We start from the raw sequence: 144179 nt of genomic DNA on the forward strand, positions 1-144179 counted from the left end.
AGTTACAGTGTTTTTGAATGTGTTTGTTTGGATAGTTTTTGTAGTGGTTACTCTGGATATTGTAGAATACATATATGATTTATCACATTCAACTGGTATCAACATTTAATCATCTTGAGCAAATTGTGATTCACCATTCACCTTTTTTTAATTCACCTTCACCATTAAAAAAAGATATTACCTTGAGTATCAGATGGTATTGTAATTTTTGTTTCTCACAAAAGGTATTGACAAAACTCATGAAGAAAAGAAGCGTCTATTGTATATATACATATTTCTGGTCTTTCATTTGTTTCTTCTTTACTGATGCTCTAACATCTGTTCTTTTATCATTTGCTTTCTGTTTGAAGGATGTTCTTTAATCAATTTTTAAGACTAGGTCTGGAACAATTCGTTCAGTTTTCCTTTTTGGGGGGAGTGTTGTTATCTCCCTTCATTTCTGAAGAATATAGAATTTGCAGTTGACAGTTCTTTTTCTCTCAGCACTTGAAAATTGCTGTGCTGCTTCTTCCTGATCTCCATAGGTTTGGTAGGAAATCCTGTAAGATTTGAACTGGTATTCCTCTGTAGATAACATTTTGTTTCTCTTGAAATGCTTTCAAGACTTTTTCCTCATCTTAACTTTTTAGAAATTTGACTATTATTTGTTGTGGATTTTTTTTTTAATTTATCCTTTAGAGTGTAGCTTTGTATCTTTCACCAAATTTGGAAAATATTTAGTCATTATTTCTTTAAGTTGACTTTTAAAAGCCAATTTCTTCTCATTTTCTTCTAGAATTCCAATAGTACAAATGTTGACTTTTTGTTTTCATCACATACGTTCACAGCCCAGTTCTCTTATTTCCTTCTCTCTCTCTTTCTCACTCTCGTCTCTTCCCCTCCCTCCTCGCTCTCTCTTTCTTTCTTTCTTTCTTTCCCTAGTGCCTCTTTCCTGCCTTTCTTTTGTTCAGATTAGATGAAAGTGAAATGAAAGTGAAAGTGTTAGTCGCTCAGTTCTGTCTGACTGTTTGCAACCCCATGGACTGTAACCCTCCAGACTCCTCTGTCCATGGAATTCTCCAGGCAAGAATACTGGAGTGGGTAGCCCTTCCTTTCTTCAGGGGATCTTCCAAACCCAGAGATTAAATCTGGGTCTCCTGCATTTGCAAGCAGATTCTTTATTGTGTGAGCCACCAGGGAAGCCCTCAGATTAGGTGAATTCCATTGCTATTTGCTCAAGTTCACTGATTATATCCTTCATCATCTCCATTCTATTACCAAGAACATCAATGAATTTTTCTTTAAATTTCTGTTATTGTATTTTTCAGTTTATAATTTGCAGTTGATCCTTTTTTGAACTTCAGTTTCTTTGTTAAAATGTTCCATTGTTTTCCTCTGGTTTCAAGAGAGTTTATAATTGACCACTGAAGCATTTTTATGATGGATGCTTTAAAATCCTTGTCAAATAGTTCCAACATCTGATTCGTCTCAGTGTTGGCATCAGTTAATTATCTTTTTCAATCAAATTGTACTTTCCTTGGTTCTCGATATGACTAATGATCTTCAGTTGTGTGTCAGACATTCTGTCCATTTAAATCTTTTACTGTAGCAGGCTGTCACTCTCTTTCGATTGGACACATCGGTCCTGGTCTACTTTGTGACTGTAGTATGAGGCACAGTTTAATTTTAAGAATCTTTGTTGTTTTATTTGCTCTGCTTGATTTGTATGATTCTGCTGGAGCTTCTACTGATTCCTGCTGTTGCTGTGGTAAGATAAGAAAAGATATTTTTAAAGTCACTAAGTGTGTGGCAATTTGTTATAGCAGTAAAAGGAATCTAATACATGGTTTGTGGAAGGCATGTGCATACATGTTTATGTGGGGAATGGGGAGGTCAATGAGATGAATCATTTTCTTGTGCATAATACTTGCTATTCCACTCCATCTTTTTACCTGATAACTCCCTTATTCTTTAGGATTCAATTTATGGGGTATCTGTTGCCAGAAACCCATGACTACTCCTCTTCCCCAAGGCTGACTTGGGCACTCCCTTTAGTGGTTCCAGGGAATCCTGGGTATATACTAAAGCATTTTCCATTTTTTATTGTAACTATCTGTATACATGTTTTCCCTCCTCAAGAGCCCTTAAAACTCCTTGAAGATGAGTACTGTTCTGTATTCTTGTACCTAATGTGGAATCTGGCATGTTCTTCACTGAGTAAATGTTTATCCAGTAAATTACTCAACCTGAGCAGCAAGGCAGAGTTTTCCTCCAAGCACTTGCTGTATCTGCTCACTTCCAGGACAAACTGCTGAAATTGTTGTTGCAATGTATGCTTTGTAACTTTCCCATTGGAGAGAGTTCTTCCAGCACTCATTTGTGACTACTGCCAAGTCTTTGCATTAAAGATATGATTATGTTATAAGACAGAATCTTCTGAAATTTCCAGTGATTACAAGCTAAATGATCTTGGGAATTACATTATACAGAAATTATTCCAACAAATATGAGGAAACTAAAGCTCAATAAAATTAAATGACTTACCCAGAACATGGATATAGGACTCAAAACTTGGTCTCCTGGCTCTGCTACACTGTTTTCTTCAAGTCATCCTTTTCTCATCCCAGTCCCACCTCTGGTCAAGGTCTGTCCCATCCTTTGAGGGTCTGCTCCAGTCATTAACGACTATTCCCTAATTATGAATTGCACATTCATTTAATTATGCCTTTAGACTCAGCTTAAAATATAAAAATGTATAGAAATTGGCAGCATGGTTTATTTTCCAGAATAGAATTTGGCAGAAAGCCTTTTCTATTTCTGAAGAGTTTTTTCCTAATGATAAAAGGAATATATAATCTTCAAAGAAAATTTAGAAAATAATAGAAACATATGAAAATGAAAACTAACATTGCTAATCATTTTTCTACTTACAAATATCTACTTTTAACATTAGGTCACTTTCATTTCTTTTTTCTATTTCATGCTTTTATAATATATAAAATTGGGATAAGAAAGCTTTTATTCTTTTTCACTTAATATTATACCATAGTTTTTCATTTTATTAATGAAAATATTTTTATTAAAATACTTTTGATGACTGCATCATAGTCCAGCCTATGAAGGTACTAGAATTTATTAAATGATTCCACAATTTTGTACATTTGTAATATTTCAGAGCTATAAGATACTATATGTTGAAAGAAGACAGAGTATGTAATAGTCAATTCATTTTTCTGATTATTTCCTGCGAACAGAAATTAGTTAATCAACAGACATGAATATTGTATTCTATAGTTTCATATTGCTGTCATAGCCAAGTATCACAAGTTTAGCAGCTTAAAAAGGCACTCATTTATTATCTCACAGATCTTTAGATCACAAGTCTGGCTGGCTCAACAGAATATTCTGCTTAGGCTCTCCAGGCTCAAATCAAGGTATTGGTGCCCTAGGCTCCTACTTGGAAACTTAGGAGAAGAATCATCTTATTGTCTTATTTAAGTTGTTGGAAGAATTCATTTCCTTCACACGGTTTACACGTGGTCTCCTCCATTTTCAACTCAGCAATGGCAAGTTGAGCCCTTCTGATTTAAACATTTTTGACTTTAGCTGAAGAAAGTTCTCTGATTTTAAGGGCTTATGTGACTAGGCTATTCAGCATAATCTTCCTATTTTAAGATCTGTACTTCAATTCTATTTGCCAAATTCAATTTCCCGACATATTTTCATGTGCCAGGGATTAGAGTGTGAACATCTCTGAGGAAACTACTACAAGCATTTATGAGGATCTGTATAAGCATGGCCAGAATGAGCTCCACATAAGGCTAGCAAAAGAAAGATTTCTGTCACCAGAATGAGAGTGATTAACTCCTCACAGTCATTAAAACAGAACGTTGTCTTTTCTTTATTTTATTACTCTGACAAAGCAATTTTTTTAGTTATGTTTTTACTTGCCTGCAGTTGATTCATAGTGAGATCTAATTATTTGTGAATACGCATTCACCATTCATTTCTGTATAGATTTCATGTCTGTTGTCCATTCTTCTATTAGATTCTTGATAGATCTGTATTATCTCTTCAAACATTGAGGATATATTGGTCTGCATTTTGTAGTAGCTATTATCTTTGTTTATTCCTTAATGGACAGAATTATATTTTCCTGCTACATACTTATGTCTAATCATCATTGACTGCCTTTGTACTTTTTGCCATTGTGTTTTACTTTCCCTGATGGCTCAGATGGTAAAGAATCCACCTGCAATGCAGGAGACCAGGGTTCAATCCCTGGGTCTGAAATATCTCCTAGAGAAGGGCATGGCTATTCACTCTATTATTTTTACCTGCCTTGCCTAAAGAATTCCAAGGACAGAGGAGCCCAGTGGGCTACAGTCCACAGTTGCATCACAAAGAGTTGGACACAACTGAGTGACTGATACCTACTTTCATATCCAGCTATCAAACAGTTTTTCCATAAATGTCTCCTCATTACGTTTTGGCTTTCATAATGATTTTGTTTCATTTTGGTGTTTGGTGTGAAGAAAAGCTCTAAACTGATTTTATTAAACTAATAATTTGTGCAACATTTTTTATTGAAAAAAAAGACAGTCATGAGGATGCATGATACAGAAGCAAAAACTATACAAACTGCTTCTGTACATGAAGGAAAATACAGAGTCAAGAGAAAATGGCAGGATTCCAAGCTGCTAAATGAGAATCTAATAAACTAATTTCTCTTGTTTCCTCTATATGTGCCTATAGCAAGGGCTGAGGGGTCTAGTAAAGTTGACTACAAGTAGCTGAAAAAGATGTTGGATGTCCTGGGCCTATATAGGCAGTACCAGGTTTCTGAACTAAGATTTAAAGTGACTTCAGGTCAGGTAAGATCAGGTCAGTTGCTCAGTCATGTCTGACTCTTTGAGACCCCATGAATCTCAGCATGTCAGGTCTCCCTGTCCATCACCAACTCCCGGAGTTCACTCAGACTCACGTCCATCGAGTCAGTGAGGCCATCCAGCCATCTCATCCTCTGTCGTCCCCTTCTCCTCCTGCCCCCAATCCCTCCCAGCATCAGAGTCTTTTCCAATGAGTCAACTCTTTGCATGACGTGGCCAAAGTACTGGAGTTTCAGCTTTAGCATCATTCCTTCCAAAGAAATCCCAGGGCTGATCTTCAGAATGGACTGGTTGGATCTCCTTGCAGTCCAAGGGACTCTCAAGAGTCTTCTCCAACACCACAGTTCAAAAGCATCAATTCTTCAGCACTCAGCCCTCTTCACAGTCCAACTCTCACATCCGTACATGACCACTGGAAAAACCATAGCCTTGACCAGACGGACCTTTGTTGGCAAAGTAATGTCTCTGCTTTTGAATATGCTATCTAGGTTGGTCATAACTTTACTTCCAAGGAGTAAGCATCTTCTAATTTCATGGCTGCAGTCACCATCTGAAGTGACTTTGGAGCCCAAAAAAATAAAGTCTGACACTTTTCCCACTGTTTCCCCATCTATTTCCCATGAAGTGACGGGACTGGATGCCATGATCTTCATTTTCTGAATGTTGAGCTTTAAGCCAACTTTTTCACTCTCCACTTTCACTTTCATCAAGATGCTTTTTAGTTCCTCTTCTCTTTCTGCCATAAGGGTGGTGTCATCTGCATATCCGAGGTTATTGATATTTCTCCCGGCAATCTTGATTCCAGCTTGTGTTTCTCCCAGTCCAGCGTTTCTCATGATGTACTCTGCATATAAGTTATTATAATAAGCAGGGTGACAATATACAGCTTTGACGTATTCCTTTTCCTATTTGGAACCAGTCTTTTGTTCCATGTCCAGTTCTAACTTTTGCTTCCTAACCTGCATATAGGTTTCTCAAGAGGCAGATCAGGTGGTCTAGTATTCCCATCTCTTTCAGAATTTTCCACAGTTTATTGTGATCCACACAGTCAAAGGCTTTGGCATAGTCAATAAAGCAGAAATGGATGTTTTTCTGGAAATGTCTTGCTTTTTCTATGATCCAGCGGATGTTGGCAATTTGATCTCTGATTCCTCTGCTTTTTCTAAAACCAGCTTGAACATCTGGAAGTTCACAGTTCACATATTGCTGAAGCCTGGCTTGGAGAATTTTGTGCATTACTTTACTAGCGTGTGAGATGAGTGCAATTGCGCGGTAGTTTGAGCATTCTTTGGCATTGCCTTTCTTTGGGATTGGAATGAAAACTGACCTTTTCCAGTCCTGTGGCCACTGCTGAGTTTTCCAAATTTGCTGGCATATTGAGTGCAGCACTTTCACAGCATCATCTTTCAGGATTTGAAATAGCTCAACTGGAATTCCATCACCTCCACTAGCTTTGTTTGTAGTGATGCTTTCTAAGGCCCACTTGACTTCACATTCCAGGATGTCTGGCTCTAGGTGAGTGATCACACCATCATGATTATCTTGGTCATGAAGATCTTTTTTGTACAGTTCTTCTGTGTATTCTTGCCACCTCTTCTTAATATCTTCTGGTTCTGTTAAGTCCATACCATTTCTGTCCTTTATCGAGCTCATCTTTGCATGAAATGTTTCCTTAGTATCTCTAATTTTCTTGAAGAGATCTCTAGTCTTTCACATTCTGTTGTTTTCCTCTATTTCTTTGCATTGATCACTGAGGAAGGCTTTCTTATCTCTCCTTGCTATTCTTTGGAACTCTGCATTCAGATGCTTATATCTTTCCTTTTCTCCTTTGGTTTTCACTTCTCTTCTTTTCACAGCTATTTGTAAGGCCTCCCCAGACAGCCAGTTTGCCTTTTTGCATTTCTTTTCCATGGGGATGATCTTGATCCCTGTCTCCTGTACAATGTCACGAACCTCCATCCATAGTTCATCAGGCATTCTATCAGATCTAGTACCTTAAACCTATTTCTCACTTCCACTGTATAATCATAAGGGATTTGATTTAGGTCATACCTGAATGGTTTAGTGGTTTTCCCTACTTCCTTCAATTTCAGTCTGAATTTGGCAATAAAGAGTTCATGATCTGAGCCACAGTCACCTCCTGGTCTTGTTTTTGTTGACTGTATAGAGCTTCTCCATCTTTGGCTGCAAAGAATATAATCAATCTGATTTCGGTGTTGACCATCTGGTGATGTCCATGTGTAGAGTCTTCTCTTGTGTTGTTGAAAGAGGTGTTTGCTATGACCAGTGCATTCTCTTGGCAAAACTCTATTAGCCTTTGCCCTGCTTCATTCTGTATTCCAAGGCCCAATTTGCCTGTTACTCTAAGTGTTTCTTGACCTTCTACTTTTGCATTCCAGTCCCCTATAATGAAAAGGACATTTTTTGGTGGGGTGTTAGTTCTAAAAGGTCTTGTAGGTCTTCATAGAACAGTTCAACTTCAGCTTCTTCAGCATTACTGGTTGGGGCATAGACTTGGATTACTGTGATATTGAATGGTTTGTCTTGGAAACAAACAGAGATCATTTTGTTGTTTTTGAGATTGCATCCAAGTACTGCATTTTGGACTCTTTTGTTGATCATGATGGCTACTCCATTTCTTCTAAGGGATTCCTGCCCACACTAGTAGATATAATGGTCATCCGAGTTAAATTCACCCATTCCAGTCCATTTTAGTTCACTGATTCCTAGAATATTGACATTCATTCTTGCCATCTTCTGTTTGACCACTTCCAGTTTGCCTTGATTCATGGATCTGACATTCCAGGTTCCTATGTAATATTGCTCTTGACAGCATCGGACCTTGCTTCTATCACCAGTGACATCCACAGCTGGGTGTTGTTTTTGCTTTGACTCCATCCCTTCATTCTTTCTGGAGTTATTTCTCCACTGATCTCCAGTAGCATATTGGGCACCTACCCACCTGGAGAGTTCCTGTTTCAGTGTCCTCTCATTTTGCCTTTTCATACTGTTCATGGGGTTCTCAAGGCAAGAATACTGAGGTGATTTGCCATTCCCTTCTCCAGTGGACCACATTCTGTCAGACCTCTCCACCATGACCCGCCCGTCTTGGGTGGCCCCATACAGCACGGCTTAGTTTCATTGAGTTAGACAAGGCTGTGGTCCTAGTGTGATTAGACTGACTAGTTTTCTGTGATTATGGTTTCTGTGTGTCTGCCTTCTGATGCCCTCTCACAACACCTACTGTCTTACTTGGGTTTCTCTTATCTTGGACATGGGGAACTAGATTAGCATACATTAAATGAAGCTAAGTACAAGGCAAAAAGATACAATAACAAAAAAGAGAGAAAATTCTTGTACTCTCCAAATTTGAAAATCTAAACAATTATGACAATTAATTGACCATTCCAATTAATCTCATCCTCATTAAGACAGGAATTGCAAAACACATTTAGGAAAATGAGTAAGCATGCCATAGACTGGGAAAATACATTTGCAATCTGACAAAGGACATGTATCCAGAATATATAAAGAATTCTGACAAATACACAATAAAAAGACAACCTAATTTTAAAAATGAGCAAGTGATTTGAACAGACACTTTACAAAAGACAATGTAAATGGTCATTATATGCACGAAAAGTTTCCCACACTAGTCATCAGGGAAATGGAAACGAAAATCACGGTGAGATAATTTTCCACACCTACTTGAAGGGCAGCAAAGTACAAAAGACAATGTCAACTGCTGGCAGGGATGTGGAGCAACTAGAACTCGTGTATATTACTGGTGAAAATGAAAACGGTAGAACCACTTTGGAGAATGACTTGGAAGTTTCTTAGAAAGTTAAGCATACACTTAATGTATGACCTGTCAGTCCCACTACAAGTTCATTTCTACCCAGTTCTCAGCACTCCCATGTTGCTTTCCCTTCTCCCAAATATTTCAGATCTTTAACTATTTTCATCCTTCTTCTATTCCCTCTTTTTCCATCCCAGATGAATTCTTCATTAATTCACCATTAAGAGAGTCATTTCTTCCACATTCATTCTAGGATGATACAAAACAAGCATGATTTCAAATTAGCTGTGTATTTTGCCAGAATAAGATGGCAACTATTTTCTGAAAGCTATAAATATTAGTTTTATGTCAGAGTAACAATAAAAATGGAACATATACCAATATAAAAGAGACAATATTAAGATTTAAAATATGTTTTCACTTATAAATAATATTTTTCATGCCTTCAACAATAGAAAGAAAATTACATCATAGTCATTTGAAAAATTCATTTATTATATACCAATATACACTTTCTGTAATAAAAAAAAGCCTCCCAATATATTGAACCATCCTGTAAATGAAATAAGAAAATAAAATTTTCATCTGTTTATAAATGGGGCTAAATTAACCAGTACAATATACCATATGTATGCCTGTCCTGCAGTCTATGTGAACTCTAATCCTGAAAATGGCCATGAGGAAAAAACGACGCTTTATTATTTGGCACTGTAGTATTGCTCTTGAATATTTATATAATTTTACATGTTGATACTTTCAAGTGAGTCATTTCAAATGTAAAGCATTTAAAATATATACAGATGTTACAGCTTTTCAGTTTTTTGGATCAATCCATTGTATTTACATTTAAATACATTCAGATCAAACATTTTTAACACTCAGAAGGCACCTCTTTTCCATTTTCTATTTTGATACTCTCTTTAGATGAATTGAAAATAGAAATATATCTTAAAAATGCTATTTGGTAAATAATAGTAAGTGAGAAGTCGTGATAGTTTCTAGTAATGCTCAATTTCCCTAATAAAGTGCACCATTTTACAATATTATGCCTCTAGAGAATAATACATAAAACAAATATATATTTAAGTAAGGCACATTCCAGCAAAAACTATTGAAATATGATTTAATATTATCATACTAACATAACACCTGTATTTCATACTAGGCTATACCAAAATATACAACAAATGTGCTTGCTACTGATTGAGAAAAAAAGGAGCAAATCTAGAAATTCTAGGCAATGAGTACTAATTTTTAAATCCATTTCATGTAACTGTGTTGTAAAAGTGAGCGAGAATAGTAATTTGCATCTCTTTGTAGTGTTAGCACTTTTGTTTTTATAGACAATAGCTCAAGACTGTATTAAATGGCAAATCAATGTTAGCAAACACCTATTCAAGCTAAAATGAACTAAATCCTATTTTAGACCTGCTAAATTAAAAGAACTACCTTAGTATTGATAATTATTTGCAAATAGGACACTCATTTTCTTGTAGATGATTATGGTAATATTGTAAACACTGAAGAAGAGCATTACCAAACTATTGAATATATCACTCAGGTTTCAAATTTAACATATGCCCAATAGACAGATACATACATGGGGATTTTTGAGCCTATCAACTCAATTCCCTACCCCCACCCCCCATAACATAAATGTTTGACTGTGAAGAGAGAAAACTACACATGTAAAAAATAAAAATCAAATGTACCATACATTAAAACTCTGATAACCACAGAATAAGATTATATACATAAACATAAAGCAATCACAGTTTCCTGCACTGAATGTTTATCAAATAAAAATGTATTAAACAATACTGGGTAGTGTAGCTCCACATGAATAGTGGTATTCTAAAAATTCTGAATGAAAATGGAAGACGAGAGGGAGGGCATTGTTCAGTGACAAAAGTATGACAAGAGGACTGCGAATAACATTAATAAATGCTTCCAGAACATTCAGTATAGCAATAAGCATTGTTTTGCTGGTGCTCTATAATTTCAGTAAAGCCCCTCTCTATGTTTCATAAGATGTTTTAATATTTACAGAAGAATGATTGAATGAAGAAGTCATTAATTTAATGTCACAAGTGGGATGGGCAAAATTTTTTGTTAGTGTTGAGCATAAAATGCTCCAGCCTAGTGTCTGATCACTCATGTAACTTGTAGAGACAGTTCACAATACATGTCTTTAAATAGACCTGGAGTATTTGGTGCAAGATTGAGGGAAGGCATTAAGTGGTGATAGCTTTGCCATCAGGGCATTTTTGCTTGATGTTCTGAGAATACAGAAATTTGGTACTTTTGCGGGGAGAGGGAAAAGAGTATTATCTGATGATCATTACATGCAGCTACTCTTATTCTGCATACGCAAAAGCAAAAATACATCATCACACACTGCTCTAGTAAAACCTGGGTGGAAATGTGCACCACAGATTTTAAACATATAAATAGCCATTTGTGACAAAAATGATGATTTTCTCTTCTGTAGGTGCTTGGTAATATTGCTGGTAAACATCTTTGGAATCTTCCTGTTACTTCCTATGAATAACATTCCAAACAAGATAACTAAAATGTCTTTGGGAGCATAATTGGTAACCATCTCCAACAGGAAAAGATAGTATTTTTCCTTGGGTTAGTGATGCTTGGAATTTGGAGGATCATAAATCCAGTCAATTATAATGAGTGCCATGCTTCCCATCATGAAGATGATGCCAACCACGAGGAAAATTAAAGCCTGTAAGTCAGAAAGAACTTGTTAGGGAACACAGAAATTATACTTCCTTAGTGCAGTTTGCTTTCATAAGCTGTTTACTTAAGACAGCCATTTGATTTGCATATTGAATTGTATTATTCTTATAGCTGCCCATGCCTAGCAGTTAACCAATTTAGAACCCTACCTCAGGAAAGAGGGAAAGAATATGATAGTAGAGAGATTTAATCCAAATGTTCAATACAGAAAAATGGTTAATTGATTTGGTACATAAAATAATGGAATACCCTGTAATCCTTACAAACCAAGTAATAGAAAAAGATTAAATGACTTACGGAGGGCTCACAATCTTTTAGGTGAAAAGGGGCAGGTTATAAAAGAGTAGCATGTATGATATGATTAAATTTTTTTAAAAGCAAACAAAACAGAGCCTAGTGGCACTAGTGGTAAAGAACCCCTGCCAATGCAGGAGACATAATATGAAATGCAGGTCTGATCCCTGGGTCGAGGAGATCCCCTGGAGCGGGGCATGGCAACCTACTGCAGTGTTCCTGCCTAGAGAATCCCCAGAGGACAGAGGAGCGTGGCGGGCTACAGTCCATGGGGTCACAAAGAGTCGGACATGACTGAAGAGGCCTGAGCACACACACAATATAATGTGCATTGCATATTTCTTGGGAAAAAAAAGCCTCAAGGTATATGTGTGTGTATTAATACGTAATTACATATACATATACTAGTTTTTCCAGTAGTCATGTATGGATGTGAGAGTTGGACTATAAATTCTTCTTCTGAGTGCAGAAGAATTGATGCTTTTGGAACTGTGGTGTTGGAGAAGACTCTTGAGAGTCCCTTGGACTGCAAGGAGATCCAACCAGTCCATTCTAAAGGAAATCAGTCCTGGGTGTTCATTGGGAGGTCTGTTGTTGAAGCTGAAACTCCAATACTTTGGCCACCTGATGTGAAGAGCTGACTCATTTGATAAGACCCTGAGGCTGGGAAAGATTGAAGGCAGGAGGAGAAGGGAACGACAGAGGATGAGATGGCTGGATGGTATCACTGACTCAATGGACATGAGTTTGGGTAGGCTCTGGGAGTTGGTGTTGGACAGGGAGGCCTGGCGTGCTGCAGCTCATGGGGTCGCAAAGAGTCGGAAACGACGGAGCGACTGAACTGAACTGAACTGAACATATACATATATGCCTATACTTGTAATATACCTGTAATTACATAAACATATAAATATTTCACAAATTTAACACTAAAAGGGGCCTTATAAACTACCACATAGACTTCCTAATTCTACATAAAAAGAAACAGCAACTGAAATCTTTTTTCACTAAGAAGGATCTAGGATATAATTTTACTCACTTTTATATCCAGTCAAACTGAAAAAGTGATTTACCAAGGTCACAGTGCTATAAAAGTCGAAGCGGAATGGACTACAAAGAGTGGAAATCTGGGGGCAAGATGATGGGAGGAGCTTTTGATACCAAACTTTCCTAAAGTCCCCAAACCATCCTGAGAGGAGAATGACTCACAGGCAAAATTCAGGGTCAGTCAGTCAGAGGCGCTTTTCAAGGCTTAATACAAGACTTTATTAAGCAGTCATAGATAATATTTAATATTGAATAATTATTTCTAGTATACATTTTTGTAGTACTATTGTGGGAAAGACATATATACTCCCCAGGTTAATAGGACTATAAATTATACGGAAAGAGACTAACTGGACAACAGATGGTTCTGTTCTTAGTCCACAGGGGACAACGAGGCACTGAGAAGGGAAAAAGAAAAGCAACATTTTTTGGCCTCACCTAGTGACTGTGACCAAAATGTTTATATTTTTTCACAACGCTGCTAAGGAGCCTAATTCGTTCCTGCATATTTTCCTGTGGATAGTGCAACAATAGCTTGGTGGTAGAAACTGTTATAAATGTATGCCTGTGGGCAAACTCCATTAGCATTTGACAGGTAGGAAGGACTTAGCACAAGCTATTTAGTATGTGAAGAGAAGAAATCCCAGAATCATCTCAGGGCTAGAAATCTACACCTCTCTTTTTTCCACCAGAGAGTTCCAGCCATCTTCGATTTTCAGTTCTTGTACATCAATTCAGTTTTTGGAACATGTGCATGCATTTCCTGGTTTACTCTAAATAGTGGAAACTTAAAGGGAGAAATTGTAAACCTTACTTACCCCGACCTTTTGGGGTGACCTAAAAGGTTCTTTCTTGACAAGTTTAAGATAGAAAACTGCTGGAAGGATGAAGATCAGCATAGTGGCAGAAGAAGCCCCTGAGGAAAGACACAGGACAAGTCAGTCTTACTCAACAGGCAGAGATGCAAGGGCATACACTCAAAAGAAACCAAGTCTAAAACTACCCTTAGCAAAGCACAAAAAGCACTATAAGCTCATGGTTTGTTGTTCAGTCACTTAGTCATGTCCAACTCTTTGTGACCCCAGGGACTGCAGCATGCCAGGCTTCCCTGTCCTTCACCATTTCCCAGAGTTTACTCAAACTCATGTCCATTGAATTAATGATGCCATCCAACCATCTCATCCTCTGTCGCCCTCTTCTCCTGCCCTCAATCTTTCCCAGCATCAGGGTCTTTTCCAATGAGTTGGCTCTTCGCATCAGGTGGCCGAAGCATTAGCCCATGGATGTTTATTCAAAACAAAATATATTTATAAATAAAATTAAAATGCATCTAACATCATAGCTGCCTAGTAGAGATACATAACACATGATAAACAACAAAAAGGCCGAGTGTTGTAGGTTTAAAGGAAATTAGTAATATAAACACATACTGCTCTGCTAAGTCACTTCAGTCGTGTTCGACTCTGTGCGACCCCATAGACAACAGCTCACCAAGTTCCCCCGTCCCTGGGATTCTCCAGGCAAGAACACTGGAGTGGGTTGCCATTTCCTTCTCCAATGCATGAAAGTGAAAAGTAAAAGTGAAGTCGCTCAGTCGTGTCCGACTCCTCGACTCCATGGACTACAGCCTACCAGGCTCCTCTGTCCATGGGATTTTCCAGGCAAGAGTACTGGAGTGGGGTGCCATTGAACTCCTCACACACCCTTCTGATCCACTTCTAACTTTTCAAGTTGCTTACATCTGTGTTTTTATATTGTTTTATAAAGTTTTATATTGTACTTAAAATGTGAGTAAACCCTCAAATCAGCAGAATGGAAAATTAAATATATTAATGGGTCACCCAGTTAAAAGAAAAAATATGTTTACAAAGTCAATCTCCTCTTTCTCCAAAGATATCCTTTAATCCTAATCTGATACTCACAGACCATTTAAGTAGAATCTACCTTCTTTCCTCTTTTTTTTTTTTTTTCTTGATGCAGAGTTAAGACCTCAGTCCAAACCCTGGGTTCACTCCAACATGATTTAACTTCTATAGGGCTAAGCTGCGTTGTTTGTCAGAAAATGCAGCTAGATTAGATGATCTATAAGGTAGGTTTTAGCACCAACACTTTCTGGTCCTGTCCATCAAGTCCAGTGTCACCTAGGAGGAAGGGATGGTGACCAACTGGAGCCCAGTTGGGCTACTCGGAATTCTAAGAGCCTGAGATGGACTGGGATCCTTGACCTCCCATCACTGGTTCCCTGCTCTCCATTTATGGACAGCTCGAGTTGACTAAATAAAAGCCTTTTGGAAACTTACCTATGAATCCAAAGATGTATTTTATAGTTGGCACAAGGATGACCAAAACATTATTAAGAGCAATAATTATGGCTGCAATCAGGAAATGCCTTATCCAGCTGAATGGTCTTTTGGGAAATAACAGTGTGGTCACTGATGTGCGAATCTGCAACAGGAAAGTTCAAAGGCAAGGTCAGTGCTTTGTGTTGTTTTTTTATTGAAAGTTCAGTTACAATGTTATGTTAGTTTCAAGTACACAGCAAATTGATTCAATTATACATATATATTTTACATATTTATACATGTACATGTATATTACATATATTTATACATATATTATACATATTCAATTATACATATAATTATACATATTTATGTATGACTATATATATTGTCTTTCAGATTCTTTTCCGTTATAGATTATTACAAGATATTGACTGTAGTTTCCTCTGCTACACAGTAGGTCCTTGTTATCTATTTTATATACAGTAGTGTATATATGTTAATCCCAAACACCTAATGTATTTCCCTTCCCACTCCCACTATCACCTTTGGGTCACTGCTTTGTTTTCATCTACTTTTTCAAATATTCTCATCCCTCTAAAGCATTTTCTTTGTTTTTCTTTTCCCCCAGAACAGATCTTGATGCTGATATTTTTCCAAAAATGTAAAAAATTGTGGCAAAGTACAGATAACATAAAATGTATCATCTTAACCATTTTTAAGTCTCTAGTTCAGTGGTATTAGGTGCATTCATATTGTTGTGTAAGTTTGATGCTGATTTTTGATGTTTGGGAGGGAGTCACTTTTCCTTGGTAACCTATCTTGTGCTCACTTTCTCAGTTTTCAGAATTTTTTTCTTTAAAACAATCTCAGTCAGAAAGAGATAAAAGAACAGATAAATAAGATATATAATTCAGAGACACAGAAAAACCCCTGTTGATTTCTAATTATGTCTCATCAGCCTGGATTAAGTATGAAGGGCAAGCACTGAATTTATTTGCATATGATTGTGAGCAGAACTTTTACCAACCTAGCATCTCTTAAATTCACACTTTAACATTTTTATCACCTGGTATTTTAAGAAACATGATACTTTTTGTGTTTACTTCTTTCTTTCCCACCCCCCTTCCCCATCCCAGTATAGATTATAAATGCACAAAAGGCAAAGAACAAGACCTAGCAATCTTAACATTCCTCAGAGTTTCTATCTTAGTGTCTCACATGCAGAAGGCACCAATAAATGTTGATGGATTGAACAGAACAAATCTTTCCCCTCCCTTCAGGATTCTTATGAGATTTCAGTCCTATTGCAGCAGCTGAAATAACTAGGTAAAGGGTCAGGGAGGCTCCAATTGTAGCATCGGCTCAAGTTACCCTGATGTAACTGGATGAAAAGATCCTTGTGGGTAAAGGGAGGGAGAGCCTTTTATGTTTGTACAGCTTAACAAAGTTGAAAATATTCTTATCTTTGGAATCTTTTAGGAGACACTTTTGGACTTAGTGGAATTAGTTTATTGGCTTTGCAATAAATGAGCACTTCAGTTAAGCTAGGACTTCTTATTTTTAGAAATGTGGAATTGATTTTCACTTTAAACTTTTGCTTCTGAAGTCTCTTAATAGTGCAAAGATTGGAATTCACTGAAGAGAAAAGTAAAATATATTTTGAAACACACATGCAAATAACAAAAACTTTGAGTTGAATTGCCTCAGTTTCTAATGTAGCATTCTTTTCATGCCAGTCCACCAAAAATTAAAGCTATCTGTTTAGGTTTAAAAAGCAGTTTCATTTCCAGAATGGCAAATCTGTATAGTCTCTGGAAACAGTTTAAGACTGAGTTTGTAATGGATTTTAAAAATTGGATGAGTGAAAATTACACAATTCTGAAAAGTAGACTGAGGAAAACAAAAGGTTTGACTTTGTTTTTCCTAATAGTTTATTAATTCTACATTATGTCTGACAATTCGTGCTTATTCAATGCTGTCCAAACTTAACACACTTAAAATAAGCTTTCTGTGGTTTTAAGGATTTATTTGTCTGAAAGTGATAAAGTTATAGCATAAACAAGTAGAATACAGGTTATTTTCAGGCAGGGGGTCACATGTTTGTGCTTTTTATTCCTTTGTTGTAATAATGTCTTTAACTGTTTAAGCTAAGTTAGAGACAAGCCTAGAGAAGGTAATGGCACCCCACTCCAGTACTCTTGCCTAGACAATCCCATGGATGGAGGAGCCTGGTAGGCTGCAGTCCATGAGGTCACTAAGAGTTGGACACGACTGAGCGACTTCACTTTCACTTTTCATTTTCATGCATTGGAGAAGGAAATGGCAACCCACTCCAGTGTTCTTGTCTGGAGAATCCCAGGGACAGAGGAACCTGGTAGGAGGCTGTCTATGGGGTCGCAGAGAGTCTGACACGACTGAAGTGACTTAGCAGTAGCAGCAGCAGAGACAAGCCTATGTGTACTGGGTGTCTGAATGTAAATAAATACAGTTTCCTAAGATCTCATGGCTCTCAGAAACATTACAATTTGGCTTAATGATGTAAGAGTACAGAAAGCTTACAGGAATAATGGTTGAAGTAAATGGTGAAAGCTTGTGCTTCAGAATGAACAAGGAATAACAAAATCCCCAAAAGGACTGAAGACGTATAGAGTTGCCCAGTTATTCCTAAAATGGGCGACAGGGCAAAGAGGGAGATGGGAGATTGCTGGTGGTGGTAGATGGTGGAAAAAAATAGAATGAAACTTGCTAGTCGTTCCACATAAGAACACTGCCTTGCGGGGTGAGCCTGGAATCTTGAGGTCCCCAGCAGCTTTACCTATGTCAGGACAGAGGTGACTCTGGCTTATTACTGACTTATCTCAGTGTCCTTTTCTCTACTGACACAAACTGATAAGAACCTGGAAATGTGGGTCAGATACTGTGGGGACACAAGTCCCCCAGAGTGATTCCAGTCACGTTCCATGCAGCTCTAGAGAAAACATTTCCAGATTTAATGTTCCGAACAGGAGCCTATTAGGAGGTACTGTGTTCTAATATGCAGGCCCAATGGGAAAGTGAGAAATGTGGAGGCCAACTGGAAAGGGGGAGACTTCATTCTCAACTCAAAAAGAAAAAAAATCCATTCTATTGCTTAGAAGTGAACCACACTTCACTTAACAGGATTGTGTAGGACAAAGAGTGTAAGAAATACTGATGGTCACTGTGCTATTCCAGACATAGAAACATCTGCCATATTTCTATGCCTACATCCATATTCACTTCAAAAGAGGAAATCTGAAGGCAACATAAGTGAAAAGAATGGTTTTACTAAAATAAAATGAAATAGAAGTAGCTAGAGGATTCGATTGGGGGCAGGAAGAGAGGAAGATGACAGAGGATGAGATGGCTGGATGGCATCACCTACTCGATGGACATGAGTTTGAGTGAACTCCGGAATTTAGTGATGGACAGGGAGGCCTGGCGTGCTGCGATTCATGGGGTCGCAAAGAGTCGGACACGACTGAGCAACTGAACTGACTGAACTGAACAGAGGATCTGAGACATGATCTCTCTTTTGTCTTAAAGAGAAAAAGGTGCAGTGAGTAGAATTTGAGTTTTTGCTGAAAATGTCGATTCCATAATAGACAACCCAGCTGCATATCACCTTCTCCAGCTAAGAAAGAAAAAATGTTGAGCAGCTTGTAGAAAAACTAACCTTAATTCTCTTTATTTGTTCAATAAACACTTTGTGCCTTTTCTAAAAAGGAAAATGCTATCTGGAAAAAAGAAAGACAATAAATGGAGAGACAAAAGGAAAACCCAACCACAACTGACAACAAAACCCTTGTTATCTCTTCTTGGGCTCCTAAGAAAAATGACCAACAGATTTGTTGAAAAATGACCAACAGATTTGTTGAAAAATGGAGAACACCAAAAATACCTAAAACTGATAGATTTTAATCCAGATTAAACCTAATCCATTTTAGGTTTTGCTTGTTTTATTATTTATGTGTGGGGATATCAAAACAAAGTAAATAAACTTATTGGTCAAGAGTTTCTTAATTCAAAGAAACTCATCAGAAGAACCATGCTATTTGACTCAGCATGCGACACATGGAAAATTTTGGGTTGAAATTGGAAGAAACAAAGAAATGCAGCACAACCAATTTCTATCATTTTGGGAGAGAAGTGACTAAATGCAGCCTGAATGTATTTGACTAGGGCAAGGAGGCCAAACTCGTTTTTATGTCATCCATCAAAGCATGGAGGCTTGGTTCAGGTAGCCAAGATCCTCACTCAAACTGAAGTTCGTGGCAGATGTTGGCAAGGGGGAGAGTCTATGTCTTTTTTGCTAGAAAAGGCAGTTCATACAACTTAAGAAAAGGCAAGCTTCATTTGGAGATCGTCTTCCTTAGCAAATACGTTGAGCTCATCCTATGCCGGTCACCGTGCATACGCCTAACCTCTAGGGGAAAATGTGGACAATTATATAGACCATCTCAATGTAACATTGTAAGGGTGAGGCAGATTTACAAACAAAATGTTTCATAACCGCACAGTTGCACTCATCTCACATGCTAGTAAAGTAATGCTCAAAATTCTCCAAGCCAGGCTTCAGCAATACGTGAACTGTGAACTTCCTGATGTTCATGCTGGTTTTAGAAAAGGCAGAGGAACCAGAGATCATATTGCCAACATCTGCTGGATCATGGAAAAAGCAAAAGAGTTCCAGAAAAACATCTATTTCTGCTTTATTGACTATGCCAAAGCCCTTGACTGTGTGGATCACAATCAACTGTGGAAAATTCTGAAGGAGATGGGAATACCAGACCACCTGACCTGCCTCTTGAGAAATTTGTATGCAGTTCAGGAAGCAACAGTTAGAACTGGACATGAAACAACAGACTGGTTCCAAATAGGAAAAGGAGTACATCAAGGCTGTATATTGTCACCCTGCTTATTTAACTTCTATGCAGAGTACATCATGAGAAATGCTGGGATGGAAGAAGCACAAGCTGGAATCAAGATTGCCAGGAGAAATATCAATAACCTCAGATATGCAGATGACACCACCCTTACGGCAGAAAGTAAAGAGGAAAGTGAAAGTGGAAAGTGAAAAAGTTGGCTTAAAGCTCAACATTCAGAAAACGAAGATCATGGCATCCAGTCCCATCACTTCATGGGAAATATATGGGGAAACAGTGGAAACAGTGTCAGACTTTATTTTTCTGGGCTCCAAAATCACTGCATATGGTGACTGCAGCCATGAAATTAAAAGACACTTCCTCCTTGGAAGGAAAGTTATGACCGACCTAGGTACCATATTCAAAAGCAGAGACATTACTTTGCCAACAAAGGTCCATCTAGTCAAGGCTATGGTTTTTCCTGTGGTCATGTATGGATGTGAGAGTTGGACTGTGAAGAAGGCTGAGTGCCAAAGAATTGATGCTTTTGAAGTGTGGTGTTGGAGAAGACTCTTGAGAGTCCCTTGGACTGCAAGGAGATCCAACCAGTCCATTCTGAAGGAGGTCAGCCCTGGGATTTCTTTGGAAGGAATAATGCTAAAGCTGAAACTCCAGTACTTTGGCCACCTCATGTGAAGAGTTGACTCATTGGAAAAGACTCTGATGCTGGGAGGGATTGGGGGCAGGAGGAGAAGGGGACGACAGAGGCAGAGGATGAGATGGCTGGATGGCATCACTGACTCAATGGATGTGAGTCTGAGTGAACTCCGGGAGTTGGTGATGGACAGGGAGGCTTGGCGTGCTGCGATTCATGGGGTCGCAAAGAGTCGGACACGACTGAGCGACTGAACTGAATTGAACTGAACTGAATGTTGAATGAAAATACATATTGAAGGATAGCAGTTACTTATGTGTTCTGAAATTTGGTTCTAATGGTCAATTTTGGTTTTAATGGGCATTGGATGGGAAATGCTTCCAGACCACAATGGGAAATACATCTAATGGGAAATATGTTGCCATTCTTGATAGTCAGATTTGTGCCAACGCCTTATCTGTTAAACAGGGGAAGAATTTCTATGGTCAATCTGGATTGTTAATGTCAAAGTGAAATGATCATCATCAAATGAAAGGCTAACTTCTACTTCCCGTAATTATGACTGCAGCCATCAGTGTCATCTGTAAGTAATGCATTAGCTCAACTGTTACCAGCTAGCTGGGTAACCCAACCAAGTCCATTAATCTTCCGAGACCTCGGCTTGAAAGCACCACATTTAGGGCTTATGAATAAAAAATAAAAAACCATGCAGAAGCACATAACAGATTTCTTTTATAAAATGCTTTGATTCAACAATGATATGAGTGCCCACTGTGTGCCAAAATTTAATCAGTAATATCTTTACACACAAAAAGAAGGGTTCCAGATATTCTTTTCTTGGCAATGCTGTCTGCTTGAAAATTTTACCCTATGGTACAGTTTCTAAAGGAGATCAGTCCTGGGATTTCTTTGGAAGGACTGATGCTAAAGCTGAAACTCCAGTACTTTGGCCACCTATTGCAAAGAGCTGACTTATTTGAAAAGACCCTGATGCTGGGAGGGATTGGGGGCAGGAGGAGAAGGGGACGACACAGGATGAGATGGCTGGATGGCATCACCGACTCGATGGATGTGAGTTTGGGTGAACTCCGGGAGTGGGTGATGGACAGGGAGGCCTGGCGTCCTGCAGTTCATGGGGTTGCAAAGAGTCGGACACGACTTCATGACTGAACTGAACTAACAGTTTCTGTCTACAGCTGTCTTCTGCTTTATACCTACAATGGGGCTGATTTTAGGCTAAAGCTGTGTGCATGACATTTGAAATACTTTCAGATAAATGAGAGACAAGACATTATTTAAAAGTAAACTCTTAGCTGCCGTTGTAATAAAGATCTAATTTCATGCACTCATGAAAAAGGAATGTGCCAACAAATATTTCAGCACACAAGCTGCATTTAAAGTGACCACAGTGTCATTATATGACTAGCCCTCATGTGTTTGGCCCTGTATGGAACATTCTGTACAAGACAGTGCTGACTACTGTGCTGCTAATTTTCCCCCTAAAATGAATGGTAAATTCAGTGTTTATGAAAGGAAGGAGAGTTGGCAGGCAAGTGCAGACTTGTGTTTCTCCATAGGTAGTGGTTTTAAATTGTAATTCAAGTCTCCACAACCAGCCCTGCTCTATGATCCCCTAACAACTGACCCCAATAGTAAATGCCATGAAGGGACTGTCCCAATACCAGTCTGGCAAGAGGGTATGTGTCAGTCTTAGAAGCATTAAAAAGATATATGATGGATAATATGACTATTTTTTTAAAGGAAATTTGGTTGTAGTGTGTCATTTACTTAACATGAATCTCTTTCTCATTCACCTTCAAGAATCAGATTAAATAGGGTGACTTTTGAATGTTAAGGTAGCATAATAGCACTAGGAGGCAAAAAAATGAAATATCTTCAGAACTGTGGTGAAAATGCAATATAATCTGAAAGTGAACGTGGTTTTGGCTTTCAAACTTCAAAAGTTGTATGAATTACTACTCATTTCTACTAATCTATGAGAGAGAAGCTCAAGATCTGCTTTTTTAAATTTTAGTTTAAAAATAAATTTCAATCTCAATAAAACCATAAAACAAATAAATATATAGAAATAAATGGAAAAATACCAATACAGTATACTAATGCATATATATGGAATTTAGAAAGATGGTAACAATAACCCTGTGTAAGAGACAGCAAAAGAGACACTGATGTATAGAACAGTCTTATGGACTCTGTGGGAGAGGGAGAGGGTGGGAAGATTTGGGAGAATGACATTTAAACATGTAAAATATCATGTAAGAAACGAGTTGCCAGTCCAGGTTCGATGCACGATACTGGATGCTTGGGGCTAGTGCACTGGGACGACCCAGAGGGATGGTATGGGGAGGGAGGAGGGAGGAGGGTTCAGGATGGGGAACACATGTATACCTGTGGCGGATTCATTTTGATATTTGTCAAAAATAATACAATTATGTAAAGTTTTAAAATAAAATAAAATTTTTTTAAAAAAAGAGGAAAAAAAAAAGAAATAAATTTGGTGATTTTTTTCCCTACATTTGAAAAGTACTTCAGTTCAGTTCAGTTCAGTCGCTCAGTCGTGTCCGACTCTGCGACCCCATGAATCGCAGCACGCCAGGCCTCCCTGTCTATCACCAGCTCCCAGAGTTCACCCAAACTCATGTCCATCAAGTCGGTGATGCCATCCAGCCATCTCATCCTGTGTCATCCCCTTCTCCTCCTGCCCCCAATCCCTCCCAGCATCAGGGTCTTTTCCAATGAGTCAACTCTTTGCATGAGGTGGCCATAGTATTGGAGTTTCAGCTTAGCATTTAAAAATACTTGCTCTATGGAATTCCCTGGCAGTTCAATGGTCAGGTCTCTGTGCTTTCACTGCTGGGGAGATGGGCTTGATTCCTGGTCGATGAACTAAAATCTGCCAAGCTGGGTGGCTTGGCCAAAATTTTTTTTAATTTTAATAAGTAAATAAATAATAAAAACTAAAAATACTTGCTGTATCTACATAGTACATAGTCAGTAGGTTCAAAAGGCTATATAAAATATAATGTTCTCAGGAATTGCATTTGAATTGAATCAACATCAAGTCAGAGCATATGTACTAATCTATGTGGTCAAGCAGCATTCTTTTACCAAACCCAGGTACTTACAGGGAATAGCACTATGGGCACAGTTAGTGTTACTGCCATAAGAACAGCCAGGCGTACCATGAGGAGAGGGGTGTCAAATGTGTACACTTTGCTGTAAGCATGAAGCAATTCATCTTCAACTTCTCCTGCAAAGAGGAAGAGGAGAATGAGTCCGCTAGTGTAGTCAAATCGGCACTGCTCACCTTTGACAACATTTTATAGGAAGAACACAGTATAGCAGGAAGAACCCAGATCTGAGAATCCAGACACCTCTGTTTTTATCCTGTCTCAACTTATTAGTTGTGTGTGTGTGCTAAGTCACTTCAGTCGTGTCCAACTCTGTGTTCCTATGGACTGTAGCCCACCAGGCTCCTCTGACCTTGGGATTCTCCAGGCAAGAATACTGGAGTGGGTTACCATGCCCTTCTTCAGGGGATCTTCCCAACCCAGGGATTGAACCTGCCTCTGCTGCGTCTCCAGCATTGCAGGCAGATTTTTTACTGCTCGGCCACCTTGTGTGATCTTTATTCAAATGAACAAAGGGTCCTGAAATTTGTAAAGTTGCAGATTTAATATAAAATTGGTAAGGCTCTTCTCTGGGTCACTGACATTGTGGTAAATCTCTCTGCTTTACAGAAGCACCACAAAACAGGACAGGCTGAGGTCCTCTGGTTGAAAGGGATGAAACGACTAAGCCTTATCAGACTGTCACTTACATCTTGCCATCTCCTTCGACTCCCACCTACCTAGTGAGCCCTGATGCAGCTTCTCCAAACCCAGTATGGAAACCCTAGGACAAATAATCTCTTAACACTTTTCCAAGCTCAACAGTTATGACCCCATCATTACTCTCATAGACGTATTCTTGGACTTTGTCAAGTTTTTGTTTGTCTCACTGAGTTGAGACTCATTAGACTAAGTAACTGCAAGGAAATCAAACCAGTCCATCCTAAAGGAAATCAGTCCTGAATAGTCATTGGAAGGACTGATGCTGAAGCTGAAACTCCAATACTTTGGCCACTTGATGCAAAGAACTGACTCATTGGAAAAGACCCTGATGCTGGGAATGATTGAAGGCAGGAAGAGAAGGGGACGACAGAGGATGAGATGGCTGTATGGCATCACCAACTAGATGGACATGAGTTTGAGCAAGCTCTGGTAGTTGGTGATAGATAGGGAAGCATGGTGTGCTGCAGTCCATGGGGTCACAAAGAGTCGGACACCACTGAGCAAGTGAACTGAACTGAGACTAAGTAATAATGCAAAGATGAAGTAGTATGATTGCTATAGAGTCTTTCAGTGAATAATGCCCTAAGTTTAAGATGCTGCCCTCCTGGAAAACACAGTTCATTCAGGATTCCAGGCACACATGATAAGGAAATACTTATAGAATCAGATGTATTCTGATTTTCCGACTCCTTCCCTCGAAATCAAAGGAGGATAAAAATACTATCAATGACATTGTCCTGACTTTCATTAATTTACAACCAGCAGAGTTTATGCCCAATCTAAACTAGAGCTTGGTTAAAAACCAAATATTAGTCAAAAAGAAAAAAACCCAAGCAAATGGTGCCCTCTCCAGCCTCTTCCTCCCCAACTTGTCTTGCAATCAATTTAATTTACTGAGTCAGTCAGAAAAAAATACAAAACTATAGACAGTTTTATTTTAAAAATATATGTAAGTTGATAGCATTGGTTAATATTAATGTTTGATTCCCTGAGATTCATCTCTAGGGCCAGTGCATCAGGGAAGAGAAGAACAATCCTGCTCCTTTTGTAGTCATAGAAGAAATATTTTCAGCATAATCTAATGTGACCAGAATCACTTTGTTTTTTGAGAGTATGTCCCCAGATTGAAAGGAATGCTGTCATGTCCCTTTCACTTAGAAACCAGTCACTATAATAGAATAGAATGAAATTAGCCAGAAAATTTGTCTAATGCTCCAGGCCTCCAGATCTGACTTGACTGGTAAACAAGAAGCAGGTTCTAACTCAAGGACTTTGTACTTTTTCTGCCATTTGTTTGTTAATTAGTTATTCTACCAAAAGAGCTTTGCAACATACAGCTGAAATACCCTTTATCCCTTAAGAAAAAGAATTATGATTGAGAGGTTTTTTTTTTATAAAATATGAGGGAGTTCACAAATTATTGTAAACTGTTAGGCAGCCTAATTCAATTTTTCTTAAGTCATTTTCTTAGGTCAAATGAGGAGGCTAATATAGCATGCTAATTGAGTATATGCATCTATAGATCATGCTGTTTATTGAGAGTAATTAAAAGAATTATACCTACAGGTTAATGATCTGTCCAACTAGGATTTGCACAAAGAGAATGACTTTGACAGAGTGACCTACCATAAAAGGTTAGGTAACCAAAGAGGGCAGCAAGCAGATACATGACGAGCATCCCTGTGATGGAGACATTCGACACTGTTTGCATCTTCCTCCGGGACCGACTGAAAAAGATAAAGGACATTGAGCTTTGATTTTCTGACCTGATGAAAATACTACATTTTTGCCATTTAAAAGCTAAGAACACAATATACGTCTGTGTTGTTCATTTTAAAACCACATTTTTAGTGCAGAAACATCACTTTTTAAAATTCGCCTTCGAGAATTATGGAGGATTTGCTTCCATTTTTCTTAAATGTTACCTCTTCAGTCTTAGAAATAACTATTTTCCTAGAAAAGGATCAGCTTATTTTATGTTGATAAGTACACTTGTCTATTGCACGTTTGAGAGTGTAATTGACACAAGGGTCAAGCTGGCTTCTAATGCAGAAAGCCTTCATACTTCACAATGAGATAGATTTGAGGGCAAGAATCCACAAGAATCAACAAAACACTCCTTCTAGGAGTCCAGACTACCTGAAAGCTTGATATTTTTACCTGGACAGCTTCTGGAAACCATTCTGGAGGCACCTGGCTGCTTAAACCATCATCAGGCCTCTAGGGTAATTGCTATCACTTCTCTTTGAGCTAAGATCAAGTGTAGATGAACTACTACATAGGACTTTCCAAGTAAATGGAAGTGCTCTAAAAGTTTTTCAAGAAGTATATCTGAATATATGGGGCAAGTTATTGTTGTTTAGTGAGAACTGAGTATTGAAGTCTGGGTAAAGAAGATGAGAATTATTATATGACACCTTCCCCTCAGGGTAAAAGAAGAAGCTGCTTAGCCAGGCCACCCTAACCATAATTTTTGGTCTGCATAGGTGTGGGTCATTTCCAACTCAGGTGACATCTTCTTCCCACCAATTTCAAATTCCACATGCCTGCCAAAATCCTTGCAGACATGGGCTCCTCCTCCCCCTGGACCCCTCACCTGGATCATTAGGATGAAGGAGTAGGAGAAAAGAAAGTAGCGAAGGGGCTGATTCATACCTTTGTGGTTAAAGCATGTTACTGATGAGTGGTTACAGCATAAACTTTCTGCAAAGACAAAGCTGTAAACTATGCTTCTGTATGAAGCACCTTTGAACATATAAGCACATTTTCAAAGCAAGTTTAAATGTTAAAATGATGGCTGCCTTACTCTTTAAGTTCACTGTAGATAGGAAGGACCTCAGGGTGGCATACAAAAGCAAATGCTAGGATGGGAATTGCATAGGCCGTCTGAAAAACAAAAATAACACCTCATATTTAGCATTCCAACACAGAGGGCTACCTCAGGCCATCTCAGCTTCTGAAATAAAAACTCAGAGACTCCATTGCTAGGCTCTTAGAGGTCTCTGGCTCTCACATACCCTGGAGTTGAAGACAAAGTATTTGGGCTGACACTTGTCATCACTGTGTGCTTCAAACTCTACTCCACTGCCATGAAGAGAGCCCTTGGCCTGGTTCTCATCGAGTCCGGCAGCATTCTGGTGGGTGTAATCCATCATGAAGTTCACACCACTACTCTCAGTGTTGTTGAGTAACATCACCACGTGCATTGGAACTGTATTGTTGAAAGTCAGATTCCCAACACTGTGATCCAGAATGGGCAGAGGACAGGGTATTTGGAATTTCTTGTAAATCACCTAGACCAGATCATTAACAACAACAACAAAGAGTCAGCCTTTTGAGGAAAACAATGAAACAAAAATCCATATGGTTGGTTTATGGGGTAGATATGAGGGAACTCTGCTGAAGATTCCTCTTAGACTTATGGATGATGGAGACTCCCTATAGCCTCTGTTCAAAGGAAGGAGCTGGAGCTATGGCTGGAGTTGGAGCTATGGTTGGCAACAAGACAGCATTTTGTGTGAATCCATCCTAAGCTTCATGCATACTCTTCCATGAGAAAGATGATCATTTCTTGCTGCATTTCATCTCTTTCATCTCTTCAAACTAATGAAAATAGTCATCAGAAACTCTTCCTTCCTCCTTTGCCTCTTTGGAGAAATGCTATATAAATGTTGGCATTCATGATATTTGCTGAAATTCCTCCTTTTAGAGGGGAGTGGGATAGGGTGGGAAAGGATTTCTTTCTTTAATTCCCCTTTGGTCACCTTCTCTTCATGGGTAGAATGAGTAAGAGAAAATGGCTGATTCATGCAAATAAGGATAATTCTAGAGTATATTCATTTATTTTCTGGGTCTCTTCACTTCTTCTTCCTCCACCTTTTTAAACACTGAGTTATTGTCACATTCCTGCTGAAGTGTTCCTTTTGTCCAACTATAACATCTAGTGTGCCTAGAACATACTATTAGCAATGGTCTTGACATTCTAACTCAACTATATTTAAACTCATGACTATTCGTCTCTCATTCCAAATGAGAATACAAGAAAATCGCTTGTGATGCAAGAACTATTTCATGCGAATGATGTGCTTGAACAAAAATTAGGACACCATTTCAAGCGCTGAAAGCATCACATGCCTACCAAGTTACAAGGATCATGTCAAAAATCACTTACCACACTGACAAAAAACACCATGCAAGTAAGAGAAAATCCGCTGGTATAACCAAGGTAACCTAGGAGTTAGGAAATTCCAGAAGGTGAATATGGCATCTACAGTCAGCTTACCTCTTAAAATATGAAATTAAAACCAAAGTGGAAAATGACTTTACCTAAATTTTTAAGAAGAGAAAGTGGAAGAATTATTCCAACAGACACAAATATGACGAGGTAGTTGCCGTTGAGATACCATTCTCTAGAAAAGAAAGACCAGAATATTAGGATCAGAAAAGACCAAGTAGAATGAGTCTATCGATGTTACAGAGAAAACAGAAGACATACCCAGTATTTTCTTCGAGTCCCATGAATGCTCTGATTACTTCAGGTAGTTCATATTTAATGATAAAGAGGTAGCTTGACATGGCTAAAATGGAAAACGTGACAGCTTAGTGGTGTTCATGGCACCAACGTCACAGGCAGTTGTGAGAAGTCCAGGCACTGGGGACATCCCAACTTCTCAGTACTTCCCAAACCGAAATAAAAGCCACCCACTGTGTATCCTGTATGCCTTCCAAGTTCTTCTCATAAATGGATATTGGGCCCTTTGGCTCTTCCCGATGGACGTTTGCCGACAGTATCAATGCTGATGCTGTGTTAAATCCAGCTCTGGGGTTTTCAGTGAAGCTGCAGTTTTGAAGCTTTCCTGTTAGTAGTCGTCATGGCCTTACACGTATGCCTGTTTGTATCTAAAACTCAGGCAGAGGTTTGACAACCAAAGGTGTCAACCACAAGAGAGGGGGGTAGAACTGCAAGGTGGAGTTGGGTAGAGTACGTGTCACTCTGCCCTCAGTAGGTGGACACCAGTTTAGTCCTGTGTGATCTCCATGAGGGCACACAAAATCTCAGACTGCTGATTCTCCAAATTAGAGTCATACTGGATTGATAAAGAAGAAAAGTACAAGAGAGGATAGCTTCTCTAACCTTTATCAGTGAAGTGTTTTTCTGTATCTTTTGTCCAAATAAGAAATCATAAAAAAGTGGCAAAATTTCTTGAGCATCTCTATAAGTGATGCACGCGTGAGCATGTACTCTTCTGAAAATTTGACCTATGAAAATGTGCAAACCCTCTCTCTGGAAAAACATTTATATAGACATGCACAATAAGATACAATTTGGGGGTTTTATGCAACATCCCTTTCCAAAGTCCATCCACTCAGTGAAGAATAATACTAATTTGCTATTTCACACATGGTCAAAGGGCTCAACTGAAAATAACACTGACAAGTTTCACATCGCAAGGTTTAAGGGTATGCTACATCCTTCTAGTGAAGTTTTGCTAACAGACATTTCAAGCAGCGATCCAAGTTGCAAATTGAACTATTAATAGTTTAAAATATTTCCTTAACCTCAAATAAAAGCAATAATAGTGAAAATAGTTCCCCACATGGTTTAGCTTTGCATGTGGCCAGCTGAAAAGCCATGTGAAAGAGGAAGATGCCTCTTATCGTCTTCATTCCACAGCTGAGGATATAATGATTATGAGAGCTTAAATGACATGTCCAGTATCACACAGCTTGAAAAATGACAGACCACATCCAAAATATAAGCTCCCTAATTTCAGGCCAGTGTTTCTTCTCTATTGTGAAATGAAATGATTTTTACAATATCTGATGTGTCTTCTGTAAACATGACTTGGTTAATCTTTACAAAGACCTTGGCCAAAGCTAAATCTTACAGAGGGTAAACAGAGGAGATATTTCTGATTAACTAGTTCAGTGAGGTACCATCCATTTTAGAGCTGTTAATTGCTGACTTTCAGTGATGTCACCCCTGTTAATGTGTTTGGTCTTCAAAAATTCAGAATGATCCAGACCTGTCTGGATAATGTCAACATTATTCTGCTAATATTGAAACATCCACGGTCAGTGTTAATTTTTCAGGGGATTGAGGGAATTAAATGTTCTAAATGTGGAATTGCCAAATACAGAAATACAAGTGCTTTCTTTTAGGCTACAATAACCATTAATCACATAGAGTAACCAAAATGAGAGATTTTCAGGAATGCTGTATGAAATTTCATCTTACTCCTTTAAAGCCATACTGTGTGTGTGTGTGGTGGGGCTTGATTGAGAGACCAAGCTATAGTTTATCCCATTGTTTAGAAGCATACTAGTAGCTACACTTGGAACAATAGACAGTGCTGTTGCCACTCAGCCTGTTGGGATCAGTGCTAAGTATGTGTATGTCCAGTTAGTTCTATGGGCCAAATAAGTATATTAGAATACCTGCAAAAGACTCCCATGAAATCCTTAAATTTAAATTTCCTACTATGAAATGCTTGATACTTAAATCTTCATTGTACCTGTTCAGTCGCTAAGCCATGTCCAACTTTTTGTGACCCAATGGACTGCAGCACACCAAGCTCCCCTGTCCTTCACTACCGGAGTTTGTTCACACTCATGTCCACTGAGTCAGTGATGCCACCCAATCATCTCATCCTCTGTTTCCCCCTTCTTCTCCTGCCCTCAATCTTTCCTAGCATCAGGATGTTTACCAATGAGTCACATCAGGTGGCCAAAGTATTGGAGCTTCAGCTTTAGCATCAGTCCTTCCAATGAACTTTCAGGGTTGATTTCCTTTAGAATTGATTGATTAAATCTTAATAAGGCTGAAAATTTGAACCAAATGTAAAGCAATTTATTTGGTGGAGGCTGGGGGACTTTTATGCTTGGGGCTCAATGCCAGTAAAAAGAATGAAACAATTACTGCCAAATTCTACCTGGGATTGTACTCTTACTATATAAAAATATGACAGACATAAATACAAATCATTATGATATGACTGGATTTTATTTATCTTCTTACTAACTATCCATTAGTAGGAGCAGTTATAGTTAAAGGTTTTTAAAGAAATTGCTGCATTTTAGAAATCCCAGATAATTCCAGTGATTTTATTAATCAGAAAGAATGGCCTCCTTGCAAGCTCTCTATAGCAGCATTGTTTGCAATAGTAAAAAACTGAAAACATTCCAAAACTGTTCATGGAGTGATTCAGTAAATCAATTACTGTGCATTTGTACAATGGAAAATTCAAAAACCATTATAAAGAGTAATATGCAAAAACATTCAAGGCATATTAGTAAATAAAAAGCAAGCTATAAATCAGTGTTATAAGATGATCTTATTTTAACAATAACACTATATTTGTTAAATTTGACAGAGAGGAAAACCTGAAGTGGTTTTTTCTAAGAGTGATTTACATAAACATTTCTTTGTAATCTGTTGCTGCTGCTAAGTCACTTCAGTCGTGTCTGACTCTGTGCGACCCCATAGACGGCAGCCCACCAGGCTCCCCCGTCCCTGGGATTCTCCAGGCAAGAACACTGGAGTGGGTTGCCATTTCCTTCTCCAATGCATGAAACTGAAAAGTGAAAGTGAAGTCGCTCAGTCGTGTCCGACTCTTAGCGACCCCATGGACTGCAGCCCACCAGGCTCCTCCGTCCATGGGATTTTCCAGGCAAGAGTACTGGAGTGGGGTGCCATTGCCTTCTCCATTGTAATCTGTATATTCATGTAATGTTTTAGTTTTTCACAATTAGCATGTATTTGTCTTATAATTGTAAAAATCTCATTTAAGAACAACCAGAAAACTGGGGAGGAATTATGCACTGAACCCGTATTATTATGACCTTGTGAGAATAAACTACTACTCTCATTTACATAGATGGAAAAAATGGACACAGATATGTAAAGTGACTTTACAGAAACAAACTCAAATTCAGGTGCGTCAGGATCCAAAAGTCTATTCTCCACTCAAAGATTTAAAAACCTCTTGAGATGGTTAGATAGCATCAGCGACTCAATGGACATGAGTTTTAGCAAACTCTGGGAGATAATGAAGGACAGGGAAGCCTGGCATGCTGCAGTCTATGGGATCAAAAAGAGTTGGACACAACTGAGTGACTGAATAGCAACAACATATCGGTTCTATATAAACAAGGTTAAAGGAGCCCAGAGATGCTAGTACCTAATAGCTTAGAGAATAGGGGATCATGGGAACAATCAAAGAGGGAGAGAATGCATGTGTGGTAAGGCTGGAGGATGGTAAAAGTAGGGGAGCTGAATGTAGTTAGTTATGACACAAAACACATAAGGAACAGATGATAGATGAGTAAGGAGAGAGAGAGAGACAGATCGATAGGGGGTTTTTCAGGAAAGGTAGGCAAAGGAAAGATGGTTAAGACCTTTATATGTCAGACTAAAGAGTTTAAATTTTATCTTGAAAATAATGAGGGCATGCTGAAGAATTTTATGCATGTGAGAAGCCGGGGTAGATCTGGATTTGAGAAAGTTAATTTGGAGGATGAATTACACATGGAAGAGGGGAAACTCAAGACAGAAAGATCAGTTAGATGGCTACTGCAACAATATGAAGTGTGGTGATGAGACTAGAAGGAGAAAGATTCAAAAGATAAACAAGAGAAAGAACAGTTCAGTTCAGTTCAGTTCAGTCACTCAGTTGTGTCCGACTTTTTGTGACTCCATGGAGAGCAGCACGCCAGGCTTCCCTGTCCAACACCAACTCCCAGAGCTTACTCAAACTCATGTCCATCGAGTCGGTGATGCCATCCATCTCATCCTCTGTGATCACCTTCTCCTCCTGCCTTCAGTCTTTACCAACATAAGGGTCTTTTCTAATGAGTCAGCTCTTCATATCAGGTGGCCAAAGTATTGAAGTTTCAGCTTCAGCATCAGTCCTTCCAATGAATATTCAGGACTGATTTCCTCCAGGACTGACTGGTTTGATACCCTTGCAGTACAAGGGACTCTCAAGAGTCTTCTCCTACACCACAGTTCAAAAGCATCAATTCTTTGGTGCTCAGATTTCTTTATAGTCCAACTCTCACATCCATACATGACTAATGGAAAAACCACAGCTTTGACTAGACGGACCTTTGTTGGCAAAGTAATGTCTCTGCTTTTTAATATGCTGTCTAGGTTGGTCATAGCTTTTCTTCCAAGAAGCAAGTGTCTTTTAATTTCATGGCCGCAGTCACCATCTGCAGTGATTTTCAGTTCAGTTCAGTTCAGTCCAGTCCCTCAGGTGTGTCCGACTCTTTGCGACCCCGTGAATCGCAGCACGCCAGGCCTCCCTGTCCATCACCAACTCCCGGAGTTCACCCAGACTCACGTCCACTGAGTCAGTGATGCCATCCAGCCATCTCATCCTCTGTCGTCCCCTTCTCCTCCTGCCCCCAATCCCTCCCAGCATCAGAGTCTTTTCCAATGAGTCAACTCTTCGCATGAGGTGGCCAAAGTACTGGAGTTTCAGCTTTAGCATCATTCCTTCCAAAGAAATCCCAGGGCTGATCTCCTTCAGAATGGACTGGTTGGATCTCCTTGCAGTCCAAGGGACTCTCAAGAGTCTTCTCCAACACCACAGTTCAAAAGCATCAATTCTTCGGCGCTCAGCCTTCTTCACAGTCCAACTCTCACATCCATACATGAGCACAAGAAAAACCATAGGAGCCCCCCCAAAAAAGTCTATCACTGTTTCCATTGTTTTCTCATCTATTTGCCATGAAGTGATGGGACCGGATGCCATGATCTTAGTTTTCTGAATGTTGAGTTTTAAGCCAACTTTTTCACTCTCCTCTTTCACTTTCACTAAGAAACTCTTTAGTTCTTCTTTGCTTTCTGCCATAAGTGTGGTGTCATCTGCATATCTGAGGTTATTGATATTCCTCCTGGCAATCTCGATTCCAGCTTGTGCTTCATCCAGCCCAGCATTTCACATGATGTACTCTGCATATAAGTTAAATAAGCATGGTGATAATATACAGCCTTGATATACTCATTTCTTGATTTGGAACCAGTTCCATGTCCAGTTCTAACTATTGCTTCTTTACCTGTGTACAGATTTCTCAGGAGGCAGGTCAGGTGGTCTAGTATTCCCATCTCTTTCAGAATTTTCCACAGTTTGTTGTGATCAACACAGTCAAAGGCTTTGGCATAGTCAATAAAGCAGAAGTAGATATTTCTCTGGAACTCTCTTGCTTTTTCAATGATCCAGTGGATGTTGGCAATTTGATCTCTGGTTCCTCTGCCTTTTCTAAATCCAATTTGTACATCTGGAAGTTCATAATTCACATACTTTTGAAGCCTGGCTTGGAGAATTTTGAGCATTACTTTGCTATCATGTAAGGTGAGTGCAATTTGTGTGGTAGTTTGAACATTCTTTGGCATTGCCTTTCTTTGGGTTTGGAATGAAAACTGACCTTCTCCAGTCTTGTGGCCACTGCCGAGTTTTCCAAATTTGCTGGCATATTGAGTGCAGCACTTTCACAGCGTCATCTTTTAGGATTTGAAATAGCTCAATTGGAATTCCATCACCTCCACTAGCTTTGTTCGTAGTGATGCTTTCTAAGGCCCACTTGACTTCACATTCCAGGATGTCTGTCTCTAGGTCAGTGATCACACCATCTTGATTATCTGGATCTTGAAGATCTTTTTTGTATAGTTCTTCTGTGTATTCTTGCCACGTCTTCTTAATATCTTCTCCTTCTGTTAGGTCCATACCATTTCTGTCCTTTATCGAGCCCATCTTTGCATGAAATGTTCCCTTGCTATCTCTAATTTTCTTGAAGAGAACTTTAGTCTTTCCCATTTTATTGTTTTCCTCTATTTCTTTGCGTTGATCACTGAGGAAGGCTTTCTTACCTCTCTGTGCTATTGTTTGGAACTCTGCATTCAAATGGGTATATTTTTCCTTTTCTCCTTTGCTTTTCCCTTCTCTTCTTTTCTTAAGAGCTGGTATTTAATGGAATGGTCAGAGTTAGGGAGAGAGGGAAATGCTCAGGTTGATTCCCAGATTTCTGGCTTAAGAAATCTGCTGGTATTGTTTGTTCACCAAGATGAAAGAACAGAAGGATGGAATAACCAGTTTGGGGACTGGGTAGGAGGTGGGAAAGTAAGTGCCACTGTGTGATGATATAGTCTGGATCATGCAAGAGGACATAGCCACAGGACATCAGAAATATGGATTAAAATGTCTTTAGAAGGTCAAAGACATGAGAGGACCAGTGAAGTTGGTGGGCAAGTATAACCTGGAACATGATTAAAAATATATGCTTCTCAGCTCTCTCTGGAAATGATCATTCAGGAGGAATATAAGAATCTGTTTTACAATGCTTTTGATGCCTCACCAGCATTTTACTTTAGCACAACTTCTATGAACAATGCCCAGTGGGCTGACTGCATAAGATGTGTCTCAATGACCCCAAAATTTACCACGTGCCTCAGATACTGAATATTTCCTTTTGTGAAATATACTCAATCATATATATTTATATATATTTGAAATCAAGAAAGGTTTTATTCTTTATTTTTGTTATAGAATTTATTTCATAGGGTTTATATAGTATTCATTTCAATATAGATATCACTGTTTTGGGTTACAGAGAGATAGCAAATCTGTCTAGAAAACTTTACTTATTAAATTTAAAAATGATAAAACAGGTATTTCTATTTAAATTCCTGTTCACTGCCATTAAATTTTATTATTTCTTGAACCTCCTTTAGAAAGTTTAAATGGTTTGTTGAAAGCTAGAACCTTACCTCCAATGTTCTGCATTGTAATGGAGATAAAAGCTCCGATTTTCCCAGGCCATCCAAATGCCTTTTCACCTAGTTTTTCATAAATTAAAGACCCTATAATCAGAAATGAAAAGAACCTTGTTAAGAAACTGCTTTAGTGATGAAGATATTTCTATAATATAATTCTGCACTGGAGCCTCAAACATGTAAATAACAGCATATAGAAATCACAGATCTCGACAGAAAAATGTCGAATTTTTCATTCGATAAAACAAAGCTGGTTATTTCTGTGGGCTTGGAATTCTAAAGATGTTTATGACTGCACCATAAAGTCAGTTTAAAATTTTGAGCATAAATAGTTAAATATGAGAGCTTCTATAATTGTATGTTAGATATTATTCATTTATTATGGTAAAAAAAAAAAAGAAGAAATCACAGATCTCAGGTTCAGTCCCTGGGTTAGGAAGATCCCCTGGAAAAGAAATAGTAAACTGCTCCAGTATTTTTGCCTGGAAAATTCCATGGACAGAGAAGCCTAGGGGGCTATAGTTCATGGGGTCACAAAGAGTCAGACACGACTGAGCACGAGCACCTAAATGACCTAAGTGACCACCTATAGAAATCATAAACCCCAAATACACAATCTCAAAAGCCATTACAAAATACGGTGTATGTTCTCCAAACAAGGAGTGATGGCTTCATTCACTTTGGCTCCATGCAGCAAGTTAGAACTGTTACTTCCATCATCCACCAAAAGCCTTTTTCTGTATTTGGCTTGAACCTGAGCAGGCTGACTTTCACTTTCACTTGATTTTTCACTTGCCTAGATAACTAAGAACACGGAGAGGCCATGTGATTGGGATTAGAAGAAAATTAACTGTAAAATTGATTAACACCATCTTATAGGTATGGAGCTAGAGACTGAAGTGCCTTTAACCAGAATCAAAATGGCATGTCTGGTGTCTAAGGAGTAGCATACCTCCTTCTTTGGCAGTCTTTAATAAAAGATGAACTGAATAAAGAGATAGGACCGCCACGGCAAGCAGCATGATTCTGTGAAAGGAATAGAAAGGAGACAATAAGATTTATGTAAAAAATAAGACATAATAATACATGATGTTACAATACATTATTACACTGGTCTTTTCAATCATTAACTTTCCAACAATATGTGGATTTGGGGAAGCTGGAAAATTCTTTTTCAGAATGTCACAAATACTCTTTAATGCTTCAGAACTGGATTGGCTTTATTTTATGGGTCAAAATGTACTACTGGAAGTCCCTAACCCACCTTTTTTAGTGTGTTACTACTAACAATAGTAGAATCTAGTTTAAAATTTGGATGCTAAGGTACAGCAAAATTAGCAAATACTATATATACTTACTCAGTATAAGGGGCATATGTATATGTATATCATATTTGCATGATATTCTCATGAATATTTATAATTGAAGGGCTATTCAATGACCTGACTAAACATTCATCTAAAATCTAGAAACAGAGAAGCCAAAGCAAACTCTGAGTTCCATTACTACTGTCTGTGCATTATATGAGAGTGGTCAGAGGTGTGAACCAGAGGGTCTGGCAAATGCCTGTATAATAGAAAAAACAGAAAAAGGTAAGTCTAGGCTACAGGAAAACCTTTGTTGTACTCAGAAAAGAATCGTTTCTGGTTCAGGGCCCTCCACATGTTCACAGGCATATATGGTTTCTTTATGTATTCAGTGATCAGTGCTTTCCAAAAACAAGAACTGAACAGCAAAAATCGAGTGTAGATAGAAGCAATTATATAATAAATTAAGGAATAATAGTAATCTTTACCTGAAACTGAAAAAAAAAATCTTATTCTGTGTCTGTTTCCTATGATGAGAGCACACTAAACATTCTCTCCACAACTGATCTAATTCTTTGGTAATTCCTAGGAAAGTTAAGTTTGCAAACATAGATTTAGACAATGAGGTACAAATATTCTAACAATTCTAGCTCTATTGTGCTCTTATTTATCACAAAATATGTTCGCCAGAACTGTCTAATCAATGTCTTATTAATCTGTTGTTCCATACAGCTTATGAATTGACCTGTTTTTAAGAATTATGCAATTCAGATTACATAATTTTATTCCCTGGAAAAATGATGAGAATACTCTATATTCTAAACATATACTTGCTTTGGTAGAAAATACTAAAAGTAAACACCAATGAAATCCTGTGTCACTTGTTGGGAATTAAGGGAAATTGCTGAATCCATTTTGGGCTACTTGGATACACAAAACACATCTCATGATCTCTAACGATTTAATTGCTTCGGCCAAATTAATCTGGTAAATGTTTACAGGCCTAAAATGAGGCTCTCAGTTTTAAAAGTGGAATATTCTCCTCCCATGAAGATGATCTGCAGCTCTAGAATTGGAGAAAGTATCTCTTACTTCTAACTCATCAGTGATCTAGGAAAATTTCCTAATTATTTTAATGGTATGTGTAATTAGTACAGAGAAGGCAGTCTGTTTGTTTCAAAGGCAGAGTATATTACAAAAGTATACAACTACATATATGACTATACTTCTGGTCATTAAGAATCTGAGAATTTTTTAAAACTACTTTATTTCAAACATGGCTTAGAAAGGTAAAGGTGACATAAAAACCCATTCAGCTAAAAACTATAATCTAACAGTTCAATCAAAGCACTGACACAATATCAATATTTATAGTCCAGCCTGATCCTTAGCCCCCAAATAGCTATGTGGTTACCTAATCATATGTGATGTTTGGAACATAAATAGCATATATTTATAATATAAATGTTACATTCTTAGACAGTTATTCAAGACTCCAGCATTGCATTAGGGATTGTGATCTACATTCACACTGATGCCTAACTTTATTCTTGTGAAGTATTTCACTGCTGCCAACTGTGTCTTTGAAAATACCAGGCTGCACATAATGACAAATGTCTGTGGCTGTCTGTCACAAGTGGTCTCCACCCTCCAGGTTGGCTCTGTGATGCTGCTGCCACCAGGCAGCATTTGACCAAGTTTGGATAAAGCGCATTGGTTTAGGAATAAACTTTGGCCACTATGCAAAAGTTCCCCATGCCAAGCATTGTTACTAGGTCTTGGTGATACAAACAAGAGGTGAATAAAAACAGGATTGAGCCATCTCCAAAGGCTTAATGCTTTGGAGACGACAGTCTAGCCAGGGAGAGAGCCATTAAACAAATGAATCAGACAACTGCACTAAAATACTAACACTGTGATGAGACTATAAGGTGGTTTGTCCCAGTCATGGAGACTGGAGGAAGGCATAACTGAGGTGTGGCTGAACTGAGTTATGGGGAGTTAACTAGATGTAGAGGAAAGGGAAGACAGTTCCAAGATTATGTGCAAAGGCCCTGTGGTAAGAGGGGATGGCACCTTTAAGGGATGGAGAGCAGACCACTGTGCCCATTGTATCTGGCATACAGAGCAACAGATGATGGGACTTGAGATGGGATCAAGGCACACAGGACCCTGCAGGTCCGGTTTGGGAAGGGATGTTTTTCCTGAGTGTCATAAAGTCAGATTTGCTACTGGGAAAGATCTTTTAAACTATTAAACACCATATTACTTTACGATGAATAATTTTGGACTGGTAGGGCTGTTCTAGCGCTTTGGGGGAAGGGGGTTCAAACATAAACTTTCTGCCATTTGAATAGAGATGGCTGGTTGAACAAGTACCAGGATTAGACTGCTCTGATTATTTCTCATTGCTGTTTTGTTTCAAAAAGAGAGAGAATATGCTAGTACTTTCTCAAATGATTCTTATTCACAAAGATCAAATTTTGTTAATTGAAAGAGCACCAGGTATGCACAGGCTTTAAACTGAGTGTAGATACGACCAGGCACTTACATGAAAAGTATGATCCCTGTGTTGGCCATGGCATAGGACAGGCCCAGGATTCCACTGCCCATGATGGCATTACTCAGGTTGAATGAAGACATTCCAAAGGAGGTGGTCCCAGGATGCTTGAAGAAAAAGGGATGCATGATAAGCAAATACCCACCAAAGGATGAACCTTTTTTGGATTATTCTTATCCTATATCATCTTTTTTTGGAAGAGACTACCACCAAAAATTGAAGATTAAAGTTAAATCACAGCAAATAAAACCATGACTCAACTTCAGTAAAAGCATGTAATTTTCAGTGGAATGTGGTACTTGATTTCAGCAGAGGTCTCGGTAAAAATAAAAAATACAGGTTGAGTAATAGAAAGAAGGGAAAACATGTACGACTGCAGATCACATTTGAGTTAGAATGATTTCTCCAAAAAACAAATAAATTTCATAAATGATTTATGCAGCCATATGGCGAACAGGAAAAACAAGCCCTTATTCCAGTAAGGGCCTGAATAAACAGAGAATGTGCTGATCAAGGCTTGGAAAATTTCAGTCACATTGCTTTCCTGCAGAGACCCAGGTAGATCAGACATCCTCAAGTCCTGTTTACTGCCGGAAAGCAGAGAATCACTTACATGTTCATCGTCATAATCTGCCAACTTCTTTTTCCCCAAAAATCCATTTGTCAGGAATTTCTGACTTTCAGCATCTTCATTAGTAAACTGACTGAACATACATACAAAGGAAAAGAAGACAGTAGAAACAGCTAGTGAATGCTCCGATTTGTATTAATGTTTCCGGTGATCTAAGTCACTGAATCAGGGGAGGAAAACAAGGCATTAAAGCTTTTATTTTTCTCTTCTCCTCTTCATACTAGTGTTCCTTCCAGAAAAAAGGACTGAGCCCTATTTATGAGTATACTTTGGGAGGGAGGGGGAAAGCTCTGAAGGAAGAAAATATTTTTTAGTTGAAATCTTTTTAAAGCCACATTTTTCCTCCCACATTGACTATGCAAAAAATAGAATAATTAGAGCTAATTCCCTTTCTCTCCCAAAGAAAGGGGACAGAGCAGTGACTGCGTTTTCTCAACTGTTAATACACCATGACCACAGGATCTTACTAATTCAATAAGTATTTATTAAGTGCTTTGGCACTGTGATCTCATCTCTCTTCATGCTAAACTGTCCTCATAAGGGAAACTTCCATGTCTGATATGAAGCAACTATGGCTCAGAAGAGTAAGACAGCATGTCCAGCCCCACCAGATCCCGAGTCTAGGGTCTCCTACAGCACCATGCAACCCTAGACGGAGCCCTTAGCTGGCATTTTCCTCTTTTTTGATTCCACGTTTAATATGCATATCTCTTGCTGGAAAGGAGTTCAAGGGTAGCTCTGTGCTGTGTTTGGTTGTGTGCAAGAATGTGTATCTTAATTACACTGAAAATGTACTTAGTTGTGTTAGACAATTAATGAATGAAACTAAGAAAACCTTTTAAAGAAACCCAATGAATTAGCAGAAGAGTTGAGAGGGCTGTAAGATGCAGGATTAAAGAGCAGGACTTTAAGACATCACTGTCCACACAGAGCAGGTGGCTCAGTCAGTAAAGAATCTGCCTGGAATGCAGGAGATGTGGGTTCAACCCTGGGTCGGGAAGATCCCCTGGAAAAGGGCGTGGCAACTTCAGTATTCTTGTGGGGAGAATCCCAAGGACTGAGCAGCCTGGCAGGCTATAGTCCATAGGGTCACAAAGAGTCAGATATGACTGAAGAGACTGAGCAAGCACAAATCCACTAAACACTGTGATAGTGGTCTACTTGGTCCAGGCTGGAAGCTGCACATCCCACGACAGCACTGGTTGGCAACTGAAGCTGTATGCCAGAGATATGAAGGATATGAGGATATGAAGATTTGAGGATATGAAGCTAGTACCAGTCATGTTTCTGAACGTTTGACTAATAAGTTCAGCTGCCACCACTGCATTTTGATACTGGAAAATGTCACAGAGGCTTTTGATTATAGGAAATGTTCAAATATGCATGCTTTTTAAAAGTGCTTCATTATTAGATAAATTACAACTTTTAAGGCATTTCTTGCATGAGAGAGTAAGGTAAAATGATTGGAGTGTTTTTTTAAATAACCCTTAGAAATAAAAAAGGTAAAATAATTATTATAGATCTGTGCAAATTATCTCTTAGAAGTTAAGCCTGAAAATATCTTATGAGAAAGAGGGACAATAAGGCTACTTTTTGAGAACAGAGAACAATATAAAGTGCAGATAGAACTAGACAGATCACGAAGACAAAATCACAAAGTTTTACGTGCTTTTCTAAAACCCAGGAAGTGGCTTTTCTTCAACCATGTGGTGTACAAGTTAGGAATATTCCCTGTCATTTTTCTCCTATCTCTTGAAGGAAGAATAAGGCCCTCAGAGGCTATCTTCCTCCATCTCTGTACTCCTTCCTCCCTTTTCTGCTTTATTTTAATAGTCTGTAGTTAATATACTTGCTATGTGGAGACTGGTACATAATGTTCATAGCTGGAAACGGAAAAGATAAGATGAAACAGAGCCCCAAATGGGCCTAATGATAATAAAAACAAAGGTTTCATCTAGATTTAAACTCTGGAATATCCAACATTCTATTTTTAACCTCAATCAATAAGCTAGAATCCTTTAGCCCATGAGTAATTTTAAAGTTTTAAATGTAAAAGTAAATAGACTTTCTCTTTTGAGGCATTTGCATGTTCTTATTTTGACATGAGATGAATTGTAGTCATAAAACATGTCAAGATTGTATAAAATATATGAGAAATGTCCCCAGCATCTTCAGTGATTTAATATCAAGCCCAGCATATATTGAAAACATAAGTATAATGATTCCAAATAAATGTATTATGTTGAATTTCCCCCAAAATTTACATTTAAGAGATCAAACCAAACATAAATAAACCCATCTTTTTAAAATGATCATAAAATTGCAAAATAATGACCCAGTAGAGACAGGACTTACAAGCTAAGTCCTTGTAAGTGTTCCAGAACACACTGTCTGAAGCTGACAAAAGCATTCTTGCTCTTTTCATGCTGGCTTTCAGAGGACCAAATCTAATGACTCTGTAGGACTCTTCTTAGGACCCTGTCCCTTTCAGCTCTGGCACTTCCACAGAGCTCATATCTGTATGCACCTTTCTCAGAAACAAAAGAGCCCTTGGATTTGATCAATTTCCTGAGTAACAAAGTGCAGGGGAAAAAACAACAGTTCACTGAGTATCATCTATCTCAAAGGCACTCATTTAATCCTCAGCAAAGTAGGTGTTGGTTTGCCATTTTGCATTTTCCACTGAAGCTCAAAGAAGATAAATACCTTCTCCAAAGTCAGATGACTCCTCTGCTGATTCCAAAGCCCTGGTTCTACCATGCTGTGCCTCCTCAAGAGTAAGTCAGAAAGAGAAAGACAAATATTGTATACGAACATACATATGGAATCTGGGCTTCCCATGTGGTACTAGTGGTAAAGAACCCACCTCTCAATGCAGGAGACACAGGAGACCTGGGTTTGATCCCTGGGTCGTGAGGATCCCCTGGAGGAGGGCACAGCAACCCATTCCAGTATTCCTGCCTGGAGAATCCCATGAACAGAGGAGCCTGGTGGGCTATAGTCCATAGGGTCACAAAGAGTCAGACATGACTGAAGTGACTTAGTATGCACGCACATATGGAATTTAGAAAGATAATACTGATGAGCCTACTTGTTAGAGAACAAAGGAGACACAGACATAAAGAACAGAGTTTTGGACACAGTGCAGGAAGGAGAGTGTGAGATGAACGGAGAGAGTATCACTGAAACCTATATATTACCATATATAAAATAGACGGCCAGTGGGAATTTGCTGTATGACACAGGTAACCCAAAGCCGGTGTTCTGTGACAACCCAGAGGGATGGGATGGGGAGGGAGGTGGGAAGGGTTTCAAGAGGGAGGGGACATATGTATACCCAGGGCTGATTCATATTGATGTATGGCAGAAACAACCATGATATTGTAAAGTACCTTCTAATTAAAAAATTTTAAATATATTATGCTGAAAAAAAAGAGTCACCCAACCTACAAAGAGTCATGTTGACATCTCCATGGCCTCTCTTATCCAACAACACTAATGTTTACTGGGCTGGCTTCCTGGAGGAAGAACAGTGCTTCCTCCTGACACCCTTCCTGGGTGTTGTGAATGCAATAAGACATCCTGATTTGAGGATAATATTCTCTACTCCAGACCTAGATTTAATAAAAAATTCACTTCTGAATATCTTAAATCATGAATAATTGGTGTTATGTAATATTTTATAAGAAGTTACTAAACTTATTAAATAACAGTTGTGCAGCTACTCTGTTCCAGGCAGTGCCATCAACCTGGTGTAGTGGCATCATGAACATCTGGGTAGGGAGAAGGTGCACAGAGCAGGTGATCACTTCTAACTGGGGGATGGCTTCATAGGACATCTGATATTGAGCTGAGTCTTGAAGAAAGAGTGCAGCCAGTAGAGAAAAAGGGGGAAGGTGAGTGGGTAATATTTAAATCAGGGCATTCCAGGCAGACAGAGCAGAGTGAATGAAGGAACAAGAGTTTTAAGTGGCTCAACAAGGCTAGAAGACAGCACATAAACAGGGAACAGGGCAAGGGATGAAGAGGAGAGCTAGGTGAGGGCTAGATCATGAAAGGCCTCATATGCCAAGCAATGTGTAGTATAATCTTTCTCTCATAGCTACTGAGGAAGCACTGAAAGGGTTTACCTCAGGATAGGACATGAGTCCATTTGAAATTGTAAAAGATTACTTTTGCAAGGAATGTGGAGGTCTAGTTGGAAGGGAGTAAATTGTAAGATGGGGACTAATCAGGGCTGTTCTAGTGGATGAGTGACAGATGATGAGGAACAAAAGCAAGATGGCAATAGAATGGATATAGACAAGTGGGTGGACTTGAAACATTAATGAGGTAGAAGCAACTGGATATAGTCAAACATTGTACATGCAGTTCGGCAGAAGGGATGAGTCAACGTTGATACCAAAGGCCCTTTGATTGAGTTGCTGAATGATGCTGATGACTTTCACCAAGATGAAATTGCTAGAAGAAGGGAAAATTTTGAAGGGGATGACAAGAGTTCAATATTAGACACTCACAAGTGTAACTGAATCAAGGAGGCAATTCAGACACATGAGTCATCCAGTAGAGATGTGTAGTAAACAGTTGGATATGATGATCTGAAATCCAGTTGAGAAGTTTAACAGGCTGAAATGTGCCATATGTTCAGTGGGTGAAGCCATGATGGCTGTGAATAAGCTGGCTCAAAGGACACTTTTAGCCAGAGAAGAATCTCAGCAGAACTCTGGAGATGTAGAAACACTTAACAGAGCAGTCAGAAGAAGAGGAACCTGAGAGAATAACCCCAAAGGTAAGAGAAGTGGTGTGTTAATTATAATTTAAATTATTATATATTATTAATAGGAACAAGAACACTGTAACTGCAATTTTAAAGTAATCATACAAAGGACTGACATACAATAATGATATACCAATGTATACTTCAGGATCAGAGAGTTGATGTGTTAACATCAAGATCATTGTTAGCTCTCAAATAGGTAATAAATTCAGTTCTTCCCAACAAAAGTTTTGTTTTCCATGTCCATAAACCTCTCATTTTTCCATGGAGCCTGATCATTTTAACCCCATACCTGCTCATTGCTGCCTTTTCTAAATTTCCCATCCCGGTGTAGCTATCTTGAATACTTTCTCCACTGATGCTCTCATCATCAGGCTCGATGTTGACATTGCTCAGTTCCATGGGATCCATTTGAGTTGTCAGCGCTTTCTTGTCCACACACAAGCTCCTTCAGTGTAAACAAGATACTGTACCTTCAGCTTGAGGCTCTTCTACTTGGTGTTATTATGTTCAGAACACTCTGTTCTGCAAACAGAACACAGAATAAATCTTTATAAATTTCTTTAAATTAGATCAATAAGTCCAAACCACCTACTTGTGTGTGTTCTCTGTAAAAACATGAAAAGTAAATAAATTCCTGAAAAATTCACAAAGTATGTCTCCAAAGTTTCCATTACCCAATACAAAAAAAAAAGAAAGAAAGAAAGTGAAAGAGAAAAAGGGAAATTCTTAATAAATTGCCAAATTAGCTGGTATTTATAGAATGTTTTTTCCATGGCAGGGGCTTTAATAGTCACTGTAGGAAGAAAAAAATAAATCTTAAGACATGGTAGCAGTCTTCAAGAAATTTTAGGTATTTGTTAGCAAATTGTATTACTTAAATGGGTGACAGTGGTAACCTATTGATAAAGAAAGATCTGCCAAGGTAGAATCTACCAGTGTCTCCACCAACAGTAACACAGAAAATGACTGTGTTAATTTTTCTTTAATCTGTTAATCGGGCATGAAAGAATTAACCATCAAAATACTTAACAGGCAACACAAGGTAGTGTCAGGCTCAGGGAGCCCCTTTTCAGGCACTTGGATCATGAAACCAAAGTTAAGAACAGTAACAAAAGTAAGTACAAGTTTATCTTTGAATCAGCCTCAGTCACCATCTATGCAAAGTTGAAATGCATTTTAACAAGAAAGGGATCGAGCTTTTAGGCTTTGCTCTGCCTTTAATTCACTGGATCTCAGCACATTTAACTTTTTTTAACCTCATTTTCCTCAATTAAGTGAAAAGGGGTGGACTGCTACTTTGCAAAAAAATTGCTACAAATCCATTAATGTTAATATTCTGAAATTTAATTTTTACCATTAGTTTCATTCAATTCTTATTGAATCAATATATTGGGCAAAATACTATCACTCTTGGAAGGTGTGGTTCTGAAACATACACTACCATTTGGTAAGGAAATCCTGAGCAGAGAAACTAACATAAAAATTGCTCCAGTATGCTCAACATCACTCATTATCAGAGAAATGCAAATCAAAACCACTATGAGGTACCATTTCACACCAGTCAGAATGGCTGAGATCCAAAAGTCTACAAATAATAAATGTTGGAGAGGGTGTGGAGAAAAGGGAACCCTCTTACACTGTTGGTGGGAATGCAAACTAGTACAGCCACTATGGAGAACAGTGTGGAGATTCCTTAAAAAACTGGAAATAGAACTGCCTTATGATCCAGCAATCCCACTGCTAGGCATACACACTGAGGAAACCAGAAGGGAAAGAGACACATGTACCCCAATGTTCATCGCAGCACTGTTTATAATAGCCAAGACATGGAAGCAACCTAGATGTCCATCAGCAGATGAATGGATAAGAAAGCTGTGATACATATACACAATGGAGTATTACTCAGCCATTAAAAAGAATACATTTGAATCAGTTCTAATGAGGTGGATGAAACTGGAGCCTATTATACAGAGTGAAGTAAGCCAGAAGGAAAAACATCAATACAGTATACTAACGCATATATATGGAATTTAGAAAGATGGTAACAATAACCCGGTGTACAAGACAGCAAAAGAGACACTGATGCATCGAACAGTCTTATGGACTCTGTGGGAGAGGGAGAGGGTGGGAAGATTTGGGAGAATGACATTGAAACATGTAAAATATCATGTAAGAAATGAGTTGCCAGTCCAGGTTCAATGCATGATACTGGATGCTTGGGGCTAGTGCACTGGGACGACCCAGAGGGATGGTATGGGGAGGGAGGAGGGAGGAGGGTTCAGGATGGGGAACACATGTATACCTGTGGCGGATTCATTTTGATATTTGGCAAAACTAATACAATTATGTAAAGTTTAAAAATAAAATCAATCAATGCAAAAAAAAAAAATTGCTCCGGTATGCATGGAATCCATAAATTCCCTGGCAAGTAAGAAACAGGTACACGAGAATGACTCCATAAATCCAGTGCTGCAGCAGCCCATCTGTGGAGGACAACCCTTGATCAAGACGATTTCATACTCCAAATCACAAAAGTTGCAAATTACATACGGAAACTGAAACTCACTAGGAGAGTCAGTGGGCACAAGAAGTAATAATTCACACCTGAGTGACTACAAACTGCAAAGTAATTTAAAACGGACTTTATGATAAAAGAAAAAATAAAATGGACTATAAAATTAGTATAATAAAAAGTAATAATAGATTTGAAATAAGAAATAACATCAACAGATTATGAACACAATACAAGATCAGACTGGTTTGAGAAAAAGGCAAAAAGAATTCTAAAAATAAAATATATAATCAAATTAAAAAAAAAAAAACTCAGCTGGAGGGAGAGTAATGAAACTGGAAGATAGATAGGTGGAAATCACTCAAATTATACCACAAAGAAAGAAAGAAAAATATGAAGTTAAGAGACATGGGGAAGAAAAACAGAGGTAAAAAGTTAAACATGTCTGAATAGTTATTCTAATATGAAAGAATTGTGAGATGAGAGACAAAAAGGACAAAGAATTGTTGAGAACTCAAGGAAGAGAGGAGTTCTCAGGATTCAAAAACACCACACAGTACTTCCAGCAGGAGGAAGAAAAATGAATATTTTCATTAATAAAAGGTAGTGTAAGTGTATAACATCAAAGATAAAGAGAGAAATCTTAGAAGCACCAGAGAGAAGCATACAATTAAAAAAAGTAGAAACTTGTATTAACTGAGTACACACTTGTCTCAACATCCCACAGTATCCCAGAGTATCGGTTTCACTTCCCAATAGCAATCACTAATGACAGCTGCTGTTTTTACTTCTTCATTTACAGTTAGTCATTCTAAACTATTCACTAAAACCTCGATGACTTGGTTTATCAACTCTAAACTGACACTTAGGAAAGATAAGGAAATTAACATACTTCTTTCTATACTCCTAATTGCTTCCTCCACACTCCTAATTGTTTCAGCTCATGAAATACTTCTACAATGCTGAGATTCATGATAATGTCATCTATTCTGTAAAACAAATCTCTCATAATTTACCTAAAAAATCAGCATTTACAACATTGCTGTGCTATAATTTACAACATTCAGTTCAGTTCAGTCTCTCAGTCGTGTCCGACTCTTTGTGACCCCATGAATTGCAGCACGCCAGGCCTCCCTGTCCATCACCATCTCCCGGAGTTCACTTAAACTCAAGTCCATTGAGTTGGTGATGCCATCCAGCCATCTCATCCTCTGTCGTCCCCTTCTCCTCCTGCTCCCAATCCCTCCCAGCATCATAGTCTTTTCCAATGAGTCAACTCTTCACACGAGGTGGCCAAAGTACTGGAGTTTCAGCCTTAGCATCATTCCTTCCAAAGAACACCCAGGACTGATCTCCTTTAGGATGGACCGGTTGGATCTCCTTGCAGTCCAAGGGACTCTCAAGAGTCTTCCCCAACACCACAGTCCAAAAGCATCAATTCTTCAGCATTCAGCTTTCTTCACAGTCCAACTCTCACATCCATACATGACCACTGGAAAAACCATAGCCTTGACTAGACGGACCTTTGTTGGCAACACGCAGCAGTGGCCATAGGACTGGAAAAGGTCAGTTTTCATTCCAATCCCAAAGAAAGGCAATGCCAAAGAATTTACAACATTACAATTGTGTAAATAGTATGCCCAAAGAACCAAGTGGTATATTTGACTACATAATAAAGGCAATATAATCCTATACTACTAAAACTTTCACTTCCCAGGTGGCGCTAGTAGTGAAGAACCTGCCTGCCAGTGCAGGGGACATAAGAGACATAGGTTCAATCCGTGGATTGGGAAGATCCCCTGGAGAAGAGCGTGGCAACCCACTCTAGTATTCTTGCCTGGAGAATCCCATGCACAGAGGAGCCTGGTGGCCTACAATCCATGGGGTCGCAAAGAGTCAGACACGACTAAAATGACTTAGCAGGCATGCACTAGAATTTTGGAAGCAAATTATCCACACTCTTTTTACTTTCTGAAGGGCTTCCTCCTCCCTCTTCTGGGTCTTATTCAGCTGCCCATGTTTCTTGAATACCAAGCTATCTCCTTTCTTCAATTCATTTTGCATTGTGCTGAAATACTCCCTTGAATAACTTTTTCACACAATAGGTTCAGAAATAGAATTTCTGAGCTGTTTCATGTTGGAAAATGTCTTTACTTTATTCTCAAACTTTTTTGATTGTTTGAATTCTAGATTCAAAATCATTTTCCTTTACAAGGTTGAAAACCTTTGTCTCTTGACTTCCAGCTTCCTCTGATGAATCAGATTTTCATCTCTTTGGTTTTTTGTTTTTTGTTTTTTTCCCTTCTGAATGGTTTTAGAATTTTCCTCCTTAACAAAATCTGAAATTTCTCCAGGATGTAACTAGATATGAGTCGTTTTAAAGATTCATCTTAATCCACACGTGAAGAGCCCATTCACTTAAGAGACTTGTATCTTTCTTCTAATAAAAATGTTTTACCATTTTAAAATGTTTCCCTTCCTTTGAAACTTGTATTAGTCATGTACTGGTCCTCTTTATCTCTATTGCCAAGATTTTCTCTTTATTTCCCATTTTGTTACTCAATGTTCAGGGATAGTTCCTCAATTTCCAGAAAAACAGATTTGATTTTCAGCTGTGTAACACTGTGATATAATAATACATATACATTTGGTCTTCATTCCCATTTCTGGCACAAAGCTCCAAATGTAATTATATAACTAATATTTCTGTTTTGTACCCAGTTCCTGAAATAGTTCTGGAATGATAAAGATGTTTTTGTTGTTGTTGTTGCTATTCATACCAAGACCCTTTTAACCACACCTGAGTTTATGATGATGAAGTGGCTTTTGTAAAGCCCTTGGGATGGAGGCTGGTTGCTAGGGGAACCAACCAATTGATTAGAGAGCTGGAACTTCCAACCCTACTTCCAATCAACTGAGAGAGGAGAGAGGGTGTGGGCTGAGTCAATCACATATGGCCAATTATTTAGTCATGTCTAGATATGGATGGAGGAGCCTAGTAGGCTGCAGTCCATGGGGTTGCGAAGAGTCGGACAGGACTGAGTGACTTCACTTTCACTTTTCACTTTCATGCATTGGAGAAGGAAATGGCAGCCCACTCCAGTGTTCTTGCCTGGAGAATCCCAGGGACGGGAGCCTGGTGGGCTGCCGTCTATGGGGTAGACAGAGTTGGACACGACTGAAGCGACTTAGCAGTAGCAGCAGTAGCAGATATTAAACACCCTAACTGAAGGGGTTTGAAGAGCTTCTGGAGTGGTTATCATACAGAGGTGCTGGGAGAGTGGTCCACAAGGAGAGGGCATGAAAGTTCTGAGTCCCTTTCCTCATACTTTGTCCTGTGCATCTCTGCCATCTGGCAGTCCCTGATTATATCCTTTTCTAATAAACCAATAATCTAGTAAGCAAACTGTCTTCCTGAGTTCTGTGAGTGATTCTAGAAAATGATTAAATCTGATTTATAGCTGACTGGTCACAAGTACAGGAGGTCTGAACTTGCCATTGCATCTGAAGTGGAGGCAGTCTTGTAGGGCTGAGCCCTTAATATGTGGGATCTGATGCTAATTCCAGGAAACAGTGCCAGAATTGACTAACTTGCAGGACTCCCTGCTGGTGTGGGAGAATTGGCTGGTATGGGAAAAACTCATACTTTTGGTACCAGAAGAAAGTATTGGGGGTAGAGTAGAAAACCATTGTTTACTTTTAAGCTGTACCGGTTTTCTTTTTCAACCTGCCAGCTAATTATTTTTCACAATCATGTTTTTAATTTCTGATCATTTGTTTATTCTCTTCTTTTTCCATACCATCTCTTTTGTTCATTTTATAGATGCAGTATTTACACAAATCTTTCTAAGACTATTGATTTCAAGTTTCCAAAAGCTCTTGTTGTTCCCTAAATTATGTATTTTTTCCTGGAGTTATTCTGTTTGTTCATCTTGGCTCTTCTCTTCCATTTGCCTGGCTTTCCTGAAATTCTTAATGATCCTAGGTTGTCTGTTCATATTTATGAATGAAGAGTATGTTGGTTAACTTAGAAAGCTAGTACTTGGGGTTTCTCTGAAATCTTACAGGCTCATTCCACTGACGGATTGCTCCCTTGTAGGTATCCTGTAAGAATCTGCCTGCAAATGCAGGAGTTGCAGATTTGATCTCTGAGTGAAGAAGATCCCCTGGAGAAGGGGATGCCTGGGAAATCTCTTGGACAGAGCAGCCTGGCAGGCTGCATTCCACAGGGTTGCAAGAGTTGGACATGACTTAGTGACCAAACAGCAAACAACAGGTCTGGGTAAGTGGCGTCTATGCAGTCAGTCTGTCTGCAGAGCAACTCCAGGACTCCACTCCCAGACATAGCTGGTGCTGTAGACAAGGTTCCTCAGGAGCAAAACACAATGATGTATATTCCTCTTGGTGGAGCTTCCATTTGCGCTTGTTATCTCTCTTTGCCTGCTGTGGAGGTCTTAATATTTATTATAAAGTCCATTCTTAGGCTCTCTTTACAGACTAGATTGCAGCCTTATTTTTTGACCAAAAGAGGCAACCCAAACAGATGAAGAGTCCAAACCAAAGTTCCTTGGTGAACACTTGGTCATTGGTTGCTCGTGAATCGTGCCTCCTCTTTGTGTATATAGACTTAACTTGGAACTCCTACTGGACTGCCTCTGGAAAAAGCCCAATTACCTGGTTGACTCTGGTTCCTTTTCTCTTTCACAGGTGTTCCACCCCTATCTGCTTCCTGGCTTGTAGGAATTCTTAAAACTTCCATTTGTTGCTGATCAGTTCAGTTCAGTCACTCAGTCATGTCTGACTCTCTGCAACCCCATGTACTACATCACTCCAGGCTTTCCCGTCCATCACCAACTCCCAGAGCTTGCTCAAACTCATGTCCATCAAGTCGGTGATGCCATCCAACCATCTCATCCTCTGTCATCCCCTTCTCCTCCTGCCTTCAATCTTTCCCAGCATTAGGGTCTTTTCAAATGAGTCAGTTCTTCGCATCAGGTGGCCAAAGTGTTGGAGTTTCAGTTTCAGCATCAGTCCTTCCAATGAATATTCAGGACTGATTTCCTTTAGGATTAACTGGCTTGATCTCCTTGCAGTCCAAGAGATTCTCAAGAGTCTTCTCCAACACCACAGTTCAAAAACATCAATTCTTCAGCACTCAGCTTTCTGTATAGTTCAACTCTCACATCCATACATGACTACTGGAAAAACCATAGCTTTGACTAGACAAACCTTTGTTGGCAAAGTAATGTCTCTGCTTTTTAATATGCTGTCTAGGTTGGTCATAACTTTTCTTCCAAGGAACAAACTTCTTTTAATTTCATGGCTGCAGTCACCATCTACAGGGATTTTGGAGCCCCGCCAAATAAAGTCTTTCACTGTTTCCATTAATTCCTCATCTACTTGCCATTAACTGTTGGGACTGGATGCAATGATCTTAGTTTTTTGAATGTTGAGTTTTATTATTTTACAGATCTCTTGTGATTTTGTTCCTTTAAGAAGGATCATTTCATTTGAAGTTTCTTTGCTTGAATTCCTCAAGGATAGGTCCTAAACTCCCCGTGTTTCAATCTACTCCCAAGACTTCATACACCATGGACTCTCTAAATCACAGTTCTGGCCCAGGCCTTCCTTCTGACCTCCAGTTGCATATCTCCAGTGCCCTAATGTATATATATTTGTGTATCTCAAAGGCAGTTCAAATTCAACGTGCCTAAAATCTAACTTGTGACAGTTCCTCCTTCTTCCAGTATTTCCAGTCCAAAGAATGTTGTCACCATTTATCCAGATCTTCACATCAGAAATATCAGTCTTCTAATTTTTTATCCTTAACATATACTCCTTTCTAAAGTCTAGTTGATTTTGCAACAATTAAAGTATTTCTCAAATTAGTCCACTTCCTTCTATTGCTTCCACCATTGGTTTTGTCCAAACTTTCTTACATTGTCAATTGCTGCTGCTGCTGCTGCTGCTGCTGCTAAGTCGCTTTAGTCATGTTGGACTCTGTGCGACCCCACAGACAGCAGCCCACCAGGGTCCCCCGTCCCTGGGATTCTCCAGGCAAGAACACTGGAGTGGGTTGCCATTTCCTTCTCTAATGCATGAAAGTGAAAAGTCAAAGTGAAGTAGCTCAGTCGTATCTGACTCTTAGCGACCCCATGGACTGCAGCCTACCAGGCTCCTCCGTCCACGGGATTTTCCAGGCAAGAGTACTGGAGTGGGGTGCCATTGCCTTCTCCGTTTGTCAATTGCAACAATCATAATTGATACCTTCATCCTTTCTTGCCTACCCTCCCTCTCCTCATCCATTTTCTACAAATAGTCATATTGATCTTTTAAAAACAAAACTTAGATCAAGTTGTTTATTTGCATAAAATCCTGTATTGTCTTCCCTTTACTCTTAGGATAATATATAAAATTCTCCACATGCCCACAAAGTTCCACATTGTCCCTCTACTCCTGATTTCACTCCTTCCACACTCTTCCCACCTCACTGTTCTAGGTATTCTGGCCTCCTTTCAGTTTCTGGGTCTCCCTGAGTTCTCTACCACCTCAGGCCATTTGCCTGATAAGACAGATTGCGTAAAGAATGGCCCCTAATCCTAATTTTGGTCCTGGTCAAGGGACATCTTCTCACCAAAGTTGGAACACAGTTTCACAGCTCATATCTTTAGCTCTGAAGATTCTATTACTGATCTATTTTAAGGGAACAACAGCTAAAAGCACAATTTTAAAAGAATTAGAACATTACAAGAAACTAGATACACTGAGTCATTTGCCTGCTGCACAAAGTAGGTCCTTTGAAGCATTTAGACTACAGCATAATTGCTAAACCTTAACACATGATTAATCAACATGGAAGTGTATAAAGATGGTATTTATTTATTTATTCAACAAATACTGAGAATGAACTATAAGCCAGAAACGATGAAAGATAAAGCACGAATAAGACAGAATCCCTATACCTGATGAATTCTGTTTAGTAGAGAAAATAGATTTTTGAACAAGCTCTTATATTATAATCTTTACTTTTTTCTTTGAATAAATACTTATTAAACTAATCATTGAATCACTCCCTGGAGAGACTAGAAAAGAACAATGCTGTGACTGAAAAATATAATAACATAATACGTGTGTGTGCTCAGTCGCTCAGTCATGTCTGACTCTTCATGACCTCGTGGACTGCAGCCTGGCAGGCTCCTCTGTTCATGGAAAACTCCAGGCAAGAATACTGGAGTGAGTTGCTATTCCCTTCTCCAGGGGATCTTCCTGACCCAGGGATCAAACCTGGGTCTACTGCATTGCAGGCAGCTTCTTTACTGTCTGAACCACCAGGGGAGCCCTTTTCATAATATAATATATAATATATTAGTTTTCATAGCCATAGATTCTTCTGCTGCTCCCTATCTCAGTACATGGCACTTCATAAGAAGTGCTCACAGTGAAACAGAGCAGGACCCGATAGTCCTTGCCCTCCTCCCCTTGTCCTCTGCCTGCCTTCTGCCTGTGGAAAACCTTAGTTAAAGAATAAGTTTAATCAGAGAAGTGAGAAATGCAGAAACAAAGGAAAACAGTCAAAGGAGACCAAATAATAATAATAATAATAATGTAGCCATTAAGCATAGTCAAGGACCTTCAGTTCTTTCTCAAGGGCTATAGATAATATTCTGAGCCATATCCTGTGAGCTGTCTTACAGATACTCAAACACCAGGTGGAAGAATTAACTAAACAATGACTAGACTGTACCCAAGACACGAGCGGCCACAATTCTGAGAACTGGCCAAAAAAAAAATGGGAACAAATGGACCCTGGAACTGAAGATTAACTATACCTACAACAACCAAGATAAGACTGACCAGACCACCAAGGATCAATTTGAAGATGACTGTCAGAGCTGACTGTGCTGGTTTTGCACATAGCTCCCTCTGTCTATAAAAGCTCTAATCCCCTGCTCTTCAGGGATGGTGGGGGCGGGGGCAGGGAGTTGGCCTTTGGACAGATGTCCGCCCTCCCCCATTCCATCCCAGTTGCCAGCATCTGAAATAAAGCAAACTTTCCTTTCCACCAACCTGCCTATGTATTGGCTTTTGGGGGGTCAAGCAGCCGGATCCCATACACCTTTCAGTAACAATAGGAGGGATCTGGCTGAACTTCCCAGGTGGTCCAGTGGCTAAGACTCTGTGCTCCCAGTGCAGGGGGGCCTGGGTTCAATCCCTGGTCAGGGAACTGAATCCCACATGCTGCAATCCTGTGTGTCGCAACTAAGACCAAGTGAAGCCAAATAAATAAAATAAATATTAAAAGAAAAAGAGGAATTTGGTTATCATTATAGGTACTTCCCCTTCTCTATACTGTACCCCCTCTCCCATGTTCAATCTATCACCATATCAATCTTTCTTGCAACATTTATTTAAAATTAATTTACTTTTCTCTCCATGACAATTATGTTAATCCAAATGACTACATGTTGAAGAACCCAAAATTATTTTTCTCATTACCTTTCAGAATAAAGTCAAATTTCCTAACATGCTATATAAGGCTCTACATAGCTTAACCCAGACAGAGCTCTTGAGTCCTGCATTGAATCACATGCCCCCCTTACTCACTAGATTCACTGGACTTCTTTCATTTCTTCATTGCCACCTCGAGACCTTTTTGACCTGCTGTTCCCTCTGCCTGGAATTCCCTTCCCCACATTCTTAACAAAGTGTCTCCCACAGTTAACTAAAAGAAACTAAAAATCTTTAAATGCCACACAGTCAGAGGGGCCCCATGTCTAAATTAGATTCTCCCATGGAACATGGTCTCCTCTTTCTTACAAACTCATCACACTTTGAACTTACATTTTTAGTTGTATGACTATTTGATAAATATTAATAACTGTCTCCTCTGCTAGGCAAAAAAAATTCATGAAGGTGGGACAAGGTCAGGTTTGTAGACTACACATATTTTCCATTATCTAGCACAGTACCTGGTGACATATTCTTCGAAGACCAAGGCAATTTTATATGACCTCCTTTATAAAGGCAAGTACAATTCTTATTATAGCTTTATAGGTTAACATTTCAAAGTGAAATAGAAATGTTCCCTTCCGGTTCCCAAGAAGAAGAGCAGCTTTGCTGTACAAAGAATGTTCAAAATTCTTTTTTTTTTTAATTTTATTTTATTTTTAAACTTTACATAATTGTATTAGTTTTGCCAAATATCAAAATGAATCCACCACAGGTATACATGTGTTCCCCATCCTGAACCCTCCTCCCTCCTCCCTCCCCATACCATCCCTCTGGGTAGTCCCAGTGCACTAGCCCCAAGCATCCAGTATCGTGCATAGGACCTGAACTGGCAACTCATTTCTTACATGATATTTTACATGTTTCAATGCCATTCTCCCAAATCTTCCCACCCTCTCCCTCTCCCACAGAGTCCATAAGACTGTTAAAAACCAGATTTGATTTGACAGAACTTTCTATAGTCTAGCCTTTCTCGCTAAAGAAGTTAGGTTTCTCTGCAATAGAGATTTTGCCGAAACAGACTGGATATTTGAGTCCAGTGATCTTCTGCATTGCCATTTTACTTTACTCATTCATTAAGGTGAAAAATCAAAATTTGAAACAAAAGTATTTGGAACACTCTCACCATTTAGAAGTCTTTGTTTCATCATACTTATTACATTATCTGAATGTCCTAAATAGCTGATTCCTTATATTTTTTAGTTATTAAACATTATATATAACATTTCTTTGTAGTATTATTTATAAACATTTATTTTACCTGATAAATGAAAGCACAAAAGGAGCTAAATTTCCCACCATTGCTATTTGTTTTTCATGCCAGTCCAGTTCTGATGAATCTACTCTGAAATCTAGGTTCAGGTAGCAGATTTTACCCTTCGGTTGGATGAGCAGGAAGTTGCTGATCTTACAGCAACTCACTCCAGTATTCTTTCCTAGAAAATCCCATGGACAGAGGAGCCTGGCAGGTTTCAGTTTATGGGGTCACAAGAGTTGGACATGACTTAGTGACTAAACCACCACCAATCACAACTTCTAAAAGCCAAATTATCTTGCATCAAAGGAGCTGATTTAAATCCACATCCAAAATATATTTTGGATAAATGAATATAGATTTGACAATGAAATGAATCTAATATTACCTTTATGTAAAATTCTCTTAAACAATTTCCCCAACAATGTCATTATAATCACATGTTGATACTCAGATGACTCATTAGTCTATGGCATGATTTCTCATAGAAATCAGCTTTCATAAAAGTGTTCACTGTCAGTCTGAAGTACATCTTACAAAAGAAACTGCCAATAATAGCAAAACTGTATTCACTTGACTTGGGCTTCACTGGTGGCTCAGATGGTAAAGAATCTCCCTGCAAAGCAGGAGACCAGGTTTGATCCCTGGGTCAGGAAGATCCACTGGAGAAGACAATGGCTATCCACTCCAGTATGCTTGCTTGGAGAATGCCATGGACAGAGGAGCCTGCTGGGCTATAGTCATTGGAGTCTCAAAGAGTCAGACATGACTGAGTGACTAAGCATGCACACATTCGCTTGACAACTTCGTATTGCTGGTACTAATATTTTAGCATTTTCATTCCCTTCCTCTACTTAGACATAGCTTAGAAATAATATCAAGGGAGAACTGTAAAGTTAAAAGAATTTACCGTATGTTGAAGTCTTGTCCCTTTGCTAAGAATATTACATGTTTGCTAATATAAGAATTAAAGCAGCCTTTTGATGAAGTATAAAGGACTATTCATAAAATCCATATACATTATTTTACTTAAAAATTTTCTAGCTCTGCTCTTAGAAAAAGACATAGATTCTCTAGTCATCTTAAATATTAAGAAATAGCTTAAATTCCTGCATAAATTTTAGTTCCTATTTTCCCAAACAGTAGTTTGTTTCCAGAAGTGCACCTCAATATGTAGCATATTTAATATTACACAGTGAACTCCTTATGCTATCCATGTTAATGTGCAATATTTAATAATCTGTCATAAATTATGGATATACTAAATTCTAAATGTCTATATTCTATATAATAGATACTAGACCACCTGCAGAGGTACTTATTTCCTTCTGAAATAAACTATTTAACTTTTTAAAAGTTAACTCATATATTAAAAATAATAGCTTCCATAACCCTTAAAGCACACTGTATAACATAGTTTAAGAAAAGTCAAGAGTTGAGCTCTCAAAACTACATTTCTCAGCACTTAAATGTTACTGATATAATTCTTAGAAGTAGAAAGACTTTCCAGAAAATCCCAAAACACTATCTAAATATAAATCTGAAAAAATGGCAGATCTTGTCTTGTAAAACAAATGGCTATCTTTTCTAGGAAACATACCTAAATTTTTTTAGTTTGTCAAGAATAAAACTTAGTCAATGAATTGTCCATGAATATGATGTATATCATCGTTTAAAATATTTTTTCACTGAGTTATGAAACAGTTTCATTATCACCTAGACATTTAATTAAAATAATCACCATATGCTCTATAAAAAGCTCAAAATACATTGAGGATTCTCCCACTGTCTGATAAATACATTTGAGGAGTACAGATCTAATTTTTAGATATGATTCCAGCCTTTCTATATCTAAAAGCTTTGCTTATATTCTACTAATCTGTCAGTTTCTTCCAGTAAATTTGCTGTAAAAATACTCCTTCACTAAAATGGTTACCTAAAAACACAAGCTAAGACACAACATTTTTTTTTTTTCTTTTGAAAATGAAGCCACCCAAACACTTAGCCTTTCACATCTGCTATAGTGGTATGATGTTCCTTCTTTGAGCAAACTAAGTTTTGGTGGGTGTTTTTGTTTTTAAGATAAAGAAAGTCTTTAATAACACTAAGCGTGTACATCTCAAAGGTTATACTTTTCCCTAAGACAAACTGTGTCAGCTTTTCATTCCAGAGCCTCCTCCCAGGATCTGGGTAAATAATTTCAATATTTGACAGTATATTGAATCGATTTTTTATAAGAAAAGCAATAAATAATCAATACCATAAAAAGAAGAAATGAAGCATTATTTCAACACTGTAAGTTTTCATGTAAAATCAGCTTTACCTTAATTATTTATCCAGTCCTGTGCAGTCTTTCCAAAATTGTTTGGCATAGCAGACCCCTGTTGCAGAGTTGACTTATGTGAAATTTTGGGGACCTAGACAATGATTTAAAGACCAGTGGGAGTGATCTAGGCAAGCCAATCACCACCAACCCCTCACCCCAACACCTCCCTCTGTTCAACTTGCGTCAGCTCTTAAAAAAATAGAGAAGCTAAATCAGTTTACTGTTGTACACTTGGATTAAACACCAGTTACACCAATTTCTGTTTGCTTTTAGAATTTTGGCTTTTATACAACAAAACAGTCACTTACTGAAAGCTTTACCTTGACCGGTATCTTTCTGTATCAAGATTCTACAGCTTGGTTGACTGATAAATCTGAAATGTTAATTTTTCTAGAGGTTTATGAACTGAAGTCAAATTAAAGTAACACCATAATAATGGAATCAGACTGTTTAATGAATTATTACAATCAGAAAGTGTAGAAAGTATTAAATAGCAGAAGAGTTATTTTCTTTGGAATCGTTGATTTTATTCAGAGGAAATGTTATATTAGAATAACAGACACTCGCAACAGCACCAGGTTACTCAAGGTGATGTGAGGCTGGAAAACATAAGCCCCTTCAGACTCTGCTACCATTTCAAAGGTAGTGTGCTGAGTAAGCAAAACATTATTTGGAGTTTTTAGAGAATCTCTAAATAGACATTTTCTCCCTTTCAAAAAAATCTACTTGACTTTCCATATATCAGAAGAAGAGTTAAAATGTGTTGGCAAATAATTCATTCTGTTATGAAAATGTATAAAGCAGACAACATTCTGAAAGTTAAGTGAGAAAACAGATTAAAAAATCAGTCCAGAATTAAGAGTTCTTTGCCTCTTTAATATTTATAACACCGATGGGCTCTCCAGTAACCAATCAAAAGGAATGCTAGATGCTAGATTGCAACAGTTGTGTCAATTTCCTATTTCTGGGGAAAAAAAAAAAGGACTAAACATTGTTCTTTGAGAAAATCTTATGTTGATGCAAGAAATTAAACATTAAGCAAAGTGTCCAATTATCCATTTCTCTTTTCCTTTTCAAATAGGCTCATTTCGTCTATTAACTTTAACATGGTATGTTTACTTTCATTTGTCTTTTAGTTCTGCTTCTTTATTTTTCAGAGTTACCTTGCAACTTTGTCCATGATCGGATGAAAAGTATTATGGTCTAGGGGAAAAATGATAACAAATACACTAATTTGTTGTCAACTGAAGCTCCAATACTTTGGCTACCTGATGCGAAGAGCTGACTCATTGGAAAAGACCCTGAGACTGGGAAAGATATAAGGCAGAAGGAGAAGGGGACAACAGAGGTTGAGATGGTTGGATGATATCACCAACTCAATGGACATGAGTTTGAGCAAACTCTGGGAGATGGTGAAGGACGGGGAAGCCTGGTGAGCTACAGTCCATAGGGTTGCAGAGTTGGACATGACTGAGCAACTGACCAACAACACTAATTTAAATTTCAGATGAATTTAAAGAATATTTCTTTTCAAGTTATTTCCATCATTTAATTATCTTTCCAACTTAAGATTTTTTTCTGTTTGCAAAGTTATCAGATGAGTATAAAATTAAGAAAGCAAAAACCTGTGCTAATTGTTAGAAAATGAAATATTTGTGTTCTAGCAAAATTTAATAGTACAATTTTATTTCATAGTATATCTTCATGCAAAATAGAGTGGAGATAAATGAATAAATACCAACAGTTTTACCTCTCAAATTTTAAGTCTTGGCATCCATATAACTCTTATGTTCTTCAAGTTCACTAAGTAATTATAGCAAATTAGCATGCTGAATTAAAATGAAAAGTACACATAAGAGACTTCTATGAAGAGTTTTATATTTTTTTAGAACCTACTCTAATTGCAAAATTCTTACCAGAAAACTTTCCTGACATTGACTCAAAAGTCAAATATACATAGATAAAAACTAACTTGACAAAAGTTGGCTAAATTAAAATGACTTAGGAACATTTTTATTGTTCAATTATTTTCCCCCTAGATATCTGACATATTTGGACGTGCAAAGATTAACAAAGAAATGTATGGTTTGGTCTTGACAAAACTCATAGTAACTTTCCTTTCACAAGGAAAATACAGACTTAAGCATTATAGTTTTATGTTCTGAATATTTCTTAAATCATATCATTATGTAATTTCATATACATTTGGCAGTAGGTCTATTCTCTTTTGATTTTTAAAACATGAAAATGCCACATAATCTGATAGGATCTAATTTGGTACAAGCATCAGTGTACAAAGAGGTAATGAACCAGAATATGTACAGACTTTTAAAAAAATGAATAAAATGAAAAATATGTGGATAGTGAATAATGAAGCAAGTCTGAAGAATGAAATGACAGATATTATGATCCTTTTCGTAAGGAATTCATAGAAGTGCCACCAAGAACAGAGGTGGTTGAGGTGGGAAGTTGGTGAGACTTGGTTGAGGTGGGAAGTTGGTTTGCAAGGTGAAATATATGTCCACTTAAAGAGATACCCAGCTTCCAGATTACAATATGATTAATATTAGCAGAATTATATCATATACTCCAGGACTCTAGAAGAGGAAAAGTCCCCAGGGGGCTAAGATCATCCAAGATGACTTGAGGGAGCCTACTGATCTTGAAGAGGGCCTTAAAGTCTGGGTGAGACTCCAATGGGCAGAGATGAAAGGGAGAGCCATTTTGGACACAAAAGGTAGAAATGCTAGAAGCATATTCTGGCAACAGTGAAAACTAGTCTGGCTGCAGCAGAGACTTTTCAGAGAAAAACAGATTGGAATGGAATACTTTAGGCTATAAAAGGCATTAAATCTAGAGAACTCAGATTTCTGTGATCAAGATCTCTTGAAAGCTTCTGAAGAAAATCATAGGATCAGCAGGGAGGGATACAGGTGGGATGATAGGGTAGAGATGGAGAAGAGTTCAAGAAGGATGCTGAGGAGGCTGACTGCTGGCTTGGCTTTGGTGATATTTACCTGAGAATAATGGCAGAAGAGAAGGCAAATGGAAAGGATTTGAAGTGGGGTCAATGGTAGTTTGACTCTTTCTTGTACTACTGTTTCTATTTATCACTTTCACTAGATCACAACACATGGTGTGAATTTTATGTGATACTTCTCTTAGAAATAAGAAACTTGTAATGAAACCTTTATATTTCTTTATATAGAGAAAGAGAATATATGGTGGTAACTCATCCACTTCAGCACCCCATCAATCTGTGGTTCTCATTTTCAAATACTACAGAGAAGATCCTAGAATGTATATCCCAATATGTTATCTAATAAAAGTACAAACTTTCTGACTCAAACTGATTCAGATCATACCCATGCATTAAATCAGATTTTTTTTTCTTGCCTGTATTTAAAAGCACTACTCATCTTGTTTCAAATTTCTACCTTCATCAATGTCTTTGAAGGAAAAGTTCCAGCTAGATAAAGTTAAAAATTGATCAACAATATATATATCCTTTAGCCAGACTATGGCATTTTGCAATGACATAGGGAAAGATAACATCTTGTTCTCATAATTGCACCCAAATTTCTAATTTTAGTCACTGGACAAAATAATACTTGGAAATACAATGTGGTTATAGCCAAATTGGAAGAATATGGGTAGAAACAGTAATGACTAAGAAACAAAATCACCTAATCTTTAATAATTTTGTATTGCCTTTGTATCTGTATTCAAGTGCTTTTCTTTGCTCCTACTTTAATTTCCCTTTAGGTCACCTACCTTTTTCCTTGCTTCTGTTTCTTTTTAACTTTTCTGTGCTACATTGTATTTTTTGTACTCTATTTTTAATTGGAAGATAATTGCTTTACAGTGTTGTGTTAGTTTCTGTCTTGCGACAATGTGAATCAGCCTTAAGCATACATATATCCCCTCCCTCTTGAACCTCCCTTCCACCCCCTCTATCCCACACCTCTAGGTTGTCACAGAGCACTGGGTTGAGCTCTCTGGATTGAGCAACTTCCCACCAACTATTTATTTTACATATGGTAATATATATGTTTCAAAGTTATTCTCTCAATTGCTATACTGTCTTTACGAGGCCTTATGCTTCAATAAGTTATCTTTTACAATTTCTAGGTTTTAGATTTTTGAACCCAAAATTGAACACAGTTGATCAGTTGCCAAGATTATAGATCTGTCCTCATCCTACAATATTAGTGCTTCCAAACACAGACAATATGTGAATTAATCCAACTGTTTTTTACAGTATTGTAGGTAATCAGCTACAATGACCAAGCCATTCCTAGAAATGGAAGACACTAGCATAACTGCAATTAGAAACAAGACTTTGATTACTTCCTTTTAACTTAGGATTTATTCTCTGGCTTTTGAGTTTCCGGCTTCCAAGGACAAAGAGCATTTGTGATCTTTACTGATGTCACTCTTTGGCCCTCCAAATTCTTCATCTTATCTTAGTATGAATACATTTTTTTAAAAAGAAGAAAAACCATATAGAAATGTTGCATAATTCTTCCTAAATCATTCAAATTACAGAATTCATGTTATCTTGGAGGTGATCTGAGTACATAGGTCCTTTGATTCATCTGCAGAGAGAGGGAAGCATAGATGTGCTATAGGTCTCTCTCTTCATAGTTATGAAATTATTAATCTCAACTTACAGAAAAAAATAAGGACTACAAGAAGAAAAAACTGTAAATATGACCCTCAAAAGCCACATACGAAATTAACTGTTAACATAGAAATACAAATGAATAATTTTCTTATTCTTCTTCGGCAGAGGATTCAAAAATGCTTTTTAAATTTTTAAAAAATCCAAAAGCAGATTTCTGAACTGTCATACATTTTTCAATGTTCCTATTTCACAAAATAACACCTCAACACACATATAATACAAGTGACTTTATGAAGAGCCTTATTTGATGATACCTTCTAAAAGTCTAAATTTGGGACCCTCTCAAATGTGAGTTCTCAAAAGGCTGCCCAGCCTGGCCCCAGGGAAAGGCTCTGCTTTTCTGTTCAGAAAAAAAAAAATCCGAACCAAGAGAACAACAATGACCCACATGTGCTGAGGAAATTGCTTGATGGATGGCGTCCCCCTGTCTTGAATCCAGCCTAAACCACCTTTACAGTTATACAATGGAGCATTCTGGAAATGTTTGAATAGTCACCGTGTTGCAAAATTAGCAAACAAGTTTGGGGCAGGTTGACAAATTTACAGACTTGGCCACAGACCTAAATAAAAATTCCTTTAGTCTCAGCTGATGAAAAAAAAAAAAAGACTAGTTAGAAGACAGCTTACGTTGTTCATGTTTTGTTTTCTTCATTTTGCCTTTCAAGCAACTAAGATCCTTCTGGTCCATTTCATTTCTTGATCCCACATTGAAACGATGCAGAGAAAAGGGTATCTCAAGTTCATTCTAGGCTTCTGCCTGAGCGGCTACACCAAAGTGAAGAAAGATAAGATCTGTGGGGCCTGTGGATAATTATAACTTAAATAATGTACTGAAATTCTAAGTGTTAATTGTTGTTGTTTAGTTACAAAGTTGTGAACATGAACTGCAGCATGCCAGGTTTCCCTGTCCATCACCATTTTTTCCTAGAGTTTGTCCAAGTTCATGTCCATTGAGTCAGTGATGCCATCCAACCATCTCATCCTCTGTTGCCCCCTTCTCCTCTTGCCCTCCATCTTTCCTTGCATCAGGGTCTTTTCCAGTGGGTTGGCTTTTCACATCAGGGGGCCAAAGTATTGGAGCTTCAGCTTCAGCACCAGTCCTTCCTTGCTTTATATGATTCCTATCATGTAAAATGCCTGCTTGAGAAAATAGCACTACTAGGAGACAGTGATTAAATTATAACAGCACTTCCTAAATAAATCACCTTGATAATTTAAGTTTTTCACACAGAATACAGTGTTAACATTGTGCTAAGACTGCCTTTCTAACAAACAGCAATTAATGTTTTAAAAACTACATACTATCTGGGCGCAGCACATTAATTTTCGTTGCTTTCTCCCTTCCCTTTCCTTTCAAAGCAAATTCCCTTCCAAAACAATTTCTGGGCATTTGGATTTTGTAATTTCATCAGTGATTGGACTTTGTAATTCTGACGTCATCTTGCCTGGATTGGACAACCAATAGTTTCTTAAGCTGGGACCCGATAGGCTGCCAGGCTAAACTGGGAGGAGATAGACAGCAAAGGAGACAAAAAAAAATCACCCAGCAGGATTATTAAAGGGAAGGGGCTCTCCAAAAAGGGAATGACACAAATCCATCCTGTACGAGAATCAGTGTCCCTAATAACAAAAGATATGCTTAAGTTGGCCTCTCCAGAATTTTGAAACCAGGCAAGCAAGTCTACGCTAAGGTGTTCTTCAAAGGAATTTGAGCTGAGTGAGACTTATAATAGTGATGTTGACATTTCTTAATGGACTTTTCTGGGAATGCAGATGATTTCCTGAGTCAGATCTCAGTAAGCGAGGGGGCAGCTCTCTCTCTCTGCTGAGCTGTAAGCAACCCCCAGGGCCAGGTCATGGTGAGGTCAGAGCTCTTTGCAGCATGTTGACAGATGTGCTGTCCTCTGCTACAAGGGTTAGCAGGAGCCAACATGGCAAGATTCACTGAACTATTTGTACTTTATGGGTTTTAGGAGTTAGGAATTATACTTCCTGGAGGGCTGGGTAACACCAGACTTTACTTAAATATAGGAAAGCTGACTCAGAAAAAGTAAATGTCTTGACCTCATTCAGCAGGACAGCAGTCAAGAGGGACATTTGGGCAGATGGTATACTCAGGAGGTTTGGGGATAAATTCGAGTATGTCTAGACAGCCAAGTTAGATTAGTTGTAAATAATTTCTTTTGTTTGTTTACCTTAATATTAGACTATGCCTGTTCACAGCAGGTATTGCATAAATGATGAATGAGTGAAAGTCCTTATTAAAGGTGCTGTCTCAATGTGTGCATCCAAAACAATTCTTTAGAACTTATTTAAAGGTTGCAACGAGAAACAGTATAATTATTCTAAATGAGGATCATGCCGCATATTAAAAGGGAGTAGTTCCTTCTTGTGCTCAGAGACAGTTGTGAGATGGTATGGTGAATGTCCATACTACATGCAAGGAGCCATTAGTCCTTTTATAGAAAGCTGGATTCCTGGAATATTAAGCAGTAATCACCAATCATGTGTTCAAAGAATATTCAAATAATAATAAGGGCATGAGAAAATTCTAATTATAATAAGTTTTGAAAAGCAAGATACAAAATCTAACAATAATATGTTCCCAGTGTTGTTTTTAAAATTATACATTAATATATAAAAACATACGATATATATTTTTTCCAGGGAAAGGGAAAAATGCCTTAGAGAATACATATCAGAATATAAAGAGTGGTTATTTCCAGATTGTGAAAATGTTGATAATCTTTCTTTTCTCATCTATCAGATCAGATCAGATCAGTCGCTCAGTCATGTCCGACTCTTTGCGACCCCATGAATCGTAGCACGCCAGGCCTCCCTGTGTATGGATTACTTTTACTATGAGAAAAACAATAAATACTATTAAAATACTAGGTTTTGTAAAAATTGTTAATCAATCCCAGACATTAGCCACAAACTAAATCTCTATTTTTAGTGAGAATATTTTGGATGCTTGACCAGAAACAATCAACTCTCTTTAAAAAAAAAAAAAAAAATTCAGTTCTGAATGGGCATTTCAGTTATTTAAGGTATAGATAAAATTATCCATGTCCAGTTTATTCTGGAGGGATAGATTGTTTCTCTTCCCAATCAGCAAGAGGTACTGTAATAACTCTCAAAATATTATTGAGAAAAATAGAGATATTTAAATATATTTGGAGCCTCAATGTTTTCTCATAATGCTGTGAGACAGTCAGTTTCTGTTACAGCCTAGTAAGTAGTCATCTTCATTTATTCATTCAGTAAGTATTATTGAACACCTATGTGCCAGGCTTTATGGTAGGGGCTAAGGCAAGATAGCCCCTACCATAAAGCCTGGCACATAAGTGTTCAATAATACTTATTGAATGAATAAATGAAGATGACTGCTTAATTTAAAGGCTCAAGAGACAGTTTTCCATGACAGTTAACCTGGGGTATGCTCTAATGCACATTAATGAAGTCTCCTTTATGTACAGTTGGGAAGGGCCCCTGGAGGAGGAAATGGCAACCCACTCCAGTATTTTTGCCTAGAGAATCCCATGGACAGAGGAGCCTGATGGGCTACAGTCCATGGGGTTGCAAAAAGTCGGACATGACTGAGCAACTAATACTTTAATAATTAATAATAAAGCAAGATAGACAAAAATATAAGATCCAGTCTCTGTTCTCAAGAAGCCCTGGTCTCTCCAGGGAATCTGCTTAAGTAGGTCAGGATGCTATAATGAGGTATGTGAAGTGCCCAGGGGAATGGGGAGGGGAGTCAAAGAAGTGCAGCACCCAACTCAGCTTGAAAAGGACAGAGAAGACTTACCAGAGAGGTGACAGCTGGGCTTAGACTGAAAGAATAAACAAGAGCTGGCTAGGATCGATGACGTGGGGAGCAGACTGCAGGTAGAGAGACAGCACAAGAAAAAGCAAGAAGGCAAGAAGCAGCTCCCAGCTGTCTGGTGTCCCTGGAATGTTAAAAAAAAAACTTGACTGGCAAAGTCACTGGTGGGATCACAGGGGGTTAGGGCTCCATGTTTTTTCTCTATTCTGTTCAGTTCAGATGAGTTCATTTAAAAAGACTAGCCCAGCAATGCCACATAGAGCTCACAATTTCAGATATGTGAAGAAAATGTGCTTTGTCAGGAATGGTGATAGTTTAAGGCTACTGCAAACAGTAATAACAGCCACCAGGGTAGCGTGAGGCAATTCTTTCCTGCACTGTGGGAGCTGGGGTCACTGCTTTGTGTTTGCACCATCAGGGCTGTTGTATTATAATTTTCCTAAGAACAGAAAAATTCACGTTCATGAGGTATTTTGCTTAAAATGATGTAAATACATTATTTGTTGTTGAGTCACCAAGTTGTATCCGTCTCTTTGCAACCCCATGGACTGCAGCACGCCAGGCTTCTCTGTCCCTCACCATCTCCTGGAGTTTGTCCAAGGTCATGTCCGTTAAATCGGTGATGCTATCCAACCATCTCATCCTCTGTGGTCCCCTTCTCCTCCTGCCTTCAATCTTTCCCAGCTTCAGGGTCTTTTCAAATGAGTCAATTCTTCTCATCAGGTGGCCAAATAACTGGAGATTCCGCTTCAGCATCAGTCCTTCCAATGAATATTCAGGGTTGATTTCCTTTAAGATTGACTGGTTTGATCTCCTTGCAGTTCAAGAGACTCTCAAGGGTCTTCTCCAACACCACAGTACAAAAGCATCAATTCTTCAGTGCTCTGCCTTCTTTATGGCCCACCTCTCACATAACTACCATAATTATAAGACTTACAGGAATTGAATTTTTAACTATAGAAATCTTGACCCTTTCTTTAGTTATTCCTAGATATTTGAAGATTATATTTTAAGTTGCAATCTAAGGTTCAATCTATTTAAACTTCTCTCTTTTTTCCTTTTTCAAAGTTTTTATTAATTTGATTGCAAAAAATGTATGTCCATCATGGTAAAGATGGTATATTTTCTAAGGCTATCAAAACAGAGAGAATTTTGTATCAAAGATGGCCAGAAAGCAGACATAAACTTTTTAATATGGATAAAACTAGGGCAAATTGTTTTGGTCAAAAAGAATTCCTACCATCTTTTAAATATTAAAACGGCAGGAAAGTATTATTACTGTGTTTTTGTACTGTCCTGGTACACTTTCCTTAATTATTTTAAAATACATCTAAGTGAGGATTGATAACCAAGTAAATTATATATGAGTAATATACTTAGTAATATTAATGTCCTAACTTTCAAGTGTCTACAGTCTCTAATTCTTTTTTTTATAGTATCTAGTATAGTGTAATAAATAACAATTGAAAGACTGATACTTGCTTTTTAATGATGGGTGATCTGATTTTTACATGCACATAAGACAATCATGGTGATGCAAATAATTTTGCTTGTGGCCTTTTTTCAATTTTAAAAGACTGATGACATTTCCTTTGAAACTTATGACTTTTAACAGCTTTTTCAGAGGAAGCCTCAGAGGAGTTCACATTTTCTGTCTTGAAACAGTCTCTATTCATCCCTTCTAATCTTTGACACCCAAAGGATTTGAATGGCTAAACAAGGTCTCTCTCTTTTGTTATGCTAACATTTTCCATTGCACTTGATTCTAAAGATTTGGGTTCCTGGTCTAACTCCATCATTTACTAGCTGTGGAACTATCAACTCAGTAAACTCTGTGGGCCTTTGTTTTCTCATTTACAAAGAGTATATAATTCCTGAGGTGACAACAAGCCCACCGGAAGAAGTAAATGAAATTCACCCATTCATCTATTGAGGATCTACTGTGTGATGGAAAAACACTTATAAACATAACTATAGTTCATACTGGCAAAACAGTTATTTCTTTCTTCCCATAGAGTCCCTTTTGCCACCATTTGAACCACAAAACTTAGAAATGTAAATAGATGGTAACTATATTTATATAACTGTCAAAGAAATAGCAAAGTGGTTTTCCACTAGAGACTCTTTGGATGTAAAATTCTGATCATTGACATAAAATTCCTATCCTGAATATTTAAATAACTCATCAAAATTTTAGCAAGCTAAAAGGTGAATAACAGAATGAATTGTTTTTAATCTTTTTTTTTTTCCTTTCCTTTTCCTGTTTTCTATCAGTCAATTAGCAATCAGTCATTTAGGGTGTAAACACTGAACACCTCTTATGTATGCTCCTATAACCGTGCCCATCAGTGTTTCCCTGTCTTTAGTCTCTCCTTCTACTTCTGAACATCTGGCTGTTTCTTCTGACAAACCCCGAGTCACAAGAATGACTGGAGAGCTTTACAGTTGGGTTGAGATATACAAGAGTTCTGTGGCTATCTATATATATCTTTTAAATTATATATTCTACATTACATATACGAAAGATCTGTATCTATGTTTACATTTATATCTATTAGGATTCACAGTGCTTTTTTCCCCTTTTAAAACAAACTTAGCTTTTGTCCTTTGGTTCATATGCTAGGGCACTATAAGTGCACTGTTGTTTTCTCACTGTAATTCCCAATTCTTCTACCAAACATGGAGTTGCCCTATGAAATGGAGAGCACATTGACTCTGGAGTCCAAATTCAAGGATTTGGATCTAAATCCTATCCTGCTGCCTACTAGTTGAAGGACTTTACAAAGCAGAGTTATTCCCTCCCTCCTCTGTGCTGTCTCTGCTTTCTAAAAGCTTTGCTACCATGCCAACATGCTCTCTTAGTATATTTGTCTACAGTAGCTTCTAGGCTGTGAAGTCCTCAGGAGCAGACACTGTGTCTCATTTAGTGTAGTTGAATCTAGTATAGGTTCTGGACTTTGACTGCCTAGACTTTAATCTGATTCTTATCGCTTCATAATCGTCTGACTTTGGGCAAGTTGTTTTTTATCTCCATGTCTCAGTTTCCTCTTTTGTAAAAAGGAGATAATAATGCCTCCCTCACCCTGCTGTTGTGGAGATTAACAAGTCCCTATTTGTAGAACATTTAGAAGAGTTTCTGACACATAATAAATATTATGTATTTGTTATATGTGTATGCTTAAAGAATTGTCTCTAACCTCGAAAGCTAATATGGTACTTATTTTCTTTGTTGAAAAGTAGATAAAGAAATTTAAATATTCTAGAACTCAGTCTTTAAAATTGTGCCTAATAAGAACCATTATGACCGTGAGGATGAAATGAGATAATGGATATTTAAGCATTATAGACATAAAAAGTATTTTTGTGGCTGTTTGGTTATAAGGGCAATGTGACATTAGCAAAATCATTCATAGAATTAAATTGGTTTCAACACCTTTTGGTTTGAAAGTATTGTCACTGTTTATTAGAGTATTATTTCATCTGTTAAACTATTGATTAGTGCTGTTGAAAAGCTAGAAAACGGCAGGTTTTGACCCTGACCCGTGGAATCTCAGAAAGCAACCTCATAATAAGATACCGTTTGCAATACATGTTTTTGTTTAACATTAACCAACCTGTGAAGCTGAACAGTACCACGGTACATATTTACCTCTGAATGTGTCCTCAAGAGACAGTGTTTAAACATGCAAATGTGCTGGTAGATCTAGGGAGGTTTGATTTGGCTTGCTTTAGATTTTTTTTTTCCTATAAGATTGACGAAACACGAAGACCCCCAAATGTACCAAGACACGTGTTTCAGATGCCACAATAAATGATTAACCTTTTGCTTACACTATGGGATTTGAGATTGCTGGCCTTCTTGTACTAATTCTCAAATTGTCCACCCACATAGGTTTGTCTAATCAGGACCAGTTGATTCAAAGGTAAGACCTTTTTAATCATTATGAATCAGTGTCTGGATAAGCTGGCAACATGAATGGATGACTGGCTCTCTTTGAGGCAGCTTCTTGATCAAAGAAGGACCCTACAACTTCCATTTCCTTATCTCTTAAATGCAGGGAAGTCTTATAAGCATGCTCATATTCTACTTCTCACTAATTTCCAGTTAACTTGTATAAGACTGCTTAGATTTGAGTTGAAGTTTAAATGACTAGCACGTCAAATTTTTTATTTTTTTATTACCTCCAGGTCAATTTATTCTTGGAAATTTAGAGATAAGGAAACATATATGCAGGTGTTTTCATACAGAAAGCTTTATAGAAACGAAAAACAACATTAAAAATCTTTAGTAGTCTTATCAAACATTCTTATGCTTTTTGGGAAACAGGACATTTTTTCCTGGGTGGTATGGGTAGAAATGGAAATAAACACAATGCTGGTAAAAGTTGGTGCTATCCATCCTGATATTTTACTTTCTGTCCATCTTTTCCTCTTTCAAACAGTTGGTCTTCCAATTGCTGACATAATGAACTGTTCTCACATGAGTGTACTTGTACTGACATCAAGTCCTGTCTTTCTCCTAAACAGAATAATGTTGAAGTATATTTATTATATCAATAATGTCTCGAGACTTAATACTTATCTAGACTACTAAGACTCATGGTCTCAACGATGCGGTTTAATTTTCAGAAGATAAATTTAGTTGTTTTTTAAATCTGCCCATTTGGTGGTAGGATAACAATAACTAGTCTGTTGTATTGCTCATTGTCCAATGTGTCACCATGTAGACTGGTTTTCCTGGGGCAATTGTTAAGTAAACAAGATTTTTATCACTCCCATGCCCGATTATGAAAAGCATCAACAGGAGAGAGAGCTACAATATGAAACAGAAAAAAAAATGAGACTGCAGTGAGTTGTTGAAAGTATCTCCCAAAGATTTTTCTCCATGTTTTTTGGTCATGTATTTGTCATAGGAAATACAGCTTAAATATTTCTTTTATATCTGGTATAGATAGTATTTACTGCACTAATATAAGGATTTAGAAGTATGTGGCAAAGAGATGAAACACATGTTTAGATGTCTTCTCACTCCAGCTAAAATGAAAAATATAAGACTCTTTTTATTTTTTTCTAGGATTTTAGTGAATAAAAGTGTTCAGTTTCCATATGCATTGTCACCAAATTTAGACCTACCCATGAGGAATGTCTAGGTATACGTACAGGTCATTTTCAAAGTGTAGAAACAGATGCAGTCATATGGCCTCCTGAGTTTCCACCGCAAATGCTTAAGAAACAATTTTCTTTCAAAGCTTTGCATTATCTCATCTAATCATACTTAGTTATTCTCTGTTGTGACCACTAAAATTATATTTGAGAATAATTGTACATCAGATAGTATGCCTACATTGAGCAGATTTGGTAGGGGAGGAATAACTTTTCAGAGATTCTATTTATAAAAAGTTAAAAAGCACCTATCTCGATCTCTGTGTATAGCTCTATGGATCAAATGGAAATGGTCTTTGTTTTGTATCTTGGATAGACTGATAAATTAAGACATTTTATTTTCTATTATATTGCTTTTTCCTTCTTTTTTGTTCTTATTTTTGCAAGGAACACAGTAACTTTGGGTGTTCATTTGAAGGACTGATGTTGAAGCTGAAACTCCAATACTTTGGCCACCTAATGCAAAGAGCTGACTCATTTGAAAAGACCCTGATGCTGGGCAAGATTGAGGGCAGGAGGAGAAGGGGACGACAGAGGATGAGATGGTTGGATGGCATCACCAACTCGACAGACGTGGGTTTGGGTGGACTCCAAGAGTTGGTGATGGACAGGGAGGCCTGGCATGCTGCAGTTCATGGGGTCACAAAGAGTCGGACACAACTGAGCAACTGAACTGAACACAGTAACTTATTAAAGAAGATATATGCATTTGTTACTTACTTTTCCACAAATGGGATCATATATGTACAGATATATGCCAGGCTCCTCTGCCCATCGGATTTTCCAGGCAAGAATATTGGAGTGGGTTGCCCTGCCCTCCTCCAGGGGATCTTCCCAACCCAGAGATTGAACCCTCAGTCTCTTATATCTCCTGCATATGGAGGCAGATTGTTTACCACTAGCGCCACCTCTATAGAAGTAAGCAAATATTAGTTGTTGCTGTTGGTTGTATATTTTTAAGTACTTGAACCATATGAAATAGCCTAGGAATTTAATGTTTTTATGAGAACCCTCTTAAACAGTAGATTATTTTTGACTCAGAAGAGCAATTATCATGTACTAAGTGAAGTCACTCAGTCGTGTCCAATTCTTTGTGACCCCACGGATTGTAGCCCACTATGCTCTTCCATAAACATTTCATTCTGTATTCTTGGCTGAAAACCAGGTGGCAAATTTAATTCCTCGGCCTACTAGCAAACATTCCAGGAATAGCCTCCAAACTTTTGTTATTTGCAATATTCACAGATCCCCAGGAGAAATAACTTCCTTTCGTGGGCTCCTTTGAGAGAATAACATTGAAACATGTATATTACCATATGTGAAACAAATCACCAGTCCAGGTTCGACGCATGAGACAAGGCACTCAGGGCTGGTTCACTGGGATGACCCTGAGGGATGGGATGGGGAGGGAGGTGGGAAGGGGGTCCAGGATGGGGGACGCATGTACACCCCTGGCTGACTCATGTCAATGTATGGCAAAAACCACCACAATATTGTAAAGTAATTAGCCTCCAATTAAATTAATTAATTAAAAATAAAAGTCAGCCTTTTAAGCATTAGCATTCATTGTCTTGTGTTAACTTGCCTTGGAGTTAACATTTCAAACATAGGAAACCCTGAAAACATATATATTCATAAGAGAAATACTGACATGCTCTCGATGCTTCCAGCTACCTCTGCCTGCTGTGATGTCTGTTTACTCTGGTCTGGTATTTATTAAAATATACAAATTTGCCATAGCAACCATTGCAACACAAAGCCTATATGTGTTTCTAAGATAAGGAGAACCTTCTTTTTTTTTTTTTTTAAAGAAACATACAAAAATATGCTAGTTGTCCAAGTACAGATTAGATATTCTGCAAAATGGAAATGTGTATAGTAATAACATTTTTATATGGAACCATAAGAATATTTTTAAATACTTAGACTGTTTCTAAGTACCTATTATTGCTACCACTATTATTTTTTAAAAAAGAAATCTGAAAGTTGTGGTGTATTTGGATATATAACAGTGAATCTGGCAAAGAAGACAGACACAGCAGTGTAAGAATTTGAGTTAATGGCTATCATTTTACAAAAAATACATGATTTGTAAATATAATGTCTTATTTTTATTTTCCATGACATTTGACATTTTGTTTTCAAGTTTATTTGTTAAAAGTGAACATTGTAGAGCCTGAAAAAACCCACTCTATATCTTTTTAAAGAACAAGTAAAAAACATTCCTTCTCTTTTTATGCTGAAAAAGTGATTTGTGCTTTATTGTCAGGAGAGCAGGTGACTGGGCCTTCCTTTGGCCTCAATATTTGGTATATTTGTTGCCTTAAACCCCATGAAATTTGAAGCCCAACACACTTGACTATTTCCATGCTTTCCCTATTCAAAAGTGGGTTGCCTCCATCTATTTTTCTCACTTAATTTTGGTAGAGAATAAAGGAATAAAAAAAAATATTCACAATGAATTCACATAGGTTATTGAATCATTTTTTCTAATTTTTTTATAAAACAATAAATCTGGAAACTGAGGACATATACCTATATTAGTTTTATTGAAAGAATTACAAAGAGACACAAGTTAGCTTTTTATTTCAATTCAGATCAAAATTCTTAAAAAGTAAGTAGGTAGAAAGCAATAGCTCAGAGGGATTGAGGAATCTGGGTATAGAATAACTTCTCACCAATTGAGAGCATTAAACTTCTGAAAAGTCCATGAGAGGAGAATTCCAGGTTGCATAATTCAATATCTTAAGGGAAGATATGTTTTACAGGGTTAGGGCCAAGCCTGAGTGAATCCGCAAAATACTTTTACACTCATATAAGTAAAAATATCACCGATGATATTATTACATATTTTAAATTGATGATGATAAATACAGTTAAATTCCAACTCCTCACCTTTTGCCCATGAAAATGTCCCTAGAATCTTAAATTTTGCTGTTGCATAGCAGATTATAACAAAAAATTAACTATTATTTACCCTGGTGGCTCAGTGGTAAAGAATCTGCCTGCCAATGCTGGAGATGCAGGTTTGACCCCTGGGTCTGGAAAATCCCCTGGAGTAGGAAATGGCAATCACTCCAGTATTCTTGCCTGAGAAATCCAATGGACTGAGGAGCCTAGAGGGTTATAGCCCGTGGGGTCAAAAAGAGTCAGACACGACTTAGTGACTAAACAACAAAATCAATTACTTAATGAGATAATAGAAACTTATTATGAATAGAAGCTAAATGTCGTTTGAAAAGTATTTTCTAGTATATATGGCTAATATAAGCATAAGGTGTTAATTCTCTTACCTTTTCAACAAATAGAACAAAGGGAAATCAAACTAAAGTTAAATGTTGATAGGTTTTGGGAAAGTTTTGCTTTTGACCTTCACCTTGGAAAATAAAACCTGAATTCTCATCTGGCATAATAGCAGGGAAAGCTTATAAGTATGACTGTCATAATCCATCTGAGCATCTTCTCTTATGGGATAATCAAAGGGTTTGGGTCATTCCTCTTCGGGGAGTCTTTTGTCAACTATTGGTAGACTGTAGGGGCATGTTGATGGGTTCCACCACACTAGAGTGTTAAAGAAGGCAGCTTAGTCAAATCACAAAACCAATGAATCACCTCTGCACAAGTCACATTTTCAATCGCTCCAACCCCATTTCTCCATTTTATTTAAATATTATTTAATATTGATTTTTTTAACTTGAAAACTAACTTGTTTTTAGACAAACCAAAGTGCATTGTTCCTTAGACATGATGTTTTTAAATTGGAGGATAACTGCTTTACAATGCTGTGCTGTTTTCTTCTGTGCAACAAAGTGAATCAGTCATAAGTATATTTATGTGAATCAGCCATAAGTATATTTATATCTCCCCCCTTTTGAACCTATGCCCCAATCCCACCCCTGTAGGTCTAGATGATTTTTTAAGTGTCCTTGGCAATAAAGTTTCCCAAAATGGAATGTTTCATTACATAACTTAGCTTATATACTGTATTTCATCTTTATTTCTTACTAAGGAATATTTCAAAGTTATACAAATGTTGGTGGAATAATATACAGAAACCTTACATATATGCACTATCAGCTTCAACAATTATCAGCCAGGGTTAATCTCATTATGTGTAAACAACCACTCCATTATTTTAAGGCAAATCCCAAATATGTTAACTTCCAAGTAAACATATCTTTGTGTATCAGTAATAGAAAAGTACGCTTCTAAAAATGCAGTCACATAGCAGAGCTTTTAAAATCAAAACAACCCCTACTATTTACTGGTGATGTCTTGCAATCTTAGAGAAAGTTGAGCAAGCACCTGGGTTAGTAGATCAATACACATTTTGAAACCATACTGAAAGGGCACTCCAGGTTGGCCAGATTCTATCTGGAAGAAATGTTCAGTAAATTACAGATACTATGAGGAAGGATATTTGTGCAAAACTGCACAAAATGTAGCCGGCAGGACAGGACCCTCAAGGAAACAGGCAAAGAAATGACAACAAAGTGCAATTTTTCTTTAAAACAGAAGCAATTTACAAGAGTTAGATTGAAGAAGGCAGAAGATTAGAGTTTTAGGGTGACATTTTTAAGGTTGTATAAATTAACAAAATTCAGAATATTGAAAATTCTATCAGACATATGATTGGGATTTATCATCAAATAAATTACATGAGGTTAAAAAAAGAGAGAGATAAAGTGTGGTTGAACCTCTGGGTTAAAACAGACTTAGGAGAAATATCAACCAATGAGTGTGTTCACCTGTTTCATTCAGATTCAAACACAGTAAGGGTAAAACAAAAGAGAGAATCAGGTATTTGAACACTGCCTGAATATTTGATAATATTAAGGAAACATTGGTTTACTTAAGGTGTGATGACATTTTAGCTATTTTTAAAGACTTCTTATCTTTTTGAGATACATCCTGAATCATGTATGGACCAAATGGTATGATGACTGAGATCTGCTTAGAAATAACCTGGTAATGATTATGGAGAAGGCAATGGCACCCCACTCCAATACTCTTGCCTGGCAAATTCCATGGACGGAGGAGCCTGGTAGGCTGCAATCCATGGGGTCTCTAAGAGTCAGATGCGACTGAGTGACTTCACTTTGACTTTCCACTTTCATGCATTGGAGAAGGAAATGGCAACCCACTCCAGTGTTCTTGCCTGGAGAATCCCAGGGATGGGGGAGCCTGGTGGGCTGCCGTCTATGGGGTCGCACAGAGTCGGACACGACTGAAGTGACTTAGCAGCAGCAGGGAGGAAAGGCTTGGGTATAGGTGAAATGCAACAGACAAGTATTAACAACTGTTGAAGTTAGATAGAGTTACAGAATATCATTCTCTACTTTGAAATATGTTAAAGATTTCCATATTAAACATGGTTAAGTTTCCTAGTTCAGAACTACTACATGTATTTCCCTTGATATTTCTCCAAGAAGTTTAAAAGCAGAAGGAAGACACTGTAAAGTTCTTCAACCAACCAGAAATTTCTATTAACTGGCACCTTTGAATTTGGCCATTACAGATGAAGTTCATGATGGTGAGCCCAGGGCACTCTGAAACATTGAAAGATTAAATTACATTTGATAAGACTGTGATTTTAAAATGAATCTTGCTATGTTCTAATTCTTTGAAAATCAGCAATCCATAGAAGGTACAATTTCCCCTTAATCAGAACACTGTATTCCTCAGTCATTTAACAGAGGTTTTCCTGGTGGCTCAGACGGTAAAGCGTCTGCCTGCAATGCAGGAGACCGGGGTTCGATTCCTGGGTCGGAAAGATCCCCTGGAGAAGGAAATGGCAATTCACTCCAGCACTCTTGCCTGGAAAATCCCATGAACGGAGGAGCCTGATAGGCTACAGTCCATGGGGTTGCAAAGAATCGGATACGACTGAGCGACTTCACTTTTCACTTTCCATATCCTTAGTTAGACTAAGGAGACTTTTGAGCAAATGTTCTTCCTCTGTGACTGTGAAATTTGTACAGATCCATGTACATATGTGCACTTCACCTAATATTGAGAACTCCTTTAGAAGATGTTGTTATTCTGAAACAACTCTAGAGTTGTTCCAATAGAGTTTCAACCACTTAATAAAAGAGTAATTATTTACGGTGTGGCCCTAAATAGGAAAAAGTCAAAATTTGTATGGGACCCTTTATTCCAGACTCAGTATATTTTGCTATTTATTTAAAGTATAGCTGTTCTGTTTGTAATTGCATGCTATGGTCTAAACACATCCTTTTTAGGTCTGTAATTCAAAACACAAAAGGAGTTTGTTTAGACATAAGTGTAACCAGAAAAAGAGCTAATAGTTATGCCCTTGATTTGATTGAAGCCATGCTTCAGTAAAATATCAACCAATTTGTAGGGAAGCATTAGAACTCTAATAATTTGGTATTATGTAGCTCGAATAACCAATTAATTCATGGAAATTTTCACTTGTCTGAGGCTACAGGTTGTGTCTGTGAATAGCTTCAAGGATAGATGATTCATCATGAGACTATTTTAATTACTCTTTGTAGCTAATATCTAGGATTTGTTCCCTTCTTTATAAAAATTCATCCATCACTTGATTATTTCTTACTAAAACTAAAATCTGTGCCAAACCACACATATTTCCATAGATTTAAGAAGGGAAGAATCATTCTGTTTCCATTTGTTTGTATACAGTCTCAGTGGGTGGGCCACTGGAGACTCTCTCTTCCTTGCTGACAGGCAGAGAGGGACTCTGTTCCTCCTTGTGATATCGATTAGGGTTGAAAGATGCAGAGAAGTCTAAACAATCAAGTTTTCTTCATCCTCCACTCACATCATTATCCTGTTAATTTTGTAAAGTCTGAAATCTCTTATTTAAGTTCTCACTAGTAATAAACATATTCATGACAGCCCAACATTATGCCAGGGACTTGTATCAAGTCAGTAATATCCTAACCTTTGTTCTTGTTCAGTCGTTAAGTCATGTCTGACTCTTTGTGACCCTGTGGATTGCACCACGCCAGCCTTCCCTGTCCTTCACTCTCTCCTGGAGTTTGCTCACATTTATGTTCACTGAGTTGATGATGCCATATTATCTCCCCATTTTTCACGTGGGGCAACTGATGATCAAAAAGATGGAGTAACTTATCCAAAGACCAAAGCTGGTGAAGGACTGGCTGAGCAGGACATGCATACCCCCATGTCTGACTGCAGAATCCAGTTCAATGTCCATGGAGTACCTACTCCATGTTGAACACTATTTCTAATAGGGTCCCTGTCACCAAGTAATGGACCTAAACTGGAGGGCTCAGCAAAAGAGTTGGGGCAAATAGAGCAGGTGTCATGGAGGAAAAATGGTATGGCTTCCGAGGTGAGAGGGGTCCAGGCAGGAGTAATGGTTTCAGAAGTTTGGACCCAAAAAAGCAAAATGACTACAGTCTACTTTATCTCAAATGTAATGTTCGTGCAGAGTCTGTCTGAGGTTGGCCTTGACCACCAGTTAAGGAGTTTGAACATTCTGTAATTCTAGTATAAAAAGTAATGTAAAGCATTGGATTTTGTTTCATTCTTCAAAGCGTGGATACTGCTATAGGGTTACAACATTGTTTGAAAGTAACTGTACAGCTAGTACTTGATTTCTATGTACATTAATATAATACATGCAGTATTTATATTTTATTTTTCTTTCAGAAAAGCTCTACTTCTTTTCTTTAAAGAACAAAAATTGAAAACAAACAACCTCCCCATCACCCCTTAAAAAAAATCACTACAGTGCTGGGAACCGCAGTTTATGTATGTGCTTATATTTTGTGTCTGCCCCCCTACACCAATGACTGTCATCATTAGTCACATAAGTAAACAGCATTAATATAAGAAAAGTAAACTACATTCAGTGGGCCTTTTGTTCAGTCTTCCCATTGACAGCCAAGTGTTGGCTCCTTCAAGATTGCAGGGTTGAGTTAACTGCCCTACCACATGCTGTGACCATGTGGTCCAAACACAGGAGACGTGACCCAGAAGAACAGCCTGTAAATCAATATGAGATATCTAACATTTACACAAAATAAAAATAAATCATAAAGACAGTACAAACAATTCTATTTCATTTTGAAAGATTCAGAAAAGCAGATTTGCCTATCAAAGATGTTATAAGTTATTTTAGCTATGACATGCCTGGTCCTTTCTATGTTTTAGGCTTTGGAACGAGCATCCTGTATCTACCTTCCATCCTCAGGCAGAGGATGTGGGATAAGAAATATTTTTCTGGTAACATAAAGCATTAAAATGGAGATTTAGTGGGCAATGCCTTCAGTTAAACTTTCTTCTAGTCAGGGTTCCTGAGTGATAGTGTTATGTTGTGAATTGTTGTGACTCAGAAAGCCCATAATGTAAAATTCTAAAAACTTAAAGGAGTATTTACACTTTCAGATCGTAGTGGATATTTCTTTCTTTCCTCTGCTTGGAGGCATGGTAGTATTAGGGTGGGAAGTTGCCTAATTAGGTGCTGACTGATGGAGGGGCCAAGCTTACCTCTTCCAGTCCTACAGAAGTGATGCACTCCCTTACTCATTACAGCCACCAGCGTCCAGGATTGTGGGCATTCAGGTGAGCGGTAACATCCTCTCTTAACACTTAAGTGACCTCTAGGGGATGCTCCTCCCATTGGCCGGAGGGATGAAGCAGAGTAAGGTAACACTGACTGTCTCTGGACCCTTGATAGTTGCCCTGGGGCCAAAGATGCTATTTTGACTCTCAGTGACCCTGTTAAACTAAAGTGCCATTTGCTGGCATTTCCAGTCATGTGTCTGTCCCTGAGTTATCAGCTGTGTGACTGAGCATAAACTGGCAGGGGATTTCCTACTACAGAGGCTTTGTTTTTGTTAGTTTCAAGAAATTGGAGTTGTCTAGACTAAATGTAAAATCACAGAATAGATTATTAAATGGGTGTGGAAATTTTAACAGATTCTAGATTTTAGAACTTACTGTCTGAAGACATACTTTCTCTGCCCTATTCCTTTTCTCCTTTCCATCCCTCCAATGACCTCCATCTTAAATGGAGATGTAGTTCATACACCTTTTTGCCCTACCATACAAATGTCATTTTTAAGAGAAACATTCAAATTTTACCTTCACATTTCACGTCATCAAGTTCCTTCAGCACCTCTTTAATCCAACTAAAGTTCTAAATAAGTATATCAAGTGAGAGGAAAAAATACAAAAATACACGAGTAAGTACAGTCAAACAATTGGAATACTACTTGCCAATAGAAAGGCCCCAACTATGAATCAGATCAGATCAGTCGCTCAGTCATGTTTGACTCTTTGCGACCCCATGAATCTCAGCACGCCAGGCCTCCCTGTCCATCACCAACTCCCGGAGTTCACTCAGACTCAAGTCCATTGAGTCAGTGATGCCATCCAGCCATCTCATCCTCTGTCGTCCCCTTCTCCTCCTGCCCCCAATCCCTCCCAGCATCAGAGTCTTTTCCAATGAGTCAACTCTTCGCATGAGGTGGCCAAAGTACTGGAGTTTCAGCTTTAGCATCATTCCTTCCAAAGAAATCCCAGGGCTGACCTCCTTCAGAATGGACTGGTTGGATCTCCTTGCAGTCCAAGGGACTCTCAAGAGTCTTCTCCCACACCACAGTTCAAAGGCATCAATTCTTCGGCGCTCAGCTTTCTTCATAGTCCAACTCTCACATCCATACATGACCACTGGAAAAACCATAGCCTTGACTAGATGAAACTTTGTTGGCAAAGTAATGTCTCTGCTTTTGAATCTGCTATCTAGGTTGGTCATAACTTTCCTTCCAAGGAGTAAGCATCTTTTAATTTCATGGCTGGAGTCACCATCTGTAGTGATTTTGGAGCCCAGAAAAATAAAGTCTGACACTATTTCCACTGTTTCCCCATCTATTTCTCATGAAGTGGTGGGACCGGATGCCATGATCTTCATTTTCTGAATGTTGAGCTTTAAGCCAACTTTTTCACTCTCCACTTTCACCTTCATCAAGAGGCTTTTGAGTTCTTCTTCACTTTCTGCCATAAGGTTGGTGTCATCTGCATATCTGAGGTTATTGATATTTCTCCCAGCAATCTTGATTTCAGCTTGTGCTTCTTCCAGTCCAGCGTTTCTCATGATGTACTCTGCATAGAAGTTAAATAAACAGGGTGACAATATACAGCCTTGACGAACTCCTTTTCCTATTTGGAACCAGTCTGTTGTTCCATGTCCAGTTCTAACTGTTGCTTCCTGACCTACATACAAATTTCTCAAGAGGCAGATCAGGTGGTCTGGTATTCCCATCTCTTTCAGAATTTTCCACAGTTTATTGTGATCCATACAGTCAAAGGCTTTGGCATAGTCAATAAAGCAGAAATAGATGTTTTTCTGGAACTCTCTTGCTTTTTCTATGATCCAGTGGATGTTGGCAATTTGATCTCTGGTTCCTCTACCTTTTCTAAAACCAGCTTGAACATCAGGAAGTTCACGGTTCACATATTGCTAAAGCCTGGCTTGGAGAATTTTGAGCATTACTTTACTAGCGTGTGAGATGAGTGCAATTGTGCGGTAGTTTGAGCATTCTTTAGCATTGCCTTTCTTCGGGATTGGAATGAAAACTGACCTTTTCCAGTCCTGTGGCCACTACTGAGTTTTCCAAATTTGCTGGCATATTGAGTGCAGCACTTTCACAGCATCATCTTTCAGGATTTGGAATAGCTCAACTGGAATTCCATCACCTCCACTAGCTTTGTTCGTAGTGATGCTTTCTAAGGCCCACTTGACTTCACATTCCAGGATGTCTGGCTCTAGGTCAGTGATCACACCATCTGATCACTATGATCAACTATGAATACAACAACCCATTTCCCAGGTGGTGCTAGTGGTAAAGAACCCACCAGCCAATGCAGGAGACAAAAGAGATGCAGTTTTGATCGCTGGGTCAGGAAGATCCCCTGAAGGAGGGCATGGCTACCCACTCCAGTATTCTTGCCTGGAGAATCCCATGGACAGAGGAGCCTGTTGGGATATGGTCCATAGGGTTGCAAAGAGTTGGACACAACTGAAGTGACTTAGCACGCATGCATGCATGGATACAACAACTTGAATGACTCTCAAGAGCATTATACCAAGTGAAAAAAAAATTGATCCCACAAAAGATCCCATACACTATGATTTCTTTTATGTAACATCCTCAAAATGATAAAAATAAATAAAGAGATGGAAAATAGCTGTTTGCCAAGGGCAGAGAGAAAGAGGAGGGTGTGACTACAAAGGTTCTTCATCTCGGTAGCATGGAAGCTCTGTCTCTTGGTTGTGATGTGGTTGCATAAATCTGTGCATGTGATAAAATGACAAGGAAAATATATACACATATTGCACCGATGTCACTTTCCTGGCCTTGATATTGTAAGAAAATTATGTCCCAGGTAACCACTGGAGGAAACTAGCTTTGAAAGGTACATGGGGTCTCTCTGTGTTAACTTTGCAACTTCCTGTGAAACTATAATGGCTTTAAAATTATGAATTTATACAAATCAACCAACAGTGCGGACTCCTCTGCACAGCAAGTATAAATACAGCATATCTAACGATGCCAAAAAAGTATCAGATCTTTTTCAAAGGTGTGCTGTCACTAAAGAGCTGCTTCAAAGGCAAGAAGAAATAAAATCGTGCTGAACTGTGTTCTCGGGGCTGTCACAGCGGCCTCCATTTCTGCAGAGCTCTGAACCATCTGTTTTCCAGGAATGCACAAAGTGAGGGTGGAAGCACAAACCCCTTTAGTTGGATCCCACCAACAATCAAGGTCGGTTTGGTCGTTTGGTCTATAAGAACATTCTGCATCCAGGTACCATATTCCTCTGTCCCCTTTGGAAAAATTCCAGAAAATAAGACCATAGCATGTAGCCCCATGTAGCATGCAGGAAACGTTTCTTCACCGTAGCCTCTCCCTGTAAAGAATGCCTCTCTCTCCCCACCTTTTTCAGTTCTTTGCTATGTCTCCCTCCAAGTTTGCCTGACTTATTAGCCTGATCTTTCTAGTGAAGTTGTATTAATGGCAAAGCAGGCAAACCTGTGAATGATGTGGCAACCCCAGGCGGTGGCCTTCTGTGGTCCTCCCTGTGCATAGCGACCCAGCTCATGCTCCCCACGAGCTGGCGGGACCTGAGCGTTACCTGTGAACCACCAGTTGCCCCTGGAGAAGCTGCTGGGCAGCCCTCACCAAGTACCAACACTGCGAACACAGCAGCCTGATCAGCTTTTGGCCAAAGTTGCCTCCTGGTGAATTACACCTTTTTTTCTTTTTCTCATTTAACATTTTTATAGTACTGTGAGTGTACCCAATGTTATAAAATTATGCCAAAACAAAGAGTAAAGTCCTGGTCTTGAGGAGTATGCGGTGTAAAAGGCACGAATGACGCAAGGAAAAATAACAGCAAGAATACACAGAGTGGGGAGGAAATGTAAGGTAGAATCAATAAGACTTTCAATGAACCAAGAATGGAAAGGCTACGGGCAGGGCTCCAGCTCCTCCCCATAAAACAGAAATACAATAGCAGTAGCAACAGTAACATTTGGGGGTGTTTATTGTTATTAATATGTATCGTGCAGTATTGTCGAATTAATTCTGTAACACAGGTACTTTTACTATACCTACCTGGAAATAAAGAGTTTCTTTTAACTGTTAACAAACACCTCTAATGCTTACAAAGTGCCAAATATGCTTCTGAATAAACTAACTCATTTAATTCTCATAAAATCCTTCTGAAATAGGAACTGTTTCACTCACTTTACAGATAAAGAGAATGAAGCAGTCAGGTTAAGTGACTTGCTCAGTGTGGCTCAGGTAGAAAGTAAGGGAGCCAGAATTTAAACCTGAGAAGTCAGAAGGATGGAGCCAAGATCCAAATCCAGGAAGCCCAACTCTGTGATGGCTCCAGGATTCATATCCACATGCCCTGACTCTCAAACCTGTGTGTTTCCTTATGTGCAATGAAACACAATGAAAAAATAATTTAATTTTAAAATATTTATATTGATTATTCACAATGCAGATTTATTTTGTAAAGGCCTTTAATATTGTGACGAAAAAGTGTTTATTTGAAGAATAAATATTGTTTTTAAAAAAAAAGGCATGGGATTCTCCAGGCAAGAGTACTGGAGTGGAGTGCCATTGCCTTCTCCAAAATGAAGTGTTGGGAATAGGTAAATATAGCAAGTAGATGATTGTTCACCTAGGACTAGAGTTGTGGGGCTTCCCTGGTGGCTCAGTGGTAAAGAATCTGCCTGCAGTACAGAAGACCTGTGTTTGATCTCTGGTTTGGGGAGATTCCCTAAAGGAGGGCATGGCAACTGACTCCAGTACTCTTGCCTGGACAATCCCATGGACGGAGGAGCCTGGCAGGCTGCAGTCCGTGGGGTTGCACGGAGTCGGACACGACTGAAGTGACTAAGCAGCATCAGCAGCAGAGGGATTGTGAGAAAATGGGTAATGACTGCTAATGAGTATGTGGCTTTTTTGGGGGGAGGGGTGATAAAAATGTTGCAAATTTGATTGTAATGATGGTGGCATAACTTTCCAAATACACTGAAACTCATTGAATTGTATACTTAAAATTGATACATTTTTTTCGTGTATGAGTTATATCTCAATAAACTTCTTACTGAAAAAAAATAAAATAAAATAAAAATAAAAAAAAAAAAAAAAAGGGAACATGTTTTCCTCCTTCCTTCCTTCATTCAATAAACATGCATGAGTGTCTGTTTACGCCAGACACTATGTGAGGTACCAGGGTGACAGCAGTGACCAAAAGAGACAAAAATGAGAGAAAACAAGGGAACCAGACATGATGTTCATTTTAATGATGAATACACACTAGATTTATCAGGAGCGCTGGGGGCAAAGAGCCAACAGGAAATAAGGGAACATTTCAACCTTATTATACAGGGAATGACACTGATCTGGGCTGGACTGTCCCACGTGAGTATTATTTAGTCCTCTTTTCACTGCCTCCCTTCTGTTTCCCTCATTGTAGTTACAGCACTTCGAGGAGAACACGTTATCAAACAACACTTAGTACAGACATTTGTTAACACATCAAACAGTGCTTTGGGTGACAGAAGGAGTAACACTAATGATAAGAGCTATCACATATTAAACGCTTCTTATGTGTTAGGCATTGGTCTAGAATTTTACATATGTTAACTCATTTAATAGATCGTCAGATTGATTCTATTATGATCCAAATTTTATAGACGAAGAGATTGAAACTCAGAAAGATTAAGAAACTTACCCAAGGATCTAATGCTAAAATGTGGAGGTTTTAATCTGTTAACGGAAATTAGGTTTGGGATTACTTATAGGTTTCAGTCACTCTTTGAATTCCCTTCCTCATGACAGTGTGAGTGAGTGTTTTACAAGTCTGGAAATGGTGAAGTGGCATGCAGACCTCTGAACCTGCAATGAAAAACTAGTATAAAAGATCCCTAAAGAAAAACGAGATGCTGGGAGTTAAGTTTTCAAAGTCTACTATCAAAACCTAGAATTTTAATTGGCTTAAACCTCTATTTTGGAGATAAGAGAGTGAAATTTATTACTGTCTTCTCATTTCATTTTTTTAATAAATTTTTTACTTTCTGATTCTTCTTTAGCATGCTAAAGTGAAAAATAAAATCAACAAAAACTAAAATAAGAAGAGAAATCCACATCCCTCCAAGCTACCTTTTAAGAAAAGCATAATAAAGCATTAGCTAGGAAGTCTTTTTCATGATCATGTGGATTGTACCTATACCAGAATAAAATGTCCCCTTGAGAACAAGAAAAATAATTTGGTTTTTCCCGTACAGAGGACAACAAGGTCTGGTCTTCCTATCTGAGCTTAGGTTTTAAAACACTAACATTATAAAGAGTTATAGTCCTCTATTATAGGGCCATAATAAAATGATAAAATAATAAAATGTATCACTAACTCTTATTATATTCAGACATTTTGTTCCCTGTTAGCACAGTTCACTTCCGACATTCAAGAGAGAGGCAGAGCTATGGGACATTTGCAGAGAAAGCATGTTAGGACCCAGACCATATACTCACCCAACCCCCACATCCCCACCCATCCCCACCCCCACCCTCACCTCCTCCCAGCAATCTCCACTGAACTCTTAAATTCCCCATACGGTCTCTACCTTCTTTCTCTGCTTAGGCCAGTTTTTCTGTTGAGAATCCTCCCCTACTTCCTTCACTTCTTTGCCTGGCTGACTTTCTGCTTCAAAACCCATCTGAGGTATCATCTGGTCTAGAAATGTTCTCTGACCCCTTTCCTAAGCCAGATTTGGTGGCAGAGTGCTCAAATCTGATTTTTTTCCCCTGGCCCTTCACATGCTGTTAACACAACTGTTTGCTTATTTATTCTTTCCTTCACTAGACTCATCCTTCTACTCAACAAACATTTTTTGATCACCTAGTATTCTCCTGGGACTCTGGTAGGTGTTAGGGAGACGAGGAGAAAAGAAACTCCCTAATACTTCCTGGGGGATAATGATATTCAATGATTGTTTGCAGAATGAATGAATGAAATTAGGTCACTACAAACAGTGGAAAGAAGACCAGAAGATTAGCAGGCACGTGAAAGTGATTTGTTTTTCTCCATTCTCCCGTTTCTCACAGCGCATTCTGTTGTATAACACCTCTCTAAGCTTCTTGATTTAAGTTTTTGCTCTCCTCGTGGTCTTCATCTTACTGCTGTCTTTATAGGAAGCAGGAACCTTGGCATAGGAGGGACCACAGTTCTGATGCCAGCCCTGTCGCTTACTATCTCTGTGATCCTTGGCTCTTTGCTTAATTTCTCTGAGCTGGAATCTCCTCCTCTGTAAAATGGAAATTACAAATATCTATACAGTGGAGTATTCTGTGGAAAATTCTGAAAGAGATGGGAATACCAGACCACCTGATCTGCCTCTTGAGAAATTTGTATGCAGGTCAGGAAGCAAGAGTTAGAACTGGACATGGAACAACAGACTGGTTCCAAATAGGAAAAGGAGTACGTCAAGGCTGTATATTGTCACCCTGCTTATTTAACTTCTATGCAGAGTACATCATGAGAAACGCTGGACTGGAAGAAACACAAGCTGGAATCAAGATTGCCGGGAGAAATATCAATAACCTCAGATATGCAGATGACACCACCCTTATGGCAGAAAGTGAAGAGGAACTCAAAAGCCTCTTGATGAAAGTGAAAGTGGAGAGTGAAAAAGTTGGCTTAAAGCTCAACATTCAGAAAACGAAGATCATGGCATCCAGTCCCATCACTTCATGGGAAATAGATGGGGAAACAGTGGAAACAGTGTCAGACTTTATTTTGGGGGGCTCCAAAATCACTGCAGATGGTGACTGCAGCCATGAAATTAAAAGACGCTTACTCCTTGGAAGGAAAGTTATGACCAACCTAGATAGCATGTTCAAAAGCAGAGACATTACTTTGCCAACAAAGGTCCGTCTAGTCAAGGCTATGGTTTTTCCTGTGGTCATGTATGGATGTGAGAGTTGGACTATGAAGAAGGCTGAGCGCCGAAGAATTGATGCCTTTGAACTGTGGTGTGGGAGAAGACTCTTGAGAGTCCCTTGGACTGCAAGGAGATCCAACCAGTCCATTCTGAAGGAGATCAGCCCTGGGATTTCTTTGGAAGGAATGATGCTAAAGCTGAAACTCCAGTACTTTGCCACCTCATGCGAAGAGTTGACTCATTGGAAAAGACTCTGATGCTGGGATGGATTGGGAGCAAGAGGAGAAGGGGACGACAGAGCATGAGATGGCTGGATGGCATCACTGACTCGATGGACATGAGTCTCAGTGAACTCCGGGAGTTGGTGATGGATTGGGAGGCCTGGCGTGCTGCAATTCATGGGGTCACAAAGAGTCGGACACAACTGAGTAACTGATCTGATCTGATCTGATCTGATACAGTGGAGTATTGTGTGAAGATTAAATGTGATTCACACATTAAAAGGGCTTGACTCTTAGTCTGACTTTGAAGAGTCTTCCTTTCTTTTGGCTCTCCCCTTCTTCTATCCCTCATCTTCCTACAAGACATCATCAGGGTAGTAGTAGTATGCGAGATGGTTTCATGTGACACGTGGAATTTTTTAGAATAGTAATATTACTTTTATATATATTATACATTTTAGAATAGTAATATTACCTATACATATTAAAATATATGTTCATTAAATTTCATTAAATTTTTGTTTTCTATAGAAACTATTGCTTTGGATTTGCAAGAAATAAAACATTTAAGTTTTTTTTAAATAGGAAAAGAATCTGAAAAGAATGGAGATATATATACTCAATATAAAAAAATTTTTTTAATGAGAAGAAAAAAATAGTTACAAAAATTATTGTCAGTACAAAGGATGGGGGTGGGGGGGAATATGCCTAAAAACCACTGCAGATATGAACAAAAATGATAATATAAAAGAAGAAAAACCTTTAGCTCAGAAGTTCACAAGCTGCTATATTATGCTTGTCCTGAGAGCTTGATAAACTGAGAAGCCTCTTAAAAGTGAAAGGGAGAGTGAAAAAGTTGCTTAAAACTCAACATTCAAAAAACTAAGATCATGGCATCCAGTCCCATCACTTCATGACAAATAGATGGGGAAATAATGGAAACTGTGACTTTATTTTCTTGGGCTCCAAAATCACTGCAGATGGTGACTACAGCCATCCTGTTTTTAAAAGATGCTTGCGCCTTGGAAGAAAAGTTATGACCAACCTAGACAGCATATTAAAAAGCAGAGACATTACTTTGCCAACAAAGATCCATCTAGTCAAAGCTATGCGGTTTTTCCAGTAATCATGTATGGATGTGAGAGCTGGACTATAAAGAAAGCTGAGCACTGAAGAATTGATGCTTTTGAACTGTGGTGTTGGAGAAGACTCTTGAGAGTCCCTTGGACTACAAGGAGATCCAACCAGTCAATCCTAAAGGAAATCAGTCCTGAATATTCATTGGAAGGACTGATGCTGAAGGTGAAACTCCAATACTTTGGCCACCTGATGTGAAGAACTGACTCATTGGAAAAGACTCTGATGCTGGGAAAGACTGAAGGCAGGAGGAGAAGGGGACAACAGAGGATGAGATGGTTGGATGGCATCACTGACAAAATGGACATGAGTTTGAGCTAGCTTTGGGAGTTGGTGGTGGACAGGGAGGCCTGGCATGCTGCAGTCTATGAGTCACAAAGAGTCATACACGAATGAGCAACTGAACTGAACCATAGTTATGCATTTCTCAAATGTCACTTGTAAAAAAAAATCCAGTCCTGGGTCTGACAAATATTAATTCTTAAGCTGCTTTTGGCTTTCTTAGGATAGAATTAGTCTCTAATAGACTAAGAAGTCAGTCTTGGGTCTCCAGAACCTGTCTAGTTCTGACTATGATTAAATATAAAGTGAAAGAAGATTGTTCTGTACACTTAAGAATAATTAATGCCTAAACAGAACTTCCAAAGATGTTCTATGTCCCCCACACTGTGTATCTCCATTTCTTGATCTATAATATAGCTAGAATAATAGAATCTAGCTCAATAGGCTAGGGTCAGATGAGGGTCAAATGTTAAAAGAAGCACTTAGTAACATATAGGGAATATAGTAATTGATATGTATGCGTGAGCCATTATTATGATGAATGGAGCAGAAACTAGCCTCTTTGGGGCACCTAGCACTGCATACTCTGGCAGAAGAGCTGACCTCCTATGCCCACAGCCTTGAAAGTTATTTATCCCTTTACCCCAGTCTTCCTGTTTTTTGAGGTTTTGTGATAAAATCAGCCCGTTAGAAGCTTTCTGTCTCTGAACACATATGTGTTGTTGTTTAGTCGCTAAGTCATGTCTGACTCTTTGCCACCCCATGGTATTCTGTAACTTGGGGAGATCAGACACTGTCTTCAGTGTCTCTGTGCTTACAATCTTCTACCTAAAACACAGATTTTCTGTAGATTCATTTGTTAGAATTTGAGACTGTATCACACACACACAAACATTTCTTGTGTTCCATATGAGAGAGTCCACCAGTCTCACCCACTCCTTAGAGACTTATCTGCAGTGTGGAGAAAAAAAAAAAAAAACCCCACAGGCGAATTTACACCCCCTCCCAGCAAAAGTCAAGGTAATGAAAAGTTTTAACCAATGCTGAAACAAACCCAGGCCCTGGAAATGTGATCTGGGTGTAGGATCCTCTCTTTACAACATAAGACAATTTAGTCATAATGATGTCATAATGCTTATGTCTGCACTGCCTAGGGAGCGAATAAAGATGAATATAGGAAATCAGGAATTTGGGAAACAGACCATTCATAGTGAAAGGCTGGCCACTCCCTCCTTTCCTTAAGGGTACCAAAGTGCACCACTACCCAACCAATAACAAAGAAAGCAGGTCCAGCAGCCTTGGGGGATGGGGCACCTGACCAGGAGGAGGTGGAGGTTAAGTGCAAGACCAGGTCTTCTTACACCTCCAGCAGAGGTTACCCTTCGCTTCTCCTCTCTTCTCAGGGTCTAAGATCCCTCTGAGACAGGTAGAAATACACCTTTTGCACTAAGAGATACACATCAAGAGCCAACCTGGCGTCCTCCGGTGAAATCAGGCCCAGGTATTTAAAGGCTCTGCGGAGGACTGCAGGTGGGGATTTCTGGATCATCCCTGGTTTAGTTTACCCAGTTCCTCTAACCAAGTCGGCAACCTGGTACCCACTTCCTGGGCTGGTTCGGTGCACATGGAAGGGACACTCGCAACCTTTCCCTGCTGGTTCACTAGGGGAAGCTGGGGGACGCGCGGTTCTCCACTTCCAGCCAACGCCCACTAGGGCGCACGCCCACCTGTGCGAAGAGCCCCTCCCTGAACCTCGCGGCGCTCTGGAGCTGGTCCCCGCGCTCACCCCTCTCCTCTCCCGGACTCCGAGGTGCTCCCAGCGTTCCCGCTCTCTTCCTTCCATTCTTTCTCTCCCTTTTCTCCATTTTCCTTCCTACTCCTACCCCTCTCGGGATCTGGACCCTTATCGCTCTCTCCTTCTCTCCTCCTCCTTGGACTTCAACCCTCTTCCCCGACGGCCCCTCTCCGTTCCCTTGGTTCCACTTGTCTTTCCTGCTCGCTTTTCTGCGCCGCTCTTTCCCTGTTTTCTGCGCGCCCTAGTCTTCTCAGTCCGACCGCAAGGAACGCGCTCACCGCCGGCAGCCACGGTCCCCAGATCCAGCGCTGATCTCGCCTTCTTCCTCCCCTACAGGAGCCTCCCGGAGTTTCCTGGGCCAAGCCCGAACTCCCGACCCAGGGAACCGCGCTGGCCTCCCAGGGGGCCCAGCTGTCGGGGAAGATGGGTCTATTTTAGGTCCTGCATCCAGTGTCCCCACCCCGAGGACGCGGGCACTGGTCCCGCGACTCGGGTAACACCTCTCCAGCACGATCCTTAGCTAACGTGGAGCCAGTTCCTCCAGAGGGTCTCGGATCCCCTGGCCAGGCAGGCGGCGGCGCCACGGCTGTGGATGGCGGTCTCAAAACAAGCATCTCGAAATTCGAACACCCAGGGAACCCGGGCTCGCGGGCGGGGCGTTCCAGCGCAAGCCAACCACTGCCAGCCCCCCCCCCAGGAATAGGCCGCCTTGGCACAGTCACTTCTCCTGGCATAGAGACTCACAGGAGCTTTCCCAGCCTGTGCCCTTTACCTCGTTTTGCCCTGGTTTACTTAATTTCTAGTCAGTCCGGTCATTAGCCTGCAGTAACCCACACGCAGTGGGATCCTTTGGAAAATGATAAGGATTTAGGACCATCAACAAGACACGAGGAGCCATAACGCCTGACCTAAGCCCCAGAAGGTTGAGAGACCACGCTGCAGACGTGTGCCTGTCCCCATGCGCACACGAGCGCGCGCGCGCACACACACACATATCCCAGTTGGGATCCAGCCACAGGTTTGCACACTGACAAGTCTTTAAGTCAACGGAAAATATAAACAATTTCACTCACCCGCCTTTTTCTTCCCTCTCCCGATTGGGATCCAGGGGAAAAGGGTGGATTGAGAGACCCTTCTTTCTTTTCTTTTCGCCTTTCTAAAGAGTGGAAATTTCCATCATGTGATAGGGGGCAGCATCCCCAGTGTCGCGTTTCCTGTGGACCCTCCCTTCCAGCCCCAGCCACCAATCGTCAGGCGGCAACCTGAGATGTCAACGAAAGCATCCTCCCAGGTGGGGCTGAGCTGTCCAGCTGTCCCCCAAGAGTGAAGCCTGGGACCCGCCAGCCCCTGCTCCAGCTTTCCTGGACCCACGACAACAGAGGATATCGTGGTGTGAGTTGAGCTTTTCTGTGGTTTTTTTTTTTTTTTTTTTTTTTAACAATTAAGTTCCTTCATTAGTCAAGGTTGCATTTATTGTATCTGTCCTATATGTGGAAATACATGTCCATGCTCATTTTGAAGTCTGTAAAACAGTCTTTCTTTCAGTAGGTGGCCCTAAACTTCCTGTAGGTTTGATGATGTCAAACCTGAATCTGACATAAAGGAAAAAAAAATTGAGGAAGGGTTGTAAATGAAAAACCTGTCATTCACAGTAAAAATCACTTAATGCAAGAGCAGTGTAGAAGATAGCTTTCCAGCCCTTAACCATGGCTAGGGGTCTTTTGTGGTCATTTCCCACCCACTCCAAGATTCCACTGTAAGCATAATCCTCAGTATATATGAAGAAGGAATTAGGATTTAATAAATAGCACTACAATTTCAGTTCTGCTTGTTAAAGGCACCACTTACCATTTTAAGGAAAGCTGTTTACATTGAAACTTTTCTGAGGTTAACCAAAATTCCTGTTTCCAAAAAGCCTATGCGTGTAACAAATATGTTCACAACCTCCTGTTTATTTAATGCTCGTTTGTCATTCTTTAAGGGAGAAAATGTTCTCCTGTAGAGATCTGAGCCCCACAGTTTAACAAACTTATCAGGCAACACAAATTACTTTTTAAATTATCATATACCCAATTTAACTTTATCCAGAATGGTAAGGTTCACTGTTCAGACTGTGAATATCTAGAACCGTCTTATTTTACAGTTCCCATTACCTAATACATCAGCAGCATCTCAGCACTTTAAAAAAAAAAGGAAAAAACAAAAACAAAAATCCATCCACATAATGCAGATATATAATAATCAGGAGGATTAAAAACTCTCCATTAACACACATACACACACATCAGTTCAGTTCAGTCAGTCAATCATGTCCGACTCTTTGCAACCCCATGAACTGTAGCACGCCAGGCCTCCCTGTCCATCACCAACTCCCGAAGTTTACCCAAACTCGTGTTCATCCAGTCAGTGATGCCATCCAGCCATCTCATCCTCTGTCGTCCCCTTCTCCTCCTGCCCCCCAATCCCTCCCAGCATCAGAGACTTTTCCAATGAGTCAGCTCTTTGCATGAGGTGGCCAAAGTACTGGAATTTCAGCTTTAGCATCATTCCTTCCAAAGAACACTCAGGACCGATCTCCTTTGAATGGACTGGTTGGATCTCCTTGCAGTCCAAGGGACTCTCAAGAGTCTTCTCCAACACCACACTTCAAAAGCATCAGTTCTTCGGTGCTCATCTTTCTTCACAGTCCAACTGTCACATCCATACATGACCACTGGAAAAACCATAGCCTTGACTAGACGGACCTTTGTTGGCAAAGTAATGTCTCTGCTTTTGAATATGCTATCTAGGTTGGTCATAACTTTCCTTCCAAGGAGTAAGCGTCTTTTAATTTCATGGCTGCAGTCACCATCTGCAGTGATTTTGGAGCCCAAAAAAATAAAGTCTGACACTGTTTCCACTGTTTCCCCATCTATTTCCCATAAAGTGATGGGACCAGATGCCATGATCTTCGTTTTCTGAATGTTGAGCTTTAAGCCAACTTTTTCACTCTCCACTTTCACTTTCATCAAGAGGCTCTTTAGTTCCTCTTCACTTTCTGCCATAAGGGTGGTGTCATTTGCATATCTGAGGTTATTGATATTTCTCCCGGCAATCTTGATTCCAGCTTGTGCTTCTTCCAGTCCAGCATTTCTCATGATGTACTCTGCATATAAGTTAAGCTGTGAAAAGAAGAGAAGCAAAAAGCAACGGAGAAAAGGAAAGCTATAAGTATCTGAATGCAGAGTTCCAAAGAATAGCAAGGAGAGATAAGAAAGCCTTCCTCAGCGATCAATGCAAAAAAAAAAAATAGAGGAAAGCAACAGAATGGGAAAGACTAGAGATCTTTTCAAGAAAATTAGAGATACCAAGGGAACATTTCATGCAAAGATGGGCTCAATAAAGGATAGAAATGGTATGGACCTAACAGAAGCAGAAGATATTAAGAAGAGGTGACAAGAATACACAGAAGAAGTGTACAAAAAAGATCTTCACAACCAAGAAATTAGAATACATCAGAATAATTTTGATGTCTCTTTAAACTTGTTGAAACTAGATTATCTTCACATTATTACACTTTTCCATCGATTCTTGTTTAATAAATATAAGCATCTTTTATAAAAGTATTAAATTGTCAAAATTGGTAAAATTGGAAGAGGATTAATGAGATCATGATAGATATATATTTCTCTCTACCTAAATTAGTAAAAGCAAAATCCAAGTTTCTAAAACAAAAGGTCCTTTCAGAGAAAACACAAATAAAGATGGGATCAATGCAGTCCTAAGACTGATACTAGTTCACTATGCAGCTACTCAACTTTTTAATGAATTGCTTTAGTCATGATGCTGTGAAAGTGCTGCACTCAATATGCCAGCAAATTTGGAAAACTCAGCAGTGGCCACAGGACTGGAAAAGGTCAGTTTTCATTCCAATCCCAAAGAAAGGCAATGCCAAAGAATGCTCAAACTACCGCACAATTGCACTCATCTCACACGCTAGTAAAGTAATGCTCAAAATTCTCCAAGCCAGGCTTCAGCAATATGTGAACCGTGAACTTCCTGATGGTCAAGCTGGTTTTAGAAAAGGCAGAGGAACCAGAGATCAAATTGCCAACATCCACTGGATCATAGAAAAAGCAAGAGAGTTCCAGAAAACATCTATTTCTGCTTTATTGACTATGCCAAAGCCTTTGACTGTGTGGATCACAAAAAACTGTGGAAAATTCTGAAAGACATGGGAATACCAGACCACCTGATCTGCCTCTTGAGAAATCTGTATGCAGTTCAGGAAGCAACAGTTAGAACTGGACATGGAACAACAGACTGGTTCCAAATAGGAAAAGGAGTACGTCAAGGCTGTATATTGTCACCCTGCTTATTTAACTTATATGCAGAGTACATCATGAGAAACGCTGGACTGGAAGAAACACAAACTGGAATCAAGTCTAGTCTTCAAATATAAGAGATAGATGTTGTGAAAGAGGTCAAAATTGTGTGCTTACTTTTCCATGGCCCTGTTCCAGTGCTGCAGTAGGTTTCATTCTTTCTCATTGTATGATAAATTGTTTACATGGTTCCTCTTGAGACTGTAAGTTCTGTAGATGTGATATCAAAACGTATTTGCTGAATAAATAAATAAGTGAGTCAATCAATTGATGCTTCTGTTTTACAAAAAGTTGAAAAGCTAAGTGATAATTTTCTTCAAGATAAGGATGGAATTTAATCAAACAAAAACATTTCAAATTCAAATACCAGTATGAAGACACTTTTGGAACTCACTGATTTAAAATTATAATCTGGCTTTGTGTGCTGTGCTTAGTCACTCAGTCATGTCTGACTCTTTGCGACCCCATGGACTTCAGCCTACCATGCTCCTCCATTTATAGGTATTCTCCAGGCAAGAATACTGGAGTGGGTTGCCATACCTTCCTCCAGGGGATCTTACCAACCCAGGGATCAAACTCAGGTCTCCCACATTGCAGACAGATTCTTTACTGTCTGAGCCACGAGGGAAGCCCTGGATGAGGGCATGGCAACCCACTCCAATATTCTTCTCTGGAGGATCCCCATGGATGGAGGAGCCTTACAGTCCATGGGGTGCCAAAGAGACATGACAGAGTCACTAAGCACAGTACACAAAGCCTGGTTATAATTTTATTTTATTTTTTTTTACATAACATCCCCTTTTTTATTTTTTGTTTCATATATGACATACATGTTTCAATGCCATTCTCCCAAATCATCCCACCCTCTCCCTCTCCCACAGAGTCCAAAAGACTGTTCTATACATCTGTGTCTCTATTGCTGTCTCGCATACAGGGTTATCGTTACCATCTTTCTAAATTCCATATATATGAGTTAGTATACTGTATTGGTGTTTTTCTTTCTAGTTTACTTCACTCTGTATAATAGGCTCCAGTTTCATCCACCTCATTAGAACTGATTCAAAGGTATTCTTTTAATGGCTGAGTAATACTCCATTGTGTATATGTACCACAGCTTTCTTATCCATTCGTCTGCTGATGGACATCTAGGTTGCTTCCATGTCCTGACTATTATAAACAGTGCTGTGATGAACATTGGGGTACATGTGTCTCTTTCAATTCTGGTTTCCTCGGTGTGTGTGCCCAACAGTGGGATTGCTGGGTCATATGGCAGTTCTATTTCCAGTTTTTTAAGGAATCTCCACACTGTTCTCCATAGTGGCTGTACTAGTTTGCATTCCCACCAACAGTGTAAGAGGGTTCCCTTTTCTCCACACCCTCTCCAGCATTTATTGCTTGTAGACTTTTGGATCGCAGCCATTCTGACTGGCGTGAAATGGTACCTCATTGTGGTTTTGATTTGCATTTCTCTGATAATGAGTGATGTTGAGCATCTTTTCATGTGTTTGTTAGCCATCTGTATGCCTTCTTTGGAGAAATGTCTGTTTAGTTCTTTGGCCCATTTTTTGATTGGGTCATTTATTTTTCTGGAATTGAGCTGCAAGAGTTGCTTGTATATTTTTGAGATTAGTTGTTTGTCAGTTGCTTCATTTGCTATTATTTTCTCCCATTCTGAAGGCTGTCTTTTCACCTTGCTAATAGTTTCCTTTGTTGTGCAGAAGCTTTTAAGTTTAATTAGGTCCCATTTGTTTATTTTTGCCTTTATTTCCAATATTCTGGGAGGTGGGTCATAGAGGATCCTGCTGTGATTTATGTCAGAGAGTGTTTCACCTATGTTCTCCTCTAAGAGTTTTATAGTTTCTGGTCTTATGTTTAGATTGTTAATCCATTTTGAGTTTATTTTTGTGTATGGTGTTAGAAAGTGTTCTAGTTTCATTCTTTTACAAGTGGTTGACCAGTTTTCCCAGCACTACTCGTTAAAGACATTGTGTTTTCTCCATTGTATATTCTTGCCTCTTTTGTCAAAGATAAGGTGTCCATAGGTGTGTGGATTTATCTCTGGGCTTTCTATTTTATTCCATTGATCTATATGTCTGTCTTTGTGCCAGTACCATACTGTCTTGATGACTGTGGCTTTGTAGTAGAGCCTGAAGTCAGGCAGGTTGATTCCTCCAGTTCCATTCTTCTTTCTCAAGATTGCTTTGGCTATTTGAGGTTTTTTGTATTTCCATACAAATTGTGAAATTTGGTAGCTTGATAAGGATTGCATTGAATCTATAGATTGCTTTGGGTAGTATATTCATTTTTGCTGTATTGATTCTTCCAATCCATGAACATGGTATATTTCTCCATCTATTAGTGTCCTCTTTGATTTCTTTCACCAGTGTTTTATAGTTTTCTATATATAGGTCTTTAGTTTCTTTAGGTAGATATATTCCTAAGTATTTTATTCTTTTCGTTGCAATGGTGAATGGAATTGTTTCCTTAATTTCTCTATTTTCTCATTATTAGTGTATAGGAATGCAAGGGATTTCTGTGTGTTGATTTTGTATCCTGAAACTTTACTATATTCATTGATGATTAGCTCTAGTAATTTTCTGGTGGAGTCTTTAGGGTTTTCTATGTAGAGGATCATGTCATCTGCAAACAGTAGGGTTTTACTTCTTTTCCAATTTGGATTCCTTTTATTTCTTTTTCTGCTCTGTGCTGTGGGAAAAACTTCCAAAACTGTGTTGAATAGTAGTGGTGAGAGTGGGCACCCTTGTCTTGTTCCTGACTTTAGGGGAAATGCTTTCAATTTTTCACCATTGAGGATAATATTTGCTGTGGGTTTGTCTTATATAGCTTTTATTATGTTGAGGTATGTTCCTTCTATTCCTGCTTTCTGGAGAGTTTTTTATCATAAATGGATGTTGAATTTTGTCAAAGGCTTTCTCTGCATCTATTGAGATAATCATATGGTTTTTATTTTTCAATTTGTTAATGTGGTGTATTACATTGATTGATTTGCAGATATTGAAGAATCCTTGCGTCCCTGGGATAAAGCCCACTTGGTCATGGTGTATGTTCTTTTTAATGTGTTGTTGGATTCTGATTGCTAGAATTTTGTTAAAGATTTTTGCATCTATATTCATCAGTGGTATTGGCCTATAGTTTCCTTTTTTTGTGGCATCTTTGTCAGGTTTTGGTTTTAGGGTGATGGTGGCCTCATAGAATGAGTTTGGAAGTTTACCTTCCTCTGCAATTTTCTGGAAAAGTTTGAGCAGGATAGGTGTTAGCTCTTCTCTAAATTTTTGGTAGAATTCAGCTGTGAAGCTGTCTGGACCTGGGCTTTTGTTTGCTGGGAGTTTTCTGATTACAGTTTCAATTTCCATGCTTGTGATGGGTCTGTTAAGATTTTCTGTTTCTTCCTGTTTTAGTTTTGGAAAGTTGTACTTTTCTAAGAATTTGTCCATTTCTTCCAAGTTGTCCATTTTATTGGCAAATAATTGCTGATAGTAGTCTCTTATGATCCTTTGTATTTCTGTGTTGTCTGTTGTGATCTCTCCATTTTCATTTCTGATTTTATTGATTTGATTTTTCTTCCTTTGTTTCTTGATGAGTCTGGCTAATGGTTTGTCAATTTTATTTATCCTGTCGAAGAACCAGCTTTTGGCTTTGTTGATTTTTGCTATGGTCTCTTTTGTTTCTTTTGCATTTATTTCTGCCCTAATTTTTAAGATTTCTTTCCTTCTACTAACCCTGGGGTTCTTCATTTCTTCCTTTTCTAGTTGCTTTAGGTGTAGAGTTAGGTTATTTATTTGACTATTTTCTTGTTTCTTGAGGTATGCCTGTATTGCTATGAACTTTCCCCTTAGCACTGGTTTTACAGTGTCCCACAGGTTTTGGGTTGTTGTGTTTTCATTTTCATTCGTTTCTATGCATATTTTGATTTCTTTTTTGATTTCTTCTGTGATTTGTTGGTTATTCAGCAGCATGTTGTTCAGCCTATCCTGGAGAAGGTTTCGTGTGCACTTGAGAAAAAGGTGAAATTCATTGTTTTGGGGTGAAATGTCCTATAGATATCAGTTAGGTCTAACTAGTCTAGTGTATCATTTAAAGTTTGTGTTTCCTTGTTAATTTTCTGTTTAGCTGATCTATCCATAGGTGTGAGTGGGGTATTAAAGTCTCCCACTATTATTGTGTTATTGTTAATTTCCCCTTTCATACTTGTTAGCATTTGTCTTACATATTGCGGTGCTCCTATGTTGGGTGCATATACATTTGTAATTGTTATATCTTTTTCTTGGATTGATCCTTTGACCATTATATAGTGTCCTTCTTTGTCTCTTTTCACAGCCTTTGTTTTAAAGTCTATTTTATCTGATATTAGTATTGCTACTCCTGCTTTCTTTGGTCTCTATTTGCATGGAATACCTTTTTCCAGCCCTTCACTTTCAGTCTGTATGTGTCCCCTGTTTTGAGGTGGGTCTCTTGTAGACAATATATATAGGGGTCTTGTTTTTTTATTCATTCAGCCAGGCTTTTTCTTTTGGTTGGGGCATTCAACCCATTTACATTTAAGGTAATTATTGATAAGTATGATCCCGTTGCCATTTACTTTATTGTTTTGGGTTTGAGTTTATACACCCTTTCTGTGTTTCCTGTCTAGAGAAGATCCTTTAGCATTTGTTGGAGAGCTGGTTTGGTGGTGCTGAATTCTCTCACCTTTGCTTGTCTGTAAAGCTTTTGATTTCTCCTCCATATTTGAATGAGATCCTTGCTGGGTACAGTAATCTGGGCTGTAGGTTATTTTCTTTCATCACTTTAAGTATGTCTTACCATTCCCTCCTGGCCTGAAGAGTTTCTATTGAAAGATCAGCTGTTATCCTTATGGGAATCCCCTTGTGTGTTATTTGTTGTTTTTTCCTTGCTGCTTTTAATATTTGTTCTTTGTGTTTGATCTTTGTTAATTTGATTAATATGTGTCTTGGGTGTTTTGCCTTGGGTTTCGCCTTGAGTGTTTGGGACTCTCTGGGTTTCTTGGACTTGGGTGATTATTTCCTTCCCCATTTTAGGGAAGTTTTCAACTATTATCTCCTCAAGTATTTTCTCATGGTCTTTCTTTTTGTCTTCTTCTTCTGGGACTCCTATGATTCGAATGTTGGGGCGTTTAACATTGTCCTGGAGGTCTCTGAGATTGTCCTCATTTCTTTTAATTCATTTTTCTTTTTTCCTCTCTGATTCATTTATTTCTACCATTCTATCTTCTACTTCACTAATCCTATCTTCTGCTTCCGTTATTCTACTATTTGTTGCCTCCAGAGTGTTTTTTATCTCATTTATTGCATTATTCATTAAATATTGACTCTTTTTTATTTCTTCTAGGTCCTTGTTAAACCTTTCTTGCATATCCTCAATCCTTGTCTTCAGGCTATTTATCTGTGATTCCATTTTGCTTTCAAGATTTTAGATCATTTTCATTATCATTATTTGGAATTCTTTATCAGGTAGATTCCCTATCTCTTCCTCTTTTGTTTGGTTTGGAGGACAGTTATCCTGTTCCTTTAACCTGCTGGGTATTCCTCTGTCTCTTCATCTTGTTTGTATTGCTGTGTTTGGGGTAGCCTTTCTGTATTCTGGCAGTTTGTGGAGTTCTCTTTATTGTGGAGTTTCCTCGCTGTGGGTGGGGTTGTACGGGTGGCTTGTCAAGGTTTCCTGGTTAGGGAAGCTTGTATCAGTGTTCTGGTGGGTGGAGCTGGATTTCTTCTCCCTGGAGTGCAATGAAGTGTCCAGTAATGAGTTAGGAGATGACAATGGGTTTGGAGTAACTTTGGGCAGCCTGTATATTGAAGCTCAGGGCTGCGTTCCTGTGTTGCTGGAGAATTTGCATGGTATGTCTTGCTCTGGAACTTATTGGCCCTTGGGTGGTGCTTGGTTTCAGTGTAAGTATGGAGGCGTTTGATGAGCTTCTGTCAATTAATGTTCCCTGGATTCAGGAGTTCTCTGGTGTTTTCAGGATTTGGACTTTTTAAGCCTCCTGCTTCTGGTTTTCAGTCTTATTTTTACAGTAGTCTCAAGACTTCTCCATCTGTACAGCACCATTGATAAAGCATCTCCTTTTGAAGACAATGGGCTGCTTTTCTGGGTGCCTGATGTCCTCTGCCGGCATTCAGAAGTTGTTTTGTGGAATTTACTCAGCGTTTAAATGTTCTTTTGATGAATTTGTTGTGGAGAAAGTGGTCTCCCCATCCTATTCCTCTGCCATCTTAGGACCACCTCCAGGTTATAATTTTAAACCAATGAGTTTCAAAAGTGTCTTCATAGTGGTATTTGAATTTCAAATGTTTTTGTTTGATTAAATTCCATCCTTATCTTAGAGAAAATTATCACTTAGCTTTTCAACTTTTTGTAAAACAGAGAAGCATCAATTGATTGATTCATTTATTTTTTTCATCAAATGGTTTTACTGGGGGTCTTATTTTATTCCAGCTTGGATGAAGGTTCTTCCTAACCTGGAACATTGGAAGAACTGAGTCTTCTTGGGATTTTCTGTGCCACTCCATATAGCTGTCGCTGACCAAGGGGGATTCCTCCTTCTATGTCACCTAGGGGTTCAATGCTTTTCCAGATCCTTCTCTGATGAGGCTGTCAGCAAAGCAGAATATCCAGACCCTTCTCTTTCATGTCATCCTGCTTGGACAGCCTTCAATAGCTCACCAGTGCAGGACTTTGTAAATATGCTAAGTTCTGAGGAGTGAGGCACATCTCTGAAGGGTATCCCAAGGTAGACGATTCAGGGTTGAAATTCTGACTAATTTGACTGCACAAAGGAAGGCTCTGACATGAAGCCTCATGTAGTTGCTTTCACTTGAGATATCTCTCCTCTCTGGACTTTGCCTGCCCACAGGTAGTCCTCTGTTTAATGCTCATGACCCCATGTCCTTCCTCAGAAAATCCAGTCCTGTCTGCATTTGCTCATCTTCTGATTTAAAAAACATTTACTGGGTACTTCCTAAGTTCTAGCTATGAGTGACAAAATGGGGAGTCAAAACAGACACAATCTTTGTTCTCATGGAGTTTATAATTTGGTAGGAGAAAGCATTTTAATCAAAGTGTTAAGTGTTAGTCACTCAGTTGTGACGACTCTTTGGGACCTCTTGGACTGTAGCCCTCCAGGCTCCTCTGTCCGTGGAATTCTCCAGGCCAAGAATACTGGAGCGAGTAGCCATTCCCTTCTCCAGGGGGTCTTCCCAACCCCGGGATAGAACCCTGGTCTCCTGCATTGCAGATTCTTTACCATCTGAGCCACCAGGGAAGCCCGAGAGCAAGTCAAAGCAGACACAATCTTTGTTCTCATGGGGTTTATGATCTGGTAGGATAAAACAATCAAAGTGTGACACTAATACACATAAAATGACGAAGACTGCAGTGAAAGACGGATGCACTGATCATAGGGACAGACTTACCTGAGGAAATGAGTCATGAAGATGAAAGTGAACAACTTTAATGTATTCCCATGCATATAGGAAGCCCATGCCTGTGGGGGAGGCAAGGCAGCCTGGTGCTCCTGAGATGGTGGAACATGTGGATCCACCTCAGGTAAACGGATCACCTTCGGTAGCAAGAGGGATATCTTCTCCCTCTTAGTTTTCTTTACTCATTCTCTCCGAAGGTGGACAAACTCCTGTCCCCATAATGGGTTAAATGCAAGAACCTGATTCTAGTTCTGTCTCCCTATCAGTGACAACTGTGGGCTGGCTGGTCTGTGTTTCTAGATCCTCTGCAAATCCACACATTTCACAGACACATGATTTACTCATCTAGAGACAACCAGAGTTACTCCTCTTTTTGTCTGATCCTTTAGTAACCCGATAGCTAAAGAATCCACCTGTAATGCACGGGACCCCAGTTCAATTTCTGGGTGGGGAAGATCTGCTGGAAGAAGGGATAGGCTACCCACTCCAGTCTTCTTGGGCTTCCCTTACGGCTCAGCTGGTAAAGAACCCACCTCCAATGTGGAAGACCTGGGTGAAATCCCTGGATTGAGAAGATACCCTGGAGAAGGGAAAGGCTACCCACTCCAGTATTCTGGCCTAGAGAATTCCAGGGACTGTATAGTCCATGCAGTTGCAAAGAGTTGGACACGACTGAGTGACTTTCATACAAACTCATACTTAGGAATCCGAGAGAATCCCATCCTACCCCTAACAAAATCCTTCCAGCTCTTTTTATGTTCTTCCTTAAGCCAAGCACATCACACTAAACATCATGGTACACTAGTTATCAGTTATCCCTTTGCTTTCTGGAAGCAATGATCCAGCTTGATGGGATATTTTTGATAAGAGACCCTCTATTGATGCTCTATCAGAAAGGATGGAATGTTAGTTCAGTCTGCCATAGAGAGTTCAAGGTAAAAAAGGGTTCTGGCTTTTATAACAAAGCCAGACTGTAAACTGGCGAGAGCATCTGAGTGGGATGGTAATGAATGAGTCTCAAACTCAGGAACCCTGAACACCATCGTTTTGAGGAGGGTCTGGTACATGAAACAGAGTTTCCTTTAAAACTTAAAAAAAAAATGAAAGGTCAATTTAAAACTAAGATTTACAGTCAGTGCATAAATTTTTCTTAAATCTATGTTGACACATTGCAGCATGTAACATGTTAGGAAAGACCTGTTGCAGTATTTAATGTGTAAAGGACAAAGTCACACCTCAAGCTTCTGGGCTCTGTGTTTTTTAACATAACCCATTTTTATGTTAGCAGTTCCATTTATAACTTACAGGGAAAATGCCTCCAGATAAACTTGGCCATCCTTCTTCAAAGGTATGAGCTAGTACACAAGAGTGTCAAGGTGATCATGACAATTGGTTTCCAAATGTAAATTTCAAGTATCCTCATCAAACTGAGTCTTCTGTTCATGAACCTAGTATTTTGTTACCTTTGCTCTCACTTTAAAATCAGCTCGCCACACAGGGTCCCCACTCTTTAGGCTGGCCTTAGCCAGAGGAGTAAATGTGATGGAATGTGACTGACATTTTCTCTTACTTTCCATTTTGAGTATCCTCTGGTCCCTGCCTGAACATGTCCTATTTCCTATCTTTTGCAGGACAAGAAAGAGCCTTCTGTCCATTTAGGAAGGCAAACTCCCTACTTTGATCCCTGAGGTAGTGTCCTAATCTCTGGATACCCCATAAAAATGTAAAGCTGTTTCTCTCATTTTATTCAGAAGCTTGTACTTCTTTAGGGCAAGCAGACCTTTAAGCATCCAACACACCAAAATCCTCAGAATCACCCACTCTGTGAACAGGCCTTGAAAAGAACTGCTTGATGACAGCCTAAGAGGTGTCCTAATATGAGGGAGGTAGCACCTATTTGGGTTTCCCCAGTGGCTCAATGGTAAAGAATCTACCTGCAATGCAGGAGACACAGGAGACACGGGTTCAATTCCTGGGTCAAGAAGATCCCTTGGAGGAGGGCATGGCCACCCACTCTAGTATTCTTGCCTGGAGAATCCCATGGACAGAGAAGTCTCACAGGTTACAGTCCATAGTGTCACGAAGAGTCGGACACAGCTGTAACTGAACACATCACACACCCACATCACCCATTTAGGACTGACCTCAGCACAAAAGCTGACAGTTTGATGTACGTCTAATGCTTCTTCAGCTTTCTCTAGCCCCATGGGATGTGTTGTGGGAGGAGTTCCCACGCCCTCACATTCTTATCCTTCTCCATGTCAAGATCTGCTCAGTTGACAGACACAAGTTGTCAACTTCTGTGCTGAGGTCAGTCCTAAATAGATGATATGTGTGTGTGTTCAGTTACAGCTGTGTCTGACTCTTTGGGACCCTATGGACTGTAGCTTGCCAGGCTTCTCTGTCCATGATTCTCCAGGCAAGAATACTAGAGTGGGTGGCCATGCCCTCCTCCAGGGGATCTTCTCAACCCAGGGAACAAACCTGTGTCTCCTGTGTCTCCTGCATTGCAGGCAGATTCTTTACCACTGAGCCTCTGGGGAAACCCAAATAGGTGATACCTCCCCCATATTAGGACACCTCTTAGGCTGGCATCATCGGCATTAAGGTGTGAGGATTTGAGGTACTATCTTCTGTCTATTTAGCAACATTTATTAACACGCTGGATAATGTCTAAGATGCAGATACTAGTTAGACATTCACTGTTCTTAAGAGGCCTTCCCAGGTGATGCTAGTGGTAAAGAACAAGCCTGCCAATGCAGAAGACACAAGAGAGGCAGGTTCTATCCCTGGGTTGAAAAGATCCCCTCAAGGAGGGCATGGCAACCCACTCTAGTATTCTTGCCTGGAGAATCCCATGGACAGAGGAGCCTGGCGGGCTTTGGTCCATAGGGTTGCAAAGAGTTGGACACAACTGAAGTCACCTAGCCCACCCACCCTGTTCTTAAGAATTAGCAGTCTAAGGGAAAGGGGTGCACAGGTAAAAATAATAATTCTAAAATAATTTTGGAGGTGAGTGGAGGACAGTGTTGAGAAAAATGCACAAAGGAATGTGGAACTAAGCAACCTCAAGGTTCCAGCTGGGTCATGGTTGGAAAACATCTCAATATCCTCACCCAAAGCAACATGATGGTGTTTAATGTTAATTATCCCTGTTCTCCAGCACTTAAAGGGACCCTCTTTCCTTGGAATGTTTGCTACTGATAGAATAACCAAACAACCTTTAGTCTAAAGGAGTGAATCTCTAAGTGTGGAATTTCGGGAACCAGAAGAAATGTGCTATATCCTAATTGTTTCTAATTGCTGACAGGTCCACACACAGATTTGTACCAGATCTATCTGAAGCATGGGGTTTATGGAAACTCCAAAACTCTATTCTGAAGAAGTTGATTTGGTGACATCAATTTGTGTCCCTTGAATCTACCTTTTAATGATATACCTTGGATCATCCTAATGTGTGGCCAGGTTTGAAAACTACAATGCTATCTCTTGAAAACCTGAGATTATACTGGGTCAGATCTTGTCTTTTTGTAAGGTCAACTCTCACCCTTCCCCAGGGTCCTAACTTGATGTCAGAGAATGACTTAGGTCCCAAACAGATTGGAGTCTTACTATTTCAGTGTCCATATCTGTTATATGGATCATACGGGCTTTGGAATCCAGGTCCATAAACTTTACCTGGATAGGGCTCATTTTCCTGGGCCTGGAACCAGATGAAAAGCATGTGTGAGGCAGGGTCCCTAAATAGCCACCTGAATGGGAATTCCCCAGAATACTTGTGAAAAATTCCCTCATTCCACCCCCAGCATGCTGAACCAGCATCTCTAGAATGTGAGGCAAACCATATTTTTAACACATTCCTCAAGTGATTCTCACTCCCACCAAGACAGAGACTATCTAGACAAGATGCACCCACTGATGAGACAAATTTGAGGATGTGCTGGGAGGGTGGCAGGTCCAGCAGTCTAAATACAGTACTTACAGGGTCTGGTGACAGCTCACTATACTATCTCTGATGCAGCTTCTTCCATGGAGAAGTGAGAGGGCCAGGCAAGTGGATATGCTGAGCAGGCAGTTCCAGAGGGTGGAACAGGAAAGGTGGAGAGACGCCCTGAGTTAGGAAATTCAAGAAGCACTACGATCATGAGCAGAAGGACCTTGGTTATAACACTGAGAACTGGGAGCTGGTGGCACTTGAATTTGCATATGAATTTGCTCAGTAAGAATGACTAATCTCTGCTCTACAGAGCATCAGCTGTGAGAATTCACTTCCAAGACAACTCATTCACATGGCTCACAAGTTGGTGATGACTGTCATCTAGTTTCAACTGGAGCTATGACCTGAGAGCTTCAGTTATTCTCCACGTGGGCCTTGCACATGGAATTGCTTGAGTGCTCTCATTGCCATGGTGACTGATTTCCAAGAGTGAATCTTCCAAAGGGTAGAAATTGGAAATGCTCTCTACTTAAGTCAGGGCCTAGAAAAGGGAATGTAGCACCTCTACCATATACTATTGGTCAAGCAGTCACAGAGCCTGACCTCATGCTCATCCTCTTAATGAAAAAATGTTAAAACTTTGAGACCTTGTTTAATCTATCACAATGAGAATGGATTGAGTCAACAGAAATAAGAAATATGATCAATTACAATATTGTGTTAATTTCAGATCTACAGCATAGTGATTTAATTTTCTGCAGATTATACTTCATTAAAGGTTATTATAAGATATTGGGTGTAATTCCCTGGGATATTTCAGTAAATCCTGTTGCTTATCTATTTCATATATAGTAGTTTGTGTCTGTTAATCTCATACTGCACATTTTCCCCTCCCCCAATCTCTCTTCTATTGGTAACCATAAGTTTGTGTTCTAAGTCTGTGAGTCTGTTTCTGCTTTGTATATAAATTCTTTTGTATTATTTTTCCGATTCCACTTGTAAATGGCATTATGTAGTATTTGTCTCTCATTTCACTAAGCATAATATTACCTAGGTGCACCCACATTACTGCAAATGACAGTATTTCATTCTTTATTTTATGGCTGATATTCCACTGTATGTATATACTACATCTTCTTTATTTATTCATCTGTTGATAGGCACTCAGCTTTCATGTCTTACATACTGTAAATAGTGGTGCTATGAACACTGGGTGCATGTATCTTTCACAAATTAGTGTTTTTGTTTTTTCTAGATATATACCTAGGAATGGAATTGCTGAATCATATGGTAGTACTATTTTCAGTTTTTAAAGGAACTTCCATACTGTTTTCCATAGTGACTGAACCAGTTTACATTCCCCCCAACAGTGTAAAGGGTTCCCTTTCCTCCATATTCTAACATTTTTGATGATAGCCATTCTGACAGGTGTGAGGTGATATCTCTTTGTTCTTTTTATTTGCATTTCCCTAATAGTTATGAACATCTTTTCATGTGCCTGTTATCCATCTGCCTGTCTTCTCTGGAAAAATATCTATTCAAGTCTTCTACTCATTTTTGTTTGTTTGTTTTTTTATATTGAGTTGTATGAACTATTTGTACCTTTTGGAAATTTAACCCCTTGTCAATTGCATCATTTGTAAATATTTCCCCCATTCTGCAGGTTGTCTTTCCATTTTGTCATTTTGCTGATGGTTTCTTTTGCTATGCAAAAGGTTTTAAGTTTAATTAGATATCATTTGTTTATTTTTGCTTTTACTTTCTTTCGCCTTGGGAGACTGACCTAAGAAAAAATTGCTATCATTCATGTCAAAGAATGTTTCAACACAACATTGTAGGCCAACTATACATGAATAAAAATTTGTAAAAGAATGTTTCACCTACATTCTCTTCTAAGAGTTTTATGGTGTTGTGTCTTCATTTAGGTCTTTAAACCATCTTGAGTTTATTTTTGTATAGGTGTGAGGAAATGTTCTAACTTCATTCTTTTACATGTTAACTGTCCAGTTTTCCCCACACCCTTGTAGAAGAGACAGCCTTTTCTCAATTGTATATTCTTGACTCCTTTGTTAAAGATTAATTGACCATAGGTGTGTGGGTCAATTTATTTCTGGGCTCTTTATTCTCTGCCATTGATGTGTCTGTTTTTATGTCAGTTACACAGTGAAATAAACAACAATTTAAAGTCTCTGGAAAATGTCCTAAAAAGCATATAGCAAGTGAAGAAAATTTTACTTATTCAAGAAAATCTACTAAATCTCAGTAAGAATAGCAAGAGCCTGTGGCTCTTGTAGCATGATCCTCTCTCTCACTCCCCAACTCAGTGAAATAGGAGCTCCACATTGGGGGATGTGCCTAAGAAACTGGAGCTTTCCTCAGATCTCAGTGAAGGGATACAATTTCTCATTGGTAGAGCAGGATGCCAGCATTTCTCATCACTCTTGCTTGCAGAGTCTAAATTCCTGGTGAGCACAATCAAGAGATTAGGGGCTCCTTCTTTCATCTAGCCTGCATTTCTGAGAGATAGTTACACCAAGAATACTGGGAATTGATTATACCAGCTCACTCAGAGAGCAGACGTTCCACACCAAGAGAGGCAAGCTGACACCAGAGGTTATCACCTTCACCCAGAACTCGGCTTATAAAGGAAGAGTGCCAATCAGAGAGGAGTAGACAGCTATCCCCATCTGCAGCTCCTGAGCAGGGACTCACAGGTTTTACCCAGAGAGAGAGGCAGTCAGTAAGAACATCTCAAAGCTCTTCCTAGAGGAACTGATTTTATTTGAAACAGATTTTGGGGAAGTTCAAGCTCAAGCACTCCTAAAAATAATGGTGGTTTTGGTGGTAAGCAATTAAGTGGCGGCTAATAGCTTTATGAGGGTAACAAGTTAAATTGTGGGCCAGTCTGTTTACTGAGAGAACCAGGGAAAGAAAAACTGAGATCCCTTCTAGAGTCAAGAAAAACCTCAAAGACTGGTTTCAAAGACTAACCTTGCAAAAGAACCTGAATTTAATTGGATCATACTGTCGGACAATGGATGCCCTAGGGTATCATCAAAACAAGAGTGGCCGTCCAGCAACTGCTGCTGCAGCTGCTAAGTTGCTTCAGTTGTATCCGACTCTGTGCGACCCCATTACGGCAGCCCACCAGGCTCTGCCATCCCTGGGACTAGTGGAGCCTAATATCTGGATGTGATACCAGCAGAGGCAGACAACTTAACAGTGAAATCAGGGAAAGACAGTCAAAGACAACTCTGTTAAAAGTACTATACTCCCAGGGTAAATGTGTACTTGCCCAAGATTGCATCCTTTGAGGAATAACATCAAAGACTTTACATTTATGGGAAATAGATTTCATTTAAAATATTTCAGTGAAGTCACTAAACAAATGAAAAAGCAAACAATAAGGAAAATAAACTCTAGGGAAAAAGGGAGAACAGTATCCAAAATTACTACAAATCTTAGCTAAAGTGTCCAGTTTTTCGGAGAAGGCAATGGCACCCCACTCCAGTACTCTTGCCTAGAAAATCCCATGGACGGAGGAGCCTGGAGGGCTGCAGTCCATGGGGTCGCTAGGAGTTGGACACGACTGAGCAACTTCACTTTCACTTTTCACTTTCATGCATTGGAGGAGGAAATGGCAACCCACTCCAGTGTTCTTGCCTGGAGAATCCCAGGGACGGGGGAGACTGGTGGGCTGCCGTTTATGGGGTCGCACAGAGTCGGACACGACTGAAGCGACTTAGCAGCAGCAGCAGCAGCAGCAGTCCAGTTTTTAACACAAAAAATATGAGATATAAAACATGAAGGAAAGTATGACCCGTATACAGGAAAAGAAAGCAGACAACAGAAGTTACCTGTGACTGGGTCTAGTTATTGGATTTAACAAAGACTCTACTGCAGCTATTATAAATGTATTCAAAAAAATAAAGAAAATTATGTTTAAAGAAAAAAAAAAGTATGATGACTATGTCTCATAGAGAATATTAATAAATTGATATAAATTATCCAAAAAAACAAAATGGAAACTTTGGCAACAAAAGGTGAAGGAATTGAAATGAAGAATGCAATACACAAGCTCATCAGTTTATTTCCACTGGCAGAAGGAATCAGAGAACTTGAAGATAGATCAATAGAGATTATGAAATATGAAGAACAAAGAGAAAAGAAAAAAGAAAAAAAAACAGAGCTGCAGAGAAGCGTGGGATCCTACTAAAGTGCACCAACATATATATAGTGGAAGTACCAGAGGGAGAGGCGAGAGAGAAAGAATAAGAAAAAAGAAAAAGCTTAAAGAAATAATGGCTGAGCATTTACCAGTTTGATTTTTTAAAAAGAAAGAAAATCCATTATCCATGATCTACACATCTAAGAGGCTCAGCAAACTCCTAGTAAGATAAACACCAAGAGATCCTCACCTAGACATATCAAAGTAAAATTCCTGAAAGCCAAGGACACTGAGAAACTTTTAAAAGATCAAGAAAAAAGCTATTAATTATATATGAGAAAATTGTAAGATTAACAGCCAACTTCATTGTTCAGAAAAGTTGGAGCCCAGAAGGCAGTGGGATGGCACAAAGTCCTCAAAGAATAAAAATGCTAAATAAGAATTTTATATTCAGCAAAACCATTTTTCAAAACTTAAGGTGAAACAAAGACTTTTCAAGAGAAATAAAGACTTTTCCATTTTGGAAAACAGCCCAGCAATTCCTCAAAAAGCTAAACAAAGTATTACCATATGACCTAGTGATTCCACTCCTACAAAAACATGCATCCACCTAAAACTTTTACACTGATGTTCATAGTATCATTATTCATAATAGTGCAAAAGTGGAAACAACCCAAATGTTCATCGATTGATAAATGGATAAATAAAATATGGTCTGTCCATACAATGGAATATTATTTGTCAAAAAAAGAAACTATTGATATATGCTACAAAGTGGATGAACATTGAAAACATTATGTCAAATAAAAGAAGCTAGCCAAAAAATAAATAAATAAAATAAGAAGACGCTCATCACACAGCCTGGGTGGGAGGGGAGTGTGGGGGAGAATGGATACATGTATGTGTATGGTTGAGTCCCTTCCCTGTCTGCCTGAAACTATCACAACATAGCTAATTGGCTATACCCCAATACAAAATAAAAGGCTATTAAAAAAAAGAAGTTTGCCATCAAAAACACATATACTATATGACTCTATATGAAATGTTCAAAACAGACAAATGCGTGGAGAGAAAATAGATTGGTTGTTTCCCAGATCTGTGTGGGGATGGGTGCTTAGGTGTGAGGGGAAGTGATGAGTGACTGTTTAAGAGTATGGAATTTCTTTTGGGGTGTGATGAAAGTGTTCTAAATTTGATTGAGCACAAATAAAAACCACAATAAGATATCATCTCTCACCTGTTAGTATAGCCATTACCAAAAAGGAAAGAGACAACAAAACTTGGCATGGATTTGGACAAAATGGGAAATGTGCACCATCAGTGAGATTGTAAATTGGTACAGATACTACAGAAAACAGTATTTAGGATGCTCAAAAATTAAAAAATCAAACTAACATATAATTCAGCAATTCCATTTCTAGGAATATATCCAGAATAAAAAACACTAAATCAAAAAGAATATATGTCCCCTATGTTTTAGTTCAGTTTAGTCACTCATTCATGTCCAACTTATATTGACCCCATGGATTGCAACATGCCAGACTTCTCTGTCCACCATCAACTCCCAGAGCTACAGTTCAGTTCAGTCGCTCAGTCGTGTCTGACTCTTTGTGACCCCATGAATCAGCACACCAGGCCTCCCTGTCCATCACCAACTCCCAGAGTTCACTGAGACTCACCTCCAACGAGTCAGTGATGCCATCCAGCCATCTCATCCTCTGTTGTCCCCTTTTCCTCCTGTCCCTAATCTCTCCCAGCATCAGAGTCTTTTCCAATGAGTCAGTTCTTTGCATGAGGTGGCCAAAGTGCTGGAGTTTCAGCTTTAACATCATTCCTTCCAAAGAAATCCCAGGGCTGATCTTTCAGAATGGACCGGTTGGATCTCCTTGCAGTCCAAGGGACTCTCAAGAGTCTTCTCCAACACCACAGTTCAAAAGCATCAATTCTTCAGCGCTCAGCTTTCTTCACAGTCCAACTCTCACATCCATACATGACTGCTGGAAAAACCATAGCCTTGGCAAAGTAATGTCTCTGCTTTTTAATATTTTATCTAGGTTGGTCATAACTTTCCTTATTAAGCCCTTATTGAATATATGATATGCAAATATCTTCTCCCAATCAATAGGTTGCCTTTTCAGTTTGATGATAGTTTCCTTTTCTATTCAGAAGTTTTATAGTTTGATATGGTCCCATTTGTTTATTTTTGCTTTTGTTTCTCTTACTTTTGGAATTAGAGCCATGAAAACATCACTAAGACTAATGTCGATGAGGTAATGGCCTGTTTTCTTCTAGGAATTTTATGGTTTCAGGTCTTAACATTCACATCTTTAATCTGTTTTGAATTAATTTTTGTGAAAATTGATTTTTTACAAGATAATGGCCTTGTTTCATTCTTTTGCATGTGACTGTCCAGTTTCCCCAACCTATTTCATTGAAAAGACTGTCCATTTTTCACTGTATGTTCTCTCCTCATTTGGCATAGAATATGGGGTCCATTAATCTGTGTGCCTATTTTTGTGCCACTACCATACTATTTGATTACTATAGCTTTGTATATCATGTAAAATCATGGAGTATGATACCACAGCTTTGTTCTCCTTTCTCAAGATTGTTTCAGCAGATCAATTACTGAGCCATATATTCCTTAATATAGAGGCAGGTAATTTTTTAGAGAAAGCACCTTTATAAAATCATCCCTTACCCTCTCTTGGGGGTAGTAGGTAGGAAGGGGTAATTAGTAATTAGTGGTACTGAGTAATTAGTGGTTGCAGTAATTAGTGGTACTGAGGAGGGAGTAAGTTAAATTATTCCATACTTCATTATTCCATTATACTACCAAAGCCACTTCTGATTAGAGACCACTTGTGGATCACTACTCTTCTTTCAGACATACTTTGTTTCCAAATTTTAAATAATATCCCTGCTTATATAGTCTCACAAGAGTAGTATCCATTCATTAAGCCAGACTAATGACTTTTATGTCATTTTATGTGCAGCCAAAGCAAATAATGTTGGCCAATTTCTTGTTTCCCATTATCCAGAAATATAAACAAAGCCAAGATCTTATTTGTTATCGTTTCTATAATGTTGGAAATTCCTACAAAAATATCACCAGAATCTTTCACAGTATATCTTATTCAGTTAAGTTCAGTCACTCAGTTGTGTCTGACTCTTTGCGACTCCATGGACTGCAGCACTCCAGGCTTCCCTGTCCATCACCAACTCCCGGAGCTTGCTCAAACTCATATCCATTGAGTCAGTGATGCCATCCAGCCATCTCATCCTCTGTCGTCCCCTTCTTTTCCTGCCTTCAATCTTTCCCAGCATCAGGGTCTTTTCCAATAAGTCAGTTCTTAACATCAGGTGGCCAAAGTATTGAAGTTTCAGCTTCAGCATCAGTCCTTCCAATGAATATTCGGGACTGATTTTCCTTTAGGATTGACTGGTTTGATCTCCTTGCAGTCCAATCTTATTAGCTTGAGACTTATTAGTTCCATCTGAGGCTAAGAAATTCCTTGACAATATCTATCATCCTTTATTTTTTCCCTTAACTGCTTCTGCTGTTTAATTTTTGGCCTGAGTTTTATTGTCTTAGGCTTTATTTCCTGGAATTTATTGTTGTTACTTTTTATTGTTTTATTATTAAATATTCCACTTGTTCAAAAAGTACAGAGACATATAACAAATACCATGTATATACCTTTAGACTTAGACAAATGCCAATATCTTACATGATTTGAAATTTTTTTAATAAGTAAAAATTACAGATTTATTTGGGGTCACAGAGGTGCAAGGTGTTTTCCAGATTCTTATCGATACTAATATTTTAAACATATTTAAGAGAAATTTATTTTAAGAAGTTCATACATTTCTTCAGAAAATGTTTTTCTTTTAAATTGACTGGGAAGTGAGTTCTTTACATGAAAGTTTTGTGTATGGTTCAATCCTAGGCCTCTTTTATCCTCACTCTATAGTTCTTCCCTACTTGGTCTCATTCATGCCTATGGCTTGATAACTTTTCCTCTGATGTCTCCTAAGTTTATATCTTCAACCTAGGTGTCTCCTTTGAGTCCCAGATCTGTACATTCAGCAACAATATTATTGTGCCACAGACTCTCCAATCTTAACCCACCAAACCCATGATTTGTTCCAAATCTAGACTTCTGCCTTTCTCTGTCTCAGCAAAGGGCACCATCATTCATGCAATTGGGCATCTCAGATGCCTAAAACCTAACCTTGACACATTCTCCACTTCTTACTTTGTCAGCAAGTCCTACCAATTCTACCTCTTCAAATATGTATCAGATTGACTATTTATTTCTTCTTCATGACCACAACACTAGTGCAAAGCCATCATTTCATACTCACATGACAGCAATAGCTTCCTAGCTATTCTCTATGCATCCTCCCCAGACCAGACCCTTATAGCAAGATTCTCTACACTGTAGCCAGAGTGAACTTCTAGAACACAGATTTGAACACAGATTTGATGATAAGATCCCATCATTATTATTCTTAAGATTAAAAAGATTTGGGATGGGGAACACGTGTACACCTATGGCAGATGCATGTTGATATATGGCAAAAACAATACAATATTATAAAGTAAAAAAAAATAATAATAAAAATCAAGTAAAATTTTAAAAAAAGAGAAAAAAAAAAGAAAACATAGTGGTGAAACATATGAAACATATGAAAACATACTCAGCAATGAGTATCCTTATTTTGAGTTTTCCTTATTTTAAGTTTCCTTTCAGAGGCACTATATATATTAATAGCTGTTGTAAATGTTCAACAGATGTAATGTACCTTACTTGACCAACTGCCTGATATCAACCAGTCCAAATAAACTTTATTACAATAAAAAAAAGAGATTAAAAAGAATGAAGCATTATCAGCATAATCTAACCAGGCTACCCATCTTGGCCTCTTCTCATTACTCTCACTTTACATCCCAGCTTTCTAGGTTTTGAAAGCCTTATACTTCCTCTTCTCCCCAAAACTTTGCATATGCTGTTCCTTCATCCTGGAGTGTTCTACTTACCTGTTTATGGGCTTAACTTCTATTCATCACTCAAATCTCAACTCACATACCACTTCTTTAGGGAAGTTTTTCTGACCTACCAATATGGATCAATTTTCTTTGTTATTAGCTTATACTTAACTGCACCCTTTCCCTTCCAGGGACTTTTTTCAGATACAATAATATATTCTCTTATTCATTTAATTGATTAAACTCTTGTCTCCCCAACTCCCTATTTTCTGCTAGTATATTGTAAGCTCTATGCTATTGCTAAGTCACTTCAGTCGTGTCCACCTCTGTGCAATCCCATAGACAGCAGCCCACCAGGCTCCCCCGTCCCTGGGATTCTCCAGACAAGAACACTGGAGTGGGTTGCCATTTCCTTCTCCAATGCAGGAAAGTGGAAAGTGAAAATTGAAAGTGAAGTTGCTCAGTCGTGTCGGACTCTTAGCAACCCCATGAACTACAGCCTACCAGGCTCCTCCGTCCATGGGATTTTCCAGGCAAGAGTACTGGAGTGGGTTGCCATTGCCTTCTCCAGTAAGCTCTATGAGAAAATGAATAAATAAGTGAATCTAGAGCTGCATAATTTATAGGCAGCCTTGTCTGGATCATGTGGAAATACGTGTAATGGTGCTGATAACAAAGTTCTTGTATTCTGTATTTTCATAGCTATGAATTTCTCCCTCCCATGTTTCAAAAATAACATCAAACCACAGGCTAGTGGTCCCACTGGTATAATAAGATAAAGGAGGGAAAAGCTCCTGGCATAAGATATGCAATGAAAGCTAGAGGTTTTTTAAAGATATTTTTGTGACATGAAAAGGGCTGTGAATTCAGATGTCTGGTTTGCCTATCAGAGCTTTGAGATGAACAATTCCCAGTCTCAGATTCATCATCGGTAAAATTGCAACATGCTGTCTCCTAAGTTAGTTATAGTAACTAGAAATTATATATTCACAGTGCCTGCACCATAGTAAGAGTCAGTAAATATTTGCTGACTGAAGAAATAAATGAATGAGTAAATAAACAAAAGTAAGCACCCGCTGGAATTCCTGGCAGATCAAAGTCCTCAGTAAATTGTCATCGAAAAAATATGAAAAATGATGGACAAGAATGTTTTCCTGTGATAGAAAGGAAGAGTGAGCTGATATAGGAAGAGAAGATTGAACACAAGTGGAGAGCAGGGCCAACAGTCACCCAGAGCAGGTTTTGTTTCAGGAGTGGTGCTCAAGCAGTCTAATTCTATTAGCTGCTCCAGAATGGGCAGACACAGACAGTCAGATGCCTACCACACAATATTATAGCTAGAGACAGAAATGAGTGGAGAAATAGGGTCTCACAAAGGAAATTAAAAGCATGAGCCAGAGATAGAGCAGCAGAATCAGCAGAGGGTGTATCAGAGAGGCCAAATGAGGAGACAGCAGTCATGGTGTCAGACCTGAAAGAGTCAGTTCAGCTAGGACTGAAGGCTTTTCGTCTGTATCTAATGATAACAATAAGGCCACTGATGATTCGGCAAAGATGATTTTCAGCAAAGTGGTGCGGAAGAAGGCAGACTCCATGAGTAGGGCAGTGAGGGATGGTGCTGAATATAGACAGCGACCTTATATTATTCTTTCAAGAAATTTGTCCAGAATTCGCAGAAGAGAGATTGGGAGGAGTACTTTGAAGGGGAGACAGGGTTAAGAAAAAGGGTTTTGTTTTGTTTTTAGGTGAAAGAAGCTTGGTATATTTATAATCTGAGAAAGAAAATTAGAGGTGAGGGAGATGTGCAATGTCCAGGAAAGAGAGAGAGATAATTAATAGCGTTGAAATTCTGAAGAGGTGTCAGAATGCCAACCCGGCTCTTATTAACCTATTTGTTCACTGCTTGGTAAACTCTCCCAAATTAATTTAAAAATGCATTCTCAATGTCCCTTCTCCATTCATTCATGTGGCCCTGGACCTCTCACTTCATCTTGCTTTGCATTTACATTCTTGACTTCCTGCTGCATTCCCTTGACCTTTTACTTTGACTCATTTTCTGTCGCCTGCATTCACCCTTAAGATCTGGTGACTGATTTAGCTTCTCTGGCACCTGGCCACTGCTCTCCTTGGCCACACTATTGCCCTCACCCTCAGCTGTTGCAACTCTTGGCCTCTAGGAGTAAATGCCCTGCCAAGCCCTCCTCCCTGATTTGTCCACGTGGAGGAGAAGTGCTTCCTAGAGGAGATCACAACAAGAGGATGGAATCTGGGGCAGAAGGGGAAGGTTAACTCCTGAGGCTGGAGAGGAGGTGAGGAAGGGAGCCAGTGGAATTTACCAGGGAGGGCTATTTTGACATAATAATGTAATAGTACATGACGAATAATGTAATAATACATTATTTAATGTACTATTCTGCTTTTTTAAAAAACCAAAATAATATATGTTAAAAGCAAAACTTTTGTTTTTAAAATTGAAAGTTACATATAAGAGAAAAGAAGTGTGTTCATTCATTTGGGTAACAGTCCTACTGAGCCCCTACTAACTAGACCATGTGTTGGGAGCTGGGGACACTGATGAACAGGCTCTATCCCTGATCTAATGGTTTTCTATCTAGAAGGACAGATACCAGTAATCAGATGCCTATTTACATCTGTACAGAAGTTGGGACTCTGGGAGAGTTTGATCCAGAAAACTTCTGAAAGGTAGGAGGCAAGGTTATTTGCTCACAAAGGAGATGGAATTGAGCAAAGAGCTTGAAAGAAATGATAAAAGCTAGGAAGAGGAGTTGTAGGGAAAGGGGGAACAAACAGACCAGGAATTTGTACACAAAAGCAGAGCTATTCATAATTTTTGCTTGAATTCTCCAAATTTAAGTCTCAGAACTTGATTTTCAACTGCCCATGTGTGCCACATATTGCTTTAAAAAAGCAAATCCCTTTTCTTTCAAAACCTGTTAGTCATTGCTCTCTTTAACAACATCATCAACAATAATCTCTTTTACAAAATGTCTTCAATTCACAGTAATTGTACTGGTAATGGCTCATCTATGTCTTCAGGACTGTTAAGTGACAAGATAGATTAAAAAAAAAAACACACACAACTGTGTCCTTATTCTGTGCTTAATTAGAGTTTAACGCAATACCCATAAGAGTTGCCTATAATTATTCACCTCTTTAGTCTTGGTGGGTGGGCCAGCTCTCTTCTACTGGGTTTTAGCAAACTTAGAACGCCACTTTCCTAGGGCATAGGCATCATAGTCCTGAGTAAGCTTCAAAGTGTATCCAGTTATCTAATGAGACTATGAATGTGAAAGAGAAATTTTCTATTAAAAGAAAGATTATCTTAGATATTGAAACTGAGAAAATTTGTAGAGTGTATTAAGGAATTTGAAAACACTTCTGATATCTAATAGTTTTTTAAGTGAAAAAACCAAAGCTTGAATTTTTAAAATAAAGACAAACAAGAAGCATTCAAAAAAAGCTTCAAAATGTGTTACTAATAAATTAACTCCAGTTGTATCTATCACATTGAAACAATAACATCCTAAATTCTTGTGAATTATAAGTGCATTAGAACTTTTAAAATGTTAAATGCACATTTCTTAATATCATTCACTATTTTATGAGAATATATTTGCTGAATATTGGAAAAGAGAGTTAAAATACATAATATTTTTCTGTTGTATTAAGGAGGGCTTTATTTAATTTATCTGCAGATTTTATCTTCTACATAGTGAATTTCTAAATGTATTTAAATTTTGATGAGTGATATGTTAAATTTGGCATGTTTTCAGATATTAAAGAATGATGACAACAAAAAAAGAAGTTACGATAAAGAGAAGTATTTTACTGGTATTTTATAGGTAATGGATTCATTCATTTTATGTATATCTTGCCCATATCCTTCTAGTCATCTCATTTGCTTTTACAGAATATCTATCTGGGGCAGCTTGATCTGCTATAAGCTGTAGAGAGAGAGAGAGGAAAAAAAAGATGTATTTCTGAATGTTTAATAACATCTGTATATGTTGCACATAACAGCAGATAATAAATATTTATTGATTTGAATTAAGTTGAGCCAGGATTAAGAATATGTGGCTGATGGTTGAAATACACGTTACTATGGAATCAAGTTGAATCAATAATTTTGGAGGGAAGGGGGGGAAAGAAGGAGGCAAAATACAAAGCAAAGTAAGCAAACAGAAATGAAGAGAGAATGATTACAATGATGATTATTTATACATATATACTTTATATATACTGTTACATACATACATATATATATATATATATATTTGCACAGACTTATACAGATAGTAATCTCCATCATTTTGTGTGTGTGACTGTGTGAAGAAATAACATTCCGGGGTCAAACTTTAATAAATAAAAATTTCAGTTAAACTTAATCATATCTAGTGCATTCATTTTTTTAAACCAACAGCTCAGTTTCCACATCTCTTCATACCATGCAGTGATCCATGTGATGTAATGCTTGTAAGTAGCCTGAAGGACACTATTGTTATTGGAAATGTCCTTTCTTCTTTAAGTTAAAGTCCCCACTATCCATGGACTGACCCCCTTTTCAACTTTGGGCTGACTTCCTATAACCTGTTATTGCATGTAGGCCCCATCTCATTTGTGTTTGAGAATGCAAGTAAAGTCAAAATAGATGGTAAAAGAAACAAACAAGGACAGGAAACAGCAACAAGTTAGTGTTGGCATTCTCAGCTGCCCAACAGAGCCCCTACTTGTGTTTGGGAAATTCCTCACCTCTTGGGTCTTGGGGAGTGGCTCAAGCCACTCAAGCAATAGACATTGCTGTTATCACAGCAGAGTATGTCAGAGAATTGCTTTTCTTGTCTTCTTTGAAGCAAGGGCCAAAAGTAACTCAGGTATTACCAACACACTCCACCCTAGAGCCACTATCTCTGCCAGCAGCAACAAGAGTGTCAGTGGTGTGGGCTGAGCCCACGCTTGGTCTGTCACACAACAGGGTGTGGTACTCAGGGAGGGGGCAGTGAAGGAGTCCCTAGACCAGCCTTATGGAGCAGTGGAGCTTTGTTTGGATCTGTCACCCTGTATCAAATTTTTCACCCAGGGCCTGTTGAGGTCTTTGTGTGAAAAAGGAAAAGCTGCCCCCTCCTGGTAGAATGGGACTCTGCCAGCTTATAGTGGCTTTGTCCCTCCTTTGTGTGGGTCTCTGAGATATGCTCCTTTTCATGAATTTTTTTCCTATCTAAATCATTTTGCCTGGTTGCTTACAACTAAAAACTCTTGCTTATGCAATGACTACCATATGTGTCTGGTTATATCCATAGCCTTTTCCAAGTGTTATGCTCCATTTAACAGACAGTCATATGCCTAATGCAAGGCTGGATGAAGCACAAGCTGGGATCAAGATTGCCAGGAGAAATATCAATAACCTCAGATATGCAGATGGCACCACTCTTATGGCAGAAAGTGAAGAACTGAAGAGCCTCTTGCTGAAAGTGAAAGTGGAGAGTGAAAAAGTTGGCTTAAAGCTAAACATTCAGAAAACTATGATCATGGCATCCAGTCCCATCACTTCATGGCAAATAGATGGGGAAATAACGGAAACAGTGACAGACTTTATTTTGAGTGGCTCTAAAATCACTGCAGATGGTGACTGCAGCCATGAAATTAAAAGACATTTGCTTCTTGGAAGAAAAGTTATGACCAACCTAGATAGCATAGACATTAAAAAGCAGAGACATTAAAAAGCAGAGACATTCCTTTGCCAAAAAAGGTCCATCTAGTCAAAGCTATGGTTTTTCCAGTGGTCATGTATGGGTGTGAGAGTTGGACTATAAAGAAAGCTGAGTGCCAAAGAATTGATGCTTCTGAACTATGGTGTTGGAGAAGACTCTTAAGAGTCCCTTGGACTGCAAGGAGATCCAACCAGTCAATCCTAAACGAAATCAGTCATGAACATTCATTGGAAGGACTGATGCTGAAGCTGAAACTCCGATAGTTTGGCCACCTGATGCAAAGAACTGACTCATTTGAAAAGACCCTGATGCTGGAAAAGACTGAAGACAGGAGGAGAAGGCGATGAGAGGATGAGATGGTTGGATGGCATCACCAATTTGATGGACATGAGTTTGAGTAAGCTCTGGGAGCTGGTGATGGACGGGGAAGACTGTTTAACTGTTGCTACTTGACCTGCCTGCAAGTTTCGCAGGAGACAGGTAAAGTGGTCTGGTAGTTCCATCTCTTGAAGAATTTCCCAGACTTTGTTGTCATCCACACAGGCAAAGGCTTTAGTTTAATCAGTGAAAAAAAGTAGATGTTTTTCTGGAATTCTCTTGCTCTGTCTATGATCCAACAGATGTTGGCAATTTGATCTCTGGTTCCTCTGCCTTTTCTAAATCCAGCTTGTACAACTAGAAGTTCTTGGTTCACATACTGTTGAAGCCTCACATGATAGATTTTGAGCATTACCTTGCTAACATGTGAAATGAGCACAATTGTATGGTAGTCTGATCATTCTTTGGCCTTGGCTTTCTTTGGGATTGGAATGAAAACTGACATATTCTAGTTCTGTAGCCACAGATGAGTTTTTCAAATTTATTGGTATATTGAGTACAGCTCTGTCACAGCATCATCTTTTCAGATTTGAGGTAGCTCAGCTGTAATTCCATCACCTCTACTAGCTTTGTTCGTAGTAATATTTCCTAAGGCCCACTTGACTTTACACTCCAGGATGGCTGGCTCTAGGTGAGTAATTTAAATAGTACTAAATAAAGTATTATTCCATCATGCCTTCTTGGAAAAACACAATCACTGGCCTTCTCTGAATATGTGTTCAAAGACTGAGCATTACCAGAAATCTTTTCACATAATTGTGAAAAATAACAGCTATAGATACTCTTGATCATTAAACTCAAATTGGCCCTCAGTACTGCTGGAAGTAAATTTGTTCTTCCTTTTACAAGTATTTCATTTGCTCTTCCCTCATACCCAACCTTGCATCTGATCTCCCTAAACTTCCCTCATAGCTCAGTCAGTAAAGAGTCTGCCTGCAATGCAGGAGACTCGAGTTTGATTCCTGGGTTGGGAAGATTCCCTGGAGAAGGAAATGGCAACCCTCTCCAGTATTCTTGTCTGGAGAATTCCATGGACAGAGGAGCCTGGTAGGCTGCAGTCCATGTGGTTGCAAGAGAATCCATGGGGTTGCAACCACCAAATTTACATGCTATCTTAATGCTACCTCATAACTTATAAAGAAAATAGAAATCATCACTCATGAGCCCCTCTTTTGCTCCAACAAGTCTAAAACTATTCCTGAATCTGTTCCACTCTTATTTTCATTCTTTCTGCTACAGGTTAATTATTCCTACAGTTATCAATAGCAAGTGTCTCTTTTATTGTTCTGTATCTTTTCCTGCCTTCCCAAAGACTTCAATCTTCTAATTATCCCATCCCCACCCTTTACCTTCCCTTTTATAAAAATTAGTTTTTATTGGAGTATAGTTACTTTACAATGATGTATTAGTGTCTGTGGTATAGTAAAATGAATCAGCTATACATAAACCTTCCCTTTTATGTAGGTCCTTCTTATAATATCTTAAGAAGAATCTCTAGATTTACCCATTTTATGGATATGTTTCAATACTATCTCCCAGTTTGTGAATTGCCATTTCCTTTGTGGTATCTTTTGATGAACATGAGTTCTTAAATGTAATTAAATTCATCAGTTTTTCATGGTTTATACTTTTATATCATATTTACAACATTCTTCCCTACCTGAAGTCATAAAGTATTCTATTTTATATTTTTAAGGTTTAATAATTTTGACTTTCTCATTTAGTTTTTAATCTGTGATTGTTTTTACTTATGATGTGAGAAAGGCTTTATCTTTTCTTAAAGTATAAATAATGCACAGAATTGCTTAGTGAAAAAAAATTATTTTCTTATTGATCTGCAGATCTATTCTTGCCTTATTTCAACAGCCCATATATTATGGGTTTATTTGAGGAGTCTCTAATTTGTTTCTTTTTATCTATTTCTCTATGCTTGTACCAATACCTTATAGTCTTAATTACTTTAACTTGATAATGGCTTATGCAAAGGAGGACAACTTGGGTGTGACTCCACCTGTCTTTTCTTCAAAAATGTCCCAGTTATTCTTGGCTCTTTGCACATATAAAATTTTTTTAAACATATGTATTGAGATTTAATTCCCATAAAACACATCCATTTAATGCATACAGTCTAGTCCTTCTTAGTATATTCATGCAAACATCACCACAATCTAAATTTAGAACATGTTCATTATTCCAAAGAAGTGTCATGTCCTTGCTCTTCCAAATTTCTTTCAATGTTAAATGTTGTGTTTTTTTTTTTTCAGTTAGCTTATCAATTTTCAAAAAAAAAAATCTCAGGTATATGATTGCATTTTATTAAATTTATTTGGAGAGACAAACTTTTAAAAACATTTCATTCTCTAATCAGTGAACATGATTAGAACATGGTCTATCTTTCTACTTAATGAGGCTTCCTTAAACATCATTCGGGCTTCGCTGGTGCCTCGGCAGTAAAGAATCTGCCTACCAATGCAGGAGACACAGGAGGCGCAGGTTTGATCCCCGGATTGGGAAGATCCCCTGGAAGAGGAAATGGCAACTCAATCCAGTATTGTTGCCTGGGAAATCCGATGGACAGAGGAGCCTGGCAGACTACAGTTCATGGGGTCACAAAGAGTTGGACACGACTTAGCAACTAAACAACAACAACAAACATCATTCAGAAAAGTTTTATACATTTATCCAGAAAAGTTTTGCCTATCTCTTGTTATATTCATTATTAAGTACCTCTTTAATGTTATTTTAAATAGTATCTCTTTAATTTTATTTGTAAACTGCTGCTGGAATGTGAAATGCATGATCAATGTTTATTTGATTTTATTTCCAGCAACTTTGCTAAATTCTCTTGTTATTTCTACTAATTTTCTAGAATGTGTTTTGGAATGTTTATATGCAAGATCATAATTTCAGTTTTGTTTCTTTCTTTTTAATCCATGTAATTTTATTTTCCTCTCCTTGTCTTCTTTGCATATAGGTATGCTAAATTCAAAAGGAACTGTGCTGTGTTGTAAATATATACCACACAAATCCCATCTTTATATGTATCCATTTGCTATAGCTCTTTGGTGTGGAGGTAAATATATAATACAGACTGTCCAACAAACCTATTAAATGTAATGTTAATAATGATTTCTAAGATGTTGCAATGCTATATCATCTTGATGCTAGTAAGTACACTTTACAGAGCTATCAAACTGTGGCTTATTAAAAATGCCATTTGAAGACTGGCAAATTGGTAAAATTTTGACTGACATGATATCTGATTATCTTGAACTACCAAGCAGAGCTTTGATGTTAGTAACATGACTTTTTGCAACACATTTGAGAGCAAACATTGGCATTTATAGTGTTGATGTTAGAAAAAAAAGAGGCTGCATCTTTCAACTACTAAGTCACGCTTTGGCAATTTAACTTCTGTGAAACAGTATCTTTTATAACAGTGTGTTAGTGTTCCAAATTTGAATTCTATTTTTCCTAATGTTTAATTTGTGCATTTATTGAGTTTTATAGCCATAAGAACTATAGTTTTATTGCATAGTTAAATAATGTTATAATGAAAATAGAGGCTTCTCCAGAGCTCAGTGGTAAAGAATCCTCATATAATGCAGGAGCCACACAGACCTGAGTTCAATCCCTGGATTGAAAAGATGTCCTGGAGGAGGGCATGGCAACCCACTCCAGTATTCTTGCCTAGAATTAAAACAGGTTTAATAAATCCTGGTAGCCCATGTGTTTGTTTTTTCCTGTGAAATAGTCTCTCATTTTATTAATTTAAGAAATTCTGTTCCAATAAGCTAGGAAACTGTGCTTGGTCTCACTTTGGGGGACCCTGGCTTTGCTGGTCTTCCTAAATGTGTGTTACCTATTTATATTGGGTGATGACACCTCACTACATCTGTTTGACCATGAGGGTTCCTGAGTGCTCTTATTAAGATACAAATTGATTCTAAACTTTGTCTAAAGTTTAGACCAAGCATTTAATAGTATTCCTTCATTTTTAAGGTAATATTCAAAAATTCTTAGAAAGCTCTGTATAATCTGTTTCCCAATTGCTTCACTAGATGTACCTTTGCAAGCTGCTCCTCCCAAAGTTTACTCTATTTCAATGAAAACAGCGTTTTTCCATATGCTCAGACCAAAAACTTTGGAGGGACGCTTGGCTCCTCTCAGTCATACACCAGCTCAGCAAATCATCCAGGATCTACCTTAAAAACATATACAGAATCTCACCATTTCTCATCACTTCCACACTGTTGCCCAGACCATGCCACCAACATCTCTTGCTAGAATTTTGCAATAAATTTTTGATTAGTGTTTATTCCCTTTGTCCTGTATTCGTTTCGCTTTTTTTTTTTTGCTCCTGTAACAAATTATCAAAGCTCAGCATTTTAAACAGCATTAATTATCATTTCACAGCTCCATAGCAATCCAACAGGCTTGGCTGGCTTTCTGATATGATGATTTTTGACAAAGTCAAAAGTATCGGCAAAGCCACATTCCTTTCTGTAGGGTCTAGGCACTTTCAAACTCATTCAAGTTGTTGGCAGAATATAGCTCCATGTGGATGGAGGCAGTGCAGTGCTGCTATCCTGACCATCACGTGCTGGCTGTGGGTCTTTGTAGTGTGGCGCATCATGCTCCAGTGGTTGAACTTGCTTTCACTAAGCATGGGGGAAACACAGGCATCCACAGTGAACGGAAGTAAAGTGTTTTATATATACTGTGCTATATGTGTGTCTTGTGTGTGTGTTTTAAGAAAATTGCTTCAAAATAAATGATGTTGTAAAAAATCAATGCTGCAGACAGACTACTTTAAAGGAGGTATGTGTGTACTCGCAGGACTGTTTGATATTTGGCTCTTCCCCTGCTAGACTGTAAGCTTTGAACGTAGAGGCCCTGCTCATGTTGTTTACCACTCAATCCTCAGTGCCAAACATAGTGTCTAGCACAGAGGAAGTAGTCAGTAAGTACATTTTGGAGAAATAAATGAGCAACAGTTTTATACTGGTCACCAAAACCAGACTACAGAAGTGTTTTAAATCTTAGTTAAGTGTTACCTTCATAAGCAAAATAATACCACTGAGCATCGAGGTAATATACCTGAGTGAGTGTAGGAGAAAATAAGTCTATGAAAAGTAAATTTCTGCTCCTGATTCAGTAGTCCTGGGGTGGATAAACCAGAGATGAGCAGGTCCTGCCCTGATGGATGGATATGGGGTGAGACCTGAGCCCAGGGCAAGCTGGGGCTGCTCTTATATCTAGCTCACTGGTTTAGGTGGTGCTTTGAAACTGATCTGTCCCCTATGTCTTCTCCCTCTGCATAAGAAAGCAAGAACGTAGATGAAGCAGCAATCAAGCCTTGGTCCAAGAAGCCCTAGTACTTTATTTGTCCCAACCCCAGCTGCCCTAAAGGAGACAATGTAGGCCCTCAGGATACACTACCTTAGAACTATGTGGGGGATGGGATGGTCAGTCTTCTTTCTGAATTTTCTTTACAGTGTACGATTCCCTTTAAGCCGGCCCTTCTTCCTTGCGTAAGGGACTGTACTGAAAGCTCAAATTGATCTGATAATGGGGGTGGCTTACAATGTACTGTCTTTAACACCATTCAACTACTAGAAAAAAGATCCAGATGAAACTGTGCCAAGTAAAGAGAGTGGACTAACGCCATTTGTGAATATTTTTCTCTACTTCCAATATTATAGAAGCTGGAGGAATGATTGTACTAATGTATGGAGTCGATTCCATAAGCCAGAAAATGTTCAGTAAGCTAATGTTGAGCAGGACTCATAATGAGACTACCTCTTTAAACAGAAATATTAGTTTTATATCTAAATTTAAGAATGTTCAATTCATACATTCGAACAGATGTCTAAAATAATGGTATAGAAGCAGTAATAGAGACACAGATGTAGAGAACAAATGTATGGATACCAAGAGGGAAAGAGGCAATGACATGAACTGGGAGATTGGGATCGACATATATACACTATTGATACTATGTATAAAATAGATAATTAATGAGAACCTACTGTCTAGCACAGGAAACTATCTACTCAGTACTCTGTGGTGATCTAAATGGGAAGGAAATAAAAAAAGAGGGGCTATCTGCGCATGTATAGCTGATTCACCTTTTTATACAGTAGGCACTAACACAACATTGCAAAGCGACTACTCCAATAAAAATTAATTTAAAAAGTAAAAATGAAAAATAAAAGAATTGTCATTCAATTTCTGTTAATGACCCAAAAAGGAAAGTTGTATTGAATAACCCCCTCTAAGTGTCCCAAGAGTTTTGTGGGTTTCCCCAGTATAATGAGCAATTACACATCAAGGTCAAAGCCAAGAAGACAAAGATACTTTGTGGTGAGGGCTAATGATTTACCATATGACTTTAGATGTGATTTTCTGATCTGGGCTCAGTCTCTAATCTCTGAGAGAGGGTGAACATTTCTCCTTAAGGGTTTTGAGAAGCAATCAATGAGCTCATTATAAAGTACTTTGCCAAAATACCATGCCACGCAAGTGCTCAAAAATAAAGGCTGCTTTGTAATTGCAGAATGTTTTGAAAGCTCAACAGAGATTATGAGAGTGATGTTCATTCTGAAGCTAAAGTTTTGGTTAGATTTGTTTTCTTTTCTTGCAGGGTGGTCCTGTGGGGAGGGCTGCAGTCCCAGGGTTTAGTGACTTAGGTCTAGTTTCCTATGTAATGGGCATTTTGACAGGCAATGAATAAATAGTTCTTGCCTTCAAGGAGCTTAGATAATGGAGGGGAGGCAAGGAAATGGGCACTTACTACTCTACTTCAAGAGCACTCTGTGCTGTTCATGCTGTGAAATAGAAGAAGGTAGAGAAGAAAAAGGTCCCAGGAGTGAAGAGCAAGAACACCAGATATCTTAGAGTAACTAAAAGTAGTTCCTGTTTGGCTAAAGTGCAGAGAAGAATGACCTCCTAGCAGAAGAGTGGAGGGCTTTCATCCACATTAAGAACTTTAAACTTTATCCTAAGGGAAATGGGCAGTCAAAGGTTTTAAACAAGAAAGCAACATAATCAAATTTGTGTTCTAAAAAGTCACTATGCTAAAAACAAAACAAAACAAAACAAAAAAAACCTCAGTCACTAGAACTCTAAAATAATCACTACATTATGTATATTTTACCACTATATATGTATATATATTTTTAATACAACTTTCTAAAATCTTTGGGACACAGCAAATGCAGTATCACTATAGTGATACAAGTCTATCTCAAGAAACAAAAAAAATCAAATAAAAAGTGGTCACTATGCATCATCTCTTTAATAAAAGAAAAACTGGACCTCATCAAATTAAGAACATTTGATCTATGAGAGTCCATGTGAAGGAGATGAAGAGAGAAGACACAGACTGGGAGAAAATGTTTGCAAACCCCATGTCCAAGAAAGGATTAGTATCTAGAATATAGAAAGCATTTTCAAAACGTAGTAGTAAGACTTCAACAACACCAAAATAATGCAATTAGAAAATGGAAAAAAATCTCATGAGCTGTCATTTCACTGAGGAGGATATACAGATAGAAAAGAAGTACATGAAAAGGTGTTCAATATCATTAGTCTTTAGAAAAATGTGAATTAAAATCCCAGTGAGATATTACTACACACCTATTGTTATGAAGGAATGAGTTGGTATGAGTTCGTGATGGACAGGGAATAGTTACGGGTTGGTGATGGACAGAGAGGCCTGGCATACTGCAGTCCATGGGGTCTCAAAGAGTCGGACACAACTGAGCAACTGAACTGAACTGATTATTACAAAGTACAAGCTCACTTTGCTCACCACACGACAGGCCAATGAATCTAGAGACAAGGTGCTGAGGCAAGGAATACGATTGTATTCTGACTGAGAAGATGGCAGACTAATGACTGAAAACAACCATCTTGTGGTGCTCTCGATGCCAGATTCTTTTATAGAACCAGAGAGAGGTGATGAGGAACTAGTCAAAAGGCAGAATAGAGAGGGAGAGGCAGTGAGGAAGTAAATAAGGGCCATCAGCCTTGCAAAATGTCTCCAAGAATGACCAGCATCAGGAAAGGGATATATTAATCTCTTCTTTCTTGCACATTCAAAGGTAAGTGTGTGTGTGTATGTGTGTGTGGCGGGGAGGGGGGTGCAGGTTATCTCTCTATGAGCTGAACAAAGCCATTTCAATCTAACCATCAAGCAGAGGGACAAGGTCCTCTGAGGCAGACTGTTATGTCTGATTATAACAACAACAGCAACTAAAAGCAAATCCAAAGAAACAGTTCCAACATGGAGTCAGAATGTGTTCTTCTCTGTAACACTATCAAAATGCTTAAAAAAGGAAAAAAACTGTACCAACACCAAATGCTGGCAAGGATGCAGAAACAGGATTATTCATACTTTGTTGTAGATTTCCACAGTGCTGTATCTAAATGGTTCAGCCAGTTTGGAAAATAGCTTCAGTTTCTTTTAAAATTAGACATGAAACTACATCAGTTCAGTTGCTCAGTCATGTCCGACTCTTTGTGACTCCATGGACTGCAGCACTCCAGGCCTCCCTGTCCATCACCAACTCTTAGAGTTTGGTCAAGCTCATGTCCATTGGGTTGGTAATGCCATCCAACCATCTCATCCTCTGTCATCCCCTTCTCCTCATGTTTTCAATCTTTCCCACCATCAGGGTCTTTTCCAGTGAGTCAGTTCATATCAAATGGCTAAAGTATTGGAACTTCAGCTTCGGCATCAGTCCTTTCAATGAATATTCATGATTGGTTTCCTTTAGGATTGACTGGTTTGATCTCCTTGCTGTCCAAGGGACTCCCAAGAGTCTTCTCCAACACCACAGTTCAAAAGCATCAATTCCTCAGTGTTCAGCTTTCTTTATGTTCCAACTTGCTCATCCATACACCAGTTCAGGTCAGTCGCTCAGCTGTGTCTGACTCTTTGCAACCCCATGGACTGCAGCACGCCAGGCTTCCCTGTCCATCACCAACTCCTGGAGCTTACTCAAAATCATCCAGCAAATCAGTGATGCCATCCAACCATCTCATCCTCTGTTGTCCCCTTCTCCTCTTGCCGTCAATCTTTCCCAGCATCAGGGTCTTTTCCAATGAGTCCGTTCTTCACATCAGATGGCCAAAGTATTGGAGTTTCACCTTCAGCATCAGTCCTTCCAATGAATGTTCATGATTGGTTTCCTTTAGGATTGACTGGTTTGATCTCCTTGCAGTCCAGGGGACTCTCAAGATTCTTCTCCAACACCACAGTTCAGAAGCATCAATTCTTCAGCACTCAGCTTTCTTTATAGTCCAACACTCACATCCATACATGACTACTAGAAAAACCATAGCTTTGACTAAACAGACTTTTGTTGGCAAAGTAATGTCTCTGCTTTTTAATATGCTGTCTAGGTTGGTCATAGCTTTTCTTCCAAGGAGCAAGTGTCTTTTAATTTCATGGCTGCAGTCACCATCTGCAGTGATTTTGGAGCCCAAAAGTATAAAGTCTGTCACTATTTCCATTGCTTCCCCATCTATTTGCCATGAATTGATGGGACCAGATGTCATGATTTTAGTTTTCTGGATGTTGAGTTTTAAGCCAACTTTTTCACTCTCCTCTTTCACTTCATTAGGAGGCTTTTTAGTTCTTCTTCCCTTTCTGCCATAAGGGTGGTGTCATCTGCATATCTGAGGTTATTGATATTTCTCCTGGCAATCTTGATTCCAGCTTGTGCTTCTTCCAGCCCAGCATTTCTCATGATGGACTCTGCATATAAGTTAAATAAACAGGGTAACAATATATAGCCTTGACGTACTTCTTTCCTGATTTGGAACCAGTCTGTTGTACCATATCCAGTTCTAACTGTTGCTTTCTGACCTGCGTACAGATTTTTCAGGAGGCAGGTCAGATGGTCTGGTATGACTACTGGAGGAACCATAGCTCTGACAATACAGACCTTTGTCAATAAAGTAATGAAACTACATACCACCTGGTAATTGAATTCTTGGATATTTATCCCCAGAGCAATTAAAACATATGCTTAACACAAAAGCCAGTACATGAACATTCAACAGCCACTGTTTTTGTAATAGTCAAAAACCAAAATCAATCTAGAGGACCTTCACCAGTAATGAACTGTGGTACACAAGTACCATAAAAATTACTCAGCAATAAAAAAGAACAAGCTGTTGATACACACAATTTGGATGAATCTCCAGGGAATTATGTTGAGTGGAAAAAGTGAATCCCAAAAGGACAGCATAATTCCATTGATGTAACATTTTTGAAATGACAAAGTTTTAGAAATGGAAAACAGATTAGTGGTAGCCAAGGGTTAGGGACAGGAAGGTGGGGGCTGTGTGGGAGGGAAGTGGGTATGTTTATAAAAGGACAAACTGAAGAATCTTTGTGGTGCTGCAACTTGCCCATGGTGGTGGATACGTGAAAGAGTCGCAGAGAAAAAGCCAATTCTGACTCCATGTGGGAAACTGTTTCTTTGACTTGCTTTTCATTGCTTTTGTTATTATATCAAAAATAATAGCCTGCCTCAGAGGACCCTGCTCCTCTGCCTGACTGTGAACTAAAGTGCCTGTAAATAGCTCATAGAGAGAGAATCTGGCCCTGCCCACCTGCAGATAGTTACAACAAAAAGAAGAGATTAACATACCCCTTCCAAAGTCTGGCCATTCCTAAAGACAGATGTTCTGCAAGACTGAAGACCCTTTCACTTTACTTCCTCACTGCCTCTCCCTCTCTATTCTGCCTTTTGAATTTAGTTCCTCATTTAATCTCTCTCTCTCTCTCTCTCTCTCTCTCTCTCTCTGACTCTATAAAAGAACCTGGCATCCAGACCCCAACAAGATGGTTTCTCTGCAACATCAGTCTGCATCGTTCTTGGTCAGCCAGTTTCTCGAATAAAGTTGTATTCCTTGCCTCAACACCTCATTCCTCAGATTCATTGGTCTGTAATGTGGTGAGCAGAGTGAGCTTGGACTCAGTAACAAAAGTACACAGATTGCTGGACTCCACCTGCAGAATGTCACGGCCAGTCAGTCTGGGTAGGGCCTGAGATTCTGCTTTCGTAACGAGCTCCCAGGTGATGTTGATAATTCTGGTTGGGGAATCACACTTTGAGAACCACTAAATTAAAGAGTCACTGTGGCCTTCCCCCACTTAAGGTAAAAACCAGAATTTGGCTTTTTCCTCAGTGATTCTTTTCACAAAGACTTGAATCTCTGGGCTGGGCTTCTGAAAGGCCAGGTCTTTGACTATTGCCCAAGACATGTGTTTTATGGTGGCTTTGGCATATCCAGTAAGAACAAGAGTGCTCAAAGTGTATAGTAGTATCAGCATTATCTAGAGACTTACTAGAAATGCACATTTGGAAGCTTCACCCTAGATTTAATGAACAGGGAACTCCACAATCTATTGGTTCTGATGCAGGCCAAAGTTTGGGGACCACAGGATTACAGAGGTTGTTGGGAAGCCATTTAGGATCTTTTTAGTAAATATTAACAACTGTGATTGGGATTCCCAGGTGCCACTAGTGGTAAAGAACATGCCTGCCAATGCAGGAGACATAAGAGACCAGGGTTCAGTCCTTGGATTAGGAAGATCCCCTGGAGAAGGGCTTGGCAATCCACTCCAGTATTCTTGTCTGGAGAATCCCATGGACAGAGGAGCCTGGCAGGCTACAGTCTGTAGATTTGCAAAGAGTCAGACATGACTGAAGCAACTTAGCACTCAGGCAACAACTATGAAGGGCTTTCCTGGTACAACTATTTCAAGACAAGATGTGGCAAAGGAAAAAATCAAGCTGCGGTCTTCCTAGGGCAGTGGTCATTGACTTTCAGTCTTTTATGAGTAGATGCAGGCAGCAGCACTCTTGCCTCCTCCACAGCTAGTGCTGGTCTAATTAACCAATTAAGGGATCATAGAGCACACAGAAAGACTAAAACCCGAGATTAACATTAAGTGGCAATTAGTGGTATTAGGCAGTGCCCATTATATGCTCATAAACATATTAACATGTTGCTCTTAAACAGAAATGAATACAGCCAGACACCATTCAAAAGTGCCAGGCTTCCAGGGGCTCTCATTTATCGCAAGTCACAGAATCAACTGACCCTTGATCAATGACATTTCACATAGGTTCATTCTGCCAACCCAGACTTTAATCTTTCAGCTGCCTATTGAAGGCCTACTCTGGTTTTTCCATTGTGCTGCAGCGAGGTTTCTGGAAGTAGTGAGTGGTATCTGGTTTCTCGGTCCCCTTCTATTCCCAGCTGGGATTTTAGACGTGGCTCCCTGTCAACACTCAGAAACGCGGTAAGTCACTGGGGACCGCAGCTCAGGGTGCATGTGTGAGCAACCAGGTTTAATTCCAACTCTTTGTGCTTGAGTCATCACTGCTCTATTTGTGGAACTGAGCAAACACTGCCAGCGATCTTCAATGCCTGATGGCTCAATAGATATCTAAGTGGAGGTGAAGTTGGAATAATTCTACCCGTTTACTGTGCTGTTCGCAAACGAATCAGTAAAATGTCTACAACTTGCAACCTTTTTTTTCAACATATTGTTAGGGGAGGAATTGAAAACTCTTAAAAATACTCCTTTGTTGAGAAGTTTCCCAAGGTCTTCTGAAATGTCTCACCAAATTCTGACTTCATAAAGAGATGATATGGTATAGACGAAAGAACCTGGGTATTGAAATCAAACAGATTTATGTTTGAATAGCACAACTGCCACTTCATAGTTTGGATAATTTGACTGGTCAAGGGACTTAAATTCTCTAAGCTTCAGATTGTCATGTGTCATCAGAGAGCCAACTCACTGGAAAATACCCTGATGCTGGGAAAGATTGAGGGCAGGAAGAGAAGGGGATGACAGAGGATGAGATGTTTGGATGGCATCACCAACTCAATGGACATGAGTTTGAGCAAGCTCTGGGAGACAGTGAAGGACAGAGAAGCCTGGTGTGCTGCAGTCCATGGGGTTACAAAGAGTTAGACACAACTTAACTGAGCTGTTGAACAACAACAACATGGGCTAACATGCCTGCCTTATGAGGTTGATTTGAGAAAAACAAAATGACACACGCACAGTGCCTGGCATGCATTTGACATGAAAACTTCTTAGTTCTTTTCTCCTAGGATTGAAGATAATTGCTTGGTCTTGGTATGAGTTTTTACCCCATAAACATAATAGTATGTGGGAAAACTCAAGCAATCATACAACAGGTCTGCTTTGCTGTCCGTCGCACTGCGTCAGTCAGCATAAAGCCAGTTCTTCCAATGTTCAGTCAGTTCTAGTCCATTTGCCAAGAATCCTATCGCTCCTTTTATGGCTTGAAAAGTGATGTTCATGTCTGGAAAGCATCCAAATCATGATACTTCAGCTCATGTTTGTCACAGCTACAAAAAACAGTCTATAAAGTATTTAAAGAAACAGAATCATTTTCCTATACCTTCAAAAGCACTGAATAAAACTGACTGTTTAGAACAGTATGACCCAAAACATGCTGTGATATGTGATTATATATATATACATATATATATACACATACATATGATTATAATAAAATGATAATGTAGGATATAAATTACCAACATTCAACTCCACAAATATAGCAAACTCATGTTAGACAGCAAAATATTTTGTAAAAGTTATATGCAAATATTTTTTTGGCCAGGTGTGCATTGTCCAGCTAGCCACAGTACCACCCTTGCTACTTCATATGCACTGGTCCACCTGCATCATCTTTTGTAGGGAACTTGCCATTTTCCTGAAGTCATTTAAATCTGTAGACCCCAGTCCCAACTGCTTAGATCAAATTACCGGGTTCCTACTCAGGCATATGGGCTTTAATAACAAGAGCTGATCTGACTTTTAGGTAGTTTTTCCTCTTCAGCACAGAGATGGTAGTAGCCTCCTATATTTGTCTTTGAGTAACTTGATCTTGCCATCTTTTGCATCCCCACAATTTCCAACAATCTTGTAGAATCTTTGTTTTAAAATTTTAATCTGTATTAATGTTTGAAATACCTAGTGTGGTTTCTATTTTCCTATTTGTACTCTGACTGATATAAAGCGAGACTGAACACAGCTACAAAGAAAACCAAACTCAGTATGTGTACTGATCAATATTCATAAACATAAAAAGGAAATTAAAGGTTACTAAGCATTCAAGGAAAATCAATAACATGGAAGAGAAAGACAAGATAAACAAAAGAAATACTAACTCTACGGAAAAGGATATAACCTGGTAAACAAACAAGAACTTAAAATTTATTGGGGATTAAAATACATATAAAATAGACAATCAACAAGGACCTGTTGAATAACACAAGAAACTAGGTTTAATACCCTGTAATAACATGTCAGTTATTCAGTTCAGTTCAGTCGCTTAATTGTGTCTGACTCTTTGTGACCACATGGACTGCAGCACGCCAGGCCTCCTTGACCATCACCAACTCCCGGTGTTTACTCAAACTCATGTCCATTTAGTTGGTGATGCCATCCAACCATCTCATCCTCTGTCAGCCACTTCTTCTCCCACCTTCAACCTTTCTCAGCATCAGGGTCTTTTCCAATGAGTTAGTTCTTCACATCAGGTAGCCAAAGTATTGGAGTTTCAGCTTCAGCATCAGTCCTTCCAATGAATATTCAGGACGGATCTCCTTTAGGATGGACTGGTTGGATCTCCTTGCAGTCCAAGAGACCCTGAAGAGTCTCCTCCAACACCACAATTCAGAAACATCAATTCTTTGGCACTCAGCTTTCTTTATAGTCCAACTCTCACGTCCATACATGACTAATGGAAAAACCGTAGATTTGACTAGATGGATCTTCGCTGGCAAAGTAATGTCTCTGCTTTTTAATATGCTATCTAGGTTTGTCATAGCTTTTCTTCCAAGGAGCAAGTGTCTTTTAATTTCATGGCTGTAGTCACCATCTGCAGTGATTTTGGAGCCCCCAAAAATAAAGTCTGACACTGTTTCCACTGTTTCCCCACCTATTTGCCATGAAGTGAAATGCTGGACTGGAAGAAACAAACTGGAATCAAGATTGCCGGGAGAAATATCAATCACCTCAGATATGCAGATGACACCACCCTTATGGCAGAAAGTGAAGAAGAACTCAAAAGCCTCTTGATGAAAGTCAAAGTGGAGAGTGAAAAAGTTGGCCTAAAGCTCAACATTCAGAAAACGAAGATCATGGCATCCGATCCCACCACTTCATGGGAAATAGATGGGGAAACAGTGGAAGCAGTGTCAGACTTTATTTTTCTGGGCTCCAAAATCACTACAGATGGTGACTGCAGCCATGAAATTAAAAAACGCTTACTCCTTGGAAGGAAAGTTATGACCAACCTAGATAGCAGATTCAAAAGCAGAGACATTACATTGCCAACAAAGGTTTGTCTAGTCAAGGCTATGGTTTTTCCAGTGGTCATGTATGGATGTGAGAGTTGGACTGTGAAGAAGGCTGAGCGCTGAAGAATTGATGCTTTTGAACTGTGGTGTTGGAGAAGACTCTTGAGAGTCCCTTGGACTGCAAGGAGATCCAACCAGTCCATTCTGAAGGAGATCAGCCCTGGGATTTCTTTGGAAGGAATGATGCTAAAGCTGAAACTCCAGTACTTTGGCCACCTCATGCGAAGGGTTGACTCATTGGAAAAGACTTTGATGCTGGGAGGGATTGGGGGCAAGAGGAGAAGGGGACAACAGAGGATGAGATGGCTGGATGGCATCGCTGACTCGATGGACATGAGTCTGAGTGAAGTTTGGGAGTTGGTGATGGACAGGGAGGCCTGGTGTGCTGCGATTCATGGGGTCACAAAGAGTCGGACACGACTGAGCGACTGATCTGATCAGATCTGATGGGACCAGATGCCATGATCTTAGTTTTCTGAACGTTGAGCTTTAAGCCAACTTTTTCATTCTCCACTTTCACTTTTATCAAGAGACTCTTTAGTTCTTCTTCAGTTTCTGCCATAAGGGTGGTGTCATCTGCATATCTGAGGCTATTAATATTTCTCCCAGCAATCTTGATTCCAGTTTGTGCTTCATTGAGCCCAGCATTTCTCATGATGTACTCTGCATATAAGTTAAATAAACAGGGTGACAATATATAGCCTTGATGTACTCTTTTCCCAATTTGGAACCAGTCTGTTGTTCCATGTCCAGTTCTAACCGTTGCTTCTTGACCTGCATACAGATTTGTCAGGAGGCAGGTCAGGTGGTCTGGTATTCCCATCTCTTGAAGAATTTTCCAGTTTGTTGTGATCCACACAGTCAAAGTCTTTGGTGTAGTCAATAAAGCAGAAGTAGATGATACCAAGGGAACATTTCATGCATAGATGGGCTTGATAAAGGACAGAAATTGTATGGACCTAACAGAAGCAGAAGATATTAAGAAGAAGTAATAAGAATACACAGAAGAACTGTACAAAAAAGATCTTCAGGACCCAGATAATCACGATGGTGTGATCACTGACCTAGAGCCAAACATCCTGGAATGTGAAGTCAAGTGGGCCTTAGAAAGCATCACTATGAACAAAGCTAGTGGAGGTGATGGAATTCCAGTTGAGCTATTTCAAATCCTGAAAGATGATGCTGTGAAAGTGCTGCACTCAATATGTCAGCAAATTTGTAAAACTGAGCATTGGCCACAGGACTGGAAAAGGTCAGTTTTCATTCCAATCCCAAAGAAAGGCAATGCCAAAGAATGCTCAAACTACCACACAATTGCACTCATCTCACATGCTAGTAAAGTAATGCTCAAAATTCTCCAAGCCAGGCTTCAGCAATACGTGAACGGTGAACTTCCACTTGTTCAAGCTGGTTTTAGAAAAGGCAGAGGAACCAGAGATCAAATTGCCAACATCTACTGGATCATGGAAAAAGCAAAAGAGTTCCAGAAAAACATCTATTTCTGCTTTATTGACTATGCCAAAGCCTTTAACTGCATGGATCACAATAAACTGTGGAAAATTCTGAAACAGATGGGAATACCAGACCACCTGACCTGCCTCTTGAGAAATCTGTATGCAGATCAGGAAGAAACAGTTAGAACTGGACATAGAACAACAGACTGGTTCCAAATAGGAAAAGGAGTACGTCAAGGCTGTATATTGTCACCCTGCTTATTTAACTTATATGCAGAGTACATCATGAGAAATGCTGGACTGGAAGAAACAGAAGCTGGAATCAAAATTGCTGGGAGAAATATCAATAATCTCAGATATGCAGATGACACCACCCTTATGGCAGAAAGTGAAGAGGAACTCAAAAGCCTCTTGATGAAAGTGAAAGTGGAGAGTCAAAAAGTTGGCTTAAAGCTCAACATTCAGAAAACAAATATCATGGCATCCAGTCCCATCACTTCATGGGAAATAGATGGGGAAACAGTGGGAACAGTGTCAGACTTTATTTTGGGGGGCTCCAAAATCACTGCAGATGGTGACTGCAGCCATGAAATTAAAAGACGCTTACTCCTTGGAAGGAAAGTTATGACCAACCTAGATAGCATATTCAAAAGCAGAGACATGACTTTGCCAACAAAGGTTAGTCTAGTCAAGGCTATGGTTTTTCCTGTGGTCATCTATGGATGTGAGAGTTGGACTGTGAAGAAAGCTGAGCACCGAAGAATTGACGCTTTTGAACTGTGGTGTAGGAGAAGACTCTTGAGAGTCCTTTGGACTGCAAGGAGATCCAACCAGTCCATTCTAAAGGAGATCAGCCCTGGGATTTCTTTGGAGGGAATGATGCTAAAGCTGAAACTCCAGTACTTTGGCCACCTCATGCGAAGAGTTGACTCATTGGAAAAGACTCTGATGCTGGGAGGGATTGGGGGCAGGAGGAGAAGGGGACAACAGAGGATGAGATGGCTGGATGGCATCACTGACTCAATGGACGTGAGTCTGAGTGAACTCCAGGAGTTGGTGATGGACAGGGAGGACTGGCGTGCTGCGATTCATGGGGTCACAAAGATTTGAACACAACTGAGCGACTGAATTGAACTGAACTGAGATGCTTTCTGGAAGTCTCTTGTTTTTTCCATGATTCAGTGGATGTTGTCAATTTGATCTCTGGTTCCTCTGCCTTTTCTAAATCCAGCTTGAACATCTGGAAGTTCATGGTTCACGTACTGTTGAAGCCTTGGCTTTTAGAATTTTGAGCATTACTTTGCTAGCGCGTGAGGTGAGTGCAACTGTGCAGTAGTTTGAACATTCTTTGGCATTGGAATGAAAATTGACCTCTTCCAGTCCTGTGGCCAGTGCTGAGTTTTCCAAATATGATGGCATATTGAGTGCAGCACTTTCACAGCATCATCTTTTAGCATTTCAAATAGCTCAATCGGACTTCCTAAGACCCACTTGACCTCACTTTCCAGGATGTCTGGCTCTAGGTGAGTTATCACACCATCGTGATTATCTGGGTCATGAAGATTTTTTTTGGATAGTTCTTCTGTGTATTCTTGCCACTTCTTCATAATATCTTCTGTTTCTGTTAGGTCCATGCCATTTCTGTCCTTTTTTATGCCCATCTTTGCATGAAATGTTCCCTTGGTATTTCTAATTTTCTTAAAGAGATCTATAGTCTTTCCCATTCTATTGTTTTTCTCTATTTCTTTGCATTGATCACTGAGGAAGGCTTTTTTATCTCTCCTTGCTATTCTTTGGAACTCTGCATTCAAATGGGTATATCTTTTCTTTTCTCATTTGCCTTTCACTTCTCTTCTTTTCACAGCTATTTGTAAGGCCTCCTCAGACAACCATTTTGCCTTTTAGCATTTCTTTTTCTTGAGGATGGTCTTGAGCCCTGCCTCCTGTACAATGTCACAAGCCTTTGTCCATAGTTCTTCAGACACTCTATCAGATTTAATCCCTTGATAATAACATATAATGGGAAAGACTCTGAAAAAGAAAATATGTGTGTATGTATAACTGAATCGCTTTTCTGTACACCCAAAACTAACACTACATTGCAAATTAACTATATTTCAATAACTTTTTTAAAAAAAAGAACTTACATATAAAAATAATATTAGAAGTTGGAAGATTTTGCAGCCAAAAATGAGAACAGGCTGCTATGAAAATAGAGCAATCAGAAAACAGAAGAGACTTTATTGCAATTAAAATTACCATTGCCCAGATTAAAAAAAAAAAGTCAGAAAAATGAATTAGACATCTAGGAAAGTTGATACGGAAGTTAAATTTGAGGAACTCTTTAGAATATTTAAGCAAAAAAAATCAATGAGGAAACAGGAGCACTTAATGTGCCAGACTGCTGTAAGTGCTTTAGTTATAATAACATAGTTAATTTTCATAACAACTCTCTGAACTGAGAACTATTATTATATATAGAGAGAAGTTAAGTAGCATACCCAAAGTCACACAGCTAATGAGGTGATAGAACTGAAATTCTAATCCAGGGAATTTGACTCCAAGACCTTGTTCTTAACTTT

General features: G+C 38.8%; 1 protein-coding gene across 1 annotated transcript; it reads right to left on the reverse strand.

Moving 5' to 3' along the window:
• Window positions 1–9180: 9180 nt before the first annotated feature.
• Window positions 9181–94881, reverse strand: SLC38A4 (solute carrier family 38 member 4). The gene is made up of 16 exons (XM_070369966.1): window positions 94756–94881; window positions 45780–46012; window positions 40693–40783; window positions 40071–40186; window positions 37165–37238; window positions 36207–36299; window positions 28932–29013; window positions 28763–28845; window positions 28608–28666; window positions 27454–27729; window positions 27243–27322; window positions 26063–26163; window positions 23729–23853; window positions 15060–15204; window positions 13578–13675; window positions 9181–11404 (listed from the first exon to the last, which is right to left on the reverse strand). Exons 2-16 carry the CDS (start codon window positions 45896–45898, stop codon window positions 11303–11305), a joined length of 1644 nt encoding a protein of 547 aa, XP_070226067.1. The 5' UTR covers window positions 45899–46012; window positions 94756–94881; the 3' UTR covers window positions 9181–11302.
• Between the last annotated feature and the right edge of the window lie 49298 nt (window positions 94882–144179).

This window comes from Bos mutus, chromosome 5, assembly GCF_027580195.1.
Source record: "Bos mutus isolate GX-2022 chromosome 5, NWIPB_WYAK_1.1, whole genome shotgun sequence".
Lineage (NCBI taxonomy): Eukaryota > Metazoa > Chordata > Mammalia > Artiodactyla > Bovidae > Bos > Bos mutus.

Bases quoted from the DNA above. Each gene is read 5' to 3' on its own strand.
- SLC38A4 (XM_070369966.1), bottom strand. From the start codon at position 45,898: ATGGATCCCATGGAACTGAGCAATGTCAACATCGAGCCTGATGATGAG. The intron at 40,784-45,779 runs GTATGGGGTTAA...ATGTATGTTCAG, and splicing joins GAAAAGGCAGCAATGAGCAG to TCAGTTTACTAATGAAGATG. The intron at 23,854-26,062 runs GTAGGTCACTCT...TCCTCTTTGCAG, and splicing joins TGGTTACCTAACCTTTTATG to GAGAAGTTGAAGATGAATTG.